Source organism: Urocampus carinirostris, chromosome 20 (assembly GCF_059441175.1).
Source record: "Urocampus carinirostris isolate Australia breed hairy pipefish chromosome 20, RoL_Ucar_1.0, whole genome shotgun sequence".
Classification (NCBI taxonomy): Eukaryota; Metazoa; Chordata; class Actinopteri; order Syngnathiformes; family Syngnathidae; genus Urocampus; species Urocampus carinirostris.
In genome coordinates this window covers 28,147,054-28,283,645 of record NC_142368.1, presented here as the reverse complement: position 1 = coordinate 28,283,645, position 136,592 = coordinate 28,147,054, and the positions used below count along the sequence as shown (strand labels likewise).

Below are 136,592 nucleotides of genomic sequence, written 5' to 3'. Positions count from 1 at the left end.
ACTCAAATCTATAGATGCACGACATGGTGGCTGTCCAGGGATTTTGTCCCGTTTTAGTGAACTGTCACTCGATAATCTTAAACAGATGGTGAATACGGCCAAACCGACGACTTGCCAGTTCGACCCGCTTCCAGGTTCACTTATTAAAGGTCTCTTTGACGTTCTTGCACCCTCAGTTCTGATCTGCTGCATTTTTTTTATATAGCGCTTTTCAAGTCAATGACTTCTCAAAGCGCTTTACAATGTGCTCCACATTTCCCAATAGCGGCCTTGCAGCCATGTAAGGCGCTAACCTGCTTATTGGGGGTATTAGGGGTTCAGTGTCTTACCCAAGGACACTCCGACATGTAACACGGACGAGCCGGGATTCGAACTGGGATCCCTTGATCCCAAGACGAGCGCTCTACCTCCTGAGCTACTGCCGCCCCAGTTCTAAATATTTTAAACATATCACTCTCCTCAGGTGTAATTCCAGCTGCTTTTAAGTCCGCCGTCATTAAACCCACACTGAAACGACCCAACCTTGATCCAGAAAACTTATGTAATTATAGACCTGTTTCAAACCTACCGTTTCTTTCTAAAATACTTGAAAAAGTAGTGGCACAGCAGCTGAATGATTTCATGTCCGAGAACAATCTCTTTGAATCAATGCAATCAGGATTCAGGGCTACCTACTCTACTGAGACAGCTCTGATTAAGGTAACCAATGATCTCCTACGGGCAATAGACTTGGGCGCATCATCACTTTTGCTGCTGCTGGACCTTAGTGCTGCATTTGACACAGTGGACCATAATAACTTGCTAGAACGGTTGGAAAAATGGATTGGTCTCTCAGGAAACGTCCTATTATGGTTCAGATCCTACCTCTCAGATAGGACACACTGCGTTAAATATGGCGTATTGACATCTGAGCCATCTAGTGTTACCTGTGGTGTTCCGCAGGGTTCAGTGCTTGGCCCCCTTCTCTTCAGCATTTATATGCTTCCACTAGGTGATATTATTCGCAAGTATAATATCAGTTTCCATTGCTACGCAGATGACACTCAACTCTATCTCCCAATGGAGGAATCTGCCACACTAAACTGTGGAACTTTGGAGGCCTGCCTCACTGAGATAAAAGAGTGGATGTCACTCAATTTCCTGCGTCTCAACTCTGAAAAGACTGAAATGTTAGTTATTGGTCCTTTTAAGTCCCGTGACTTGTTCTCTAAAACCGCTGTGAACATAGACAATTGCCACATCACACAGAGCGACTCACTTAAAAATTTAGGTGTCATTTTCGACCCCGATCTGTCCTTTCAAACACATGTGAAGAAAATTACTAGAACCGCTTTCTTCCATCTCCGTAACATTGCTAAAATTCGTCCTATACTTTCTCAGTCGGATGCGGAAATCATAATTCACGCGTTTGTTACCTCCTGTCTCGACTACTGTAATGCACTACTTTCCGGTCTTCCGATGACCAGACTCAAGAGTCTTCAGCTGGTACAAAATGCTGCAGCGAGGCTTTTAACAAGGACAAGAAAGTACGATCACATCACCCCAATTTTGGCTAACCTGCATTGGCTCCCTGTTAGCCTAAGATGCGATTTTAAGGTTCTCCTATTACTATACAAAATCATACATGGACTTTCCCCCTCGTATATTTCAGATCTGATCTCCCCCACCCGGCCCGAAGCCTTCGTTCCGACAGCGCCGGTCTCCTGGTGATCCCAAGAGCCAAGAAGTGTTCCGCTGGTTCGAGAGCGTTCTCCATCCGGGCACCGGTGTTGTGGAATGCTCTTCCCCCTGAGATCCGATCTGCAACCTCGGTGGAAATGTTTAAATCTAGGCTTAAAACTCACTTCTACTCTATAGCATACGAATAACCTAAACTTCTTATATGTAATACCTTGTGAAGCCCTTAGAGACTAATTGTGATTAAGGGCTATACAAATAAAAATGTCTTGACTTGACTTGACTTGTGTTCAACCAGATTTTACATAAAGCAAGAGAGAGGTATTTTTCAGAAATTATTGCAAAGTGCAGTCACAACTCTCGTGTCCTCTTTGCGACAGTTAACAGGTTAACAAACCCTCTTGTTCCATTACCATCAGAACTAGTTTCCACATCTAAGTGCGATGAGTTTGCAACATTCTTAAATGACAAGATTCAGGGCATTAAAGATTCAATAAATCCCACAACGCAGTTACACTGCAGCCCTCCAAACACCCAGTGCTGACACAATTCACACCTGTCACTGAAAAAACAGTTTAAGAGACTGTTTACAGTCTGAGTTCAGCCACATGTTGCCTTAATGAGTTGCCCCCTAAATTTCTAAAATCTGTGCTCAGCAGTTTGTTACCACAACTCACTCATTTAGTGAACATTTCACTCCGGTCTGGAACATTTCCAAGGGCCTTGAAAACTGCTGTCATTAGGCCTGTCCTAAAAAAAGAGTAGTCTGGATGCCACATTACTGAATAACTATCGGCCCATATCAAACCTGCCGTTTTTAGGGAAAGTCCTTGAGAAAGTTGTTTACCAACAGCTAAGTAATTTTCTTATAATAAGCAACTGCTTTGATTATTTCGAAGCAGGCTTCAGGCCCCATCACAGCACTGAGACCGCTCTGATCAAGGTGACAAACGACATCCGTCTGAACACTGATGCAGGTAAAGTCTCAGTCTTAGTCCTGCTGGATCTGAGTGCTGCATTTGACAGTATTAATACAACACATACTAAAGGGCTGAAATCTATAGATGCACGACATGGTGGCTGTCCAGGGAATTTGTCCCGTTTTAGTGAACTGTCACTCGATAATCTTAAACAGGTGGTGAATACGGCCAAACCGACGACTTGCCTGTTCGACCCGCTTCCGGGTTCATTTATTAAAGGTCTTTTTGGGGTCCTTGGACCTTCAGTTCTAAATATTATAAACATATCACTCTCCTCAGGTGTAGTTGCAGCGGCTTTTAAGTCGGCTGTTATTAAACCTACACTGAAACGACCCAACCTTGATCCAGAAAGCTTATGTAATTATAGACCTGTGTCAAACCTACCGTTTCTTTCTAAAGTACTTGAAAAAGTAGTGGCACAGCAGCTGAATAATTTCATATCCGTGAACAATCTTTTTGAATCAATGCAATCAGGATTCAGGGCTAACCACTCTACTGAGGCAGCTCTGATTAAGGTAACCAATGATCTCCTACTGGCAATGGACTCTAGCGCTTCATCACTTTTGCTGCTGCTGGACCTTCGTGCTGCTTTTGACACAGTGGACCATAAAATCCTACTAGAACGGCTGGAAAAATGGATTGGTCTCTCAGGAACCGTCCTCTCATGGTTTAGATCCTACCTCTCAGATAGGACGCACTGCGTTAAATATGGCGAAATGACATCTAAGCGTGTTAGTGTTACCTGTGGTGTTCCGCAGGGTTCAGTGCTTGGCCCCCTTCTTTTCAGCTTCTACATGCTTCCATTAGGTGATATCATTCACAAGTATAATATCAATTTCCACTGCTACACGGATGACACTCAACTTTATCTTCCGTTGGAGGAATCTGCCACACTAATTTGTGGAAATTTAGAAGGCCTCCTCACTGAGATAAAAGAGTGGATGTCGCTCAATTTTTTGCGTCTTAACTCTGAAAAGACCGAAATGTTAGTTATTGGTCCGTCTAAATGCCGTGACTTACTCTCAAAAACTGCTGTGAACATTGACAAATGTCACATCACACAGAGGGACTCAGTTAAAAATTTAGGTGTCATATTTGACCACGATCTGTCCTTTCAAACACATGTGAAGAGAATTAGTAGAACCGCTTTCTTCCATCTTCGCAAAATTGCTAAAATTCGTCCTATACTGTCTCAGTCGGATGTGGAGATTATAATTCACGCGTTTGTTACCTCCCGTCTCGATTATTGTAATGCACTACTCTCCGGTCTCCCGAAGTCCAGAATCAAGAGCCTTCAGCTGGTACAAAATGCTGCAGTGAGGCTTTTAACTAGGACAAAAAAGTCCGATCACATCACGCCAATTTTGGCTAACCTGCATTGGCTCCCTGTTACCCTAAGATGTGATTTCAAGGTTGTCTTAGTATTATACAAAATCATACATGGACTTGCTCCCTCATATCTTTCAGATCTGATTTCCCCCTATGTTCCGGTCTGAAGCCTTCGTTCTGAGAGCGCCGGTCTTCTGGTGATCCCAAGAGCCAAGAAGTGTTCTGCTGGTTCGAGAGCGTTCTCCATCCGGGCACCGGTGCTGTGGAATGCTCTTCCCCCTGAGATCCGTTCTGCAACCTCAGTGGAAATGTTTAAATCTAAGCTTAAAACACACTTCTACTCTATGGCATATGAATAACTTAAACTTTTCTTGGACAATATCTGTATTATTTGTGATTGCAACATCCTTTACTGTCTGGTAATCCTGAAAGGGGGATGCCACATGTGCGGCCCCTTCTCAAGGTTTCTTCATTTTCCTCATGTTGAGGTTTTTGAGTTTTTCCTTGCCCTCATGTTGGTTCCAGATCAGGGGATGGTGTAATAATAGTCTGAAAAAATAGTCTGTGTAATAACCTGTGAAGCCCTTTGAGACTCTTTGTGATTAAGGTCTATACAAATAAAAATGACTTGACACAGTTGATCATGTGATCTTGTTGCAGAGGTAAGAGGACTGGGTAGGCATCTCTGGTCCTGCCCTGAAATAGTTCCAGTCTTACCTCGAGGACAGGAAGTATTTTGTTCAGATGGAAGACTATGTGTCAGATTAATTGAAAGTGACCTGTGGGGTCCCCCAGGGGTCCATTCTGGGACCCCTCTTGTTCAATTTTTACATGCTGCCCCTGGGCCAGTTAATATGCAGTAATAACGTGTCCTACCATAACTATGCAGATGACACTCAGATTTACATCTCGCTGACAGCAGGAGAACATGGGCCCGTGATCTCACTCTGTCGCTGCCTCCAACATATCACTGTGTGGATGCAAAATAACTCTCTCCAACTAAACTTATTTTTTTATTACAGTAGTATTTCCGGTTCGGGGTTATCGAGTGGTGGGAATTTTGTGTTGCTCACGTCGTCGCGTCTATGAGATTGTTTCAGATTCCTACTATAGCAGAATTCTGGATTGAGACTTTTTATCTTGAACAGTTGAAAAGTTTCGGGTAAGTATCTGGGATGATTGGCGCAAGGTAAGTTGTGGTGTCGTGTAATACACTCCCCTTCCTGCGGTGTCGCTGTATACTAATGTGCAGCCTTGTACTTGTGCTTGAGAACTACCGAAGAAGAAGTTAAGTAAACACTCTATGAATGTACCGTCCGTGCCTGTCTCTGAATCCTACTACAACCCTACTACATACACAACATATTGGCGACGAGGATGACTTGGATCGGAATCTCACAACCCCTTGCTTTGCTTGAAACCCCGGGTGAGCCTACGATGTTGTACATCACGTGGATTCAGATGTTCGAAAATTACCTGCTAGCATTGACTGCTAACGAAATGCCAGACAAACAAAAACGCGAACTACTGCTGCACTGTTTAGGCACAGAAGGGCAGAGAATTTTTCTTTCCCTTCCCGACACTGGCACTTCTTACAAATCCGCCTGTGATGCGCTAGAAACTTTCTTTGTACCAAAGATTAATGTCGTTGCTCAGCGTACCAAGTTCCGTCGGCGTGCTCAGAGACCGGGCGAGACCACTGCTTAGTTCATTGCCGCATTGAGGGAATTAATTGCTAACTGTGACTTTGGCACGTTTGCTGATGATATGATTAGGGATCAATTCATTGAGAAGATGTCCTCTTCGAGAATCAGAGAACGCTTGCTGTTGGAAACGGACTTAAAACGTGACAAAGCGATCGCTATTGCTACACAAATCGAATCCGCTATGTCAGAAGCTAATGCTATTGCTCCTGTGCACGTGACGTTCCTGTGAATCTTGTGCAACAAAGAGATAAAAGGAATCAGAGCAGTGCGCATACACAGCGCTCGAGAGATGAAAGGAATCAACACAAAACCTGTTACCGTTGTGGCTCCAACTCTCATCTAGCAAATGACCCCAAATGCCCTGCTAAAAATGCAAAATGCAACCAATGTGAAAAAATTGGACATTTTAGTAAAGTGTGCCGCAGCTCAATTCCTACTCGATCACTAAGATAAGTTACTGTCCCAGAACTTACTGTGTGTCATGTAGCCCCTACAGCTGCAGTCCCAAAGCGCCTTACGTGTACAGTTGCTCTCCATGCGAATGATGAACAGTCTATTACTACTGACCTGCTTGTGGACACTGGTTCAGCAGTCTCAATTCTGCCAGAGAGAAGTTACAGACAATCATTCATGCACTTGCCTCTCTCAAAGCCTACTGTACATCTTGTGACCTACATGAAGAAGCCAATTCCAGTGTTGGGCTGTCTTCAACTTACTGCTACATACTGCAACCAGAGTGGACATACTGACTTCTACATAGTTCCTGACGGTACTCCACTACTGGGAATGGACCTGTTCACTGCACTTCGCCTCCACATACAAGATGGGCAGATTACAACACCTGCTGCATCGGAGATGAGTCACTCTGTCAACACTACAAATGCTTTAGGCGTTGCTACAGGTTTTATACACAAAGTTAAAGTGCGTGCAGACGTCCCTCCAGTCCAGCAAAAGTTACACAGACTTCAATATGCCGTGCGTGACAAGGTGTCGGAGGAGCTGACGAAACTGGAAAATGATGGCATCATGGAGATGGTGGCTGCTGTGTCTCCTGATTTTGCTGCAGTCACTGCTGATGAGCTCTCCAGTGCATGTGAGGAATGTCCAGTGCTACAGAAGGTGCGACACTACATGCAGAAGGGATGGCCTCGTACTGCAAAAGGCCTTGACCCCCTCATCGTGCCATACTTCCGTGTGCAAAATTAGCTTGCCTTGCAGAACAGTGTCATTGTGCGTGGCACTCATCGTGTTGTGATACCACAACAGCTACAGGAAAAAATGATCCAACTTGCTCATGCTACACACCAAGGGATCGTTCGCACAAAACAAAGACAGAGACTTGTACTGGTGGCCTGGAATGGATTCTCACGTTCAGCTCGCCATCAAATCATGCACCACCTGCTTGCAGCATGACAAAACCGCAACCACACGTACTGCACCGTTACAGCCTGTGCCTACCCCAACTTCTGCCTGGGAAAAGGTTGCTGTGGACATTGTTGGTCCTAATCTGCGCCTGCTGATTGCCGCTTCGCCATCACCCTCATTGACTATTACAGCCGATGGCCTGAGATTGCCTTCTGCTTAAATGTTACTTCTGCCTCTGTTATGACTTTTCTTTCCATTGTGTTTAGCAGAGAAGGTAATCCACAGGAAATTGTTACTGACAATGGCCCTCAGTTCGTGTCGACCGAGTTTGAAGCATTCCTTAGTGACAGGAACATCACACACCGTCGCAGCTCTGCGTACTACCCAGAGGCCAACGGTGAAATTGAGTGTTTTAACAGAGTCTTCAAGGACTGTCTACAAACAGCCAACATCGAAGATAAACCACTGAAAACCTTCTTCACTGAGTTTTTACAGACTTACAGAGCTACACCACATGCCGTGACTTCAGTATCCCCCGCTGAACTGTTGCATGGTAGACCACTGAATACAAAGCTTCACATCACAGGTCTTCACTCCATGCGTCCCACAGCTGACAAAGGCAACATGCTACAAAACATACAAAACAAACAATGGAAGTCCAAACGATACACCGACAAACATCGCGGTGCAAAATCACCCAGCTTCCAGATTGGCTCTGCGGTTCGCATCCGCAAACCTGGAATCATTGCCAAAGGACACTCAAAGTTCATCAAGCCACTGACAGTGGTAGCCCAAAAGGGTCCGGCCACTTATCTGCTGTCTGATGGAAAGGTGTGGAATGCTTTCCACCTTGCCCATTCTTCCAGCGCCACAGCCTGCTGATGCTGATGCTTGCCTCCTGCCAAGCAACCAAGGTGCTGAGCCACCTGAACCTGAAACTGTGCCCTCACCACATCCCTCTCCGAGTGCACCGAGAATACGACATGCTCCTGCATGGCTTCAAGATTACGTGACTTAAAAAAAAAAAAAAAGATACAGAAAGATGTGGTGATGTTTAAAAAAAAAAGACATGATGAATGTTCATTGTTTAAAAAATTGTCATGTTTGTTTATGATGTGATCTTCATACAGTCTGCTTAAGTTTACAAGGTTTACACACTTTTGCTTACCGATATTGACAGTATAGTTCCTTACAATATTGCTTACCTTTGATAAATATTTACCTCTAATCTGGTAATGAATATTGAAATGTTTGTTTTCTATAAGCTCATACTTACCGAAGAGTTATTGCGTATTTTAGATTAATGCTACTGTTTGTGTCCTATTCTAACAAAAAAGGGAATATGTGGTGTCGTGTAATACACTCCCCTTCCTGCGGTGTCGCTGTATACTAATGTGCAGCCTTGTACTTGTGCTTGAGAACTACCGAAGAAGAAGTTAAGTAAACACTCTATGAATGTACCGTCCGTGCCTGTCTCTGAATCCTACTACAACCCTACTACATACACAACATATATGCCGCGCACAATTGTTTAACAGTCGGAAGCTGCTGCCGATCGTTGTTGAAGGGCATCCCCTCCCACGGCTGCTAAGACGCTCTTTGGCATCCGACGCTTACAAGTGAGTATGGGTTGCTGTAAAGGTTGCTCCCTTGTCCGTAGGCAAGTAGCCCTTCTAAAGGGACGTGTCCGTGAGCTAGAGCAGTTTAAACGGAAAATGTTAGGTGCCTCGGACACCACTGCTAGCGTGGGTTGTAGCGAACCTGCTAGTCCGGTTAGCACTAGCCCTAAACGGCATGCTAATCGCGGTGAGCCATTTCAGACGCATAACAAGTTCAGCCCCCTAGCTAGTCCCACTCCACCCCGGTCTACTGGCTCCCGCACCCTAGTTATAGGTGACTCCATCACCCGTAACATAAAGCTTAGCACCCCAGCCACGGTTATGTGTATTTCTGGGGCCAGAGCACCCGACATTGAGGCTAATTTGAGGGAGCTGACGAGCAAACCTAGACACCAGGACAGGGCTAGCCACACCGATATAGTCATTCAGGTTGGCTCTAATGATACCAGAATGAGACAATCTGAGATTACAAAGAAAAATATTGCTAGGACCTGTAATCTCGCCAGAAAGATGAGTCGGCATTGAGTAATTGTCTCTGGCCCCTTGCCTGCGAGAGGCAATGATGAGAGGTTTAGCAGACTAGTCTTGCTAAACCGGTGGCTGGCAAGTTTTTGCAATCAGAAGGGATTTAGGTTTGTGGAACTGTTAACAGACTTAGTAACTTATGCGGACAATGTTGTAATTATTGGTGATTTTAATGTTCACATAAACTCCCCATCAAATTCACTTGCAATTGCATTTAAGTCACTGATTGATACATTTGGTTTCAATCAAATAGTCGATGTGCCCACTCATAAAGATGGGAACACTCTAGATCTCGTCCTGACCCGTGGCGTAGTAGCCTCAAATGTTACAGTGTTACCGTATCCTAATGCCATCTCTGATCACTATCTTGTTAAATGTGAGGTGCTGTTTAATGTTTACTGTGATAAGGAAAATTTAAGCTTTAGCAGTCGCAATATCCGCCCTAAAACGGTGTTAGCCTTAAAAGAATTATTACCTACGGTAACTGCAGCCTTCCCTTCGTACACTGGGTCTGTTGACTCACTTACAAACAACTTCAATACTGCTTTGGTTAATGTTCTTGATTCTGTGGCGCCCCTAAAGTATAAATTCTGACCCAAGAAGAATACACCTTGGTTTACTGAAGAAACTAGGTTACTCAAACAAAGATGCAGAAAAATTGAGCGAAAATGGCGCACTACTAAGCTGGAGGTTTTTCGACTGGCCTGGTGTGACAGTTTGCTGAAATATAAAGTAGCTCTTGCCTCAGCTAAAGCTTCGTTTTTCTCTAAGATTATTGTTAAACATAAGAATAATCTGAAATTTTTGTTTGACACAGTGGCGAAACTTACCAGACAACAACTTAACCCAAATGGTTGCACTTATTCTGCTAACACATTATGGAATTTTTTAATAAAAAGATTCAACTAATCAGGAATGAAATTTTAAAAGAACGCTCTGTTTCCTCCTCCAAAATCAAAGATGTGGAGGTGTTAGGTATGGACTGTGTCGGCGGTTGTTCAGAAACATTCTCCAGTTTCAATGATTTGTCCCTTGATAATTTAACACAGATGGTCAGTAGGGCCAAACAAACTACGTGCCTGCTTGATCCGTGTCCAGCTTCACTGGTGAAGGATCTGTTTGGGATCTTAGGACCATCAGTTTTAAATATTATCAATATATCGCTATCCTCGGGTATTGTTCCTGTAGCCTTCAAGTCTGCCGTCATTAAACCCACGCTTAAGCGACCTAACCTTGACCCAGAAAGCCTAGGTAATTGTAGGCCAGTGTCAAATCTGCCATTTTTTGCAAAATTACTTGAAAAGGTCGTTGCACAGCAGCTAAATGACTTCATGTCCGAAAATAACCTTTTTGAAACTGTCCAGTCAGCATTTAGGGCAAATCACTCTACTGAGACAGCCCTGGCTAAAGTAACCAATGATCTCCTTTTAACAATAGATTCCGGTGCCTCATCAATGTTACTGCTGCTGGATCTGAGCGCTGCTTTTGATACGGTCGACCACAACATATTATTGGTTCGTCGAGAACGGATTGGTATCTCAGGAACTGTACTCTCGTGGTTTAGGTCCTACCTGTCAGACAGGATGCAATGTGTTAACTATGGCAATCTGACCTCTAAACAATCTAATGTCCCTTGTGGTGTTCTTCAAGGCTCTGTACTTGGCCACCTTCTTTTTAGTATTTATATGATCCCGCTTGGTGACATTATCCGCAAGTATAATATTAGTTTCCATTGTTATGCAGATGACACTCAACTGTATGTGCCACTGGAAAAAACTGGACATTTAAGTTGTAGAAATCTGGAGGCTTGCCTTACTGAGATTCAAAGATGGATGTCAAATAATTTTTTACGCATTAACCCAGAAAAAACTGAAATGTTGATTATTGGTCCAGCTCACTGTCGTCAGTTGTTTTCAAACACTACCCTGAACCTAGACAAATGTAATATCACCCATAGTGACTCGGTCAAAAATCTAGGTGTTATATTTGATCCTAATCTGTCGTTTCAGTTACACGTGAAAAATATTACTACAATAGCTTTCTACCACCTCCGTAATATTGCGAAGATTCGTTCGATGCTGTCCCAATCAGATGCAGAGATTTTAATTCATGCGTTTATTACTTCTCGGCTTGATTACTGTAATGTATTGCTTTCTGGTCTCCCGATGTCTAGCATTAAAAGTTTGCAGCTGGTTCAGAATGCGGCAGCTAGACTTTTTACTAAGACCAAAAAGTTTGAGCATATTACTCCTGTATTGGCCAACTTGCACTGGCTCCCAGTCCACTTAAGATGTGACTTTAAGGTTCTCTTATTAACATATAAATGTTTGCATGGGCTTGCACCCTCTTATCTCTCCGATTTGATTTCCCCCTATGTTCCTGCACGGAGTCTGCGCTCGGAAAATGCCGGTCTACTTGTGACTCTGAGAGCCAGGAAGTCTGCAGGCTCGAGAGCGTTCTCCATCCGGGCGCCGGTGTTATGGAATGCCCTGCCTCTGGAGATAAGATCTGCAACCTCAACGGAAGTTTTTAAATCGAGGCTTAAGACACACTTCTATTCCAAAGCATATGATTGATGCCCACCTCATATTCTGTTTTGTCCTGTCTTTTTCCGACGCCTGCCTGGCTGATACGAAGGAGAAGGATGATTTGGGATGGGTCAGCGGACCAGCGTCTGACCTGCAGCATGTCAACCCCTGCATTTACCAGCTGGCAGAGACGGGAGGCAGCGTCGTGGCCGTCATAGACTTTCTGGACTGGTTTGCAGGCTGGGGGTGTCGTTGATGTCATGCACTTTCCGGACATTTTCAACATCTTACCTAATGTTTACTATTATGTGTACAGTAATGCTAATTGTAATTCACCCTGGTCAATCCTGGAAGGGGGATTTCCACATGTGAGGTCCTTTCTCAAGGTTTCTCTTTTCTCCTCACACTGAGGTTTTTGAGTTGTTCCTTGCCCGCATGCTGGTTTAAGATCAGGTAATTGTGTAATTTTGTAATTGTAATCCTGTGCAGTCCTTTGAGACATTTTTGTGATTAAGGGCTATATAAATAAATGTGACTTGACTTGACTTGACTAAACCCAGACAAGACTGAAGTCATTGTCTTTGGCCCACAAAAACACAGAGAAAGTGTCATCAGTCATCTGGAATCACTTAGTTTAAAAGCTAAAAATCAGGTTAGAAATCTCGGGGTAATAATGGACTCAGACCTAAACTTTAACAGCCACATTAAATCCATAACATCATCAGCCTTTTACCATCTCAAAAACATTGCCAGAATCAAAGGTTTACTGTCAAAACCAGACTAAGAGAAACTTATCCATGCATTTATCTCTAGCAGGTCAGACTACTGTAGTCAAGTCAAGTCATTTTTATTTGTATAGCCCTTAATCACAAATAGTCTCAAAGGGCTTCACAAGTTATTACATATAAGAAGTTTAGGTTATTCATATGCTATAGAGTAGAAGTGAGTTTTAAGCTTAGACTTAAACATGTCCACTGAGGCAGCAGATCGGATCTCAGGGGGAAGAGCATTCCACAACACCGGTGCCCGGATAGAGAACGCCCTCGAACCAGCGGAACACTTCTTGGCTCTTGGGATCACCAGGAGACCGGCGCTCTCAGAACTAAGGCTTCGGGCCGGAACATAGAGGGAGATCAGATCTGAAAGATATGAGGGGGAAAGTCCATGTATGATTTTGTATAGTAATAGGAGAACCTTAAAATCGCATCTTAGGCTAACAGGGAGCCAATGCAGGTTAGCCAAAATTGGGGTGATGTGATCGTACTTTTTTGTCCTAGTTAAAAGCCTCGCTGCAGCATTTTGTACCAGCTGAAGACTCTTGAGTCTGGTCATCGGAAGACCGGAAAGTAGTGCATTACAGTTATTGAGACGGGAGGTAACAAACGCGTGAATTATGATTTCCGCATCCGACTGAGAAAGTATAGGACGAATTTTAGCAATATTACGAAGATGGAAGAAAGCAGTTCTAGTAATTTTCTTCACATGTGTTTGAAAGGACAGATCGGGGTCAAATATGACACCTAAATTTTTAAGTGAGTCGCTCTGTGTGATGTGGCAATTGTCGATGTTCACAGCAGTTTTAGAGAATAAGTCACAGGACTTAGATGGACCAATAACTAACATTTCAGTCTTTTCAGAGTTAAGACGCAGGAAATTGAGTGACATCCACTCTTTTATCTCGGTGAGGCAGGCCTCCAAATTTCCACAGTTTAGTGTGGCAGATTCCTCCATCGGGAGATAGAGTTGAGTGTCATCTGCGTAGCAATGGAAACTGATATAATACTTGCGAATAATATCACCTAGTGGAAGCATATAAATGCTGAAGAGAAGGGGGGCAAGCACTGAACCCTGTGGAACACCAGAGGTAACACTAAAGGGCTCAGATGTCAATTCGCCATATTTAACGCAGTGTGTCCTATCTGAGAGGTAGGATCTGAACCATAAGAGGACGTTTTCTGAGAGACCAATCCATTTTTCCAACCATTCTAGCAAGATATTATGTTCCAGTGTGTCAAATGCAGCACTAAGGTGATGATGCGCCAGAGTCCATTGCCCGTAGGAGATCATTGGTTACCTTAATCAGAGCTGTCTCAGTAGAGTGGGTAGCCCTGAATCCTGATTGCATTGATTTAAAGAGATTGTTCTTGGACATGAAATCATTCAGCTGCTGTGCCACTACTTTTTCAAGTATTTTAGAAAGAAACGGTAGGTTTGACACAGGTGTGTGAATGCCAGGTGCCATGTTTGGAGGAAACCAGGCACCGCTCATCACCAGGCCAATACCATCCCTACAGTGAAGCATGGTGGTGGCAGCATCATGCTGTGGGGATGGGCGTGGTTACACGTGGGTAGGACGCGAAATTTCAGCGGGTAATCGTGGCTGGAGCACGGTCATAGCATGTTATGCGCCTGTATCGCGATGTTATTACGTGAAATTAGCGTGTGTAACGCGTGTGACGGTCAAACGCCTTTCTCCGCGTATATACAGCGCGATTTGCCGAGCACACGTCAGTTGTGCTCGAGACGTCAAGGGATGAACATGGATCCCCGTCACCGTAGTGACCTCGTCTTAATCCATTTTTATTTCTTGACATTTCTTTTCATTTCATAACAAGATAATAAAATAAAAATGAAAAACTATTACAATAATAACATATTGGCTTCTTCAGTGCCATAGCTTGAAATCTTGATCTTCACGGGACTGTGTCTTGAGCGGTTATGATTTCTACAGCCTGGTGTTATGCAGAGATTTGCATCCCCTCGCTACTACAACCACTTTTACCTCGTTTTATCTCACTTTTAGGGAATGTAATGGCGAACATATAACCAAATCCACTTCGTCTTGCATTTGTTGGGAATGTAATACAACTTAAACCATTCCGTCTTTGTTTTTGTTGTGAACGTAATCGAACGGTAATGCACACCGTATATAAATTACTTTTGAGAACTGTTATGCACTCTACCGTAGAGCTTATTATGCAGAAATAAGCTTTTTGGTAGAGTGCATAACAGTTTAAATACTAGCGATTTGAGTCGAAAAAGGCAAAATAAACACGTCACCTGCTCAAAAGTGATTTGTATACGGCGTGCATTACCGTTCGATTACATTCACAACAAATACAAAGACGGAATGGTTTAAGTTGTATTACATTCCCAACAAATGCAAGACAAAGTGGTTTTGGTTATATGTTCGCCATTAAATTCCCTAAAAGTGATATAAAAGTGACATAAAACGATGTAAAAGTGGTTGTAGTAGCGAGGGGATGCAAATCTCGGCAAGGATGCATTTCTCTGCATAACACCGGCTCGGCAGCTTTTATACCCGTGGTCCACACGCGGAAATGACGCGGAAATGATGCGATGAGGAAGCGGAACAGTCGCCGGCGTCTGTTTTGCGGGCATACCACCGATGAACAGCAGGTTGGCCAATTTTGCGCATTTTCCATCGCGGGAAATCTCGGGCAAAAAAAAAAATCGCAAAATTTTACCCGCGATACAGACTCAAACGGCTGTGTGATCGGGCCCTAAAACAACTCTGCTGGTGTCTAAGTCTCTTCATGGTCTAGCACCAAAGTACATCTGTGACATGTTGGTCCCATATCAACCATCTCGGACCCTGAGAACCTCAGGGACAGGCCTTCTGCTGGTGCTCAGAGCCAAGACTAAACAGGGTGAAGCTGCGTTTCAGTTCCATGCAGCTAAACTCTGGAATAGTCTTCCAGATGACAGGCGTCTACTCTGACAATGTTTAAGTCCAGGCTGAAAACAGCTCTGTTCAACTGCGCATACAACTGGGTTCTATCTGCACTCTTCACTTTTACCTTATTTTAATTCATTGATTTTATTATGTTTTATCTGTGGTTTTAATGCATTTTAAAAAACTCATTTTAAATTTTCAATGTCTTTTATTGTGTGTTTTTAACCTGTCTGCCATTACTGTAAAGCCTTGTGTATGAATTGTGCTATACAAATAAACTTGCCTTGCCTACTTTTAAACGATATTTCAAGAGTTAATCATTAACTTCTGATTTAAAGATCTAATTTACACAGCCCTACATATATACATATACACATATGTGGTTTCTAAATAGAATATAACTGGACTTGGGAGAATAATCACCTAGCAATGCACAACCATTTCTCGAGCAGCATTTACCCCCAGTCTGGACAAAAAAAAAATCATTTTGAAGGACCCAAGCCCCAAAACACTATTCATTTTGTCATGTCAGTGTTACGTAACCCTACCAAATAACTGGACTGTGGAGGAGCAATCAGGGCACAATGTCCTACTCAGATGCACTTATCAAGAAATGATCAATTCCTAGCAATTCATAGAATCAACTGAGTTAAAAGTGGTCCAGAAGTTACGAATTCACCCCCAGGAGGAAGAAAAAGTATGTTCAGCTGTTTGATTGGTTGTTCAAACATGGGACTCTTTAGCAAACAGAAACTCTTCATGTATTGATTGACTGCACCTCGGAGACATCGACTCAGACGTGGCCCTCTGGCGGAAGGTTGGCCTTGGACTGTCCAAGTAGGAGTAAAACCCGGAAGCGGGGCAAGATTTTCTCTCGAGGGCTATGGCGTCATAAACCGTCATAGATCCGTACTGCGGGGGAAGAAGCACCCTTTGCAGTGCTTGTTCGTACGAAGGCGGACTGCAAAGCAACCTGCTGTCCACGTGTCTGAAGACCTCTGCGGACAACACAGGCCGTGGCTTTGAATGACAGTTCTCTTGGAGCAATCCCAAAGGGATGGGGTCTTCGTTCCGGTGCTCCTTCTTTTGGCTATTCCTGCTGAATTGACCTAAGCTCCTGGGCCGCATCAAGACCTCACAGGCGGCTCTCAATGAGCTCGAACATCCGGTCTCATCTGAGTTCAACATGGTGATGTTCTGAAATCTTCGAGGTGTCACGGTGTTCTGGATGGTCTTCCTTGAGCATGGCGGAGAGCCTGCAGGGGAGCCTGTGAACACGGAAACCTCGGATCGGTTGAAGGTGGCACTTTCGAGAGAGGAGCTAGAACAGTCCATGAATTGAATCGGGTTTGGAAAGGACAAACCAGGAGGCTGCCAAAAGAAGCCCTCAGAGATATGTTTTTTCAAAGACTGCCCGGCAAGGTTCTGAGAAGAGCAGTTGTCGTGGCTCTTGGAGTAGCCACAGATGGCCATGGCGTCCACTGAGGCCAGAATGATGGGCTCAGAGCGGCGACGGTCCAAGGCGGGCTTGGAGTCAGATAACCCGTCAGATGAGCAGGTGGAAACGGTCACGCTCGGGCTGAGGGAAGGGGATGATCCCGTCCCGCTGACAACACCGTCCCCGGAGAGTCGTGCATGCTCGGAGGACACGGAGTCTGCAAAAAATAGTGTGGAGTAGGGGTGTCAAACTAATTTTAGCTCAGAGGCCACATGGTAGATAAAACATTCAGAGGGGACAGACTAGTAAATGGATGGCATAAGAAGTGTGCCTTAGCTGGAGGGGTGGGGTTCTTTTGGGAGGCTCACAATTGAATTATGATTCAAGGACGTACGATTTCAAGATAAAACTTTTATGGAGTTTGACACATGTAGTGTAGGGACTCTAAATATTTTTCTGCTTTGCTTATGTTCATTGTGCATTTTGTTCTACATGCTGACCGGCTAAACAATTGCCCCACCCCTTTATTTCTGTGACTGCTTGCGTGTCAATAATGTTGCAGGCTAACAAAAACAGACCAACCTACAATATGTATGCGGATATCAATGATTGATTTTGAGTCTCTCTAAAAGCTATCATGTAAACATAACGCTGTGGACCGACTTTAGCACCAAATGAAGCAAGAAAATGCTGTATATCGCCTACAAAATTGGATTTCTCGACATGCTAAAGTAGGGGTCTCCAACGTGGACCCCACGGGCACCAGAGTGCCCCTAATGAAAGTTGAGGTTCCGAAATTTATCTATTCATCCTTTTATTTTATTTTTTTTAATAGAAAATACATCAAACTAAATTCCAATTTATGGGTTCTATCAAGCGAATGATCAAAAAGTTGCTATTTTTTTAGCTAGCTGTCTGGCTATCTTTTTAACATTGTAGCTAGCTAACTTCCTACCTTTTTACGCTATCTAGCTAGCTTTTTAAATTGTTTGCATATTACCTATCAAACATTTGAACTTTTTTGCTGGTTATCAAGCTGTATTTTGGCTTTGTATTTAGCTAGTTAGGTTAGTTAGCTAGCTTTTTGTTCTTTAGCTTACTACCTGGCTATTTATAGTACATTTTTAGTACTTTAATTGCTATCTAGCTCCCTGTTAGTCTTGTTCCTGTTTACTTTTATACCTAACTATGAAGCAACCTATTTAGCTACATACCAAGCCCTATATCTAAGTTGCTATTTTAGAAATCCATATCAAAGTGGGAGCCCCTTGCACTAATTATTAACAAAAAGTAGCTCGACACTTAAAAAGGTTAGAGACCCCTGTGCTAAAGAAAGGTAAAAGTATTTCACCCCACAGTTTCGCTCTCCCATAACCTCCACATGATTGTGACAAAATCTAATATGAAGTAAGGATAATTCCTGAAATCAGTGCAATACAGTATAACAGCAAGATTATTTTTAAAACTATAATTTGACAGAACAAAGTGTAATAGATTGATGAATGAATAAATTAATCAATCAATAAATAAATATATGTCACTACTAAGCAGATTTTTTACTATTACGAGCCACACATCCGCGAAAAACAAGAGATTCCAGAGACAACTCTCTACTTCGGAAAGCACTGGTTCACTGCTTTGTGGATTTTGAACTAAGTTGAATTGTCTTTATTGTCATTAATATCAACGTATCGTGCATTGTATTCTTCAGCAAATAGCGCAGAGCATATGCTATCACAGGGCAGATTGGGGGATTGAGGACTGTGTGTGATGTGTGGGCATGATTGTCTGTGTACGCGACTGTGGTAGGCTGGTTGATGCTGTCACAAATTAATGTGTCTACCCAAAACAAACTGTAAAGCAGTTACAGCTAGTATTTCAGCATCTCGTTATATTGAGAAGAAATTAATCAATTAAATCGGACTAAAGTAGTAGTAAAGTCAGAAAAGCGCAAGAAAAAAGGTGAACACCAGCGGGTGCTCTGTGGATTAGGCTACGTAATAACTTTCACAAGCTACCACTGCCTAGCCTGAAGCTCATAAACTACGGATGCATTGCCCATGAAACGGATGACCAGGACCGAGAACGTACGGGACGGTTGCATTTTAACCACCGCAGAAACCTGGCTCAGTCTGAGGGTATACCATGCTAGCATGCAGCTAGTCAGCCATGCTCCAAATCAATTTTTTTAAACTGAACCGAGAAACTGTCCAGGTTCGTTGTACTTTTATATAATGACAATAAAGCCCATTTAACCTCAGTTCTGTGTTCTGTGCTTTTATTTGTTGATCACTAGTTGTTATTTTGTTACAGCTGTATACTTTCAGTCGGTGAAGACATATTCTTGAGTTGGGTTTTACCCTTGTGTGCTTTGCTGACGGCATGCGCTACTTCGCGGATTTTGTATTTTTACGGGGGGTTCTGCCCTCTATTAACCGCGATAACCGAGGTAATACTGTACTGTATTTAATCTGGTTGGATGTCACGGGTCCTTATTCGGTTACTACTTAATCTAACATCAAACTGAGCTTGCTCGCATCTTCCACCTGACCTTTGACTTATTTTTATTACAAGGAGTTTGTACCTGCATCAGTATCAAGGAGGTGAGGGATAGTCTCTCCAAGGATCTCACAATGTTGGATCAGAAATTGAGTGAGCTCTGTAATCTGTGGCAATACAAATAAATATATGAATGACACTTCCCAGCCTCCCTATTAAGGTCTATTTGAAGTACTGGAAAGGACGGAGGAATACTATGTCAGGAATGTCAGGAAGTCAAAAACTGAAGTCAACTCTCGGACTCAGTAGGAACAGTGGACCAGCTCTACCACCCTCTATACAGAGTCCTCGAGGGTGGATGGGAATTTGTTCATCTGGTCTACATGTTTTTAGTGGCCTTAGAGAGGGCATTTGACTTTGTTTCTCGGGGAGGCCGGTGGGGGGTACTTCGGTAGTATGGGGTAGCGGACAGTCAATTCTGGGCTGCACGGTCCCTGTTTAACCAGTGCCTGAGTTTGCTCCGCGTCATCGGCGGTAAGTCAAATTTGTTTCTAATGGAAGTAGGAATCCGCTAAGGCTGCCGCTTGGTGTTGAAGGGGTCTGGTTTGTAGGCCTTAGCACTGCATCTCTACTTTTTGCAGATAATGTTGTGCTGTTGGCTTCCTCAAGCAGTGATTTTCTGCTCTCACTTGAGCGGAATGTAGCCGAATTTGAAGCAGCCAGGATAAAAATCTGAGACAACGGTTCTCAGCCGAAAATGGTGGTATGCTCTCTGAGGGTTAGGAACGAGATCCTGCCCCAAGTGGAGGAGTTCAGGTATCTCGGGGTCTTGTTCATGGTTAGAGGACAGGATGGACCAGGTGATCGAAAGACATATTAGTGCAGCGTCTGCCGTCATGCAGACCCTGTACCGGTCTGTCGTGGTGAAGGAGATGAGCCGAAATGCAAGGCTCTCGATTTACTAGTCGATTTAAACTCCTACCCTTCCCTATGGTCGCGAACTGTTGGTCGTGACCAAAAGAATGAGCTCCTGGATACAGGCGGCTGAAATGAGTTTCCTACACAGGGTGGCTGGACTCTATCTTAGAGATAGGGTGAGAAGCTCGGTCATCTAGGAAGGGACTCAGTCTTGAGCCACTTCTCCATATAGAGAGGAGCCAACTGAAGTGGATCGGGCATCTGATGAAGATAGCTCCTGGACTGTTCTGGGCACGTCCCAGCGGCAGAAACGCCCGGGGACAACTCAGGATTCTCTAGAGAGACAATGTCTCTTGGCTGGCCTAGGATCGCCTTGGGATCCTTTCGGATGAGCTGGATGAAGTGGCAAGAATAGGGAGATCTGGAATTCTCAACCGAGGCTGCTGCCTCCCACAAAGCAACTCTGAGCAGGGGGAATATAATGGATGGATAGATGGCAAATAAATTAAGGTTTTTCCGTACAAGGTACATTCCTCTACCTTTTTCATCGTGTCTTTCTGGTCGTCAATTGGCGTGACCTCCGTCTGCAGCAAGGTGGGCGCGATGCACACGGCCAGGTTATATGCGTCCATTTTGTTGCGGCCGGCATTTTCAAGGATGTGATGAAGGACACAGATGAGATGTTGGAGGAGGAGTTGGTTGGGCCTGGGGAGCTTGTCAACCACACTAGGGGGGTGGACAGGAAAATCTATGGTATAAATACGCCCCGTGCACTAGAGGTAAGATCTTGGGCACGGTTCCAAAGCTGACTTAAAATGTCAATCATTAAGTCAGGCCGGGCTGGGCTTCTCTCTCGCGTATATATTTTTTCCTTTTGTGAAGCATGCACTTACTTTCATTTACATGACTTTTTTTAACTTCCACTTGAGTAATATTTTTCTGAAAAGTGAAAGTACTTTTACTTGAGTAACAGTTGAGCGCCGAAGTGCGCATTTCGGCGCTGAAATAATATTATTCAGATAACTCTTTCATAGAGAACATGCTAACCAAACTATTAGTTTAATTCCAAATCACCAAATCGAAAGAAATTAGATGCGCTGGTTCCTTTTCCCGCCCGACGTCAGACGTAATTTCCGCTTCTCGCCAATAGCTTACAAGCTTTAGAAGCTTTCTCTATGTTTTTTGGCCAAATATTTCACTATTGGCATCATGTAATCTGCAGGATATTATTTCCTTTTTGGTGCCACTTCGTAATTTTACAGCACTTCGCTGAAATGCGTACTTTGGCACAAAACAAATCATTTTGGCGCTGCACTTCGAAGTGCACAATTGATTTTAGGGGCTCGGCCACAAGTAAACCCTAAGCTGCATACCCAAGCCAAAACCCACACTTTGGCGCTGAAATACGCACGGCCGAAGTAAAGCTTCGGGTGACTTGGGCTCGTCTTAGTAAAGCTTCGGGCTTGGTTTATCAAATCAAGTTTATCCATCGGGGTTGGGCAGGTTTGGGTTTATATACCCGTGACTTGGGCCGGGTCGGGCTGGATTTTTTTTAGACCTCTACTGTGCAGTTATACCAAGAAATTTCTCATTTTTAAGAACACAATAACTTTGATAAAGATGTGAAAGTGTGAAACGAGGCATCATAGTTTACCGTTTGAGTGCTTGTATTCGCTGATTGCTCTCTTCTGGCTCCAGAGCACTTGTCCATTCATTATGAAGGTTACACACTAGCAAGCTTCCAGGCAGTTCTTTTAGAAAGCTCTAAAAAAAAAAAGGGAAAATTTAACCTAATGGTAACTTCACGCTTTAATTATGACGATTAAAGCCCTTTGTGTAAGGAAAAATATATATTTGAAACACAGAAGGCAGGAAGTTTACCTTTTTTTAATTTCTCCACGTATACACTCTTCTTATCTTTTATCCAAGTGTTTTCAGATTCAGATTCAGATTCAGATTCAGATCTACTTTATTTGCCTTCATTTTCCAGTATAAAGTGGGTTGGTTATACTCAAATGCATAGGCGTAACCAGCCCGTTTTTGGGAGTGCTCTGGCACCCAGAAATTCAACCCAGGCACCCCAAAAATGATAGCATTTAAAAAAAAACTCTTTCCCTTATTAAAGGACAGCATAGGCTTGAGGGTTGGCTGCATAATTTGAGGTCAGCTTTTATCTCACATTTATCCTTGGTGTTCTGGCCACAGAGCCCATTACGCTAGTGGAAAGGAGCATGGGAGGGAGGAGACTGATTTCCCACACATGCTGGCGGTTTTTATTCTATTCTATGATGTGAATGGTGAAAGTAAGATGAGGACTGTATAAAATACAGTCCATATGCCAACCCAGACTTCAAAAAGATGAAAAAGAAGTTTATTTGAGCTTGCAACAAAAGGAGATCCGATGATCCAATTCTGTCAGAAGATGGCATCAGCCAGTAAAATATTTTGAAGTTTCGGACACTGCCTTTAAGGATGATGAAAATTACTAATAAGGGAAAAACTCTTAACACAAGAAGACCCAGGAATTTCTGTACCCTCATGGATGGCCAGAGAGGGATCAAATGATCCCCTTGTCCAAATTCTAGGCTCAGATGGCCCTAATTAGTATTATTTTAATTTGCAAACGGGGCCATTACCTGAGGACTCAGCGAAAGAGTGGGGCAATGGGTGGGTGTCTGTAGACAAAGGAATCAAGACCGAATATTTATTTGCAATATATCACACGAATAAATTGTTAAAAAAAATCATTCATTATGATATCTGGATTTTCTCTTTCACAGTGGACATGCACCTTATATATATATATATATATATATATATATATATATATATATATATATATATCATTAGCCGTACCGCTTATCCTCATTAGGGTCGCGGGGGGGCCAGGAGCCCATCCCAGCCATCTCCGGGCAGTGGTCACGGGACACCCTGAACTGGTTGCCAGCAAATCGCAGGGCACACAGGGACAGACAACTCATTCGCTCATTCACACCTAGGGACAATTTGGACCGGCCAATTCACCTGAAATGTATGTTTTTGGAAGGTGGGAGGAAACCGGAGTGCCCGGAGGAAACCCACGCAAGCACGGGGAAAACATACAAATTCCGCACAGGAAGTCTGGAGCTGGATTTGAACCCACGACAGGTTCCCATGACTTGAACTGTGCCGCACAAGCGCTAACCATATATATATATATATATATATATATATATATATATATATATATATATATATATATATATATATACATACAGTCAAGAAATTAAGTATTTGAACACCCCGCTATTCCTCCCACTTAGAAATCATGGAGGGGTTTGACATTTTCATTGTAGGCGCACTGTGAGAGGGATAAACTAAAAAGAAAAATCCATAAATCACAATGCATGATTTTTTTTAACGATTTATTTGAATGATATAGCTGCAAATAAGTATTTGAACACCTGAGAAAATGACTGTTAATATTTGGTACAGTAGCCTTGGTTTGCTATGACACAGGTCAAACATTTCCTGAAGTTTTTCACCAGGTTTGCACACACTGCAGGGGGTATCTTGGCCCACTCCTCTAGATACTATGCAACTACATATGATGCAAAAAATGTGTACTTTTTTCCCTCACATTTTGAGTGCTTTAGAATTTGGGTATCCCTTTAAAAACATCTTAAGCGACGCACCCCACCTTTAATGTAGTGGAACGGAGAGGAACATACTTTTAGCAGGCCGACCAGCAGTGCGACAGGCTGCGCCTTCATGTCCACCTCCAAGCCATTATTGAGCCGGTCCCTGATGTCACGCATGTTCTTGTTGTTGCATGGTTTCCGGAAAACGCCCTCCGTGGACGGGCCCCTTTTCTTTAGCAACACCAGAATCTCCTGGGAAGGGGGATTGAAATTGGGATTGAAATGTCGACATTATTGCGTGACCAGGAATGATCGTGAATTAATTGTGATCGGATGCTGAAGAAGCAACATGAACTCTGATTCATTTGAAAAAGACAGATTTTTTTTCCATTTTGTCTTGTTCAATAAAAAGGAAAGAATTGTTTGTGTGTGAATGAAGTACTCTTAACAGGGTTTGTCCGGGTTTTGAAATCCTTATAAATGCTTGCATTTTAATTTTGTGTTTGCAACGTTTGAAAAGTGATTAAATTTTGGTTGAAGTGCTCATAAATTTATGAAATTGTTGCCATGTTTCTCAACAAGTCTGCTTAGAAATGATGCAGACACTGTAATGTTGGTGGTTTCGCTTTGCCATTGCATTTCTTCCTACCAAATGGTTAACTGCACTGGCATTAGTTTGTACTGTATTGTGAATGTGAAGCGTCATATTTATTAGGAAAACCGCCATTGTCCCCTAAGGGCCGCGTCCAAGAGGACAGCTGGATACTAAATCTATAAGGCACTATGAAATTCTGATATGTGTATTATTTCAAGGATTACATATCAATTATGGACATTTATTACGGCCCATGCAAGACATTAAGGTAGAGTTTCTTAGTGGTAAATTGTAAAGGGAAGAACTTACTGCATGTGAAAATGTAAGCTACACATATCTGTAATTTTACCCAACACCTATGTGGGGAGTAATTTGTCTCAAAAATATTTACACACGTATTGTTCAGAGCTAGGGCAGCGCGGCGGCGCGTTGGTTAGCGTGTGTGCGGCACAGCTACCAACCTTCCTGTGCGGAGTTTACATGTTCTCCCAGTGCTTGCATGGGTTTCCTCCGGGCACTCCGGTTTCCTCCCACATTCAAAAACATGCATGTCAGATTAATTGGCCGGTCCAAATTGTCCCTAGGTGTGAATGAGCGAGCGAATTGTCTGTCCCTGTGTGCCCTGCGACTGGCTGGCAACCAGATCAGGGTGGCCCCTGCCGACTGCCCGAAGATGGCTGGGATGGGCTCCAGCACCCCCGCGACCCTACTGAGGATAAGTGGTGCAGATAATGGATGGATGGATGGATGTTCAGAGCTACAAATATATTAAATAAAAATCACAGCTCTATTTGTAGCTCTGCAAAAAACATGATTAACACAAGATTTTTTTTCTTTTAATGGTACAGGAGAAATTGGAATATTGGCCTTGAAAACTGCTTAAATTTGGCCATGAAAAGGTGTATGAACCCTGTCTCATGCTAATATACAAAATACTAACATCAGGTCTAACCTGCCTCATTGCAAAAAATGTCATGTGGCATCAGATAATTAGTTTTTCCTTTACATTTTTAGTCAATATGATGAAATATGCATTCTTATACAGTCATACCGCTTTTGGGAACGGATCAATTCGTTTTTAATTATTTCATATTGGAAAAATGTGTTTAATACACGAGCAGTTGAAGCTACATCCATGATAGTGGAACAAATTAAGCTTGTATAAACAGCTACCACAATATTCATTTCTAGCGCCGAAATCATGTTTGCACAATGATGATTAACGATGACATGAATTTTATCTCAATAGGACTTAGAAAAAACTTTACTTCTTGAACTGAAATATGATTCTTTGACAAAACTATTTTTCTCTAATTTACTATAATGGGCCATTAGAAATTATGACGATTAAGATAAACGTCGGTTTTAACCTTTATAAAATTTGACAGCCAATTAAAAATATTGTAAAAAATTTGGTACATCCGTGTATTTTTGATTTTTAGAATTTAATTTAGTCAATAGTTAATGCTGAGAATGCAGGTATTTGAGCCCGAACCAGCCAAGCCCGACCAATTAATTTGATGTGAAGGACTGAGCCCGAAGCAAACCTGAATTTTGATATTTTATTTGTCAGGATTCTGGAGAAGGTGCGGTGTTTTTGGCCAGGGCTCAGAGACAAAATGTTACCTCTAATTTGAAGCAAAAACTACAACAAAACACTCTAGGGAAGTTGAAAAATCACAGAACGCCAGCCTGATAAAATAAAATTATTGACCTCCAGAGCCGTCATTGGCAGTGAGTGTGTTAAACAAGTGTGGATCCCAAAAGATGAAGGTCAAGCGAAGGACTTACAGTGATGGGTTTTGGGAGGGTGTCATCAGGGCACAATTTGCTGAGGGGCCTCCCGAAAAGCTGAGTCTTGGCCTCTGATTGAGAGGCCTTGCTGATGAAACTAGAACCTTTCCTCAGTTTCTTTACCAAGTTCCACTTTGTTACTGCTGGGAACAACGTCATGTTAATTTGCCATTTTTCCAGACTATAAGATACACATAAAAACCCCAAATATGCCCGAAACTCGAAGGTGCGTCTGTTTCATATAAACCAAATTGTTAATTGTGTTGCCCTATTGGGCAACTGTTTTTCTTTAACAAACAAGTTAGTGTATTTAAAATGTAATACATTGCTAAAGACTGATTTACGTTCATTATAAAGTGGTCTACATTATTTTTTATTTTGAGCATTAAGTTGAAAAGTGAAGTAAAAAAAAAAATTGTAATTCTGGGTTTCTCGTGTCATGGAGGCTCAGACAATGGCTGACAGGACTGTTGCCTGTCCAATTCATACTCATCCATGTTGAAGGATTAATAAGGCAATGCTGTAAGTTTGTTAAAAGTGTTTATAAACAACTGTATCTTGTAATAGTTCAGAAAGATATAAAGTTAATGCAGTTTATTTCCATGAACTTATTGGCAAATGGCCTCAATGCATTGTATTGTACTTCTGCAGTTTCAACAGCCATATAAGGGAATTAAAGCTTCAATAACACGTCCCCTTTGCTAACGGTCCTTCTTCGGTGGTTTAGCTCGGTGTCGTATCAAGGACAGTACAATAACAACGTAGTGAACATTGTTTACAACAAAATTGGATGTAGCACTCCTAGATAAACATGTATTAGAAAGGCATAATTACAATGGAATGCTTCTACATACAGTAAACATTTATGAATGAATGAAACTAATTTAGATGTGGAACTAGATTTCCGATTACCGTAAATTCCGGACTATAGAGCGCACCTGGTTATAAGCCGCACCCATCGCATTTTAAGGGGAAAGCTGATTTAGTCCATACACAAGCCACACCTGTATATAAGCCGCATGCACCCACATCAAAGAAATATGATATTAATCCAAGCCTAACTCCAAGTCCCGCGATTGAAACTAAATGTCCTTCATTGTAGCACACCGCCCAAAAATCCCAGCTGCCTAAATGAACGTAAAATGATATAGGTACTTAAAATTTGTTGCAGAACTGCAGATTCTGGGTGCCCGTTTATAGTAATCCAAGGAAAAAAAGTGTATATTTCCAAAGGTAAGGGTGGGAAAAATATATATCCATTATTGTCCGCCGTGTCCACAAAAACTCACCTTTACTGGTCCCCACTTTCCCATCAGCCCGCGTTCGCTCTGCCCCTCTTTTTTAATTTGCTTGTGCAGAATAAGTGTCTCAAATAAATACAAATAAATACATTACAAAAATATACAGTTGCAAATACATATTACACATATTTACAAAGAAAGACGGTACATCGTGAGAGTTTTCAAAGCTTTAATAACAATAATATAACTTTCATCCTAAACCGTGTCTTTGGGAGGTAGCCTCACGCTACTAAAAACACGCTCGCACATCTGCATATAAGTCAGTTAAGGAAATAAATGATGTGTTCGTCAGAATCACGGCAGACCATCCGCTTCTTCCTCCTTGATAATGACATCTAAGTTGCCTTTCTCAATGTCGGAAAGAAACCTTATTATGATAATGTCGCCCCACGCTCCCTTACTTCAATACACCCCAGCAATATGCCCGTTTGCATTTGACCTAGAAGCTGCGTCATGAGCCTAATTTTGTGCAATTTGCACGGTGAGGGTATGTTTACGCTCAGAAGTTGTGATCTTCCTCGGCGCATATATTCCACCGGTCTAAATCTTACCTTACATACTCGAGCGCCGCTGGCGGCCGTTAAAAAAATTACATAAATTGGCCGCATCTCTGAATAAGTCGCAGGGTTGAAAATTTGGGAAAAAAGTAGTGGCTTAAAGTCCGGAATTTACGATACTGTTACTCACTGTATTGCGGTTTACTTTTCCCATTTTCAATACTTTGTGGATTTTCAGTGGGCATTGTATTCTGCATTCTGATTGGCTGGACAGTCGTCCCGTCATTTTTCTGTCCGTGTCTGTCTGTGCATCAAATATTTTGCGGTCTAAGTTGCACATGCACGTAAAACAGTTTGAAGAAAGTCCAAAACGAATGTGCTAGTCTTTGTCAAGTTTGAGTTTCTCTAAAGGCCACCATGTCAATAAAACACTCCGGACCCACAAAAACATGAAAAGCATTTGAAGATGCTTTCAGTCGCCAACGAAGTTGGTCTACTCGACATGCTAAAGCTGTGCTTCTCAATTATTTTCTAATTATGTGGCCCACCCCACTATTTGAGAAGAACTGTGCTAAAGAAGTTCAGCCGATTTCAAGCTGGTAATATTTTCAGTTTTGCCTTTCTTCAAAATACAATTAAGACAAACTTCTCCAAGACGTTCCAACGTATATTTATTTCATCTTACTTTGTTTCTAATGTGCTCAAAGTCACCGTTAACTGCGGTCGACGTTAGCGCATAAATGCTACTGTTTTGCATAGAATGCTAACACGGCTGCTATGCAACTTTCAAAGGCTTCCAGATAAATGAACTGAAACATTTTAACTTTTTGTGTGTGTAACGTTTATAGATATGGAAGTGAAACACACACTGTTCAGTCGTTGGTGCTTAAAATGAAATGGTCTGGTGTAAATCTTGCTTTTAATGCAAAATATATCCATCCATCCATTATCTGCACCGCTTATCCTCAGTAGGGTCGCGGAGGTGCTGGAGCCCATCACAGCCATCTTTGGGCAGGGGACATCCTGAACTAATTCTCATATATATATATTTATATATATATATATATATATACACATAAGATTATTTTTGAAGAAAGTTGTAACGTGAATTGTTCTGTGTTACTTTGTGCATATTAACTTGAGAAGGGACTGCACAATACACAAAGAGGTAAGTATTAGTTTCAGGAGCGAGCAGCAGCAAGTCAACTGCAGGAGAGAGAGTGGGAAAGGTGAGAGGAGAGAGAGTGGGAAAGGTGAGATGGCACAACATTCATTTGGACAGGTAACTTAAAATTAGTTTTACCTGGTTATATCAGTATCAGAAATTATTTTTCCCCCATTTTATTAACACTCCACTTATTGAAACATGAATATTTTGTTTGTTTGTTTGTTTGTACATGATTCAATTGTTTGTTTGTTTGTACATGATTCAAATTGAATCTTTTCTTCCGGCGCCGTCACGAATGGCAGCCACTCCAGCAGCTCCCGTGTTATTTTCGATTGTTCTCGATTGTTCTCAGCTCAGGGATGCTGCTGGAAATGTGAATTTCCCTTCGGGGATGAACAAAGTATCTATCTATCTATCTATCTATCTATCTATCTATCTATCTATCTAAAGGAAGGTAAGTTTTTTTACACCACATTTTTTTTCCAATAGCATCCACATGATGGCGACAAAATATAATCCGAATTTAAGTGCACTAAAGTATTGGTATGATAGTTCATGTATTTTTTTCGACTCAATGTTTTTACTGAAAATTTTTGTATCACCAAGAGGCACTTAATATTACACACTATCCCTTTAATCTTTCATTATTTTTTCATAAGTCCTGCCCCAAAAAAAAATCAAAAGAGAAGAATATATTAATAATATATCGTCACACAGCTAGGTTAAATGCAAAACTAACTTTTTAGGGCCAAGCAGCACAAGGGAGGGAAGAAACCAGTCATACAGGGGAGTATTTAAAACTAGGACAAAGAGAAGGAAAGGATATAAAAATGATTTAAAGGAGAAAACTTATATATTGGACTTATGTTAAGTAAAATAATGGCTGCAAAGCAGAAAGCATTGTCTATCCTGAAAAGAATCTGTAACAGTCCTTTAAAGCTTGGGCATTTTGTGTTCCGCAATGCCAATGTTTAGTAGAGACTAATGGTATTTTACCTTTTGTTTTACACATTTTAATTTATATTTTTAGAGGTTCTGTGTTATTTCAGTCTACATTGGTTAGCAGTTGAATTGTAAATTTTTAAAAGTTATTTTATTTATTAGTTTATTTATAGCACTGAAGGGTAAATATTTGTCACTTTTATTATGTTAAAAAAATTTCAAGGGATTCTGTGTTGCTTGACTTTAAAGTTGGTTAGCATGTTACAAGTTCACTGTAGAGTCAAAAAGTAAAGGTAATATATTGGTTAACAAAATCTGAAGGGCTCTATGTAGTGAGCCAAGCTAAAAGACGGTTCTCTAAAAAGAAAATTCCTATCACCAATAAGGTGCACGAAAAAATTCAATACCTGTCAACTTTTATGTTTCCCCATATTTTTTTTTTTATCATACAAAAATGTTTATACGGGGGGTGGGAGTCTTATTTCTTTGTTAAACCGAACTAGTCTTGTCCATTTCTGCTCTAATTCAAATTGTCTACTTATTTCACACATTTCTATGGGAAATACTGGCACAATGTAATAGCAAGATTTTTTTGAAAATGCTAATTTTACAATGGAGAAATCAATTGTAAAAAAAAAATCTCTTTAAAGTACAGTATTTTAATTTGTAAAACAAATGCTTGAGCCTGTAAATTGAGTCTGATCTTTGGTTTCAATGTGTATTAGAGTATTTGAGGTGCTGTCCAGAATTTGAAAATCTTCTGACTTAAATCATCATTACAGCATCTGTTGAGCTGCTTGTTTTGCTCTCTTTTTTGGAATTTGGGTTGGCGTTCGGACTGTATTTGAAACAGTCCTTTACTTACTTTCACCATTTTCATGCTACACAAACAAAAAAACGTGAGCACAAGCATGAAATGACTCTCCACGTGCCCTCCCACCTTTCCTGCTTTTTACTGTGTTGCAAGTGCCTAACAGCCAGCGTTGGGCAAGTTACTTCAAAAAAGTAATTAGTTTGTAGTTGTTCACTATTTCTTCCAAAAAGTAACTGAGTTAGTAATGGAATTATTCTACGGTTAAAGTAACTGGTTATCAGGGAAAGTAACTATTTCTGTTACTTTAAAAATAAGTTGAGCATTGTTAGCACAAACTTAACAGAGAAAATATTATATTTTCAACATTTGGGACACCTCAAACATCGCACCCAACCTTCGATAAATAAATAAACATTTCTACTTGTAGGGATGTGACTGTTGCAGCACCTTTTTTGAACGCAAGACCCAAAAATTAGGGATTACCGCATTTATGTTCAATAAAATATGAATTTTCATTTTTTTAAGACTTATTTATTGCAATCGTTGCTCTTCCAGTAGTTTTCATTACATGCGCCTTATAGTGCGATGCAGAATATTTTGACGGTGCGACACATAGCTCATTAAATATGGTATTTTGGGGGGGGTTTAGACTCTCTAAACCACAGGTGTCAAATATGCAGCCAGAGGGCCAGAGCCGGCCCACCAAGGATTTTAATGTGGCCCACGAGAAGGCCCAATCCCATTCCTCTCACTTGGCCCTGAGAACCCTCCAGTGAGGTCCCTCGATAGAGGAGTGCCCTCCGTGAGTGGAGTGCAAAGTGGAGATTGTCCCCTAGGAAATTGGACGACACTTGCAAGATTCCACCCCAGTCCAGTAGATGGCCGTAATACGAATTGGCTGTAGACCTCAGTGACGTATTGGTCTACGTCACATGTAAACAACTCGAGTCTCAACCTGTGGTGTGTCAGTTGGAGAGTTCGTGCAACGTTAAAAATTCCCGCTACAGCTGTGAAAGCTCATCACCTTTTCCGTGTCTCCAATCAACGGAGGAGAAATGTGCTATACTGAAGACAGCTTCGGCGCTATGTAGTGCTGATTCATCTTTAAAAAAATGACCCGTTCGGTCAAATACAGTAAGGGTTAACATACAACACACGTTCACATAATACCCTATGTTTGTGTAGACTCCGCTTTCAAAAAGTCAAGGAGTGCATCGTGCTTCATTTTTTTTCTGGGTGATTTGGGGTTTGGCGCCGGATTAGAAGATGCCAACGACGTGCCCGGTGGTGTGGATGGTGTGGTAGCTGTGATGGTGACCAGCTCTTCCACGGGACGTTCTACAGTGGCCTTTAGGTTGGATGGAAAAAACAAGAATTACTTAATGCTGGTGTATTGTACAAAAACATTTGTGTATAGGATGCTCAACAAGTTGATGTGAGACAGGAAATTATAGGATGTGTTCTGGATAATTATTTGATAGTGAATAGATACACAAAATTGACATGTTATTTTTATGGCTGTAAGAGCCTTCTATTGGCCAGCATCACATAGGCTTTAGAATTGTCTCCACATTTGAACAACATTTTGAGAAGGTAATTAGTTTACTTAATATGTGTTTACAGAGAAGGCAGTGGACTATGTGATAGTAACTTGTTTCAACTGTATTTCCACGTAAAATTCGGAGACATTACTCGTGATGCATGATGAAAACTAATGCATTCTGATCTCACATGAAAGAATCATATTGTAAATAAAACACGACACCCGAAATTGTGTAGAGTAAACAAGCGCATATATCCAGAACGTTATTCTGACTATGCTCCTTTAGCGACTGGGCATGAAGATGTAAAAGCACGACTCGTTTAAGATACAAACAGGGATGGGCTGAACCGTGGTTTTCTGCACAGTTATCCTACTTTACAGTTTGTAGCGTGAAGATTTTTTTTTTGGCAGCTCCCTCGGTAGACTTGTGCACTTCGTAAAGTAGCGATTTTGCAATGTTCATGTTTTAACGCGAAAATACGATTTTCTATTGCATTTATGTCTAACTAAGATATCTCAATACATTTCGTTGCAAATAGATGCGTGGTTGTGGAAAACTACTTACATTTGTGCGGTTCCTTTCCAGGCATGTTTGTTGATATTGGGAATTCGCAAAGCCTTCTGGGTAGTCACTTCGCCGCCAAGTGAGGTAGAGAGCTCCCTAGGTCTGAAGTGGTTATGACATGGTTTGAGGGCACTTCTCCCTCGGTCTTGAGAGTATCGGGACACACCCCATTTTCACGTGAACGCGCAAAACCGAGTGACTAGGGCACATAGCGAGTGAAAGTGCGAAGAATGGGACTTTCTTTCTTTATCTATTTTTCTTCTCTTTTTGTCTCTTTCTCTCTCCCTCTCTTTTCCCCTTTCTTATTCTCTCTTTCTCGCTCTCTTTCTTTCTCTCTTATTCTCTTGTTCTCCCTCTTCTCTTTTCTCTCTTGCATTCTTTAGTTTTCTCTCCCTTCCTCTCTCTCTTTCTTTCACTCTGTCCTTCATCCTCCCTCCGTTCTTTTTCTTTCTCTCTTCCTCCATCCCTCTCTTTTTCCCTCGCTTTTCCACTTTCTCCCTCTTTCTTTCTCCATATCTTTGTTTTTAGGCTCTTTCTTTCTCCCCATCTCAGTCTATCTAAGTCTTGCTTTCCCTCCCTCACTATTTTTCTCTCTCTTTCACAGCCTCTCTTCTTATTTTCTTTCTCCTTCTTTCTCTCTATCTCTATCTTTATTCCTCCCTCTATCTCTCTATCTCTTTCTTTATATCTCTCTATATTTCTGTTTCTTGGTCTTTCTATATTTGTCTATTTCTCTGTGTCTTTCTTTTTCTCGTCATATCTTTTTTTCTCTGTTTGTGTGTCTCTTTATTTCTTTGTTTCTTTGTTTCTTTCTTTCTTTCTTCTTTCTTTTTTCTCTGTTCTTTCTGTTCTTCCTTCCTTTCTATCTTTCCTTTTATCTTCCTTCTGTTCTTCCTTTTTTTCTATCTTCCTTTCTATCTTTCTTACTTTATTTTTTTCTTATTTCTTTTTATTCTACTGATTTCTTTTTGAACTGGTGGCCCGTGAGCTGTATTGAGTTTGACAACCCTGCTTTAAACTGCAAGGTTGTCTACCTTTTCCCTCCTATACAGGCAGGTTTTTTTCTTTTGTGAGCAATTAGGAATGTTCGCAAAGAGGAAGTTGATCTACACTCACCAAACGTCTGTGCAAGCTTGTCCTCTTGGTTAATTAACACAGCTGGAGAATTCCCATCACCCTGGCAACAGAATAAATCCCTTTTTGACTGTGAAATGGGAACAAAAATGCTTGCTTTGTTGTTAAGGTTACAGTTGTATGAAAATGCACGAAATATTGAATGTGACGGTTCATTTCCTTATTCCTTCCCCTTCTCTCATTGTCTGCATGCTATCCTCATTAAAATACAGAAACTTCAATGACCATAATATCTTACTAGAACAGTTGGAAAAATGGATTGGTCTCTCAGGAACCGTCCTCTTATGGTTCAGATCTTACCTCACAGATAGGACGCACTGTGTTAAATATGGTGAAATGACATCTGAGCCCTTTAGTGTTACCTGTGGTGTTCCACAGGGTTTAGTACTTGGCCCCCTTCTTTTCAGCATTTACATGCTTCCATTGGGTGATATTATTCGCAAGTATAATATCAGTTTCCATTGCTATGCAGATGACACTCAACTATATCTTCCGATGGGGGAATCTGCCACACTAAACTGTTTTTGGAGGCCTGCCTCACTGAGAAAAATGAATGGATGTCACTCAACTTCTTGCGCCTTAACTCTGAAAAGACCGAAATGCTAGTTATTGGTCCATCTAAATGCCGTGACTTGTTCTCAAAAATGTCTCAAAACAATGACAAATGATCTGACCTTTCAAACACAGGTTAAGAATATTACTAGAGCAGCTTTTTTCCATCTTCGCAATATTGCTAAAATTCGCCCTATGCTGTCCCAGTTCGGTGCGGGTTTTATAATTCATGCGTTTGTTACCTCCCGTCTCGATCAATGTAATGTACTTCTCTCCGTCCTCCTGAAGTCCAAAATCAAGAGCCTTCAGCTAGTAAAAAATGCTGCAGCGAGGCTTTTAACTAAGACAAGAAAGTTTGATCACATTACCCTGATTTTAGCTAACCTGCATTGGCTCCCTGTTAGCTTAAGATGTGATTTTAAGGTTCTGTTGGCAGTATACAAAATCATGCATGGACTTGCTCCCTCATGTCTTTCAGATATAATTTCCCCCTATGTTCTGGTCCGGAGCCTTTACTCTGAAAATGCTGGTCTACTAGTGATTCCAAGAGCCAAGAAGAGATCCGCAGGTTTGAGAGCGTTTTCCATTCGGGCCCCTGTGCAGTGGAATGCTCCTCCCCCTGAGATTCGATCTGCAACCTCAGTGGAAATGTTTAAATCTAAGCTTAAAACACACTTCTATTCTATTGCATATGAATAACCTATATTTTATGTTGACAATATCTTTGTATGATTTGCCCTCATGTAGGTTTTAGATCAGATGATGGTGTCATAATAGTCTTTGGTTTGCAATAATCTGTGGTCTGTGCATCCCTTCTAGACTCCTTGTGATTAAGGGCTATACAAATAAACATGACTTGACTTGAAACATTTTGATTAGTGAGAAAATCAGCAATGTGGGGCATGTTACTTTAAAAAATAGTTATAGTTACTCACTATTTCAAAAGTAACTAGGTAGGTAACTGTATCACTCTATAGTAAAAGTAACTAGATACCAAGAAAAGAAACTCTTCTCTATTATTTAACTTTATAAATAAAGGGTCTATGAATTGTGTTTTTTGTTTTGAACATAATAATTATAAATTCGTTCGAATATTTTCTTTTTATCGACTAAACAAGGGAGTAACAACGTTATGCTCACGGGCACCAGGTAGCCCCCTAAAAACTCCTGAGTAGGCCGAGGACAGGTTCTAAAAATAGTTCACCAGTGATGGGTCATTGTAATTTTAGAGGACAATTGATACCTGGCATATTGTTTTAGTGGGTGTCTGGGCCTATTTCACTTTGTATAATTACAACCTGGTTATAACATAAATTGTTATTTTACGAATACTTATTAATCTGGTAGTCCTTCAAGCTAATCAGTAACAAAAAGTCCCTCTCAGATTTTAAAAGGTTGCTCTAAATCAGGGTTCTTCAACCTTTTTCAAGTGTCGAGCTACTTTTTGCTACTTATTAATGCAAAGGGCAACCAGTTTCATATCGATTTCTAAAGTAATAAATAATAACTGTGCCGTGCGTCTGGTTTGCAACCAGTTCAGGATGTCCCCTGCCCACTGCCCGAGGATGGCTGGAAAGGGCTCCAGCACCTCCGCGACCCTACTAAGGATAAGCGGTGCAGACAATGGATGGATGGATGGATGGATAAATAATACTTACTAGGTGGTTACTATGTTATTATTACCAGGTTAACTATTGGAAGTAAAAAAAGAAAGAGCAAAAAAGACAGAAAGACAGGAAGAGAGAGAAATACACTGAGAAAGAAAGAAAGAAATGTCACAGACCAGAACGGACACAGGACTCAATTGCATGCGTTTCTTAGATTTTATTGAAAGAGAGTGAGATTTTAGGCTTGCTTGATTGCTTGATCCGAGGACTGGCGGAGAGCGGAATCGAGCAAGGCGGGGATGGCACTTCCGTGTCGGAAGAAGGCAGAAGAAGGCACGTCGTTTGACCAGGGCTGGAGATCACAGGCGATGTCGAGTTCGTAATAGTGGTCGTAGGCAGGCGTCAGGCAGAACAGGCGTAGTCAGGTTCAGAAATGGGTCGAAAACGGGGATCAGGCAGAAAACAGGTTTAACAGGGATGGAGTCGGACGAAAACGCTCACTGAGTGAAAACACAACAGCTCGCAAACGATCTGACAAAGTTTGAACAGAGGACAGGGGCTTAAGAAGGGTGTGGCCACCATTAGCTTGTCCAGGCTGTTGGCGTCAAACAAGCTGCCACAGGGGTTCCAAATAGGGCAATCATGACAAGAAAGAAAGAAATAAAGAAATAAAGAAGGAAGGAAGGAAAGAAAGAAAGAAACACCGGAGACCGCTTTTTTAAAATTATCTAAAAATTATGTTAAAAATCATACTCACATCATAGTTGACACACAGCTCCATGCCGTCTTCATTTAGAGTCTTTGTCTAAATGATAAATGATATTTAAAAAAAGATAAGTTTGAGTTTTTTAAACATGTTTGATTTGAGGAGAAAAAGTGAAACCTACTGAAGCGCCGACGTCTAAAATCTTCATGAGGATGTCAGGAACAGAAGGAGCACCAGCAGCCTTCACTCTTGCCTCTTGGATTTTACTGCCCACAAAAAAAAAAGACTTTCAACCAGGGATCTCATACTAAATTGACTTGGTGGCCACCATAGCTAACGTTTGGCTGAGGTTGGGCCCAATTGGCTTTTCAAACAGAAACGCTCTGAGGCTCTGATTAAAACATTCCACTGTTCTCTAACATCTTTTTTTTTTAAATATTGCTTTACAAAATAAGATTTAAAAATATGTATATATAATTCTAGAATTGATACGAAAATAAATTAAACAAAACGTAATAAATTCCTCCGTAACTTGCGTGGGCTGCACAGAACATTTAAGCGCATGTGTCAAACCTGCAGCCCGCGGGCCAGAACAGGCACAAGAAAAAAGGGGTTGCAGTTTGAAATATGTCCACGTTTTTCTCTATTATTCTCTTTTTTATAAATCTATGTCTCTCTATATCTCTGTCCTTCAATCTTATTCTCTCTCTTCTTCTTTCTTTTTTCTTGCTTTTTCTCTCTCTCTCTTTTTCTCCATCTCTCATTCTCACCTTTACTTATTTTTCTTTTTGTCTTATTATCTCTCTCTTTCTCTCCCTCTATCTTTTTATCTCTCTGTCTGGTGGCGGGTGTATGTTGGGGTCTGGCATACCTCTCCCACCAGAGGGGCCCAACCTGCGTTTTGAACCGGGCACAGGTGTGTCCATTTATCACACCTGTGCCCAATCATTCTGAACCCTTTAACAGGACATTATTTCAGCAAAACTTTGTCAGGTCATCTTGTCATTTTATTCTACCACAACCATACCAGGTTTGTTACTTAGCCCATTGCAGTTTGTAGTTTAAACTTTGTCAAGTTTGTTTTTTGTTTCAATTTCTTTTTGTTTGGACAATTTGTTAGTTTAGTACCCATTTGATAGGTACATTGGTTCTGATTTTGTTTGTAAAAATCCTCCTCCTTTTGAGAACCACTGCCTCCCCCACATGGGTTCATCATCACTACCAAAACATAACATTCTCATTCTTATTTCTCTCTCTCTCTCTCTCTCTCTCTCTCTCTCTCTCTCTCTCTCTCTCTCTCTCTCTCTCTCTCTCTCTCTCTCTCTCTCTCTCTCTCTCTCTCTCTCTCTCTCTCTCTCTCTCTCTCTTCCCCCCCAAGCTAAAATTAGTTTGACACATTTGCATTAGAGGGACAATTATTTATATATAAAGAAGATGTTGTGCGGATAAATGAGTGCTAGAATGCACAAGGAAGAAGAAAAAATTGTATAGTGACCAAACTACACCATTTTTATATTTGTCCTGCCTTTTGTTAGTTTTTACTTTAAGGTACTTGTAGAAGCAAGCTTGACATTCAGCTTATGTTTTGTGAAACAAATGCACATTTTCTTGACATACGATTATTTTAAAATTGCATGTTAATATAATAGTTTGTCATGTTTCGCTTATTTTTTAAATCAATATTGTTTCTATAACAAACTGATGGATAGAGATAAAGGATCGAAAGACAAACAAATGGAAAAAAGAGAGAGGATGAGAGAGAAATAAAGATGGTAAGATTTAGAGAAAGAGAGAGAAAAAGGAAAAAGAGAGAAAGAAATAGAGAAAATACACAGCTCTAGTTTCTTTGCGTGTGGCACCCGGGTCCCTCTACATCAAGTGGACATATTTCAAACTCCAGCTCATTTTTTTCTTGCGCTTTTATCGCCGTTTTCCCTTGGGGGGGCTGATCTGGCTAGCGGCCTGCATGTTTAACACTAGTGTCTATGGGAATATCTAACCTTCACGATGATAGAATAAAAGAAGGCTTGGTACCTGCTGAGTGTCTGGAACCAACGAGCTTTCACAACAGGGTTGCTGCAAAGAGAAAAATGGCATTGATCGCCACTTTCTAAATAAAGGAGGAAGGAAACCACGTGGCCTGTCACGGGGTGTAAAATGGAACTGGGGGCAGGAAGACAACGTCATATAATGTACGTTCCCCCATCACGAAAGCCCCTTGGTCTTTCATATCTATTTGTGGAAAAAGGGATTTTTTTTTAATTTAATTTTTCACATTTCTTGAATCTTGACATAGTGGAACTGTGATTTAGTTATGTAATCAAATTGGTCAGATTTTGTTAGCCTCTCTGGTATGCAGCAAATGCTTAACACGGTTAGCATCAGTTTGAATTGGCATAAACCCAAATTATTCCCACTGTAAGTCAAGTCATGTTTATTTGTGACGCCCTTAATCACAAGAAGTCTCAAAGGGCTGCACAGACCACAATAATACCATCCCCTAATCTGACACCGACATGAAAGCAAGAAAAAACTCGAAGCCTCAGCATGTGGAAAATGAAGAAACCTTGAGAAGAGGGGCCATGAGGTAATCCCCATTCCAGGATGACCAGGCTGTAATGGTTATTGCAATACACAGACATCGTCAGCATAATCCTTCCTTTTGTCATGGTTTTGATGCCTGCAGTCCCTCTTTTCCCCAAAAGATGGCAGCTTTACCCTATTTTCCAATGCTTCATTTTTCCTCTCCCCAGATGTTTCTAAATTGACAATCAGCCACCTCTGCTATAAATACCTCAGGCTCAAACCTCACTTTGCCCAAACATTTTGATTCCTGAGGACTCTCTATCACCAAAACAACAAGCGTCTTCTCACACAATCTCCTCCTTCAATTACCTCCAAGTTCCAGTTCTTCCACTCCAGGACCTGCCACTCCAACCCTCTTCTTAAAGGTATTCCCAAGTCTCCTTTGAAGATTCTCTCCACCCCAAAATCCCCCACTCAAGTCTCCCTCTCAAGTTTTCCCTCCTCATCCCAAGACCTGCCACTCCAACCGTCTTCTTAAAGGTATCCCTAAGTCTCCTTTTTAGATTCTCGCCACCCCAAGATCCCCTCTCGAAATCTCTTCAGCAATACTGGACCCACACCCCCTTCACACTTCACACCGCGCTGAGCCACCTGGACCACCGGGGGAGCTACGTCAGAATGCTCTTTCTGGACTTCAGCTTAGCCTTCAATACCATTATCCCGGAGATCCTGGTGGAAGAACTCTCTCACCTAGGACTCTCTTCCTCCATCTGCCACTGGATAATGTACTTCCTCTCGAACCGCCCACAGTCCGTGAAACTCTGCAACCACGTCTCTCCCACCCTAACACTGAGCACTAGCTCCCCCCAAGGATGTGTACTAAGCACCCTGCTTTTCACCCTCTACACCTCCAACTGCTCACTGACCCACCTCACAAACACAATTGTTAAGTACATCGACGATCCCAAAACTGTATGTAAAAAAACCAATGTAAATATTTTCGGCCTCTTCATGCCAACACTTTCTTGTGTAAATATTGTGTAAATTATCTTTTATCTTTTTTTTTCCTCAGTTAAGTGTGAAACTGGAGTGCCACGTCCAATTTCGTTGTCACAATATGTTCAACCCATTTTGTAACAATGATAATCAAGGTATATTCTATTCTATTCTCGTCGGTAAAGTATTTGTTCCTGTTTAAATAAATGTCCCCCTAGTGTCCTGCGTTATAACTAGTGTGTATATATTATTATTATTATTATTATCATTATTGTCTTGGAATAATTATTTTCAAAACATTTTTGCTTGTGTAAGTTTTCTCACTTGACATTTTTTTTAATTTTTATCTCATAAATTAAGAAATATAATCTAAAGAAACATTGTAAAATTTAACTGAATACTACAAATAACTGATGAAAAAATAACATCATTAATAACACCCATTTGACTTCCGGTTCCGGTTTCCAACATGGCGGCGCGTGTTTACGTTGCGGCTGATTGTTATCCGGCTATCCTACTATTTACCACTGTCCTCCTGCTTTCCTTTTTGGATACATGCGTGGCCAATAAGACCTACAGTCGGGAAGAGCTCATCCGACTAGGTGGGTGTCTAAATTTCGACTTTTCGGGCACTTTCTATACCACCCACGACATCCCAAATGAGCTCCAAAGGGACTCGGGTTCGCCCTGCTTTCCCGCTCCACCGAAGAAAAAGAAGAAAAATCGGAGACGAAGACGGCGAAAAGATAGAAAACAGAAGCGAGGATGTCGTGCAGGGAAGCGTGTGAAGTTGATGGAGCAACGACATGAAGATCTGTCTAATCCAACCATCATTTCTTCGTCGATTCTGCGAGTCAACCGACACCCGAAGCCCATCGCACACAACCGGCATCTCGTGACGATCTCTACAAAGGCTACAGCTAAGTCAAATGATTCAAAGCTAAAATTTGGTCTTTTGAATGTTAGATCGCTCGCTCCTAAAGCTTTACTTGTAGATAATATTATTCGCGATTATAAACTTAACTGTATTGGTCTCTGTGAAACGTGGTTACGCCCGGATGAGTATTTAGCTCTAAATTATGCTTCTCCCCCAGATTACGAGAGCAGCCATATAGCACGCACGTTGAAAAAGGGTGGCGGTGTCGCGCTCATTTCTGAAAAAACGCTCAAATTTACTCCTCGTACCTCTAATAATCACAAGTCGTTCGAGGCTCTTGTTATGAGGTCCTCTCCATTGTCAATCTATGTGATAACTATCGCACACCAGGACCATACACAACTTTCTTAGACGAATTTGCTGAACTTTTGTCTGAACTAGTAACCTATGCAGACAAAATTATAATCATGGGGGACTTTAACATTCATATGAACTCCCCACTCAGTTCACTCACTGTTGCGTTTCAGTCTATAATTGATGCTTTTGGTTTTAATCAACTGGTTGATTTGCCAACCCATAAAGATGGAAACACGCTCGACTTGGTTCTGACTCGAGGAGTTTCAACCTCAAACATGGCGGTGCTATCGTGTACTACAGTTATCTCGGATCATTATTTAGTTACATTTGAGGTGCTAGCTAAATGTAGAACCAAAAAAACTGAAGGATTCACCGGACGCAATATAAGCACGGGCACAGTTTCTGAGCTCTCCGATATTCTTCCAGGAGCAGTTGCGTCCTTTCCTTCCTACATAGGCTCTATCGAATCACTCATAAATGAATTCAATGCTACCCTGGCTAGTGCCCTGGATTCAGTAGAATATAGAATAGAATAGAATATACCTTTATTGTCATTGTTACAAAATGGGTTAACATATTGTGACAACGAAATTGGGCATGACACTCCAGTTTTACACATTCACAGTGAGGTATGAGCCAAGAAGATAAAGGAACAGAGAAGATAAGGTTATAAAACAAGGGGGATAAGGCTATAGTTATCATTGACATGGTATTTACACAAGAAATGTCGGCATGTGGGATGTTACATACAGTGTTGTCGTGATACCGTTGGTATCGTAAGGGTTGTGCAATATTGCATTTGGTGCAAAGTCATCATAGTGCAAAAAATAGTCAGCATATGCATTGGTGCAAACATAGACAACCTAGTGCAGAAAAAAGGAAATGGTCAGACATTGTGCAAGGTGAGCAGTAAACGTAGTGCAGTCGACATGTGCAAGAACATAGACATTAGTACCATTATATTCGTATGAGGTAGTGTTGGCACAAGTTTTCAGGTTTTTTGTGCTGTGTCTGTTTTGAGCAGTGAACAAACATAGTGCAGACAGCATGTACGTGAGTACCATTTTACATTCGTGTGAGGTAGTTTTTTGCAACAGTTTTCAGTTTTTTTGTGCGGTGTCTGTTTAGGGTGGTAATGGCTGTGGGGAAGAAGCTGTCTCTGAGTCTGTTTGTTTTTGCTTTGTGTGACCTGTAGCGCTTGCCGGAAGGCAGCAGGTCGAAGAGGTGGTGGCCGGGGTGAGAAAAGTCCATGATGATGTTTTCTGCTCTGCTGAGGTAGCGAGAGCAGGCAATGTCCTCCAGACTGGGCAGAGAGCAGCCGACGATTCTCTGGGCTGTTTTGATGATCCTCTGGAGCTTTTTCCTGTCTGCTGCTGTGCACCCAGCATACCACACCGTGATGCAGTATGTTAGGATGCTCTCCACTGTGGCTTTGTAGAAGGACACCTGCAGCTGCTGTTTTAGGTTATTTTTCCTGAGCAATCTCAGGAAGTGCAGTCGCTGCTGGGCCTTCCCTACCACCGCTCTGGTGTTTGCAGACCAGGAGAGGTCGTCGGATATGTGCACACCCAGAAATTTGAAAGAGTGGACTCTCTCTACACAGTCTCCTTTTATGGTGAGTGGTGCTGGATTCCTGCCATTCCTTCTGAAATCCAGAATCAGTTCTTTTGTTTTTGTGGTGTTCAATATGAGGTGGTTTTCCGAACACCACGTTGAAAGTGACTCCACCTCATCCCTGTATGCCGCCTCGTCCCCTTCAGAGATGAGGCCGATCAAGGTGGTATCGTCAGCGAACTTAATTATAGTATTTGTGGGGTGGGTCGGTGAGCAGATCAGTAGCGCCCATCCAGCTTAAATCACGACCTAAAAGACGCACGCCTTGGTTTAATGATGAAACTAAATCCCTTAAACGAGAATGCAGGAAATCTGAAAGAAAATGGCGCGCTACCAAGCTTGAGGTTTTCCATCAAATCTGGTGTGATAGTTTGTTGAAGTATAAAGCGGCCCTGGCCTCTGCAAAATCAGCCTACCTTTCGAAGGTGATTGCGTCACAAAAGAACAATCCCAAGGTCCTTTTCGACACTGTAGCATCGCTTACAAGGCAACAGACTATCCCAGATAGCTCCACTCATTCTGCCCACAACATAATGGTCTTCTTTACTAAGAAGATCCAAAGCATACAGGAAGAAATCGCTAAAGACAGTATTAATTCAACACATACTAAAGCACTCAAACCTATAGATGCACGACATGGTGGCTGTCCAGGGATTTTGTCCCGTTTTAGTGAACTGTCACTCGATAATCTTAAACAGATGGTGAATACGGCCAAACCGACGACTTGCCAGTTCGACCCGCTTCCAGGTTCACTTATTAAAGGTCTCTTTGGCGTTCTTGCACCTTCAGTTCTAAATATTTTAAACATATCACTCTCCTCAGGTGTAGTTCCAGCGGCTTTTAAGTCCGCCGTCATTAAACCCACACTGAAACGACCCAACCTTGATCCAGAAAACTTATGTAATTATAGACCTGTGTCAAACCTACCGTTTCTTTCTAAAATACTTGAAAAAGTAGTGGCACAGCATTTCTTGTCCGAGAACAATCTCTTTGAATCAATGCAATCAGGATTCAGGGCTAACCACTCTACTGAGACAGCTCTGATTAAGGTAACCAATGATCCACTACGGGCAATGGACTCTGGCGCATCATCACTTTTGCTGCTGCTGGACCTTAGTGCTGCATTTGACACAGTGGACCATAATATCTTGCTAGAACGGTTGGAAAAATGGATTGGTCTCTCAGGAAACGTCCTCTTATGGTTCAGATCCTTCCTCTCAGATAGGACACACTGCGTTGAATATGGCGAATTGACATCTGAGCCATTTAGTGTTACCTGTGGTGTTCCGCAGAGTTCAGTGCTTGGCCCCCTTCTCTTCAGCATTTATATGCTTCCACTAGGTGATATTATTCGCAAGTATAATATCAGTTTCCATTGCTACGCAGATGACACTCAACTCTATCTCCCGATGGAGGAATCTGCCACACTAAACTGTGGAAATTTGGAGGCCTGCCTCACTGAGATAAAAGAGTGGATGTCACTCAATTTCCTGCGTCTTAACTCTGAAAAGACTGAAATGTTAGTTATTGGTCCATCTAAGTCCCGTGACTTATTCTCTAAAACCGCTGTGAACATTGACAATTGCCACATCACACAGAGCGACTCACTTAAAAATTTAGGTGTCATTTTCGACCCCGATCTGTCCTTTCAAACACATGTGAAGAAAATTACTAGAACCGCTTTTTTCCATCTCCGTAACATTGCTAAAATTCGTCCTATACTTTCTCAGTCGGATGCGGAAATCATAATTCACGCGTTTGTTACCTCCCATCTCGATAACTGTAATGCACTACTTTCCCGTCTTCCGATGACCAGACTCAAGAGTCTTCAGCTGGTACAAAATGCTGCAGCGAGGCTTTTAACTAGGACAAAAAAGTACGATCACATCACCCCAATTTTGGCTAACCTGCATTGGCTCCCTGTTAGCCTAAGATGCGATTTTAAGGTTATCCTATTACTATACAAAATCATACATGGACTCTCCCCCTCATATCTTTCGGATCTGATTTCCCCCTATGTCCCGGCCCGAAGCCTTCGTTCCGAGAGCGCCGGTCTCCTGGTGATCCCAAGAGCCAAGAAGTGTTCCGCTGGTTCGAGAGCATTCTCCATCCGGGCACCGGTGTTGTGAAATGCTCTTCCCCCTGAGATCCGATCTGCAACCTCAGTGGAAATGTTTGAATCTAAACTTAAAACTCACTTCTACTCTATAGCATACGAATAACCTAAACTTCTTATATGTAATAACTTGTGAAGTCCTTTGAGACTATTTGTGATTAAGGGCTATACAAATAAAAATGACTTGACTTGAATCCACTGTCCATTGTCACTGATTATAAGGATGAGCTTTATCCCTGATCATTATGTTTATGTTCATGTTTGCGCTGTTACCTCTAATCTGTTCCAAGTCCACCCTCGTTTATTTTGAATTGATGATGATGATGATGATGATTCCAACTTATCCAGTTTCTCTATGCTCTCATCATAATTACCTTGGCCTTTTTGGGTGTTCCATTGAGCTTGATGAATAGCTTGCAGTTTCTCGTCCATGTACTCTGTATTTTTTTCGTCCTCCGCAGATATCGTGCTTTCCTTGCGGCGTCTGAGTTGGCCTTTGTGATATGTTCATTTATGTTAACAACTGTGCCTTTGAGCAGCCTGCCCTGTTTAAGGAGTACAACCTTGTGTTTCGTGTTCACAAATCTTAGAATGACTTCTGTCATGTCAGTGCTGTTTCTTTTGGGTAGTGGGTGACAATCCTCGACTTGTTGGGGTCTGTAGCAATCCCTTTGGACTGCAGAAATGCAGTCACCTGTTGCTCAGTTAACATTACATCCAACACGGAGCCCGGTTCCCCCTCGCTGCCTGCCGTCGTTGTATTTTGAAAGTAGATTTTTTGTTGTTTATCCGTATATATTTTCATAGTATTTTTGTATTATTACAGTAGTTTTATGATTATAGTATTACAGTAGTATTGTTTTTTTTTATATATTTTTGTACTATTTTTGTTGCATTTCGTAGTATTCCCATATAAGAATGTATTTTGTATAGGTGTAGTATTTCTGTGGTATTTTTGTAGTACAGTGTTACTGTACTTTTTTTTTGTAGAATTTTTGTGATATTTCCGTAGGATATTTTTTTAGAATCGCTATAGGTGTAATTTGCAGTATTTCTGTTGTAAACCTCTTGTAGTAGTAGTTTTGTAGTAATATTTCTTTAGTGTTTTTTTTTTATATATAATAGTATTGTATATTTACATTTTTTTAGGATTGCAGTAGAAGAATTAGTGAAAGCAAAGCAGTATTTTAGTAGTATTTTTGTAGATTTTTTTGAAGTATTTCCATAGTATTATTTTTGTAATATTACTGCAGTTGTCTTTTTGTATTATTTTCAAAGTAAATCATTCTGTAGGATTATTTTGTATTATAGTATTACTATAGTAATGCTATACTATTTTTTTGTGTTCATAATGAAAGCAAAATAATATATGAGGTCCCTCTTTTTAAGCACCATATTTTATATTTAGTGTTTTAGTTAATGCGTAATATTTTTGTTGTATTTCTATAAAAGTATTTTTGAGTGGACACACAAAGTAACAATGGGGACAGAAATGTCTATCACTCTTGGGGGGGGGGGGGGGGGGGGGGGGGGGGGGGGGGGCCTAGTGGTTGCGAGGCCCTAGGCAGCCGCACCAGCTGAAGCAGATCGCCTAATTTGCGCGTCTGCTACTTAAGGGTGGGTTTTGGGTTTTGCGGGTGCTGGCTCATTGCATTTTCTGTCTGCATTTTCCGTTCTGTTTTGCTCTGTCCTGTTTTGTTTGAGTCGGAAGAAACCTGTGTTTGCACGTTTTGAGTTAAAACCTGTTTTGTGAGTATCCCCTGGTCTTAGTTCCTGTTTGTCTGTAAGCCTTGTTTCGTTTTGTCCCATGAGTGTTGGACGACTTTTATTTTGCTAAATAAAAGTGCGGATCGTTAACGCAGATGAGTTCTCCCTTCCTGCCTCCGTTGTGGTCCGGTCTCCGCGTGACACTCAGGTAATATTACACACATACTACAGATATACTACAAAGATTATACTCTGGAAACAATACAAAAATACAACTGCAGTAATAGTACAAAAATAAAACTACAGAAGTAGTACAAAAATACAACTACAATAATACTACAGATATATCACAAAAATTCTACGATAGAAATACTACTAATATTGTACTATGGAAATAATACAAGAATATAACTGCAGCAATACGATAAAAGTACAAAAAAAAATACTACAAAATATGACTACAGTAACACTAAGGCTATATTGCAAACATTCTACAATAGAAGTACTACATAAATAATATAGGAGAAACACTATGATGTTGTGATAGGAATGAAATGGACTGAACCATTTCAAGGCAGTGGAATATTGCATTGTTCACATTTTAATTTTGTTTTACTTTTTGGGGGGCGTTTTTCATCATATTTAAGCCTATCCATTATCTGATATTGGTCAAATCATAATACACTACAAAGCCAAGAGGCTGAGTCAAGGTCCTAGCCACAAGGCTAAGCAGTGATCAGTACGAATGCACCGTTCCCGGAGTTACTACAATACCGGGCCGATGCGTGGAGTGGACAGAGCGAGCTCTTATTCCATCTCCTAAATGCAAAATTCAATGTCCTTCATTGAAGCACACAGTCCGGCCAATGAGTCTACAATTGTAACTTCAGACATAGTACACAAATCCAGAACCACAGGAAAGGGAGTCTTTAAGATGCTCTAATTTGGCGTGGTGCTCGGTTTGAAAAGGGTATTGCTTGAACACCCCCTTAAAAACGGGCTGTTTACGACCATGCTACACGTGTATATGACGTTTTATTTCCGTGTTTTTTCTCACTTGAGTTTAGCGAAGACGATGACGTGGCTGAAGAGAAAGAGGTGGCGCTCTCGCCTTTTGCTGCTCACTCCAGCACACTCTTCCAGCAGGAGGTGGCCATTCTCACCGGCGAGGCCGTGAGCAAACGGACGGTGCTCCACCGATACCCGTCAAGAGGAGCTTTTCTCCCTGAACAAGACACAAAAACGACACGGGTGTCAAACTTGAGGGCAACGTGGTGAAAATAACTCTCACGGGGGCTAGACTAGCAGAATTATTGGTAAAAAAAAATTAGAGAATGAAAGAGAAAGACAAAGAGTGGGAACAAAAGAAAGACAGAGAAAGCCAAAGGGAGGGACAGAGAGAAAGAAAGTAATGAATCAAGAAAGCAAGAAATAAAGACAGAGAGAAAGAAAGGAGAAAGAGAGAGAGGGAAAGAGAAAGAAGACAGACAAAAAAGGATAAAGATAAAAAGAAAAAGAAAAAAGGAGAAAGAGATAGCTGGATAAAAGAGTAAAAAGCCATCCAAATATTTGGATTTAAAAAACAACTAAATAGCTAGCTAGAAAGGAGGCCAAAATTTGGCATGATATATGCATGATATATACGATATGATGTAAGCTAGGTAACATACAAAAATAAATGTAAAAAGCTAGCTAAAAAGGTAGCCAGATAGCTTTTTTCCAGTTCACTTTATAAAACCCATAACTTTATAAATACTGTACATGAATAATGTTGCATTTCTTTCTCTTAATTAATTGCTTCAAAAAAGTATCGATACTTGAATACATTTTTGGGGCCATGAAGCCCATCAACTGGAATGTATGAATCAGAATTTTTAAAATAACAACTTATCATGTTGTTGCTATGTTACTACGAGGTTAATTATTAAAAAGTGGGTTTGAATAGCCTCAGTCAATCAATAAAAAACATTTAACTAGAAAATCATGATGACCCAGCACTGATGAGCTATTTTCAGAAAAGGTATGTGTCCATCTCAGCTGTTCTCAGGGGGTCACCCTGGTGCCCACGTGGCATCACATTGGCGACCCCTGCGCTATAATGTCCTTAATTCTTCCTTGTTTTTGAGTGACAGAATAGAAATGAAAAATGCCTTACGGACAATGAAAGGTACGATCAACAAAAGCTGGCCTTTATTTTTAATATAAGAGTGCCCAGCTCGCTCCCGTCAGCTTTTATGCACATTGTTTATGGATTTCATTCTAAGCTAGAATTCAATACCAAGGGGTTTTTATTAAAAATCAGTATTGCAGCTTTATCCTTCAATGAAGAAGACGTTATTTTCCACCCCACAAAAAAAAATTGAAAACCATGGTGGATTAACTTTTTATGTTTTTTTTTGCGCTTGCTATTTGAAATGTGCAAAATAACAATTTTTTTCTCCACCTCTTGTATTTTTGTATATCCTCGTTTATTTTCTCTTTTCAGTTATGTTGCAACAAGCATTGCATCACAGAATTAACAAATCACATGAAAATAAAAAAAGGATGACAGGTTGAAGCCGTTTAGAGACCTGTCCCCCCCAAAATTTTGGACGCTTCTTCAATCAATCACAGTCATTTGTTTATCCATTCAATCACCTTTTGAATCACGATATATACAGTGTTTTACAGTTTTGAGAAATGTTTCCTTTCGTTTCCTTCTCCTCACTCTCTAACAACAATAAAGTGTGTAAAACCTGAGACAACAAGGTATTTTCTCGTGAAAAATTTAAAGTAGGATTAGACGTGAACCATGAGGGAGCCTCAAGAGCCTGACCAGACCAGGTAAGAGCCTTTTCCTAGCTTTTTTGCTGCTCAGATAAGGTCAGCCTGATCAAGGTTGTTCTCCAGTGTCATCTGTTTGGTGATGACCAATATGTCATCACAGCGTTACTCACACCAACCAATGCCATATGGGCGTTGATCACACCAATGTTGCTCCAATGAGCCTACCATATTCACAGGTCAAAGACAAGTTGGACATGGGTATTATGTGTCTTCTTGGGAGGCCATTTCGCGCTCAGCACAAAGCCTGCCAGACAACCTGAGCCCAAACCCGGTGTCACATTCCATTCCGACCCTTTAAACAACCACCTTTTTTAACCTTGTTGCTCAAGAGGTAGAGCTCTCATCTTGGGACCGAGAGGTCGCATGTTTGATTCCCGGCTCCTCCGAGATAATTGTAAAATGGTCCTTGGTCAAGACACTAAACCTCTTATGTCCCCAATGAGCAGGTAGGCGCCTTGCATGGCTGTTGCTGCCATCTGTGTGTGAGTGTGTGAATGGATAAGTGTGAAGCACAATGTAAAGCGCTTTGGGAGGTCTTCAGTGACTTGAAAAGCGCTGTATAAATGTAGACCATTTATTATTTTACCATTTACATCCTTATTCAAGGCTTTTGTTTGTGTTATAAAAAAGCTATCTTGTTATCGTCGTTGTAACAAAAAGTTAGTCGGAATTCAGGTTGATTAAAACTTGTATATTAAACGTTAAGAGTATTCCTTTCACTTATTTGATTATATATTTACATTTTCATCATCACACTTTGTTGATTACACATTTACATGAGTTCGATTTCATCATCACAAAATCACATAAAAAAGTCTTACACTATAAATTTTATATATATTTTTGTCTTTCTCTCTCTCTTGTTTAATAATTTCTGAAGAAAGGGAAATATTTCAAAAGTCTGTCTTAGAACTTCGGACAATTAATATGATAAGTCACAGCTGGGAAAAAAACATAACAAGTAAGTGAAAAAAGTAATAATAAAGTAAGATGATAAATACAAGTAAAAAAGAATTTTGTAACGTTGGCGTGTGTTCAGTTGATAACAAATGTGTCCAGGTCTTCAATCCTCTTAATCAGCCGTGTTTAAGGTTAATTTAATCTGGGAGACTTCCTTTTGTTTGAACAAATACAACTATAATTTGCCATGCAGGTCTATCAGTCCGATTTTTTTTCTTTTGACATGGCTTCCAGGTAATTTCGGCGTTCATTTTGTGAGATTTTTGTTAATGTTGACTTTTTTGTCCTTTAATTTAGGACCTAGCTTAAAAATGGCATGCTCCTCCAATTGGTTGGAAATCCGTAGCAAAACAGATTATTGTATTTTCCCTCCCAATGGAGGATGTAGCGAATATGGGTGGTAATAAAAATTTTCTTACAACTTATTGACCAATTGAATCAAAGTGCCGTGTTTATTCTTTTCAAATTTGTCTCACCTTTATGGAGCACCACATACGTTTTTAGATCATAATGTCAAGAAAACGGATGAAAAACCTTTTTTAGTTATTCTGAAGGGTGGCTTCACACACTTCTCATCTCATCTCATTAGCCGTACCGCTTATCCTCATTAGGGTCGCGGGGGGGCTGGAGCCCATCCCAGCCATCTTCGGGCAGTGGGCAGGGGACACCCTGAACTGGTTGCCAGCCAATCGCAGGGCACACAGGGACAGACAACTCATTCGCTCATTCACACCTAGGGACAATTTGGACCGGCCAATTCACCTGAAATGCATGTTTTTGGAATGTGGGAGGAAACCGGAGTGCCCGGAGGAAACCCACGCAAGCACGGGGAGAACATACAAACTCCGCACAGAAAGTCTGGAGCTGGATTTGAACCCACGACAGGTTCCCATGACATGAACTGTGCCGCACAAGCGCTAACCACTGCGCCGCCGTGCTGCCCCGCTTCACACACTTGAGGTGAATTATTTTTACCGTTTTGATGGTTCAATATACTTTAATCAAGACACACACACTCTTGGTTTTTTGGACTTTTCTTTTACTTATCATCTACTGAAGAAGTTTGAATAGAATACAAAACAATCATAAGAAATTAAAACAAAAGCAAAACTAAAAGTTGAGAACTTAAACTGGCATCATTTGGATAGACAACAACATTGGCTTGATTATTACGTTATTGTATTTTGCTAGAAATTCCCCTTTTACGTCACACTAATACCAATACCCAGCAACAACGAGATGTTCTGCAAAGTTCTGCGTTGATGAAGATGACGGTCCAGTCTTTATGTCCTCGGCTGTCGAGCAATGAGAAATCCCGGTAGGCTGGAGACCCATTTGGGAAAAGGAACACAGGATGCAGGGTTTTTATGAAATGAAATGAAATGAAATGAAATGATCTGCATTTATATAGCGCTTTTCAAGTCAATGACTTCCCAAAGCGCTTTACATTGTGCTTCACATTTTCCAATAGCGGCCGAACCAGAGGTTGACTGCTGGTGGCTTGTGGCTTCTCTGAGGTCGCTGGCTCTGTCCCACCGGTTTGGCTGCTAGCTTGATCAAGCTTGGCTGCTGACTTGGCAAGGTTCTCTGGCTGCTTGTTGAGCTGAGACTTGGCCAGGATTTTGGTCCAGTTCTTCTTGGAAAATGTCTTGTTGCGAGGTGAGATGTGTACCAGCTCTTGGTTCCGGTCTTCTGGTAGGGGCGGACCTCCTGTGGTGGAGTTGTCACTGCAACCTTTGATGAGCAAATACAGGCTAACACCCCCCCAACCTAAAATTCCATCAGTATCAGTCAAATAAAATATCTATGTGATTGACTTCAAACACAGTATTCACATTGTTTGATCATATTCTGACATCACAAATTGAGATTCTGACCAAACGTTAAATATTCTACAAGGAATTTAATAGCAGAGATCAACAAAGGCCTCATTTATGGTTATTGTTATTTCTTTTATCTATAGAACAAGAGAGATGTCTTTTTTTAAACTCTAATTTGGAACTTTAATGTTGCTCTTCAATTGACTCATCAAGGTGAAGTAGCTTTAATGGTTTAATTCCAAGTTTAATCTTTCTCAAAAGAGCTTAACAAAACCTTAAGTCAATGTTGAAGCTTTACCTCAAAATTTTAAATAAATTAAAGTAACTTCAATTCTTAGTTGAAATGTAATGTTGCCCCTGAGTTTACTCATCAAGTTAGAGTAGCTTTAACACTTTATCGAGTTAAAGATTTCAAACAAGATTTAAATTCCCATTTATTCTAAGTCAAAGCTTTAATGTTGCTCATCTAGTTAGGGTAGCTTTAACCCTTTAACTTTGAGTTAAAGCTTTTAAGAGTTAAAACAGTATCATCAAATATAATACTTTCACTCAAGAGTATAAGAACTTTTAAGTCTAATTTACATATCTACTTCAAAAGTTAAATTAACTTTAAGTCAGAGTTAAAGCTTTAGTCTTGATATTGATTTTTTTTCATCGAGAGGCGGCAATCATGTGTTGCTCACGTTGTCGCGACTACGAGATCGATTCAGATCGATTCTGCTATATCAGAATTCTCCACTGAGATTTTTCATTTTGAACGGTTGGAAAGTTTCAGGTAAGTATCTCGGACAATTGGCGTAAGGTATGTGCCGCGCGCAATTGTTTATCGTCGCGCTGTTGCCGATCACCGGTGAAGGAGCAACCCCTCCCCCAGCTGCTAAGACGCTGCTCGGCTTCCAACTGCTCACAAGTAAGTATGGGTTGTTGTAAAGGTTGCTCCCGCATCCGTAGGCAGGTAGCCCTTTTAGAGGGACGTGTCCGTGAGCTAGAGCAGTTTAAAAGGAAAATGTTAGGTGCCGCGGACACCACTGCTAGCGTGAGTTGTAGTGAACCTGCTTGTCTGGTTAGCATTAGCCCTAAGCGGCATGCTAATCGCGGTGAGCCAATCCCGACACATAAATTCAGCCCCCTAGCTAGTCCCACTCCACCCCGGTCTATTGGCTCCCGCACCCTAGTGATAGGTGACTCCATCACCCGTGACATAAAGCTTAGCACCCCAGCCACGGTTATGTGTATTTCTGGGGCCAGAGCACCCGACATTGAGGCTAATTTGAGGGAGCTGACATGCAAATCTAGACACCAAGACAGGATTAGCTACACCGATATAGTCATTCACGTCGGCTCTAATGATACTAAAATGAGGCAATCTGAGATTACAAAGAAAAATATTGCAAGGACCTGGAATCTCGCCAGAAAGATGAGTCGACATCGAGTAATTGTCTCTGGCCCCTTGCCTGCGAGAGGCAATGATGAGAGGTTTAGCAGACTAGTCTTGCTAAATTGGTGGCTGGCAAGTTTCTGGACTCAGCAGGGATTTAGGTATGTACATAACTGGCCTGCTTTCTGGGGCCGACCTGACCTGCTGAGGAGAGACGGCCTTCACCCTAACTGGGAAGGTGCTGTCACTCTTTCTAAGTCTTCCATGACAGTGTACACTAGTGTAGGCCAGGTCACAGATAATTAGTGAACCTGTAACCACGGGTGTGGAGTCTGAATTGCTAGAGCTAACTAGCGCTATGGTAGATTCATGCAATCCACGTAGTTTTCGTAGTTTAGAGCGTTCCATTGCCTGCACCACACACCCTGATTTGTACTCTTCTATAGCATCTTCTTTCGTGCTTCTTACCTCTGATTCTCCCTTGTTAGGTGAGGAGGGAGAAGAAATAACATTATTTTCTACCACTAGTCATCCTGCTACTACACTTGTCAACAATATTCCTGTGGTATGGAATTTGGGCCGCAACTGCCGTCATGCAAGGCACAAGAACCGGGACTCGCAGTATAATCTTGTGGAGGTTACCACTAAGGTTACCACGAAGGCGCAAAACTCTGGAAAGGATTCAGCTCGGTCCACAGTGCTGAAGCTTGGCCTTTTCAATATTAGATCACTAGCTTCCAAAGCTTTACTTGTCAATGACCTTATTAATGATCACAATCTTAACCTTATTGGCCTTTGTGAGGCCTGAGTTTGCAGTACTTAATGAGGCTTCTCCCCTTAACTTTGTGAGTTCGCACTTGGCAGGACCATGCAAAAAAAAGGGGCGTGTTGCTCTTATATCGGTAAAGTAAGTTGAAATTTACTCCTGGTACCCCTACTGTTTTTAAAACGTTTGAATCACTTGTTTTGAGGTCCTTAACGTCAACACCAATTTATGTAGTTGTTGTGTATCGCCCACCAAACTTTTTGGATGATTTTTCGGAACTGCAAACAGACTTAATAACTTATGAGGACAATGTCGTAATTATTGGTGACTTTAATGTTCACATAAACTCCCCATCAAATTCACTTGCAATTGCTTTTAAGTCACTGATTGATACATTTGGTTTTAATCAAATAGTTGATGTGCCCAATCATAAAGATGGGAACACTCTAGATCTTATTCTGACCTGGTGTAGTAGACTCAAATGTTACAGTATTACCATATCCTAATGCCATCTCTGATCACTATCTTGTTAAGTGTGAGGTGCCGTTTAATATTTACTGTGATAAGGAAAATTTAGGCTTTAGTAGTCGCAATATCCGCCCTGCAACGGTATTAGCTTTAAAATAACTATTACCTACGGTAACTGCGGCCTTCCCTTCGTACACTGGGTCTGTTGACTCACTTACAAACAATTTTAATACTGCTTTGGTTAATGTTCTTGATTATATGGCACCCCTACGGCATAAATTTCAACCTAAGAAGCATACACCTTGGTTTACTGAAGAAACCAGGTCACTCAAACAAGGTTGAAGGAAACTTAAACGAAAATGACGCACTACAAAGATGGAGGTTTTCTGATTTGCCTGGTGTGACAGCTTGCTGAAACATAAAGTAGTTCTTGCCTCAGCTAAAGCATCATTTTTCTCTAAGATTATTGTTATACATAGAAATAATCCGAAATTTTAGTTCGACACAATAGCGAAACTTACCAGACAGCAACTTAACCCAAATAGTTCTACTTATTCTGTTAATGACTTTAGGGTATTTTTGGATAAAAAGATTCAAGTCATCCGGAATGAAATCTTAAATGAACGCTCTGCAACCCCGTCCTACCTCAAAGATGCAGAGGTGTTAGGTAAGGACCATGTCGGTGACTGTTCAGAAACTTTGTCCAGTTTCAAGTTTGTCCCTTGATAGTCTTACACGGAGGGTCAGTAGGGCCAAACAAACTACTTGCCTGCTTTATCCGTTTCCAGCTTTACTGCTGAAAAGTCTGTTTGGGATCTTAGGACCTTCACTTTTAAATATTATTAATATATCGCTATCCTCGGGTATTGTTCCGGTTGCCTTCAAGTCTGCCATCATTAAACTCACGCTTAAACAACCTAACCTTGACCCGGAAAGCCTACGTAAGTATAGGCCAGTGTCAAATCTGTCATTTTTTGCAAAATTACTTGAAAAGTTCGTTGCACAGCAGCTAAATGTATGCTATATGTCGGAGAATAACCTCTTTGAAACTGTCCAGTCAGCATTTAGGACAAATCACTCTACTGAGACAGCCCTGGCTAAAGTAACCAATGATCTCCTCTTAGCAAAAGATTCCGGTGCCTTGTGATGTTACTGCAGCTGGATCTGAGTTCTGCTTTTGATACAGTTGACCACAACATATTACTTGTTCGTCTGGAACGGATCGGTATCTCAGGAACTGTACTCTCGTGGTTTAGGTCCTACCTGTCAGACAGGATGCAATGTGTTAATTACGGCAATCGGACCTCTAAAAACTCTGATGTCCCGTGTGGTTTCCCACAGGGCTCTGTACTTGGCCCCATTCTTTTTAGTATTTATATGCTTCCGCTTGATGACATTATCCGCAAGTATAATATTAGTTTCCATTGCTATACAGATGACACTCAACTGTATCTGCCACTGGAGACAACTGGACCGTTAAGTTGTAGAAATCTGGAGGCTTGCCTTACTGAGATTCAAAGATAGATGTCACTTCATTTTTTGTGCCTTAACCCAGAAAAAACTAAAATGTTGATTATTGGTACAGCTCATTGTCGTGAGTTGTTTTCACACACTGACTTGAACCGAGACAAATGTAATATCACCCATAGTGACTCGGTCAAAAATCTCGGTGTTATATTTGATCCTAATCTGTCGTTTCAGTTACACGTGAAAAATATTACCAGAATAGCTTTCTTCCACCTCTGTAAAATTGCGAAGATTCGTTAAATGCTGTCCCAATCAGATGCAGAGGTTCTAATTCATACGTTTCTTACTTCTCGGCTTGATAACTGTAATGTATTGCTTTCTGGTCTCCCGATGTCTAGCATCAAAAATTTGCAGCTGGTTCAGAATGCAGCAGCTAGACTCTTGACCGAGACAAAAAGGTTTGAGCATATTACTCCTGTATTGGCCAACCTGGACTGGCTCCCAGTCCACTTAAGATGTGACTTTAAGGTTCTCTTACTAACATACATGTTTGCATGGACTTGCGACCTCTTATCTCTCAGATTTGATTTCCCCCTATGCTCCAGCACAGAGCCTCCGCTCTGAAAATGCCGGTATACTTGTGACTCCTGTTTAGTGTAGCACTCCCATATTTCTCCATCCGGGCCCCGGTGCTGTGCAAGGCTCGGCCTCCGGAGATAAGATCTGCAACATCAGTGGAAGTTTTAAAATCTAGACTTAAGACACACTTCTATTCAAAAGCAATTCAGAATGGCGGCGCCCCTGTTCGGCTGCGGCTACATCGGCTCGCTACAGTTTTTTACACTTCGGTCATAACACCCAGTCTTCGACTCAGTTTTTGACAAAGTCAACTCGAACCGCAGATTAATATACGATCGCAATTATTTTGCTGGATATGCGATCATCCAGAAATCAAGCGCTCGGTGCTACGACCACTCGGGAGTGTTTACTTAGCCTCGGACTGCAACGTCAACAAGACCCAGCGGCCTACAAAGCAGCGAAGCAGAGTGGCAAGAGAGCGGTGTGACCGGAGGAGGAAGCGAGGTTGTCGGGCCGGGCTAACCGCTAGGCTAAAGGCTAAACCCTTCAAACGCCTCTCCCATTCATTTTCCTCTCCAACGTTCGCTCTCTGGACAATAAACTGGACCATTTACAACTGGAACTAACATCGAACCGCGAGATGACGAACTGCTGCGCTATAATTCTGACGAAGACATGGTTAAACTTATTTATCCCGGCTGACGCTCAAGGAAACTGTGTGGGTCAGATGTATCAACATTTCGTTCTGTATACACGTGTACACGGATGACAATAAAGTAAATGTGAATCTGAATCTGAATGATTAATGCCCATCTCATATTTTTTATTGTCCTGTCTTTTTCCCACTGGCTGGCTGGTGGTGAAATGAAGGAGAAGGACTATTTGGGATGATTTGAGATGAGTCAGCGGACCTGCGTCTGGACCTGAAGCACGTCAACGCCTGAATCGACCAGCAGGCAGAGATGGGAAGCTACGTTGATGCTGTTATGGACTTTTTGTACTAGTTTACAGTCTTGAAGCGTTGTTGCTGTCATGCACTTTCCAGACAAATTTCAACATGTTACTTAGTGTTTTCTTTTATTGATGTTTACTATGTTTGTGTACTGTGACTCAATGCTAAATCTATTCCACCCTAGTCATCCTGGAACGGGGATTACCACTTGTGAGGCCTCTCCTCAAGGTTTCTTTTTTCCTCACGCTGAAGTTTTGAGTTTTTCCTTGCCCGCATGTTGGTTTAAGATCAGGTGATGCTGTAATTGTAATGCTGTGCAGTCCTTTGAGACATTTTTGTGATCAAGGGCTATACGAATGAATGTGACCTGACTTGACTTGACTTTTATCATCAAGTTGAAGTAGTTTTATTGCTTTAACTCTGAGTTAAAGCTTTCAGTCATGTGTAAAAGTACCTTTAGGTCAGAGGTGACACCTTATCTCAAGAGTTAAAGTAACTTAACACTGAGTTGAAGCTTTATCTCTTGCTCTTGACTTTACTCAAGTTAAAGTAGATTTAACGCTTTAACGCAGAGTTAAAGCTTTAAATTTGTCACTTTGGATACCGGCATCAAAAATAAGTGTTGCAGGTCACGGTAAGAAATTGTCGTGGCCAATGTAAAGTAGGCTACTTTTAGTTGTGTATTTCTCAGACTCTATGCTATGAAATTAACTTGTTTAACCCTTTTTTCTATTATCTATATTTTCGATATATAAGTAATCATTACGCACACATAGTCACGTTTCAAAGATCAGTCTATTTCCATTGTAATACGTTTTCAGTCTAATTTCCGTTGTAATGTGAAGTAGCACTCATGTGCGACTCCATTTACTGCGCATGTGCGACCTTTCAATAAACCATGCCTACTGACCCGGATGTTGTCAGTTCGGCCTGGGCGGCCAAGCAAGATGGCGGCCGGGCCTGGCTCAATACATTTGCGCAGTAGTTTTAAACTTTCTAAATGTCTCGACCTGAATATTTTTGCCAGCAATAAGTTTTATATTAATATGTAACCCCGACATCTTGGTGCCTAAACCCGGGATGGTATTTTTTTTACCCGATTGTCGTGGATTGCATACTAACGCATGGCATGCTTAGAGCAAAAACAAAATGGCGACAATAGCAACATCAGGGTAACAACGAAAGATTTTGTTGAAATCGGCTCAGACAACCTCCATTTGAACCAAGCTGGCATACGTATTCAGGTAAATGCATTTATTAATATAAAATTAGGATAATATTAATAATATTAAGAAAAGCCATTTAAAATTAAACAACGTTAACGATAGGGGTGCTATAAGCGAGACCTGCGTGCCAGGAGGCAATCAGCCTCACATAAACCTTAGCTAAGTACGAATAAAGAAGAAAGTCCGCTTACTAGCCCAAGAATACACATTTCCGAAACGGTCCGCAAAAGGTGGCGTTTTTTGTCGAAATAGTGTAAGTCTGACACAGTTTAGATACGCAAACGGTGAATCTTCCGTTGAAGACAGTTAAAACGCCACAAACGGTGGCGTTTTAAAGTTTAAATCTCTGCAAACGGTGGAGTCCCCTATTTGAAATTGTGTACAAATAAATCGATCAAAATAAAACGCGTGGCTTCAGTAAAAGGAATATGTCCACGTTTTAAATTAAACAATTTTAATTTGAAATCCGTTTGTCTGGGCCCTGTGTGTCTTAATTGTTGTCTTGTGAAGTGTTTTGTCATCGTTCCTATAAACCTTTTACTTATATTGTCTGATTGTTTAAATGTCATTTGTGTTTAGAAAAACGATCTAAAAGTACTCTTAAAGTGATACAGAATACCTTTAAAAATAGCGGAGATTGTCCAAAAAGTAATGCGTTAAGAGGGATTGATAGGACATATTGTATGGAGTCGAAAAAATTAACTTGTTGAGAAATTGGTGTTCAACGCGGACGTACACAACATAGGGAGCGCGGGCCACAGACGGCCCTAAAGATTTTTTTCCCGGGTCCAAAGTTTTTTTGTTTTTTTAAATGAAAATCGATAAATTAAGGAGTGAGAATTTAGGAAAAATATGAGTGAGTGATTTTAGATGCGTTAAATCAAGATAATAAGAATAATACCGAAAAAGATAAAATAATACCGAAAAAGATAAAATATTCCTGGTTTCAGTTCAAAATTGGAAGATTAAGGACTGGAAAGACGAGGAAGAATCTAATTGAGTGAATTGGAATAGATTAATTTGAGATAAAGGCATTTTTATACAAAAATATTGAAAAATCATTAATAAATACTTTCTTCTAAAAAATTATGGAATGAAAATGTATCGAATGGAATACAAAAAAGTAAGATAACTTGTTGCAGATCAAGATACGTCATTTTCACATTTAATAGATAGAGCTAAAATAGTAGATTTAAATGTTTTAAAGGAAAAATTATAATTTAGTGAGATGATTATACATCATTTTCGCATTATACTGGTGAGCTAAAGAGCCAGTGTGAGAGGGCGCGTAAGGAAAGGAAAGAAAAAAAATAAGGAAAAGAGAGACAAAGAGCATACAAGAAAGAAAGAAAAATGTATAGGGGAAAGCTAATTAATTTAAAAAGAATAATAATATTTTTTTGAAAATTGGGTAAGACACTGAACCCCTAATACTCCCAATAAGCAGGTTAGCGCCTTACATGGCTGCACGGCTGCTTTTGGGAAATGTGAAGCACACGATAAAGTGCTTTGGGGAAGTCTTGACTTGAAAAGCTATATAAATGCAGATCATTTCATTTTAAATCTAGCTGATTTAAAATGAATGGGTAGGTATGAAAACACAACACAACACATTATATAGTGCTTTTGGAGGTCTTCATTGACTTGAAAAGCACTGTATAAATACAGACCATTTTACCATTTATAACAGTACTTTTATAGAAAAGCTAGAAAAATAAAAGTAAATTATTACAAGGATGAATATCTAATTGAATGTAAATAAACATGGACACAACATATTGTTTTGCTTTAGAATAAGAAGAAAGACATACCACAGAATACATACACAAATGATATTATAGAAAGAGGATGCTGAGCACAGAGGTAAGCAAAATAATCGAATAAGTTGTTCCACACTTGGGTTTGAGTTAAACCTCTCGGGTTTAATTTCTCTTAATCCAGCCATTCATTTGCAGTTAACCACAAAGGAAGAAGTAATGCAATGGCAAAGTATTATAATAAAAGTTCTACTACAAAAATACTATATAATTACTATACAAACACTACACTATTTCATTGTTACAATAAGAAAATATTAGATATACTACAGAAATATTACTATGGAACTACTATGAAAATACTACCATGGGAATACTTCAGAATTAAGTCTGCAGTAACACCACTTCACTAACGCTACCTTATAAGTCATAGAGATGGTGATAACAATGAGATGTGGCTCTTGTCTCATTTGGACTCTCCATGGCAGCCCCCATGGCCAGACCAAGGAGGTACAGAAAACAAGATTTAGAGGTCGATATCAATTTTGAAGATAATCAAGTTATTAACAGCATCACAGAAAATAGAAGAACCAGGAAATGGAACGAAGAGGAAGGTATTAAATGAGTTATTAAGGTGAGTAAAATAACAAAAGAGTATCACTAAAGTGTTAATAGGTGAAAAACAAGAAAATGTTTTATGTGTTTGTATTCGGCCGGTATGAACCATAAACATGTTATATATATATATATATATATATATATATATATATATATATATATATATATATATATATATATATATATATATATATATATATATATGAAATCGTTTGACATCCGAACATTCAATAATGATAATAGATGATGATAGATGTAAAAAATTGGAGTACTAGAGATATTGTAGTGTACAGTGTTCATTTTGCCCTTGAGGGGACTCACATGCTCGGGGATCTGTGAGTCCTGGCAGAGATCTATGGGCCCCCAAGATTTAGTGTTATCGAGGTTGAGGTTGTAAATCGGTGACAAATATATACAGTAGGACCTCGCTACTTCGGGGTTCGACGTTCCCGGCTTCAGAGCTTCGCGGTCTGTAACGGCTATAGTAATTTTTTTTATTTTTTTGGAAGGGGCGTCGCTACTTTGCAGATTTTCACTTCATGCGGGAATCCCCCTCGGCCAACGACCCTAGCGTGGCGCGCCGTTCTCGATTCCCGGCGCACGGTTTTGGTGCGGCTTCCGCTTCACTGCCCCCCCTAACCCCACAGGTCCCCCCTTTCCCCCGCGGCCGACCGTCCGTCGGCCGGAGCCATCGAGGGCCGTGTAGCGCCATGTAGAGCCATCGCAGCCCGGGCGGGAGACGCCGGGCGCCGACCTCCGCGCCGAGCGCCCGACCCGCTCGGCTGGTCGCGGTGTCGTGCGTATCGCGCCTGAAAGTACCCGCGCCGCGGGTTAGGGGCTCGCTCGCGGATGCGACCGAACGGCACCCGCGGAGCGGCGCAAGTATAAACCCTGTCGTGAATTTGTCTCCGATCGTCCCGGGCGGACGTAAAATCGCCCAGCTGTACGACTCTTAGCGGTGGATCACTCGGCTCATGTGTTGATGAAGAACGCAGCTAGCTGCGAGAACTAATGTGATTTGCAGCTGCGATTGGCTGGCAACCAGTTCAGGGTGTCCCCTGCCCACTGCCTGGAGATGGCTGGGATGGGCTCCAGCCCCCCAGCGACCCTAATAAGGATAAGCGGTGCAGATAATGAGATGAGATGAGATTTTTTTTTTTTTTTTTTTTTTTTTGAAGGGGCGCCGCTACTTCGCAGATTTTCACTTTTTGCGCGTGGTTTGCTCCACATTAACCGGGTCTAAAAAATAATAATTAAAAAAACCAAAAACAAAAACATTTTTTTTTGTTTTTTTGGAAGGTGCGCCGCTACTTCGCGGACTTTCACTTATCGCGGGTGGTTTTGGTCCCCATTAAGCGCGATAACCGAGGTCTCACTGTAGTAGAAATCTATATATTCATTTAGTTTGAATCATCAAATTATTAATTCATTTTCTGCATCAAATTGTTGTTGGTAATGTACCGATCAGGGAGATGGCCACAGGCCTGTCTTTTTTCATTTTCTCCTTTTATACTTCCTTCTTTCCTTAACTTTTTTATACAACATAATTCGTAATATCAATCATCAAAGTAAGTGAGCCGTTTGAGAGCTCCCTTTAATGAGTTGAGCCAAAAAAGCTGGTTCTCTAAAAAAAGATGGACTTAACCTTCGCTCGACGATAAATACCACAACAATGATGGAATCTCGAAGCGACGAGATCTCGTTAGCTAAGATCGGCCTGCAGAAAAATAAAAACTTGAACCGCGAGACCAAAACGTTATTTGTTATTTGTTGTGATGGGGAACACAGTTGGAAAAATTAACAAAGACATCCATTCATCCATTGTCTGCGCCACTTATCAACAGCGAGGTCACGAGGGTGATGGAGCACACCCCAGCTGCTTTTTGGACAGCTAACAGGAGATACCTGAACTGATTGTCAGTGGAACTGACAAAAGACAATAAAGTAATTTCATTTCGTTTTTGAGATGGACACATTTTGAAAAAGTACTTTTGATGGGCAAAGAGCAACATTCAAATGGTGAATGTACTGTGGAATACGCAAATCAAGGCCTGGAACACAAGAACATTCAAGAATACGTCTGCTTGAAGTTACATAGAGTCTTGTTAATAGAAAGTGTATATGTACATGAGGAAAATTGATAAATTTATCCTGCAAAATTATATACGCTGTTTTATTTCACTTGTATTCATAAAAGTTGAACTGAGTTTTGAACTCAGTTGGGGGTAAGTTTTAAAGAAGCTGGTAAATTCTAACTTCAGAACGAGACATGTGAAATGTTTTTGGTCAGATTTCAGTATAATAAGGGTTAAAATCTTACACTAGTTTTGTCTGCAATTGATGAAAAATTGTCTACTGAATAAGCTCTCCATATGATTGTTTTTTGAAATTCAAATTATGTTTTAAGTTTTGGACGGATAGAAAAATATTACACAAAAAGAATATGCTATAATATAACACAATAAAACAATCCAAATGTTTGTCAAATAGCTTAACAATAATCAATTAGAATGACCATACACCGTTAGAGTATTGCCCACATTGAAAATATTTTTGGATGGCATTTTTCCTTTTGGCTGAGTTATTCACCTTGAGTGTGAATTACCTGCCTTCTTTGTAAAATATTGTTATCTTAAACAAATTTACTCACTGAGAAGATAAAGCATCGGTTATTATTTTTACAAAAAGCTAAACAAAGAATGAATCATAACAGTAAAAGCGTTTTATTTGGCTAAGTTGATGATTTAATGATCTACCCTGGTCATATGCCTCGAGAGGGATGGCCAACAGCAAGATAACACATATAAAAATCAAAAAAGTAAAATAAGAAGGGAAAATGAAAAAGTACACACCGAATTTTTGGACAATGACCAATCCACAAAAAAGAAAAGACAATGTCACTCAAATCAGGGTGAGTGATTTTGATGATGATAATAGTTAAACAAATTCACTGACTGAAATTAATAAAAAGCCAAACTTTAGAGCTAAAAATTTTGAAAAATAAATTGTTTATTTTTGATTTGGAGTCTTGGGATAAAGTGCTCAGAATGGATACGTCAACTTATAGCGGGGATTTTGTCTTCACTTACAATAAATATAAAGATAATTTAAGAAAATATACGAATCTATTTAAATAAATGAATGAGTGGTTTTTCAGGTTAAATTGAGCCATAAGGAAATGTCTCAACAGGGGGGGATAAACATCTAATTAGGATAACCTAATTAAAAAAAAAAATTTAGGTCCCTCTACCTCTCTCTATCTTCCTATCTCTCTATCTCTATTTTTCTCTATCTCTATTTATCTCTATTTATCTCTGTTTCTCTCATCCACACAGGAGACAGTGACCCGTGGTGATCTGATGCTGGTGGAGCGAGGGGCCTGGTCCATTCCACGCTGGAACGGCCCTTACATGGTTCTGCTCATCGCCCCCACGGCTGTTGGAGTGCCTGGATTCACCAGGGCCACTGCAGGGGGATGAAAATGAGACAATCATCGATCCCCTAGCCACTATAAAGATCCGAGCGGGTAAGGCCAGTCGGGCCCCTGCTTACATCGACGCCAACGAAACAACGTCAAAAACTCCGGACTGTGGTCGTAAAAGCACCGTGAAAGAAATGTCCGCCAAAACTCTTCTAGGCAATGGCAGGAACGAGATTCTAGTTTTTTATTTTTACTCTTCGTTAACAAACAAACTCATCCGTTTTAGTATCTTGTCATTATAGAGTTGTTAAGAGATCACGGAAGTTGGTGTGGTAAAGGTGGCGTGTGAGAATGTTTATTGCCCATATGTAACATTACAAACTAATACACTACCTACAAGACTCCACACGGCCATCGATAGATTTCAACCTTTTAATATGTGATGAATTAACAATGTCTTTAGAAATTTCTTCCCGTACGCGTTGAATCTTCTTATTTAAGAAGGCTATAAAGTCATGGGCTGAATGGGTAGAACTATCTGGAATAATATGTTGCCTAGTTAGCGATGCTACAGTTTCGAAAAGGATTTTGGGGTTTCTTTTTATTTTTGTTTATTTTAATTCTCGCGGTCTCCATCAATGACCTTTATAGTTAACGATTGCTTAACTAGAGATTTGTTTTCATTTTTGAGAAGAATGAACTAAACTGAAAAATAAGCGTTTTTTGTTGTTGTTTGTTTTAGGTGTCCAATTTTTTTTTTTTTTTTTTTGTTTGTCTGTTTTTTATCCTCTGTTTTTCCAGAAAGAGACATTCCTGGGAGGAGAGAAATTTTTTTTTCCTTTTTGAAGGTTTTTGCCTCTCCATGAGATTACCAATCTGATGTTTTCTTTTATAATGTTTGAATTTGAAACCACTGGTATTGTTTTTATTGATGTTCTTTGAAATTCACAACAGGGGGGAAATGTAAAGTAGGCTACTTTTAGTTGTGTATTTCTCAGACTCTATGCTATGAAATTAACTTGTTTACCCTGTTTTTCTATTTTTAATTATACAAGTTATCATCACACACACACATAGTCACGTTAAAGAGATCAGTCTATTTCCATTGTAATACGTTTTCAGTCTAATTTCCGTTGTAATGTAGCACTCATGTGCGACTCCATTTACTGCGCATGTGCGACCTTTCAATAAACCACGCCTACTGACCCAGATGTTGTCAGTTCGGCCTGGGCGGCCAAGCAAGATGGCGGCCGGGCCTGGCTCACTACATTTGCGCAGTAGCTTTAAACTTTATAAATGTCTCGACCTGAATATTTTTGCCAGCAATGAGTTTTATATTAATATACAACTCCGACACCATGCGTTTTCTTCTACATCTGCTGTCAATCTTTGTCTCCTTACTAAAATGCTGCTTATATATAGATATGACTACACTTCGTAAAGTAAAGCAAATGGATGTCTCGAAGATTATCAGCTATTCAAAAATTACATGTTTCCAATGGGGTGTATATATATATATATAGCACTTAGCTTGAGTGATGTGCATCATTCCCACTCAAGAAAATTGCCCCCTTTCCTGAAAATTTTCAGCTGTTGTTCGCTTTTTTCAATTTTCGGTCGTCTTCAATTTGATAGAAAAAAACAAGGAAGTAAGGCATAGGAAAAATGCGCACACAGGGGAGAAAAAATTTTGCAATAGGTGCGAAAGTGTTGACCGCCCCCAAAGAATCTTTCTTTGTCATATTGTCGCACTTTAGGCTTCTAGCTTAGGCTAAAAAACTGAAAATATGTTCTAAGAATAAACAACACGTGAGACACAATCATGAAGTCTGAACAATTTTTTCAACATTTTACATCATATTTATATTGAAAATTTTGATAGGTTTTCCAAAATATTTTCCCTCTCTCAGCTGAGCAAAAGGACTCCAGAAGTTCCCTGATGACTTTGTAATGATCACTGTCGACTTAAATGACTAAAAATGTCAACACAACATTTGTACATCACCCAGAGCATTGTACGAGTAATAATATGAAAATGGAGAAAGCATAAAAGCACTGCAAATTACTGCAGACCTGGCTGTCCATTTAAACTTTTTTGTTTTGCAGGCTGGACCCAAACACAGGACACATAAGCAAAGTTTTAACAGTTTATTGGGGCAAAAGGGATGATCCAAAAGGAATATTTTTTCAAGGCACTATAACAGGTCCTATTGGAATCCTATTACTTTGAAAAAAGTGAAAATCACACTTTTATTGGATTTTACCACAGAGACGGACAAAATGATGGGTTTAAAGTCGTCTCATGATTTTTCATCTGTTTAAGAAATTACTGTATGTATTATTTATACATTGAATTGGTGAAATTAATTCAACAATGGTGGAATCTTGATAATGTTTTATTCCAACTCATTAACCTAACATTCTATGAAGACATTTTCTTTTTTGGTCCGAAGGTTGAGAATTGCTCCCACAATAACTTTTTGGCATATTAGCATATTTCAGTCTTCAAACCTCTAGATTTAAAAAGAAAACATAACATATTTGCTAAGAATAGACAACATGTGAGATCAGATTGTGAAAAGAAACGAAATGTATTCAGCATTTTATATATTGCGAGCAAATAAAAAATTGAAAAGTAGGTGTTGCAAAAATATTGCCCCCCTTTGATTTAATACTTGGCACAACCTTAATTTTTTTCTGCGATTATAGCCACAAATCTTTGGGAGGTTTTGCAATCTTAAAAGAAAATATTTTCCCATCCTTTCTCACCAAACAGCTCAAGTTACGTAAGGTTTGATGGTGATCAACTGGCACAGCATTTTTCAGATCTGTTCACAAATGCTCTGTAGGAGGGTTGTCAAACTCATTTCAGCTCAGGGGCCACATAGTAGAAAAAAAACTCTCTGGACTAGTAGATTAAAGAAAAAGGAGCAGATTTATGCAGAGTACGTTGTCAAATGCACAGATTTTCCCTCTCCAGCTTTCACTAGCTTTAATTTCGTCCTACTAACCTGATTGCAGGCCAAGGCAAGTCCAAAGCTTTTCCCAAAATCAATGATGGGGCGGATCGGCGTCGCTGAGCTAAATTTCGGAGGTTCTGGAAAATAAAGGAACGGGGGGGGCTGGTCCGCCACTGCCAACTCACTTCCTTACGTAACTAGATTATTATTGTTTTGGGTGCATCGATTAAACAGAAAAAAAACATCCATTTCAAGTACTTTTTGTTCAGGGGCCGCTTAACCGTCGAAAAGGTACCACGTACTCTGGTGTATAGAGGGCTCCGCGCTTTGTGCTAAAAATAGTAACTCGGCTTCGTGCCGCCATCTTGGAAGTCTGTCGATTACAAGCGGTGATAGCGAGAGGAGCAAATATTTACTCAGTTTGTCTATTTATTTACTCAACTAGCTTCGTTTGTGTACGGATTTTGTCCATCAACACTATGGAAAACTACGTGGAGAGTTTAGACAAGCAAGCACGCGAGCGGTACGCTGCGAAGTTGCATTTTATTGGAAAATTGGATCCCTACAAAATTAAAAACAAGGACTGGAAGTCTGATCCCGATTTGTTGCCTTGTGTGACTTACATCAAACTTGTTAACTATCTCATTTTCCACCCAAGTCCCTTTTGTGAACTGAAGGATTTTCAAAATTACAAAAGTATGGAAGCCTACGACAGATTTGTGTCTGGTTGGGTTCGGGATGTGTCTGTGCACACAAGCGAAGGTGATGAAAACAAGATTGTGAAAGGGAAAGTTCTACATTCTCAGAGTTTGTCTCAGCCAAGTTTACAACCATGGATCATTGTTGACAAGTCATCATCGATTCTGTGTGCCCATTGCAACTGTGTTGCAGGTTTAGGGGAATGTTGTTCTCATGTTGCTTCCTTTTTGTTCTATGTTGAACAACCCGGGAAAGGCAACGCTTCTCCGAACGACGCACCGGTGGCTAAGTTAGCTTAGCTTTCGGGGGCTTTAAATCCTCTATTGACGCGAGTTGACTGAGGAAAGGAGACTCTCTTTCCCTGAAACCGCGTTGAATTTCTCCACCAAAATAGTGTAGGAATGAGAAACGGAGTTTTGTTCGGTTTTTAAATGTCGTTTTCGGCGAAATACCTCACATATATGTTATAAAAGTAGTTTGGGGTCGTCGAGCTGTTGTCATGAAGTACACATGTCCCATAACCTTTTAAAAAATTATTTCTACATCATAAATAATTCAATTTACCTGTCAGAAAGTGGTCAGAACAAACACGAACACAGTCAAGCTTTGGCAAATTCGACCGGTTGATAGCTGCCAGCCACATTCGTCTTCGCTGTTCACTTTTCTCCTGAGCTTCAATCCCCTGATCGTAAACACACTTCGGAAGTCTAAAGAAGCCCTTCCCACCCTTTTCCCCTCGGCTACAACAGCCAACAATAACGCACGTATTCGGCATTACAATGTAGAATCTAACTGGTTCGCTTAACAATAACAATAAGGTGAAAAGCTTTGTGGACTTCCAAAATGGGCGCCAGCAATGCATTGTGGGTAATCTTAGGACCTCGAAGCACTCTATTATGGGCAAGTACAGCCTGAATGTGCCCATTCCTCTCCATGCCTTTTAAAAAAAAATTTGGTAGGGGTTTGCTCCCCCTCTTGAAATGTAATGTAGTACTGTTTTTTGTGGTTACCAGTAGCAGAAGTCTCCTGATCTGACTTAGATACAGCACTTACATAATCTGTTCATTTTTCGGTGTAGTATTCACATTTTGAACCTACGTGATCCAATCACGTGACGACCACATGACAGACGGTAGTAAACCGCAGTAAACAGTATACAACAACAACTGAAAAAAGCTGTACTATTCTCCACTATTGGCAATGACAACTTAAATTAATGTTGTGCAGCTGTTAGATGAGGTAGCTCACCTTGTCAAAAAAAAACAAAAAGGGAGCTATTTAGAGAAACAGAGGATAGCATTAGCAGGACTAGCTATCAACCAATACAGTTTTCCTCCTGATATATTTACAGATCTAACCGAATCCTCCAGGATTCCTAACTTCAGTCCACAGCATCTGTACCACTATATTGTAAATGGAGTATCCCCATACAATTGCTTCCGTCCCGAGCCACATGGAAGATGAAATGTTTTGCGCACATAGCAACCAATACTGAATTACCGTATTTTCACGCCTATAGGGCGCACCATGTGAAAGGGCGCAGTCTCTGTAGCTGGTTCTATTTAGTATTTAACACATACACAAGGCACACCCCACGATAGGGTGTGGGAGCCCTCTGCTTACAGCCACGTTACAACAACACAGACAAGTATAAGTGTGTGTATTTAAAAATGCAATGAGTTTTTTCTTTAAAAAGGGCTGGTGCAAAACAGTTTGGCATTACCTTGCCGAGATGTCCTTCCAATGCCTAGTGCGAATGCGCACAAGACTGATTGTGACTTCCTACAGAGAGTACCTACAATTTTTGTTTTATTTTCGTCTTATTTGACTCATTCATTGCTTTAAAATCATACCTGTCAACCTGTATGTTTTTGCCGTACAAAGTACGTTTATTATGCATTTTAAGACGTGTACGACGTACAAGAAAATCCGTGCGGAAAAACGCAAATTTGTCAATTATGGGTACCATCCGGTATACACCGACTATCACAAAACGGCAAATCCATCAAGTCAAAGGAGTTCGCCGCGGTAGCCTCTATCTCGTTATCGTTTTTTTTCGTTGCAAACGAAGCAAGCGGTTTGATGCTATTGTGCGCATGCGTCTGCTGCATGGGGATTTCCCATCATGCATCATCCAACATCGGATTTCATGCGGTACTTGTGTAGTGAAACAAAGTCCGTCTCTTTTTGGAGAACCGGCTTTTTCGGCTCAACTCAAACGGCTCACTTGCTTTGATGCATTATATTACGAAATGCGGTCGCGCCCAAGCGTCGACAATCTATTATTGTCATTATAATTTGCTGTACATTTCTGCGCCACCACAGTCCTGGTCTGGGTAGAAAAATGGCAGTTTCATGAAACGAAAGGACCAAGACGATAACAACGATTTGCAAATTAGTAGATGCTAATAGTTCCATAGTAGTATTTCTTTAGTGTTTCTCTCGCAGTTTTTTAGTATTTCCATAGAAGTATTTTTGTTGTATTACTCGTTGTATTTTTGCAGTATTTCGCAGTCGAATGTTTGTGGAAATTCCGCAGTATAGATGCAGTATTACTTTTGTTTTGTTTTTATAGTATTTCTATTACAGTATTTCTATAATATAATTATTGTAGTATATGTATACTGTTACTGTAGTTGTATTTTTGCGGTAATATTTCTTTAGTATTTCCATAGTAGTATTTTTGTAATGTTTTTTGTTATTTGGTAATATACATGTAGTGTCTTTGTAGTATTACTGTAGTTGTACTTTAGAATTATTTTCGCTGTAATATTTTTGGAGTTGGATGTTTGTAGTACTCCCTGTCATAACATTTCTGTAGTAGTATTTTTATAATAGCTCTATTACCGTGGTATTTTTTTTTGTAGTATTAATGTAGAAGTCTCATCTCATCTCATTAGCTACACCACTCTTCCTCAGTAGGGTCGCAAGGGTGCTGGAGCCCATCCCAGCAATCATCGGGCAGGGGACACCCTGAACTGGTTGCCAGCCAATCAGAATGTAATGTAGAAGTATTTCTAAAGTAGTGTTTTGGTAGTATTTTATAGTACTTCCATAGTAGTATTTTTAGTAGTAGTTTTTGTAATATTACTGTCGTTTTACCTCTTTACTAGTGTAATATTTCTGTAGTATTTTTTTTTAATTATATTATTACTGTAATAGCATTTTTATAATATTGTTCCTTTTCATAACGAAAGGTAATTAATCTATTATCTTTTAAGCGCTAATTTTGATGTCTAGTTCTGTAATATTTTGTAGTATTTTTGCCGTAGACACACAAACGGACAATGAGGAAAAAGTTGACACCCAAAAACATTTTTTGTAGTAGTACTTTATTTACCATCATATACTGCATATATTATTATATTTCGACCATTTTTATTCGACGGGTCACATGTGACCTGTAGGCCGTATTTTTCCCGCACTTTACTTACACTCATGTAATAACATAGCATAGTAACGACATAATAATAACATGAGAATTTTTTAAAATACATATTAGTAACAAAAAAGTAGCTCTCAGCAGTATACATCATATGTAACAGTAGCACTCCTGAGCAAAACATAAGTGCAAAAGTGTGTGTTTTCAACAGAATTAAAACAAACACTTGTCACAGTACAAAAATAGCAACAGTACCTATTTGAACACACATACATGAGGTTTGATGTTGAACAACTTTAACGCTAGCAGCAGAGTAACTATATATTATTCTATATTCAGCTTTCACCGTAAATATAGTTTCATAAGCAAAACCTTAACATTCACAAACTCCCATCACATTCAAGCCACATTTTTTTCCAAAAAGGGTTAGGGGTTAGGGTTAACCTCGCGAAAGGCCAGGCAAAATGTTCAGTAACAATTCATTATTCTTTACTCAGCTTTCAATGTATTTTTGATGAAGGTTTCATAAGGCAAAAGCTTAACATTCACAAACTACCATCACAATAAAGCCACATTTTAATAAAGGTTAGGATTTAGCGTAAGCCTCATGAAAGGCATTCACAAACTCCCAACAATTTAAAGCCACACTTTTATAGGGTCAGGGGTTGGGGTTAACCCCAACCTTGCGAAAGGCTGGGCAAAATGTTTAGTAACTATATTCATCCATTATCTGCGCTGGAGCCCATCCCAGCTATCTTTGGGCTGTGGGCAGGGGACACCCTGAACTGTTATCCAGTCAGTCGCAGGACAGTCTACTCACTCGCTCATTCACACGTAGGGACAATTTGGACCGGGAAATCACCTAAAATGCCTGTTTTGGAATGTGGGAGGAAAACCGTAGTGCCCGGAAGAAACCCACGCAAGCACGGTGAGAACATGCTAACTCCGCACAGGTATGTTGAATTTTGTCTTTAAATACAATGTGTCACAAAAGTCAGTACACCCCTCACATTTCTGCAGATTTCATCATGTATAATTCAACAACACTGAAGAAACATGGCTTTGACACAATAAAAAGTGGTCTGTGTAAAGCATATATAGCAGTGTAAATGTATTTTCCCCCTCGAAAAACTCAAAATATAGCCATTAGTAGCTAAACCCCTGGTAACAAAAGTACATACACCCTTGAGTAAAAGTTCCTGAAGTTCAATATTTTGTATGGCCACCATGGCCATGGATTTCCCCAGAGCCTCACAAATTGCCACTGGAATGCTCTTCCACTCCTCCATGACAACATGACTGAGCTGAAGGATATTCAAGATCTTGTGCTTCTCCACCTTCCGCTTAAGGATGCCCCAAAGATATTCTATTGGATTTAGATCTGGAGACATGCTTGGCCAGTCCATACTTTTACACTTGCCCTTTCAGAAAAGCCTTCGTCATCTTAGAATTATTTGGAGTCCTTGTTGGGCTGGAACAGTGCCCTGCGACCCAGTTTCTGGAGGAAGATTATTCTCTATTTTTTTTTTCACAATACATCCTAGACTTTGTGTTTCCCTTAATGAAGTGCAACTCCCCAATTCCAGTTGCACTCATGCAGCCACCAACCAGAACATTCCCAACACTATGCTTGACTTTAAGCACCACACAAACATGTTTGTACTCCTCACCTGCTTGCTGGCACAAATGCTTCACACCATCTGAGACAAATAAATTAATCTTTTTCTCATCAGAACAAAATATATTTTTACAGTAAGCCATTGACTTTGTTGACCTACAAAGCAAAAACAAACAGACTCAGAGACAGTTTCTTCCCCACAGCCATTACCACCCTAAACAGACACCGCACAAAAAACTGAAAACTCTTGCAAAAAACTACCTCACACGAATGTAAAATGGTACTCACGTACATGCTGACTGCACTATGTTTGTTCACTGCTCAAAACAGACACCGCACAAAAAAACTGAAAACTCTTGCCAACACTACCTCATACGAATATAATGGTACTCATGTTCTTGCATATGTCGACTGCACTACGTTTACTGCTCATCTTGCACAATGTCTGACCATTTCTTTTTTCTGCACTATGATGTCTATGTTTGCACCAATGCATATGCTGACTATTTTTTTGCACAATGATGACTGCACCAAATGCAATATTGCAGAACCCTTACGATACCAACGGTATCACGATAACACTGTATGTAACACCCCACATGCCGACATTTTTTTGTGTAAATACCATGTAAATTATAACTATAGCCTTATCCCCCTTGTTTTATAACCTTATCTTCTCTGTTCCTTTATCTTCTTGGCTGCTGGACTTCCTCTGTGACAGACCCCAATCAGTGCGGATAGGTCAGAACAGTTCAGATGTCATCTACCTCAGCACGGGTTCCCCCCAAGGCTGCGTCCTAAGCCCCTTGCTGTTCACCTTGATGACACACGACTGCGTCCCTAGGTCCGCCACAAACCACATCGTGAAGTATGCTGACGACACAACAGTGGTGGGCCTCATCAGGGATGACAACGACCTGGCCTACAGAGAGGAGGTGGAGCAGTTGGTGGGCTGGTGCAGGGACAACAGCCTGGTCCTGAATGTTGACAAAACTAAAGAGATCATTGTCGACTTTAGGAAAAACCAGCCCAACCATGCCCCACTTTGCATCAACAACAAGGCTGTGGAGGTTGTCAGCAGTATCAAGTTCCTAGGGGTGCACATTACAAACAAACTCACCTGGTCCGTGAACACTGCATCACTGGTTAAGAGGGCACAGCAGCGCCTGTACTTCCTGCGGAGGATGAGGAGAGCCCACCTGCCCCCACCCTCCCTCATCACATTCTACAGGGGCACCATAGAGAGTATCCTGACCAGCTGTATCTCTGTGTGGTGTGGAGGCTGCAGCGCTACCGACTGGGGTAGTGTGAGGAGGGTAACGAGGACAGCAGAGAAAATAATCGGGACTACACTTCCCTCCATTCAGGACATTGGCCAGAAGCGCTGCCTATCCCATGCTAAGAACATTACCGGGGACCCCTCTCACCCCCATCATGGACTGTTCACTCTGCTAGCCTCTGGGAAGAGGTACTGCAGTGTGCGGTGCAGGACCACCAGGCTCCGCAATAGTCTAGTCCCCCTGGCCATTAGACTGTTAAATGGTCAATCTAACATATAGTTAACTTAAATCTAAACGGCTGCTAATCTGACTTTTTGCACTACTGGCAGTTTTTTATAGCTTGCCACTCCTTGCACATTGCTCTCTGCACTAATGTAAACACAGCGTTATTGTTACAGTGTTAATGTTACTGTGTACCTGACTTGTTAACCTGACTGCCATTTTGCACATCTGGTTAGCTACTCTTCTTGCACTATCGGCACTATGGTAAAATACTATACGTAGCCATAATACAATACAACTTTTACTTATATCTGTACATTCGAGGAAACTGTGGGGGTCAGATGCATCGACATTTCGTTCTGTATACACGTGTACTAGAATGACAATAAAGTAGATCTGAATCTGAATCATACCTCACTGTGAATGTGTAAAACTGGAGTGTCATGCCCAATTTCCCAATTTCGTTGTCACAATATGTTAACCCGTTTTGTAACAATGACAATAAAGGTATATTATATTCTATTTTATTCTATTCTATGTATTTTTGTCAAAGCGATTTTTCTTTAGTGATGTGATCTCTGCAGAAATGTGAGGGCTATACTCACTTTTGTGACATACTGTATATGGTGTGACTCTCAAAAATAAACATCAAAATACTTTTCTTGTATGGTTCTTTGGGTCGAAAGGGTTCTAGACATCTGTTCATAATTATTGAGTTATCATCTGACATAATGTGTTTGCATTTTCTCAGACCCCCTATATTTAATGACACACACTCAGAGCTTTTAAACAGAACTTATGGAGGCAGGCAAAGAACGGTTGCCGATTCTGTTTTTGAAGATGGCTCCTTTGATTGGCGTTGATCCCCAGCATGTTTTCACCAGTGTAGCTTGTATCTGATTAGCGCTGTTACTCTTGATCCCTTTTGGCGCTAGCTTGCTTTGCCCCAGTTCACTCGATAAAGCTAACACTGGCCGCTTGAATTTTCTCTCTCGGAGCTGAATAAAGATGGGGTCAGGGGCCGGGTGGCATTGAGCCGCATGGGCCCCCACCCGATTGGGTCGCCGATAGACGGAGAGCAGCAGGGATCGCAGCTCCTTCTGGAAAGTTTTGTTGAAGTAGAAATAAATGAAAGGGTTGTAAATGTGAGAGCTTTTGGCGAAGAGGGCGGGGAAAACGAAGCCCTCGGGAGCCATGTACTGCTTCTCTTTGTGGAATATGAAGAGGAAAGAGACTATGGCGTAAGGCGCCCAGGCAGTGATGAAGCCCAAACTGATGCAGAAAAACATCTGAAAAGAACAAAACAGTCATTTTTAGTAAAATAAATGAATCCCTGTAATCCAAGAGAAAACAGGATAAAAGGAGAGAGAGAGAGCAAAGAAGAGAGAAAGAAGAGAGAGATAACAAAATAAGGGGAGATTGAGATAACTACAGAAAAATAAAGAGAGAATGGGAGAGGGTGTTTGATCAAGGGATAAAAAAAGAGATGAAGAGAGAGAACAAGAGATAAAAAAGAGAAATGAAACAAGGTGGAGAGAGAACAAGAGAGATGAAGAATTAAGAGAGAGATTGAGAAAGAGAAATAAGAGTTGTTAATCCTCTGTTGACTATTATAATACTGTATACAGACACGCATCTACTTACGACCATTCGACTTATGAAAACAGTGGATACATTAATTTTTTTTCGGCATGTCGAAAAATATCCAGACAATGCTGTAAGTTAGAATTTGCATTGTGTGCACCTTTTTAGGAGTACAGGACAGTACAGTAGTGCTTCTTCCCACCGCTACCGGCGTGTGGCGCTGTGTGAGGTCACCCAGCATCCACCCGGAAGGAAAAAAAATCCCTTCCTCTTCCTTCGTGTGTAAACATTTGATACTGTATGTCCAGGACTTTGACATTTTTATTGTTTAATATCTCGTGCATCCATTCAGTATGGTTGGTGTAAAGTGTCAAGGAGAGGCGAGACGTTTCTTTTGAAATGAAGGTGGAATAAGAAAGCTTAATGCGGTTGAGAAAATGGTTGGATTGCTTTTTTTCAGCCACTTTCTACCACGGAGGAGGAAGTCAACTAACCCCTAAAGCTCATCTTTAAAAAGTAAGTTAAACTTAACTTTATTTATCTTTATAGAGCATGTTATTTTATGAAATGTTTATTTTTTAGTACCAAACAATACAGGTTACAAGGCTTAAACATACTACATACAGAAACCTTAAACATACATTCCATACAAAATATAGCACTGAAGCAGAAGCAACTTACAAATTCAACTTATGAAGGATCGTCGCAAGTAGGGGTGAGTCTGTACTAAAATATTACTCACTTTCTTAAAGATCTATAATCATTTATTTTTGGTCACATCATTTTAATCAAATTTTTTTAAAGGAACATAAAGAAATAAGTTGCATTAAATTGATTTTTAAAAATTGCTATTATTTTTATTGGTTCGTAATTAAACTTTTCCATCTGATTTTCTGAGATTTTTTTCTCAATGTAAAATAGAACTTTCTCATGGCTTGGTCCCTGGTCCCACACCTCTTTCTTGCCTGTAAAGTATTTTGCTGTCACTCTTTAAATAAACGTCCCCCGTAGTGGGGTTAAACCACATCCCTTGTGTCCCACATTTGGTCTGTCCGATACCTTGTGAAAAACCTTGACTATAATTATAATTAACAGGAAACAATGCTTAAACAACCACAATGCAGCAGCAACACAAATAGGCTATATTATTAACATTTTACTCCTTATCCTCTGTAAACAACAATTAACAGATTCTATTTGCAGGGTTCATACACATTTTTCATGGCCAAATTCAAGCACTTTACACGCCCTTTTCTAGGCCAATTTTTCCAGCACCTACAAAAGGAAGATATCCAGCTCTGACCAGAAGTGAATGAGCGTGTTGAGTTTAAATAGGAGGGAAACCAATCAGGAAACGAGCAGCAGCTCAAGCCAAACGAGCGGGCACAGGTGAGGGCAATGGGCAAATCATGAAATCCATGTGGTTAAGGGTAACCCTAACCCAAGATCAAATCAAGTTACATTTTGCTGGCTTTCCAGCAACACTAGATAGTTTTTCAAATTTTAATGATTTAACTAATGTAATATTGGAAAGGTTTCACGGCCCAAACGCGTTTTTTTGTTATTGCAAAAACTTTCACATGAACAGTCCATTTTTATAAAGTATCTTTTGTTCCATAATCCTATCATTTTGTGGGTTTGTTTAGTTGGTTACAAAATCAGAATTTTATTTAATCACACATTTTAGTGGAAGTACAATATTGGCAAAAAGATTGACTTGATATATTTGCAAATTATTTGAATGCAACACAAGAGCGATCAAAGAGACCACTAAAATCATTTTTTTTTCTGGACTTTTACTTCATTTTTTTCCCAACTTTTTATCTACTTCTTAAAAACACTTTTCCCCTTTTTCTTTAATTTTCTTCTCATGCTGTTTTTTTTAGGTCTTTTTTCTTGCCTTTTTTCCTTTGTTCTCCATTTTCCCTTTTTTCTTTTTATTTTTTTTCTTCCTTTATTCTGCTATACGAACTTTTGATATATTTTTTCACACTTTTTTCCTCTTCTCTTTTTTGCTTAATTTTGGTCTTCTTTTCCTCCTTTATTGCTTTATTTCCCGCTTCCTAAGTCATTTTGTGCATAATTTAACATGATTATTTTTAATATATGGGTTAAGGAAACAAAGACAACCTTTGTTATTTTTTTTATTGAGCCGAGCCGAAAGAGCCATTTCTCAAAAATAGATGGAAACCATTGCAGCAACCTTGACGTAGTCACGATGGTAAATTAAGTTATGTAAAATAACTGTACAAGCAAGAAAGTAAACCACACTTTTCTATACTTTAATGTCTTAGTGATAAAGAGTAATGCACCTTACCACCTATCAAGTCAACCCCCCGGCATAATAACTCGAGCTCAAATTAAAGGATTTTATACATTTGACTATAAAGGATTTTATACGATTGACTCACAATGCAATGAAGATTTTCACTGAGTGGGCTTTAGTTCAATGTACAAGGTCAGGGCAGGCTGTTCGAAATGCATAATATTTTGTCTAGGGAATTTTGAAAACAAGAACTCGTGGATTTTCTGACGCAGGACGGCAGGCGGTATTGTTTTGGGAAGCCAGACATCAAGGCACTCGTGTATAAGATTGTGAAGCCCGGGGGGCATCCTTGGCACGCCCATGGGAGGAGCCGGCACACCATTATGCGGGGAAAGAGATGGCCAATAAGAGAAAGCTAAAGGACTTCAGAAAAAGTCTCACACAAACTACAACGTCACTACTTCAGCAGTCTCCTGTTTTACACTTAGTTCTGATGTTGTGAATAAATCCGCCCCCGTGTAAAATGTCGGCTTTCCTGATCATTTTTCTCTCAAGAAACAAGCGCGCATAAAATGTTGGGTGAATATAAGTTGTGTTTGTCGGATAACTAATTCGAACAATTAGGTAAACGGTACATTTTGATAATTAATTCCCAACAACATGGACGCTAATTTTTCTTTTCTCGATATTGTGCTGATATTGACTTCAAAATACTGCATTTAGAATACACCGCCAAGTAAACCCGCGTTGTCTTTACCTTTATGCACTGTAATTTGGGCCGAAATTGATACTGAATTTGCAATTTCGAGCCCTGATTTTTATGCACTGGACAGTTTTTTTTCTTGGAAGGTCTGGCCAGTCTGCAAATGCACACCAGCACATCTTAGAGGGAAGATTGCGGCCAGCTCCCTTTTCGAATGTTTTTTTTTCTGCTTGTTATTGGTCAATAAGTACAGTATTTTTGCCATGGATTGTGTGTTGCTATCTTTTAATTGGTGGAGTATATAAATATTTGAAATTGTTGTTTTTGTTTTGATTTGTAAATATTTTCATTTACACAACTCAAACTGGCTAGCCTGGGCTCCTGGGTGGCCTGCTTGGGCCTGTGGGGGGCCAAGGTGGGATCGAACCATATGATACAGAGGGGGTAAATGAGTGTATGCTGTTGGGCCTCTCTGCTGATCAAGGTTGGCATGGCATTGAAACTTACCCCTTGTTGTGTCAGGGGCTTTATGTTCGGCATCATGTTGGGAAGAGCAAAGCGGAATGAATGTTAGGTGAAGGTGAGTGTGTTCTTCGCTCTAGCCACCTCCCGTTAGGAGAATATGGCTTTGGTATATAGATAGATAGATAAAAAAATAATAAGAATTTGTGTTTTCAGTGATTTTCAGGGACGTGTTTTAAGATAAGCCTTTTTTGAAAATAAAAATGTTTAGTTTATTCTTATATTTCGTAGTTTATTTGTTGTTGTAATGAAAAGTCGATAGTTGAAATTGACATTTTGTTGTTATACGCAGAGCAATTGCTTGACTTTTGAAGTCGCTCAGTATGAAAAAGTTTGAAGTTTAAATGCTTTATTGCTTTTATAAATTAGTGGAAAGATAGATTAAAATAAAATATGAATTCACTTTGTGCATTGTATTAGTTTATCGTTGGTGATTAAAGGGACCCTCCAAAACACGTATTTTTCTTCTTTATTTCTTGCTTTTTCTCTTATTTTTATTTTTCCTTCTTTTTATTTCTTTTGTCATTTTTCTTTGTTTTCCCCCTAGCTATATACTTCTTTTGCTACATTTTCGTTCTTTTGTTCATTTCACACTTTCTTTTTCTTCATTTAACTTTTTTTTTTTTTTTGCTTTTAACTTATTCATTTTTCCCTTTTTTTCTTATTTTCCCTACTCTTTTATTTACTCTATTTCTTTTTTTTAATTTTTTCCTGGATTTTTTACCTATTTTTCTTGATGTTTTTTTTTTTATTCCTTCCTCAATTTTTACCTCTTTTTATTGCTGTTTTTTCTTTTTCTCTTTTCCTGTCCGGGAACATGGGCGTAAAGATGTAGGTACTGAGCTGACAGTGTATGCTGTAGGCCGCAAGAGAGTCCACGCTAGGGTCCGCAAAAATGCACAAGATTATATAAATGGGATTATGCCATTGTTATAGCATATGCGCTGCAGCGATTGCCCTCATTACTATATCCAGTTTTTTTTGGGTGGGCAAAGCAGGTCCGTGGGAGGCCACTGTCGTGAAACCGGAAACGTCCCTGGTTTAAGGTGCATTACTCTTTATCACTAAGATATTAAAATATAGAAAAGTGTGGTTTACTTTTTGCTTGTACAGTTATTTTACATAACTTAATTTACCATCGTGACTACGTCAATGTTGCTGCAATAGTTTCCATCTATTTTTGAGAAGTGGCTCTTTCGGCTCGGCTCAGTAATTTTGGAAATCCTACAAGAAGGACTACAACTCACCATAGAGAGGCGTCTTTCAGCGCGTCGCAGGTTAATGTGGATACCCCTGGCCGACAGGGAATAGGAAAAACGAGACACTTTGTAGAGGATCTGGCAATGGGAAATCACGATGACCAAGACAGGAAGCAGCACGAAGCAGGCAAAGGAGCAGATGACATAGAAAGCGTCCTTGGCCGAGGTGTGGTAGCCCCGCCAGGCAATGGTGCAGGAAAGGCCGTAGGGTTCGGGGACGTACTCGCCCCAGCCAAAGAGAGGGAAACTGGACCACACGGTGGCCACCAGCCAGATTACAAAGCACAACAGCCTGATGTTGCCGCTCTCTAGCCACGAGGCTGCTCGGGAAAAAAAACATAATAAAAACCATCCATCCATCCATTATCTGTACCGCTTATCCTCAGTAGAGTCGCGGGGGTGCTGGAGACCACCCCAGCCATCTCCGGGCAGTGGGCAGGGACACCCTGAACTGGTTGCCAGCCAGTCGCAGGGCACACAGGAACAGACAATTCGCGCGCTCATTCATACCTAGGGACAATTTAGGTGGTCAATTAACCTGACATGCATGTTTTTGGAATGTGGGAGGAAATCGAGCTAGAATAAATGCGCCAGTTAATAGCTGTATGATTATTTTCATTTGTCTTTTCTTTTATTCTTCTTTTTGTCAATTTTTTCTTTTCTTTTTCATTTTTTCTCTTTTATTTTTTGTCTTATTCCTTTTTTATTTTTCACCTTTCTTTTTGTCCTTTTTTCTTCTCTTTTTATTTATTTTTCCTTATATGTTTATTGTCTTATTTCTCTTTTTTTTTTTCAAAAGTAATAAGCGTTTTGGTCACTGAGTCACCATTATTTTGTCTTCTTCTGCTGTGCTTTTAGCACATGTTTTCTGTGGCACATCTAGTGGGCAAATAATGTATACTGTCCCTTCAACTTTCACGTTAAGTCGAGGGCCTCAAATTATCATCGTTGAGGTTCAGAACTGGCCCACTGACCTCAAGTTTGAGACTCATGACTTATGGCATATAATATGCAACGAAGTATCACTGATTAAAATCGCAGAACATTGTTTGCAAGTGGAATCAAACCCATTCTACCTCAAAACCACCAAAGGTACAGCAGTCACTGATTTGCTTAGTGCATTCTGTGTTTGTATTTATCGTTCATTTTTTCTTTTCAGTCATGTTGCAACAAACATTGCAAAATTAACAAATCACCTGAAAAGAAAAAAAGAGATGACAGGTTGATGGCTTTATAAGAGACCCATCCCCGAAATAACTTTAGACGCAAATTGGTGCGATGCAGAGTAGCTTTTTTTTTCTCCATTCTGTCTGCCTAAAATTGACAGCAGCTGCAATCACTTATCCCCATTCGACGATTGTTGCAAGCGGGGGCCGGCAGAACACACTATTGCTGGGCCTAGCTTCTTTTTTACGCCATTATACTCACCGTAATAGAGGTTGTAGCATGTTTTAAGATATCGGATGACGCTAATGGCGGCGATAGTGAACATGCCGCACAATCCAAAGATGTAGCAGCCCAAACCGTAGTAGATGCACGTGACATATTTGCCCAACCAAGCGTGGCGAAAGGATGACATGATGGAGAGCGGGTAGAAGCAGACGCAACACAAAAAGTCTACAACGGCCAGGTTGACGCACAACAGCTCCGAGCCCACCATCTTCTTGCGCCGCCGGTAGCAGATCACCAGTATTGTGCCATTACCTACAACTGAAAGCAAAACTGGAAACAACCAATGATAATCATTCTTTGGAAATCCTTCGTTTATACAGTATTGTACACAATATTTTTTTGTCATATTGCCACATTTCAGACTGTAAACTTAAAGCTAAATAAACGGAAAATTACTTTCTAAGAATGAAGAACGTGTGAGACGCAATCGTGAAGTGGAACCAAATTAATTCAACATTTTATATTACATTTACAATGAAGGAACTGAAAACCGTTCTCTCACTTGCCCAACTGACTCCAGAAGTTCTCCCTGATGACTGAATGCTCCGATGTAGACTTGAATGACTAACAATAACAAACAGAGTGCACTTGTGTGTCATTTATAAGTCTCAGTTTGAATGCACCTGCTCTCTGATGGGCTCCGAGGTCTGTGAAAGGAGACCAACAGCATTATAGAAGAACACACCAGGCACATTCGGGATAAATTGCTTAAATTCCAAAGCAGGAATCGTATACATGAAGATTTCAAAACATTTATGCATCTCTTGAGGCACTGCAATAATATCAAATTGGAGAAAACATAAAACCACTGGAAAACTCTTTCTTTTCCTACTCATCTCATCTCATCTCATCAGCCGTACCGCTTATCCTCATTAGGGTCGCGGGGGGGCTGGAGCCCATCCCAGCCATCTCCGGGCAGTGGGCAGGGGACACCCTGAACTGGTTGCCAGCCAATCGCAGGGCACACAGGGACAGACAACTCATTCGCTCATTCACACCTAGGGACAATTTGGACCGGCCAATTCACCTGAAATGCATGTTTTTGGAATGTGGGAGGAAACCGGAGTGCCCGGAGGAAACCCACGCAAGCACGGGGAGCACGTACAAACTCCGCACAGGAAGTCTGGAGCTGGATTTGAACCCACGACAGGTTCCCATGACATGAACTGTGCCGCACAAGCGCTAACCACTGCGCCGCCGTGCTGCCCTCTTTTCCTACTGTTATTATTTATTAATATATTTCATTTTTCATACTTTTGTTAATACTTTTTCTTTCTTTTTTTTCTTGTATCTTTTGTCATGTCTTTGGGTTGGTGCTGTTCCAAGACCATATATGTATGGGCATATATATCTCTATATATTGGGGGGGGGGGGGGGTTATTTCCCAGGACATGTACTGATGATAGTATTGGTTTTGGGGCAGTGCTACTTTGGATGTTTATGATGTGCAGTTGCATGTCATGATTTGCAAATTGCCCTCAACCGCGCTCCCTCGTTCAGCCACAGCTGCCACTCATTCCCTAATTAGTCCTTCTCCTATTTAAGCACGTCATTCTCGTTTACTCCTTGTCAGTCCGTCAGCAAACCTCCGCACATTGCAAGGCAAGCATTTTTTACCCTGGCTCCCGTTCTGTTCCCAACCTGTCCCTGTATCCTGCTCGATTTCGTCCCCATTTCCTGTATCGATACCCTGGCCCTGGCTTCCGAATCGTCTTAGTTTACCTGACTTGTTCCACGCTGCGTCTCCTGTCCTGGCTGCCCGACTTGTTCTAATCTCCGACCACGCTCCATCTCCCGCCGGGCTGCCTGACTTGTTCCATTCTCTGACCACGCTTCGGTCGCGAGGGCTTCCCGCTCCTCCTGCCCAGCGAGCACTGGATCGCTGTTTTTTTCCTCTCGCCCTGACTTCCCCGATCCCTCAATAAAGCATTGTGTTAAACGTTACACATTTGGGTCCCCTGCTTGTACCGGTTGTGACATTGCACACTTGTTGTGTCTGTTTTGAATAGTATTTAAAATGAATAAAAATATTTGAATATAAAACTACTGCAAACCATCTTGGCCTTCCCTCTAAATTTTCGGCCCAAACAAGGAGAAAACTAATCAGGGATGCAATCAATAGGCCCATGATCACTTTGGATGACCTACAAGCATACACAGCTGAGGTGGGACAATCTGTGCATAAGACTACTACCAGTTGTACTCATAAATCTGCCCTTTATGAAAGATTGGAAAGAACAATACTATATGAAGGCCCGTTTGAGGTTTCCAAGCCAGATGGGAGACAGAATAATTTGTGAAACAAGGTGCTCTAGTCAGTACAGACCAAAATTTAACTTATTGGGCTGAATGCAAAGCGTTATGTTTGGCGTGGGCGTAACACTGCACATCAAAAGTTGTTGACATTGTCCAGACCTTAAACTTTTAGAGCATTTGTAGAAAGATCTGAAAAATGCTGTGCAATCACCATCGGCACTTGAGCTGTTTAGTCAGAAAGAATGGGCACATATTTGTGTTTCAAGATGTACAAATCTTCTAGAGACATATCCAAAAAGGCTTGTGGCTGTGATCGCCCCAGAAGGACATTGTACAAAGTACTAACTTAAAAGGAGCCAAAGTTTTTGCATCACTTACGGTATTCAAAAGTGTTTTATTTGTTAGCACAATATAAATTGTTGAATAAATCGGGATTCTTTTCACAAATGTATCTCACATGTTATTTACTCTTAGGAATGAATAACTCAAGATATTTTCTAAGTTTGAAGCCTAAATATGTCAATATGTAAAAATAATTATTAGGGTTGGGGTGTGGGGGTTTTGTCATTTTTGCAAGGCACTGTACTTGTTAATGTCTGCATGTTTGTTTGTTCATAAATCCATATTATCGCTGCTACTCTAAAGACTCATCTCCATTATTTTTTTTGCCTGAATGGAATGAACAAGATGGCAGACAATCATGTCGCTTCCCTATAAATAGGCCCAAAAGTATCAAGCATGTGCCCCACGAGCCAGATCAGGCCCGCAAGAATTTCAATCTAGCCTGCGAGACAACGCTGAGAGACCCAAAGAGAAAAAGTGCTCCAGGTTCAATTATGTTCACTTGATGTCGCCAAAGCCAGGCACCACTCAATATACAACTGGAACTGTAATTTTTTGTTTTATCGCTAATTTTTCTCTTTTTCTCTCTCTTTTTATTTTTTGGGGTCTTTCGTCTTTTTTCTCTTTCTTTTTTTTCTTTCCTTTTTCATCTCTATCTCTCTTTCCTTTTTCATTGATTTCTTTCTTTCTTTTCCTTTTTTTTTTCTTTCTCGCTTTCCCTTTTTATCTCTTTCTTTCGATTCCCCCTCTCTCTCTTTCTCTCTCTTCTCTTTCACCTTTCTTTTTCTTTTCACTCTTATTTTGTATCATTCGTTCTCTTTCATATTTTCTCTCTCTTTTTTCCTTTACTCACTTTATTCTCTTTCTCTTTAATCTACTAATGTGGTCCCCGTGTGAGTGTTTTTTCAAGCATGTGGGCCCCAAGCTCAAATGAGTTAGACACCACTGTATAAGCCTCGTGTTATGTAAAATAAATTCAAATCTCATCGTATGAGTATTTTAAAAATTCATGTTTACATAAAAGTTCTAGTATTTTTCCCTCTTTATTCAAATCCATATTATTTATTTACCCCTAGAGGATACTAGATATTATACAATGTTCCTTTATCACAGGGGAGTAAAACTAATTTGAGCTGGGTCGCGACAAGGTGGTCAAAAGACAGTGGCTAGAATAGTAGATTAAAGAGAAAAAAGGAGAGAGAGAGAGAGAGAGAGAGAGAGAGAGAGAGAGAGAGAGAGAGAGAGAGAGAGAGAGAGAGAGAGAGAGAGAGAGGGAGTGAGAGAGCGAGAGAAAGAGAGAGAGGAACAAAAACAAAAAGAGAACATTTCAGAAAGTAAGACAGACATAGAATTGAAAAAGACAGAGAGAAAACGAATGAAAAGAGAGAAGAAATAGAAAGACGTAGAGGTAGAGAGAGAACTAGAGAAGCAATACAGTGACGGATTGAAGAAGAAAAAAAGCACGAGAAAGAAGACCTAGAGAGACTGAGAGGGAGAGAAACAAAGAAACATCCAAAAATACCTAAAATACCTAAAAGAGAAACAGCCCAATACAGCTGACGTTAAGTTGTAACAAATCAGTACTTACCCACTGAGAGTATAGCAAATCCCACACAAATGTCCGCAGTGGCACTCAACTTGGAAGAAAACAAGGTTTCAGTTCGATTATCCAAAGTGTAGTTCAACGACATGTGCTCCAACATCTCCTGTCGCTGCTTCGACTTAAGAAATAGAAAAATCGCACAAGACTTTTCTGGGAGCACACACATTTTATTCAAGACTTCTTAACGGTTGAACAAATGGCAACCATAGTTGTAGGTAATACGTGTGCAGTGGGAGGAACCTGCTAAGTTAATTGGCAAGTGGGGATTGCAGGGGTTTTACCAGGGGAGGGGAGCGGAGGGCAGTGTCCGATGTTGTGCCCAAATCCGACTCCTCTGCAGATTCCTCCCCCCCTCGCGGGAACGCGCATCCTGCTATTCTGCTGCGCTTCCAACAAAAGCGATCATATTCTATATAAAACGCTTATTAAAACAATAAAGCGAGCTAATTATAACAATTGGGAGATCCTAGTCTATATAACACGTTTATTTAAACAATAAAGCGCGATATAACGCGTTTATTTAAACAATAAAGCGCGAAGCGCGATCGTATTCTATAAATTGCGTTTGTTAACGCGGATGCAAAAGTCACCAATGTCAATGTACGCTATGATTTCCGCGATCACAACTAATTGTACACAAATAATATTTATTTGATTTACTATAATATCCGTATGTAATGTCTTTTTTATTGTGAATGAAACCCTGGTTGCATTGGATCCCGCGGTGTAAACAAATAGTTTTTTTTTCCATTTAAAATCGGACTTCCCTGCCTATACTGTTTGCAAAATAAGACACGCTTTAAACCTTATTATGCTCTTTGGTTTTGGGATCCAACTACAGAGGAATACCTCCACTATGCGATGTGTTACTGAATAGGTGTTCGACCAATCTAGTTCGTTTTTATTACTACAATTAATAATAATAATAGTAGTATTATGAAAAACGTCTGAAAGTTTTCAAATTCACTGTGCTGACATATTGATGCCACAGAAGGTTACTCTACAAGTTACAAGTCTGTATCTCCAACAGAGTCTGTTTTAGCAGGGGGGGGGGGGGGATTTGGGCAGGCAAAATCCCCCCCCCCCGGGCTCCTTTTTATGCCCTCTTAGACATACCACTATATTTTCATCCCCCCCCCCCCCCCCCCCCCCCTGCTAACTCCTGAATAAAAACTCCAAACGATCCCAAATTCACTGTGCTGACTTATTAATGCCACAGAAGGTTACTCTACAAGTTACAAGTCTGTATCTCCAACTGAGTCTGTTTTAGCAGGGGGGGAGGATTTGGGCAGGCAAAATCCCCCCCCCCCCCCCCCCTGCTAACTCCTGAATAAAAACTCCAAGTGACCCCAAATTCACTGTGCTGACTTATTAATGCCACTTCTAGAGTAACCTTCTGTGACTTCTAGAGTAACCTTCTGTGACATTAATAAGTCAGCACAGTGAATTTGGGGTCAATTGGAGTTTTTATTCAGGAGTTAGCAGGGGGGGGGAGGATTTTGCCTGCCCAAATCCTCCCTCCCCTGCTAAAACAGACTCTGTTGGAGATACAGACTTGTAACTTCTAGAGTAACCTTCTGTGACATTAATAAGTCAGCACAGTGAATTTGGGGTCATTTGGAGTTTTTATTCAGGAGTTAGAAGGGGGGGGGCAATTTTGCCTTCCCAAATCCCCCCCCCCCTGCTAAAACAGACTCTGTTGGATGGAGATACAGACTTGTAACTTCTAGAGTAACCTTCTGTGGCATTAATAAGTCAGCACAGTGAATTTGGGGTCGTTTGGAGTTTTTATTCAGGAGTTAGCAGGGGGTGGGGGGGTGGGGGGGGTGGATTTTGCCTGCCCAAATCCTCCCCCCCCTGCTAAAACAGACTCTGTTGGAGATACAGACTTGTAACTTGTAGAGTAACTTTATGTGGCATCAATATGTCAGCACAGTGAATTTGAAAACTTTCAGACGTTTTTCATAATACCACTATTATTATTATTAATAGTAGTAATAAAAACGAACTAGATTGGTCGAACACCTATTCAGTAACACATCGCATAGTGGAGGTATTCCTCTGTAGTTGGATCCCAAAACCAAAGAGCATAATAAGGTTTAAAGCGTGTCTTATTTTGCAAACAGTATAGGCAAGGAAGTCCGATTTTAAATGGAAAAAAAAAACTATTTGTTTACACCGCGGGATCCAATGCAACCAGGGTTTCATTCACAATAAAAAAGACATTACATACGGATATTATAGTAAATCAAATAAATATTATTTGTGTACAATTAGTTGTGATCGCGGAAATCATAGCGTACATTGACATTGGTGACTTTTGCATCCGCGTTAACAAACGCAATTTGTAGAATACGATCGCGCTTTATTGTTTAAATAAACGCGTTATATCGCGCTTTATTGTTTAAATAAACGCGTTATATAGACTAGGATCTCCCAATTGTTATAATTAGCTCGCTTTATTGTTTTAATAAGCGTTTTATATAGAATATGATCGCTTTTGTTGGAAGCGCAGCAGAATAGCAGAATGCGCGTTCACGCGAGGGGGGGAGGAATCTGCAGAGGAGTCGGATTTGGGCACAACTCCGACCCCCTCCCCCCAGGGACACGCTCTGCCCGCCCTAAGAAAAACGGATGTAGTAGACTAGCGTGGATTCTTCTGCCTCCCAGAGCAGTGTGTGCGCCTCAGTCCCCATGTAGCAAGCAGCCCCTTTCGGCAGGGAGTTGTTAAACCTTGGTGTCCAGGCTGCAAATGATTCAAACATGTGTCAAAACACTATTGTACTGTATTTTCAGGACCATAAGGCGATCCTTGTTAAAAGTCGCAGTCTCTGTAGCTGGTTCTAGTTTTTCACCTCTTGGGTGGACTCAAGTCTCGTCGGCTTTAAAAGGAAGATGAACCCACCCCTCAATCTCGTTATTTCCTGCCGGACCAGGAACGAGCATGGGCTCCCAGTCATGGGCAACTGTTAGGCCGAGAAATGCATCCCTGCCGAGAATTGCATTATCTTGCTTTTACATCACTTTTCGGGTATGTAAGGGCAAACATGTATCCAAGACCACTTCGTCTTGCATTTGTCGGGAATGTAATACAACTTAAACCATTCCGTCTTGTATTTGTTGTGAACGTAATCGAACGGTAATGCACACCGTATCGAATTCTTCTCATCGTCAAACGAAGACGTAACACGTCGATGATTGTATTTTGTATTTGACTTGAATAAACAGATCATTGTGTGCCTAATATTGTCACAGCAACGGTGTCATTTTTTTTCCAGTACAACTGATCCAACGTCAACCTAACAAATGTAAACAATGCTGGTGGGAGGGACCAGCCTGGCTGCCGAGAAATGCACCCCCCCATCTATCTTTGGCTATGAAGGTCACAGGTCCATGAAATTTACCCTGGTTACTAGTGGTGGGCCCATATCCTCACAGTGAAAAGCACATCTTGCTGGATGCAACTGAACCTGTTTTAAGAGGGGGTGCATTTTTGCCTGCCGAGAAATGCACCCCCATCTATCTTTGGCTATGAAGGTTGCAGGTCCATGAAATTTACCCTGGTTACTAGTGGTGGGCCCATATCCTCACAGTGAAAAGCACACCTTGCTGGATGCAAATTAACCTGTTTTAAGAGGGGGTGCACTTTTGGTCACATAAAACCCCTAAAGCAAGAATTATAATGTTGATTAATCAGAGAGGAATCATGTATATCTTTAAATGGTCCAATCATTTTTACTTAAATTATTTTATGAAATTAAAAGGGACATTTTATACGAGAAAAAAACATCTGATCGTCTTCGTTAAAAGACCGCAAATAGGTAAAGAAGAAATAAGCAGTGTGAGAATAGTAATGTTTATTTGAAGGAATAAACTATGTAAACACTTTTCTGAAGGAACCAAAACACAAACTTGAACATGAGAAAAAAAAAGCATCAGATATGTCGCTTTAAGGTAAATATCCAAAGACATTAATGGAATAGACGTTGGGAAACATGGTATGCAACAAGATTGGACATGGCACTCCAGGGTAAAACATGTAATAATGACCTCAAAGAGAAAAAAAAGACGAAAGACTATCGGGATAAATAGGCACCAAAAAAAAAATCAACATCAAATAAGAAGGCTTAAGAACAATTCAAAAATATCTACAATATAAAATACAAAATTTGTACATGTAATGTAATAAGTGCAAAACTATTTTAACCCTGAGGTTGCAGATCTTATATCCAGAGAAAAACAAATGTCACTGTCTACAAAACATCAACACTTGAAATGTCCGGTGAACATGCAGGGCATAGGTATCTTTCTTTCACTGGAGGTTTTTGGACACACTCGTGGTGAAACCATCGATCGCAAATGTCACAGCAAATCTTTGAAAAAAAATAGGTTTACTTGTTACCATGTATAGGCAAGTCCTTTTTTTTAACCCCGTGTCATGTTTGACCTTGTTTGTTGGGTTGATTGATTGATTTAATGACCACATAGACATGCTGTTATAATTTGACATCATTTGTCATTCCTACAACTCATCTATTCAATTTCCAAATTCATGTTATCGGTGTCCTGCTATTAATTCACATGACTGTATTTAGTGATGTTGACATATTTACCCATTGTAGGTCAGCAGACCTCTCAGACCCACAGCTGTGACACATGTTGCTGAGATCATCTGTAAAGACAAAGAGTAAAGATCCACACAGAGTTGAACTTTTCCACAAAAAACATACATTTTTATATTGTCGAGTGTCGTGTAGGAACTTTTCAGCTGCCTGTAGTGTAATATAAACTACAGTAACAAATGTTAACCCTTTTATTAATTGATTAGGGAGACATGTATATATACATATGTAACCGCGGTGTACTTGTCCCACCAAAGATCCACATTCATGCTGGACTGGATGATGAGGTTTTTATTACAGTTACTGCAAATGAATGAGTCACAACAATAGCTTTTCTGCTGGCTTTCATCTCTGATCTCAGTAGCAGCTCTCTCTGGAAACTCCCCAACAAAGCATATCAAAGAGCTTTCTTTTCAATTTAAATAAAATACATTTTAGAATATCACAATACATTTTTACATCCATTTCAAGAAGATACTTTTAACAAGAGATTGTATAGTGGATTTTTAACGTTTACAATGAATTCAACAAATTTTTCTTTAGTCTGAATTTTAACCAACATCATCCTTTTTAATATATGAGAAAATAGAAATAAGAACAATAATGAGTATAAAAACGGGTACAATTTACCTGCAAATGAATGAGTCACAACATTAGCTTTTCTGCTGGCTTTGATCTCTTTGATCCTTGTAGAGAATTAACATTTTAGTAAAACAGAAACAAAACGAAAATAAATCTAAACAGCTTGACAATATCAATCACATTACTGTGCATGTTGACAGATTTGTCAGCTGGGGTTATAATGTTTAAAATTAACTTCTTTTGAGGAGCACCAAAAGATGTGTCTTACCAGTAGCAGCTCTCTCTGGAAACTGCCAAAAAAACCCGCCTCCCGGTCACATGTCAGAAGCCAAAACCAAACCCCACCCCATACCAGCAGGTGGCACTGTTGGACTCATCATTGCAGGACTCTTACCAAAAACTATACACATATTTCAGCAGGAATTTCAATAAAACAAAAGTTATTATTACACCCGTTACACATATATATATTATTAAAGCTATGTCATTAAATACAGTTACCCATAATACAATCAGCCTATCCTCTGATATACTTTATCGAGCTTGTCTTGGATGACCTAGAATGTAAATGACAGTTTCCAGGTACATTTCGGGAAGTTCAGTTATATATGTGCAACAAGGCATTTTTCATGTAAGACTGTAGAGCTGTATGCTAAAGTTTTGCCTTTTGGAATATAAAATGACGACTGACATATACTGTACAGGAAGTAGTCAACAAAACACTCCAAAGGAGGGTCAAGAATGACTACAAAATAATGAAATGTCCACACCCTGGTCCAATCCTTTGCTGACACATAACACAACAAGTAACATTCAAGTCAAATTTATTTATGACGCCCTTAATCACAAAAAAAATGTCTCAAAGGACTGCACAGGATTACAATGACACAATACCTGATCTCAAACCAACATGCGGGCAAGGAACAACTCAAAACCTCAGCGTGAGGAAAAAGAGAAACCTTGAGAAGGGGCCTCATAAGTAGTCATCCCCCTTCCAGGATGACCAGGGTGAATTACAATTAGCATTACAGTACACAAACATACTAAACACTAGGTAACATGTTGAAAATGTGTCCGAAAAATGACAGCAGAGAGAAAATACATAGCATTGGAGAAAATACCAAGGCTATGGGTTGTGGGTCAAGAGTAAGAAAGCTAGCACACTGATTTAAACCATTCAGCATACACAGTGACCTGGAATAATAGCTACAGAGTTTCATTTTGGGATATTGTAAAAAAGCCACTCACCAGATTCTTGAAGTAGATAAGTCGCTATATCGAGTCTCAACTTGTTGACTTCATTTTTGTTGGTTTTGATGGGGATATCTTCTTTTTTTAATACCTTCTCTGCAAACTAAAGAGTTTGATTAGTATTTTAGGAATTAAAAGTAAATACACAACCCATGAAGAAAGCAAGATGCATGTTATTACATAACAAATTCAATATGACATTTTTTTTTCAGGAGCATCTTGATGGTCAGAGGGCATCCTTATAAAATCCTTATTTAGGTACATGAACATCCGAAATCTCATCACAACAGGCCAACATTTAATTTAAATACTGTTCATGACTTTGAAGTTGTCCTCATTGTGTATGTCATTATTTTAATTTTGAGATTCAAAATGTTGTTATAAAAACTCAGACAGCCTTTCATTTTTCATAAATGTATCACTAATCACTGTACATTGAATGCAGTATCAAAACATAGCCTACATTATTTGTTAATTTGTAATACACTAATGGCTTAAATTCCTCCTCTTTCTTTTTTGTCAGACAAAGTACTTATGTTTTGGTTCCTTCAGAAAAGTGTTTACATAGTTTATTCCTTCAAATAAACATTACTATTCTCACACTGCTTATTTCTTCTTTACCTATTTGCGGTCTTTTAACGAAGACGATCAGATGTTTTTTTCTCGAATAAAATGTCTCTTTTAATTTCATAAAATAATTTAAGTAATAATGATTGGACCATTTAAAGATATACATGATTCCTCCCTGATTAATCAACATAATTCTTGCTTTAGGGGTTTTATGTGACCAAAAATGCACCCCCTCTTAAAACAGGTTCAGTTGCATCCAGCAAGGTGTGCTTTTCACTGTGAGGATATGGGCCCACCACTAGTAACCAGGGTAAATTTCATGGACCTGTGAGCTTCATAGCCAAAGATAGATGGAGGGTGCATTTCTCGGCAGGCAAAAATGCACCCCCTTTTAAAACAGGTTCAGTTGCATCCAGCAAGGTGTGCTTTTCACTGTGAGGATATGGACCCACCAATATTAACCAGGGTAAATTTCATGGACCTGCGACCTTCATAGCCAGAGATAGATGGGGGTGCATTTCTCGGCAGCCAGGCTGTTGCAGCCAGGCTGGTCCCTCCTACCAGCATTGTTTACATTTGTTAGGTTGACGTTGGATCATTTGTACTAGAAAAAAAAATGACACCGTTGCTGTGACAATATTAGGCACACGATAATCTGTTTATTCAAGTTAAATACAAAATACAATTATCAACGTGTTACGTCTTCGTTCGACGATGAGAAGAAATCAAACACGTTCGTCTCCTGTTTATCTGTTGATGATTTGACAGTTCGTTTCAGCATAATAAGCTTTATGGTAGAGTCTACAACAGTTTAAATACAAGCAATTTGAGTCGAAAAAGGCAAAATAAACACGTTACCTGCTCAAAAGTGGTTTATATACGGTGTGCATTACCGTTCGATTACGTTCACGACAAATACAAGACGGAATGGTTTAAGTTGTATTACATTCCCGACAAATGCAAGACGAAGTGGTCTTGGATATATGTTCGCCCTTACATACCCGAAAAGTGATGTAAAAGCAAGATAAAACGAGGTAAAAGTGGTTGTAGTAGCAGGAGTGACGTGTGCGCGCTCCCGCGACAGGGGATGCAATTCTCGGCATAACACCACCCCCCTCGGGGTGCGAGGCCCACGGGGCGAGTTCTTTAGACCACCTATGGGCCCCTAAATGCTTCTTGCAGCTCGCCAATTCTTCCGATTCAGGAGTCTAGCATTGACTGAGTTAAATATCTTGAAGACATATTTTGTTTGAGCTTAAAAATAGAGTGCACAATAAAATCGAACGCTTTTTAATTTCAAAAGGTCGGCATGGATTCCTGAGCAGTTAGGTGAAGCCGATTGAATAAATATGGAATTAAGTTGAAAAGGTCAATAATTAAAATGGATGCAAATGCTGAATGAAGTCACGATAAAGTGCGCTGCATTCAGAAAAGTCGGATTTCTCTACTTTGTAATGTGTCTATCCTGATTGAGTTCACGCAGCCAATGTAGACAAATGTCTAATACTCATACAATTAATGTTATAACCTTAAAATAAGATATATTCATTGAAATAACTTCAAATTGAATGAGAAAATATATTTTGTTACAGTTTAAATATAAAAAAAACCATTCAAGGTTAAGGGGGTTCTCCCCAGTTAAGTTTGACTTTGTTTCCTGGAAGAAAATTAAGAACACCAAAAAAAAAAAGAAAAGGAAAATAAAACAATGAAACACTCAAACCGGTGTTGGAATTATATACATATATTTATCCTACAGTTGACATTAATATGTTATAAGTGTTCTCAGCCCTTTTGAAGAGTTTTCAGCCAGTAAGCTGTTCTTCAAGGCCATGAGTTGTTTTTTGTACTGTCTGTCCCTTTATCTCACATACCAATGAGTGCAAATTGCCCTGGAATAATCTGTGTAATAATTTTCCTTTTATGCATGCAATAACTCAAGTTGTTTTTTCACCGAAAGCCTTGAAAGAAGAAAGGAGGCGTCCAAACAGAAACCACGAACGAAGAATAGTGCATTGTAACAATAGTGCAATGAAAATAAATGCAATAATATTTAGCAACATCCATTAATATATATATTATATATATATATCCATCCATCATCTGCACCGCTTATCCGAAGTAGGGTCGCGGGGGTGCTGGAGCCCATCCCAGCTATCCTCGGGCAGTGGGCAAGGTACACCCTGAACTGGTTGCCAGCCAGTCGCGGGGCACACAGAGACAACTTCTTTTCTCATTCATACCGAGGGGCAATTCAGACCAGCAAACTTCACACAGGAAGGTTCGATCTCATGACCTCAGAACTGTGCTGCAAACACAGTAACCACTGCGCTGCCGTGATGCCATATATATATATATATATATATATATATATTATATAAATATTATATAATTACGTTTTCACTCTCCAGTGGACTTTTGACTCAAGCAACTTTAAAGTCAAGCAACTGGAATCCCTGTGTGAAAAGACAAGATGTTAATTAATTATTTATCTGTAATGACGTTTCAGTGCAGCAATGACTAAACTACAAACTAAACATTTTTTTAAAGCTAATGGTAAAACACATCCCTGAACATAAAATAAAATATTTACAAATCTAAAAAAAAAATAAGCCACAAAATACAAAATGATTTTAACCTTTCAAATACTCAACAAATTCAGTCAACAACACTGAATCCATGGAAAAAAAATTATATTGACCAAGTACAACTGATATGTTCTCTGTTCCATTTTATACTTTTTTCTTATTGTTCAAGTTTCCACAGTAGATTGTTAGTAAAAACATTTCCATAAATCTAAAAAAATGGTGATAAAAATAAAATACAATTGCTCAGTAGCCAATCCTTTAGAATGAGATAATGCGACTGAAAAGGTTTTTCATTTTGTTTCCTTGATATAATTATCTAAAATAACAAATATGGTGCTCCTATCAAGACGAGACAAGTATAAAAGGATAAATTTGCCTTTCAGGTTAATTGATCACTTTTTCCAAATAATTTATTAACCACCCAAATAATGCTACAACTGTAATGCCTCATAATAACACCACACCTTTCTTTAAGTGTAGGGTTTCTTTTTTCCACATGTTCGAATGCCTGTCGGTCTTTGGGTTTGTTTAGGGTGAGATTTCCATTTGATTTTTTTATGGAAAACTGTCAAAACTCAAAAAAGTGCATACATTATTTACATGCTCATTATATATATATATATATATATATATATATAAACTTCTAACATTTTACAGGAACATAGTTTATTTTTTATTTCACATTTTTAAGGTAGGATGTTTCAATGGCTGAAAATCCTCAAGCAATCTACTGCCATCCTATCACTGTGGAAAAGCCTTGCTCAGGACCCTTTCCTCACATTGTTGGTCTGTGCGTTGCCATAATCACATTTTTTTTCTATTACCATTTCGTTTATTTTTATTGCGTAGTTGATAACATAAGGACAACTGAGAGTGCAAGACTCAAAAACTTTTTTGTGTGCATAACAGTTCATATTTCCAGTTCATATTTTCTTACAATGTGTTCATGTTCAGTTGTAATCCTTACTTTATTATAATCTTGATAAATCTAAGTCCATTTTGTTCTGTTTTTTACTTTTACTTTAAATTGTTATTACATTGTCTTAACACATACTTATGGTAGATATTGCCATATATTGAAAGTTTGGGTTCTCAAAACAAAAAGGGCCAAAATTAATCAATGATGACATGATTACTTGATTCTTTCATGGCCAATAAACAACAACACAATTCCAAACAGCCTGTATGATCAATAAAGGTTAAGGACAGGATAGGCTTAAAAATGATGAAACATGCGGTATATGCTTTTTAAGTAAAACAGAACAAAATGTGAACCTCTCCTACTTCAGAAATACTCCAAGAAAAAAAAATGGGGGTGATGGTGGGGGTACTTCCCTGCCTTGAAATGGTTCTGTCCATTTGATTTCTGCAAACAGTGGCTGAAGTTAAAACCATCCCATCCAGGGTAAAATCTAAAATGTATTCCGATAATTATGTATTTTCTCCTCATCAATTGACTAAATCATCATCAAAGTTTGAAGGATTATCTATAACACATTTACTATTCTTTTAAGTTATGTATTAATACCGATTTTTTATGATACTGAATTTTTATCTTCTTGATAATAAAACAGGTAGATTTGTTTGTATGTGGTTGTTGGTGGATAGGGAGAGATAAGACACTCTGGTTGTTTAGCACCCCCAAATCTCTGATCCTGGAAGTGAAGCATAAAGACACAATTGGGACCAAATTGCCATCTTGTGTCCAATATGGTGCAGTACAACCAAGAAATAAAGCGTGGAATGTACATGGAGTATAAAGATAAAGTGAATTTATTTAATGACGTGCCTCGGAAAATTTCCGAAATCATAGAACAGGTTCCATCCATTCCCACCTCAAAAGAGGTCATCATAACAACAAAGACGCTGGAATGCTGCATACTAACAAAAAGAAAGGCATCAAAGAAACCGGAAAAAAAAATGGAAGAAAGCACAACCCATTCGAAATGCATTCTAATGCGTTTTCTACCATCTAGATGTAAGTATCAAGAGAAAGAGAGATGATTTCGCTACAACAGGGGTCGGGAACCTTTTCGACCCAAAGAGACATAAAAAACAAACAAACAAAAAAAATACTAAATAAAGTTTGCATTTAAGAGCCACACCATATATTTTAAACAAAACTGCCAAACCCGCTCTCCAGACAAAAGCTAATACTTCAGAACATTTTATTTCACTGTGTGACATTTGATGATTCAATCAAATTGATGAAATAAGAATAATGCCAGAGCCTGTGTCCTATATGATTATAAATATACCACTTAAAATTAGTCTCCCGCCCTCAGTTAAAAGAGAGATTGAGGCTCATTTGTCAGACATTTTTGTCTTAAATGGTTTCAAAACAAGGTTGTAAAAATGTCCCAAAATAATGCAAACAAGGATACCAATAATTTTACCGTCAGTGCAGATGGCGCTGGGCGAGGAGTGCGTGCGCCCTGTGTGTAACTCCGCCCATTTCTACCGCTCACCTAATCAAGTTGTTCTAAATGCTTTGCTAGAGCTTTTAGGTTTTTGAATAATGTTGTGTGGCTATTCATTTAAAATGCCCTAACAATGAACAAGGATTTTATAATGAGCCTCCATACAAAGGATTATTTGACGATTTACAGCCATAACAGGGTAGTTTGGGGTGACCACTTTACTGTAAACTGTTGTTAAAATTGTGTCCTATACAAACTGCGACAATTGCCTCCACAAAGGATTACATCTTATATATTTGCACAAGTTGTTTCTTCAAGCCATATATATGTACACATGGAAATGGTTCGCGAGACATTTGTTCCCGACCCCTGCCCTACAACAGAAAAATCATACTTGAGGAGATCAAACCAAGAGGAAGGACAGGTAGTAAAGTTGAATTCTGAAAACAATAAATAAACTTATAATACACTTTAAGGAGAGAAAAAAAGGTGAAGTTTGGACAATTCCAGCACTGCGATTCAATTGAATCTTAAATCTTAATATAGAAAACACTGCATGCTGTCAAAAATTAAAGCTTTAACTCGGGGTTAAAACTTAAAATGTTTAAACGCTTGAGTTAGTGTTTTGTACTGCTTTAATGCTTAAGTTCAGGGTATTAATTGCTCAACTCAGTTTAAAAGTCACTTTACATGAGTTAATCCCTTTTAACTTTAAAGCTATTATAAGTGGTTTCATTTGTCCTTTTAACACTTGAGTTAGTGTTTCGGGCTAATTTAATGCTCAAGATGAAGGTATAAACCACTTAACTTAGTATTAAAATTGTTAACTCATGAGTTAATTCCTTTCAACTCTAAATACAGTGGGACCTCGCTACTTCGCGGTTCCACGTTCGAAGGGTTCAGAGCTTCGCAGGTCTAATAAAAATTATAAAAAAAATAAAAAAAATAAAATAAATTTAAAGCATTTTTGAAGGGGCTTCGCTACTTCGCGGATTTTCACTTTCCGCGGGTGGTTTTGGTCCCCATTAACCGCGATAACCGAGGGATTACTGTATGCGTTAACACTTGATTTACAAGTTTTTGAACTATTTAATCTTTTTGTTGAAGGTACTTACCGCTTAACTCCGTTTTAAAGTTGCTTTAACTGAAGTTTATCTCCTACTTACTGTTTTGAGCTTTTTAAATGGTAGAGTTGAACGTATAAACTACTTAACTTAGTTTTGAATTTGCTTTTACTCATCAATGAATCTCCATTCACTCTAAGGATGCATTTACACTTGAATCAAAACGATTTAATCCTTATTTGAAGGTACTTACAGCTTCACTCAGTTTTAAAATTGCTTTAACTCTTGAGTTAATCCCCCCATATACTGTTTCAAGATGGTTTATTCCTGGACGCTGGCTATTTCAGCTGAAAATGAAAATCTCCATTCTGATCTCTGAATATATAAAATTTTGGGTTTGCTTTGGGCTCGGTCCCTCAAATCAAGTTATCGGTCTGGATTGGGAGAGGCTTTTATTCCCGCAAGCCGGGTCGGGTAGGATTTTTTGGGGCCAGATCTTACATCTACTCAGAATTAATTAATGTCTTATCCCGGAGGTCGACTGTTGGGCTACCTTAGTTAAAATAGGAACTATGACGTAAACAACCCTCACTGGGATGAATTAGGTTAGGTTAGGTTCTAGTACTTGGACTCGAAAAGAGATTGGTATCGGTGCATCCCCAACACGCATAACAGACACTAGACAAATCCACTGTACAATCAAGCCTGCCTGGCATCCCAGCTTTGTCCATTTGCAGAAACAAACTGCCCCCCAAAAAAATAGACTTTCGAAAAATATAGTCCTGTCTTATTTTCACTTCTATTATTTTTTACAGAAATAACGCAAGGTAAATAAAATACTTTTGCTTCTCTGCCATGACGGAAATACATCCTTACGCTGAACCGTCTTTCCATAAAAACTGGCAACTTTTTGTTTCGCTTTCCAGTCTTCACGCTAAGCTAAAAGCTAGCGAAAGACTCAATAGCAGCATCCCAAAATCTCCCGGTCCGAATACTTCCCGGTTCCAATTAACGCTAACCCTATCTAAAAAGTGTACAATGAAAGCCCTGTGTCAAAACTCCAGTGTAAGTACTCGGAATAAAAGCTCCCGCAGTGCCCACTTGCTGCGCCTGAATACGTTTTTTCTTTTAACCTGAAAAGTCCCAAAAAACTGAAGATTATCGAACTCATAACGCCCCTGCAAGACCGATTCATTAGACATATTTCATTGGTGTATCATGATCCCTCCCACTTTTGTCTCAGTGGGCGTGGTCCTGACTTCCCCTGCCACATACACCCCGCCCCCACGTTCAGCAAGTGAATTATGGCAGCGACAACAGTACAAAATAGACATCTTTGTGAAGCGGAAACAATCGCAATTGTTTGATTCCAGTCACTTTTCACCACCCTGACGACAAGACGCGAATACATGAGAGTGGACGAATCAACAATATACCGTCGGTAACATCAAATCTTATGAAAAAATGATGAAGTTTCCTATTTTTGTTTGTTTTTTTTCCCTCCCAACCCACACCCCCTGCTATGTTCCTGACAGTCCGGAGACACGGCCAGTGTTGTTGATGAGGTTTGCTCTCACTGGCTGTTGGTATTGCTATTCTTGTTGTTGTTCTGGACACTTAGGAGCTTGTGGCTGTTATTCTGTTCGAGTGAGCTGTTGCTGAGCCAGAGCTCGTCCAGCTTCCTCCACAGCTCGTCGCGCTCCTGCTCCTTCTTCTTCTCCCTGAAAATGGACAAAAATAAAGTATTACTTTCTTTCTTTTATCCAGTCCAGTTCACTTAATGTTCTACAGTGAAAAAAATAAGTATTTGAAGACACTGCTATTTTGCGATTTCTCCGATCAGAAATCACTGAGGGGTCTGAAATTTTCATCGGAGGTGCATGTCCACTGTAAGAGAGATAAACTAAAAAGAAAAATCCAGAAATCACAATACATGATTATTTAAAGATTTATCTGCGTGATATAGATGCAAATAAGTATTTGAACACCTGAGAAAATGAATGTTAATATTTGGTTCAGTAGACTTTGTTTCCTATTACAGACCAACGTTTCCTGTAGTTTTTCAACAGGTTTGAACACTCTGCAGGAGGAATCTTGGCCCACTCCTCCACACAGATCTTCTTTAGATCATTCAGGTTTCTGTGCTGTTGCTGAGAAACACGGCGTTTGAGCCCCCTCCAAATATTTTAGATTGGCTTTAGGTCTGGAGACTGGCTGGGCCATGCTAGAACCTTGATATGCTTCATCTGGAGACACTCCTTGGATTTCCTGGCTGTGTGCTTAGGGTTGTTGTCATGTTGAAAGACCATGCCATGACCCATCTCAATGCTCTGACTAAGGGAAGGAGGTTGTTCCGCACAATCTCACAATACATGGCCTCAGTCATCCTCCCTTTAATGCAGTGCACTCGTCCTGTCCCATGTGCAGAAAAAACACCCCCAAAGCATGATGCTAACACCCCCATGCTTCACAGTATGGCATTTTTCACACTCTTCATTCTTCTTCCTCCAAACACGCTTAGCAGGGTGTTAAAATACTTATTTTCGTCACTAATATATATATATATATATATATATATATATATATTTATTCATTTTTTTGCCCTAGACCGTCCACCCACTGGGGTCTCAAAAAATTATACGGGAAACACTGATAATAATTGACATCTTAGGCCCAAGCAGGGTTGGAATTTGGGTTGTGTTCGGACTCGGGCTTAAGATCTTTATTCTTATGCAGTGTCTAATCCAGCATTTCAGAATCACCCTGCACAAGTTTTGCCTGCCCTGGAGCAAATGAGGATTTGGCCTTTGACCCGCCCAATTAAGCCCTGGTCACCCCGGTTAGACTAATTTGGCAACCTGGAGAACTAGGGCCTAACGGTGCATGATACAAGATGCTCTACAAAAGACAAGGCCAAATTCCCCGATGTTTTTCCTAGCCCTGATAAAACAAGTTTTGTGGTCTGATTACACAGTAATGTCATCCCCCCTGCCAACAACTAATTAGCGCATTTTTATTTAGCTACATAAAACAAGTGACTGCAGGAACACCAGCTATCGGACTATTTTCATTAGTAGATCATGAAGTACAGTTTGCTTAAATATCAATCATTATGTGCCTCACCAAAAACATTTAATTATAAACAGGAACAAAAAGTGTATTCAGCAGCGTTTTTGGACACAATCACGATCAAATTTCGATAAAATGATGACGTAGATGTGCACAAAAATGCTATATGTGAAATGAATCAGGAAAGTTCATTATGCTGTTTTTTCTCCAAATGCAGTTTATCAAATTCACTTAAATTACACGCTTAAGACAGTTATTGCAACCATTCTCATAATTAGTATAGTATTTCCCATACCACATAAAAACACGTTAATATAGTAAAACCTTGTGTAAACCCAAACTTTGAGCTATTTAATACACAAATAAATACAGTACGTTAAGAACTATCCATTATTTTCCCTTTCCTTTATGTGTAGTTGTATGCTCATTCTCAGTAGAATTAGTTTGATATTTGTTTTTAATTTGATTTTAATTGTCATTAACTCTTGCAAAAAAAAAAAAAAAAAAGAATCTCACTCTGGTTTTTCAAAATAATTGTAAACAGAAAATAAGCTGACACAAACACATGCAATTATAGAAACTACAAGTACCCCAAATTTCAACTCCAAAAAATTCAATAAAATACAAATGCAGTATGTTTCCTTAAGATTGTATCAAAATGATGACAATTGCTTATTCTTTACATATATTGTTTCTAATGGTAAAAATAAAAACGAAACACTATTGAAACTTCATACACAGAAAACAGTGGCACTAATATTTGTTAGTTTGACCTCACCTTTGGCGATCTGATTTATAGGACGAGGTCAACTCGTCAAAGAGTGTACAATTCATCTCCATCAGTGTCTTCAGCACATTGTAAACCAGAGCTACAATAGTCCTGGAATGTAAGATTAGGAGTCTGTCATTAACGTGCAAAATCATATATATGTATTTTAGGACAAAATTCAGCAAAGTTAACATTTATGAAATAATAATAATGTCAAGACCCGTTTCCCATGTCAAAAAATATACCACTTTAAAATTGTATCCCTACCACAGTTACTTAAGATTGTTGACGCTCCTTTTTACCTTCATTTTTTTGTGGGCGGGGTGGGTCCTGGGGTATCGGGGATAATGGTTTCAAAACAAAGTGCAAACAGAGTTCTTTAGTAAAACAATCACAAAACACTGCAAACTTAAAAATTATGGATGTGTTTAACTTCAGCGGAGTGTGCGCATGTGAGAGTAACTGTGCTACAAGTGCAGAAATCCGGCCACCACTCCTGCTCACCCATTCAAATCTGCCCACTCCTAACCCCTAACCAATCAAATTGCTCTGTGTGCTTGGCCAGTGTTTGTGGGTAATTACAGTATCTTTGTGTGGGTTTTCATCATAAAGCGTCTCAACAGTGAACAAACATTTTTAATAAGCTTCCATACAAAGAATTTCTAAACAACATATAGCCAAAACGAGTTTTATTGGCGTGAACTCCGACTCTAAACTGTAGTTAAGACTGTGCCCTTTGTATACGGGACCAAACATTTTCAGATATTGGTGTGGTTTTGGCTATGCACAAACCAAACTTGACCTAAATATTAAAAGACTAGCAACCCTATGGAGAAAATTTTCATTAGTAGCCTTTTATCTCAGAGCCATAGGTCCCAAACCCTAGTGTAAATATTTGAGCAAACTGACAACACAGAAAATAAGACAATAGACTTCTTTTACCATTTTAACATCGACATTAAAAATACATACGGATTCCAGTGCTCTTTGGAGATTCTATACAGGCTACTAAACATGATGGGGAGGACTTTATCGATGTTTTCCTCAATGAGGCTGAGAATGTACTCATTATTCCAGAAGTACAGCGCTCGCTCTGCTACCTGTAGGGTCAAACAAGAAAAAAACTAAAATTCAAGTTACTGTTCCCATTCAACACAACAATTGTGGAGGTTAAAATGCTGCAGACAGCGGAATTAGTTTCATAAAAACCTACTTGGAAGTGGGGATTGGCCACACATTTGGAGATCTGCTTGAACAACGGCTCCTGGATTTTCTTGAACTGTGTAGGCTCTATGACATCCAAAATCTCCTCGATTTCACCCAGGAACATTACCTGTTTTCACAACAAAACATTACTATGTGATCAGGGAAATCAGACTTATGTACTGCCATAGGTAAGCTTGTGTTTTTAAAGTTGTACCTCTTTCTGGCTGCACGTCTTGGGCCAGAACTTCAGCAGGCCCCGGATCACCTAAACATAAAATACGGCAACTGATTCAAGAATCCTATACTCCGAATAATGTATTGTTATCTAGGTAGAGTGGGGGGTTCGCGGCACCCACAATAGGTTTCTCTGCAGCTGGACTGAATTGAGCACCCCTGGATAAGGTTTGCCATGGGAGGATTTTTTAAATGTATTTACCGGTTCAGTTAGCGTTGGATCTTTTTCCAGGAACTGGACCACACAGTAGGCCAACTGAAAGAAAGAAAATACGTGGCTTTAGTGATACAGAATCAAAGCACAATCAATACGTTTCAGCCATTGTATAGGTTAAAATTCTAATAGACTATTTCTGGCTATTAAAAACCTGTATTCCTTGTGTTTCATAGTTATTAATAAAATAAGATTTTTTAAATGTTTTAAATCAACACCAGTAGGAGCTAAATCAATTTATTAAATGTGATATCAATCAATTTCATATTACTTGTAGAGTATTTGTTTTAGAATAGATTTTTAAATTCAGAATTCAATTTGGTGGTTACAGATTCGGCCACCAGGTAGTGCTAACGGTTTCCCACCCAAATTAATTTGACATAACTTCACACAGACGATGCCCTACGTCAAACAAGGTTCCGGACGATCGTTTGTAAGCTAAATTTGTTCGCAAGTTGCTCCAGTGCTACATTTTGTATGGGATGTATGTGTAAGGTTTATAAAAGTATGTTTAAGGCGTGTATAAGTAACCTCTACTGAAAAATAAACGTTTAATAAAATAATATGCTCTAGAATCTAGATCGTTACAAAGCAGGTTAAATGATAAAGCATAGTACTAAATAACAAAGCTACACATTAGGCGTTGACATTCTGTGGTCTGTGAAGTCCTCTGAGACTCTTTGTGATTAAGGGCCATACAAAAAAACATGACTTGACTTGACTATAAAAAAAAGTTCAATTTAACTTACTTTTGAGTTAGGCAACTTCCTCCTCCGTGGTAAAAAGTGGACGAAAAACAAGCGATCGAAAAAATTCTCAACAGCATCAAGCTTTCTTATTCCACTTTCATTTCAAAAGAAACGGCTCGCCTCTTCACACCAACCATATTGAATGGATGCATGAGATATTTGAAAATAGAAACGTCAAAGTTCTTGGCGCGCTAGAGATACAGTGCAGTGTGTACTGTATACACACGAACTAGGAAGTAGAAGCCGGATTTCTTCTTTGGGGTGGATGCTGGGTGATCTTTCACAGCGCCACGAGGCAGAAAAAAGCACTACAGCACTGTCCTCTACTCGGAAAAAGGTGCACACAAAACAAAATCTAACATACAGCAATGTCCGGATATTTTTCTACATCCCCCAAAAAAATGTTAAAATCTACCATTTTGCGTAAATCGAATGTTTGTAAGTAGGGGAGCGTCTGTATTGTATCTAGCGTTTATTATGAAGAAAGCAATACTCTTAACCACAAGATGGCGTTGCAGAAAGTTTCTTACCTGAGCATGAAAGAGGGCAAGTCCCTTTGCTGTGTGTAACGGGAGGAGCACCTTCATCAGGAACTGTTTGTGTTCTGCTTTTAAAGGCAGTGCAAACCCATTGATGATACTGTAGACAACAAAGACAATTGGTATCATACAAATGCAAATATTCCAACTGTAGTAGCAAGGGCATGACCACAAGTCAAGGTATAATCAAAATGTCACCTTCCGAGAATTTCCAGAAGCTCGGCCACCCCGTTGAAATGATCAGTCTCATAAATGAACCTGCAAGTGGAACAAGCACTTTGTTATGAAGAGCAAATTGTAATGTTTGAAACCAGTAAATAGTGAAACAAATAGCTACTCTGCGGACAAACAAACGATTGACAAACAAGTGATTCATGTGTTCACTAAGCCGTGCAGTATGTACATAAAGCACCTGACAACCACAAAACTATTTTTATCCAGTGTGGCAGATGGTCAAAGTGGGTGCATCCATTTTGCCCCCCCTAACCTTTTGGAAACAACATTAAGACCCCCAACCCCCAGCTGAGTCATGAGAAAAATCCCATTGTCAGGCAGCAACTGGAGGTGTAAGAAATCAACTCCATATCAGGAATGTCTGACATCTCCATCTACAGTTTGCACTTCTCCGTGTAATGATTTATGGTACTATAATGTAAAGGCATTGTGCTAGAGTAGTTTGTTTACTGCCTTTCATGTACATTTCCATTACATGGTGGAGTTAGGTTCCTATTAAATGTTCCCAATAGGTCCTCCAAAAACAACAAAACTTTTCTAACTCACCGCAAGAAGATGTTGTTAATCTGCTTCCTGATGAAAGCTCGTAATCCAAGGAACTTTCCATAAATCCGATGAAGGATAGTCTTCAGAAAGTCCCTCTCCCTTGGATCCTCGCTGTCAAACAGCTCTAAAAGCTAAAACAATAGAAGAAAGTTTAACCTAATAAAATTTGGATTTATTGTGCCGTCCCCTCCTTTTTTTTTTACATATTTACTGCTACTTTTTGAAGGAGTTGTTTTCTGAAACAAGGGTTGATATGAGATTCAATACTACAAACCTACTGTTTTTTTCTAGGTACAGACGCTGCCCTACTTACAAACTAACGAGTTACGGACGATCGTTCGTAAGTTTGAATTTGTTCGTAAGTTGCTTCAGTGCTACATTTTTTATTTTTTTTTAATGGAATGACTCTTTAAGGTTTATTCAAGTATGTTTAAGGTTTAAAAAAGTATGTTTAAGGTTTATACAAGTATGTTTAAGGCTTCCATAAGTAACCTGTATTGTTTTGTACTGAAAATAAACATTTAATAAAATATTATGCTCTATAAAGATAAATAAAGTTACGTTTAACTTACTCCTGGAAGATGAGCTTCAGGAGTTAGGCGACTTCCTCCTCCGAAAAAAAGCAATCCAACCATTTACTCAACCGCATCAAGCTTTCTTATTCAACTTTCATTTCAAATGAAACGGCTCGCCTCTTCTTCACGCTTTACACCAACCAAATTAAATGGATGCACAAGATATTAAACAATAAAAATGTCAAAATACGCGCTCGAGATACAGTATAGTATGTTTACACACCAACTAGGAAGAGGAAGCCAGATTTCTTCGGGGTGGATGCTGGGTGAGCTCTCACAGCGCCACACGCCGGTAGCGGTGGGAAGAAGCACTACAGTACTGTCCTGTACTCAGAAAAGGTGCACAATACAAAATCTAACTTACAGCAATGTCCAGATATTTTTCGTAACTCGAGTGTTCCTACGTAGGGGAGCGTCTGTATAAGTACTGCCCTTTTATGACTTATTTTGTAGCAAATAGATACTAATTCAAGAATAAAAAATCTCTTTATTAGAACGTATATGTTTCTTTTAAATTATAGGTTATTGTTTGTTTTTTGGGGGAGTAAATAATGCATCAAGTACTTTAGTATAAGTAGTTAAGTAAAGTTGAGTACTTGAGTTAAGGCTGGCCAACACATTTAAATAATTGGATTACTTCACACTTTAAAAAATAAATCATTTAAAAAAATGCTAGTTTGTGAAATAGAGGCAAGGAAAGTAAGGGGCTTGCGTTGATTCCCTAAAAGTTGGTGGTGAAAATTGAAAGCATCAACACATTCGTCAAAAAGCTTAATGGAGAAAGATTTACAAAAACTTTAAAATCGTTAAGAAATGTTTATCATTTGGCACAAGCTAAAAATAACTATATATTGTGCAAAATCTATGAAAACATTAGTTTTTACAATAACGAAACAAAGACATTGTTTTCTGAACTTTTTGCACAGAATTATTTTCTAAATCGATCTTGTGTGAAATAAATATTTGTTGGGAAGTGTGTGCTTTGTTTCAAATAAAATTTTGGCGGCATCAAAAATCCATAATAACAACAGTTAAAATAAAAAAAACTCACTCTGATCCAAACAGTTACAGGGCTTCATACATTCGATGTCTTTTGGTTAACACACACATTGCAGTCGTTTGTGTAATGCTAGTATAGGCATCACCTACTTTCCTATTATAAAACAGGACGCGTGTGCCGAACAAATGCATTGACTTCACCTGCTGTCACATGTATTTGCGGCATTTCATGTGATGAGTCAGCATTATGAGTCATAGAATTCAAAAGTAAATTTGGAGGCTCGGTATCCATCTTCTAGTGCAATTGTCAAAAGTACTTCAAGTCCAATACAGGAAAAAGTATCGTTTAGCTATGAATCGGACAGCGCATTTAGAAAAATACACAATCCCTGGACCTAAATCTAGTATCTTCCCAGCAGAGGCAGCCAACTTTTACATTTTCATACACACAAACTGCTGGACTAGTGTATTTTCCCCAAGTCACACTTGCCGCCCAAACCTCCATCCATCCAGCCTGTCAATTTGCTCCCTACTGCAGTTCTCTCATCTCGTCCAAAAGCGCAAAACAACAGGGGGCTATTTAAAGCTCCCCACGACACGCTTACATCATGGAAAATCAGTCCCGGCACCTCTGATGCAGCCAAGTCAACATTCCAGGTCCTTTGGATCCTCTGGCGCAGTGAAGTGACGGATTCCCGTTTACTCGCCACATTTAAGATAAGAAACTACTTTCCATTAGGTCTGGGCGATAAAACGATAACAATAATTATCATGATATAGTTGTGCCACGATAAATAATAAAAAACGTTCCATAAAAGTTAATATATTTGAACTGTAATTAGACCACCCGAACACCGGAGAAATGGGGGTGATAATGCAATGGAACGCAAGCTGCACTCCAACATTCAGGACACAAAAAAGGTGATCGGGACCAGCCATTCATTTTGCAGGAATGGCCATGGCGCGCCTCGCACAGAATGAAAGGTAAATAACAACAACACGGTCAAACACAAGAGCAAAAAAGACACAAGGGATAACTTCTCATTAAATTGACACTTTCCAATTGTCCAAAGTAAATGTCTCTGTCCGAAGTTGCTATGAGTGTAGCAGGTAAACCCAAAACATGAGTCTTATCAGAAAGGTCTGACTAAAACCACATTACCATTTTGATAATTTCATTGATGTGGTCACGCCGTGTTGCCGCAAAAGTAAATTTGTGGGTTACTAAAAAAGACAATGGATAAATGTTACTAAATCTTTTTAATTTTAATCTTAATAATTTGTTCACATTTTTAAGACTTATGAAAATTTGACTTCAAACGTTTAAATGCCAATTAGGGCCTTATCTTTACAATAATTAATTCAATGCCTTTTAAGACTAAGTATCCGCGGGAACCCTGTTCTAATTAGAGCTTACCTGCAGTACGAACTTCTGATCAATGTAGCGCTTCGCAATGCTGGGCTGGAAATCCGGATTCTCCAGAAAACGAAGGAGAAACTCGTAGACAAGCTGAAAGAAATCATTAAAAAAACACACTGTTAAATAGTGTACTTTCTTGTTGTAAGTTGTCCAGAGATGAAGAACACACGGTTTGCATCAAAATTTATTTTGGGGAATTCCAACACATGACAGGAGCCCCTCCTGCTGAGATTCAGCTTTATAGAGGAATAGAGATGAGACAAAATCCTATCCTTACTTGGATATGCGGCCATGAAGCTTCTAGTGTGGGTTCGTCCTCCTCTGGGTCAAAGTCAGGGTTGTCGCTGGGAGCAAGTGTGCGGAATATGTTTGTACTGATCTGTGGGAATAAGGGTAGTAAATATATATAAGTATATATTCATAAGTAACTAGATTGACAAGACAAGAAATTCAGAAATGTTTAAGCTTTATTCATTCATTAATGATTTTCAGATATTTTAAAACAATAAACCCATTTGATCCACATTTACTTCACGGCTCTTAGAGCTTAAGTAGTGTTAAATTCAAGACTTTTAAATGAATTTTGAAATATATTTTAAAATCAAGTCGGCAGAATATCATAACACAATTGAAACAAACGAATCAAAAACAATAGTTTAAAAGGTTGTTTACAGTACTTCATGGATTCTCAGTCAAAACTGGCAATGTACTGGTTAAAAAAAATACTTTCTGTAAAAAATGTTCAGATAATAATTGATTTTGAATCAACTTTAGAGACAGCGTAAGGGTACTTTCGACATCCTCATAACCCATCCTGTGTAAGACGGGGCCAGATTGCAACACAGATGTGAAAAATAGTCTTTTTCTGTTGTAATCCGTGGTGGTTGCCACGGTATTGGACCAAATTACATTCACTTGTAATCGTTCCTAGAGGATTAAAGGGAACTCCAATGACTGGACAATGACTCAGATAATAGCGAAAAGGAACAGTAAGGGGTAACTTTTCCTGCTGTTCAAATTAGTTGTATAAATTGTAGACTTTGCTTGATTTGTGGGTGAAAAAGTAGAAAATATTGACAAAAAATTGGAAATATTGTACGATTTGTCAAATCTTTTATGAAGTTATCAATTATATGAATAATGCTGGCGAAAAAAAAAAGTTATTAATCCACCCAGATGAGCATCTAAAATTGTTTCAGACTTCAACAGGGTATTTTGTATTTAGAGTGCAGGGTTGTGGAATGAGCTGCACGCAGTTTTCTCTGGTGCCCTGCACAAGTGAGGAATTTGGTGTTGAGCTGTTTTCCGTCAAAAACTGTCTGCCGCACACCTGACGCCAAAAGCAAAACGCAGATCGCTAGTGGCAATGCATGCAGTTGGCGCAAAGTGTGCACAAGTCTAACCCCTTAACTAAAGTTTGTTTCAAACTAAAAAAAAATCACTGAAAGTGCTACTAACATTGAGTAATCCAAGTTAAAGCACACAGAAATAAAAAGGTTGTTATTCTGTCATTTTTTATTTTTGCAATTAAAAGCCTGCAGATGAATGTAACATGGGCATTTTAGCTGGAAAACAGGTGGGACAATAGCTAGAAGCCTTACCTTGTCAAATTTGCTCACGATCTAAAAAAACTAAACATTGTATTTTATACATTTTTCCGAGGTGAGGTTTAGAGGTTTCCAAAAGTGGCTATTTGGAGATGACCACTTTACAACACTAAAGGTTTTGCAAGTTTGTATTTTACTTTACGTTGTGAATGTTTGACTTCTCTTTCCAGAAGTCAAATTAATGATTGTGCACACTTGAGCGTAATAATGGTGTGTAAAAATGAATCACAAATTGCATGTTTAATTTCGGCTCTGATTTGAATACACATAGAAAATTTTAATACATTTATGTTGGAAATTGTTACGGCTTACCAATTTCTCAATCAATATTTGTTTAATTGCCCGGCCTTTTGAGTGGGGTAGGCTGCCTGTCTGATAGAAACACGGACAGAAACTCTGCAATGAAATGTATGTAAAAACCGGTTTGAAAAAACCCGAGCCCCCAAAAATTACCATGATTTTGAAAGAATAATATGGCCGCAAAGATTTTCTTTTCAACAGCTATGGTAAATCTCATATATTGCCGACATTCCAGACCATTCGAATTTTAGCCTCCATTTTGTAATGCCTTTGAGTGCACCAAGTGGTATCTGCTGGTTTTCTAATACATATAAACCTCAAATTCTAGAGTGGACGATACAAATTAATAATACCAAGTTTTTTATGTTTTTTTCCCCCTTTGGGACATCTTATTGTTGACAGTGTTCATTTTACCTCTGAAAAGTGATGGGTCCCGTGGATTCGCATGCTCAAAAATCTATGGGTCCCAACAGAGATCCATGGGTCCCCAAAATTTAGTGTCATCGAGGTTGAAATTGTAAATCAGCGACAAATATATATTCATTCAGTTTTAATCATCACAGTTTATTGGTAATACAAATCAGTTATCATTTCAAGATTTTTCACTTCACAACAATATTGTACATTATACAAAATAATATTGCTGAAATAATTGTATTAATCTATATTTTCATTCAGTTTCAACTAGTGATTTTCTTACAAGTTATTTTCTTTCGTCTAATCGTTCGCTTTGACACACGTGTTTTGCTAGCCTCCGCGATCTTCCGAAGACTTTTTCCGCCGTTTTTTCGTGCCGGAATTATTGCTGTTGTTATCACTTTCTGCATTATGTTTCGACTTATTACTGACATAGAAGAAATTACCAATTTTGCGTTGATTTTCAACTAATACCAATTGTTTTTCCGGAGGCATACTTAACCTTCACTCGACGACAAGCACCACAACAATGACGTCATCTCGAAGCAACAAGATCTCGTTTGCCGAGATCGGCGTGCTGATGAAAACTCGAAACGCGAGACCAAAACAACAATGGCGGATCTGCCTGACGAAAAGTTTGGAGTGCGGTAAATCTTTGTTAAAAAAAAGTAATCGGGTAATAAAGACAATTTTGTGTCAAAAATGTTGCGTCCCGGGGACGCACGTTGATTTGAGACTATGCGTCCCCAGCAAAAATTATGCGTCTAGGACGCAGGGACGCGGGCAAACGAGAACACTGATTGTTGATTGCTTTTTTTCAACACCATGTAGTGCCAGTAACAATGGAGGCTACCATCCGATAAAACTACAGAGCCGTACCTTTGGTTTTGAATTTTTACACACATCTTTCCCGATAGAACGAGCTCCATGCAGCCCAGTACACTGACCATGGTGGTGATTTCGGGGTACGCAGATTCAACAAGTACTCCTCTGTTGGTGGACAAATAGTCCACCAGCTCATTCAAAGTGGCCCGCTTAATCTCCTTGCTCTTCAGGTCCGTCACAGAGTCCAGGAAGTCAAAGAGCATGCAGCATTGTTGCAGTTTCTGGGTAAAAAGTTCCAGTTGATCATTGGTGGGAGCGTCTGAAATAATACAAAGGGGAAAAGGTTCAAATTGAGTATACTGTAGCCACACAGTCATCCAATTTACTAAATATAAACCCATTTTCCCGTTTCTTTTTATTCCTTGTTAGTCTTTACAAATTTAAATATCATTAATAAAACATATGGCATATAAAAAAACATATGTTATTCCTTTTCTGATGTTTTGAGCCAGAAAAGACAGACTGATGATTCAAAGCTTTGACTATAAAGCCTTTTATGGATTAGACTGAGTAGGTCCATGGTTATTAAAGCTGTCCAACCCAGCCAAGCTAATAACAGCATTTGGAAGCCACCCACACGGGCACACTGATGTTATGTTTGGGCACAGCGGAGGTAATCACTATGGCCACAGGATAGCATCCCGCTGAGAGTAGTGTCGCTCGGGATTCGGTCACTTTGTGCAAGGTCGAACACTTCAAAGACAAATGGAACGGGCTCATACGTAGATCCTTAGGTCACCTTTTTTCAACCCCTTTTCAACCAAGGTACACTTATTTATAAAAAAAAGTTCCGAGGCACACCGTCCATCGAAAATGATGTCAAATATTTCACTGTACCACCTCATGAGCAGATAATTAGTATATAAATGAAGAAAAAAATACTTAAAAACATAAGTAAAGCATATCATTCTTTTTTTTAAATTTTATACTGTGTAATCTTAAACGGCTTCGTTAAACAAATTAAATTTTTAAATGTAGTGTGCTACCTCATGAGCAGATAATTAGTATATAAAAAATATATACAATCTACTACCACCTACTGATATGGATGACTATTACAGTTCCTCGTCTGAAGAAAGCAAAAATACTGAATAATGGCCTTATTTTGGGGGGAAAAATAAAATTGGGCAAATTCCAGCAGCACAGTAGACGAGGTCTCATGGCACACTAGTGTGCCCCGGCACACTGGTTGAAAAACACTGCCTTAGGTAACCACTCCACAGATGACAAAGACAATTGAAATCTGCCTGTTAGTATTTTTGTCTTTTCTTGTGTTTCAGTAACAAGAAAAGGTTATATGACAATGAGTAAAGCACTGGGCAGCACGGCGGCGGAGTGGTTAGCGGGTGTGCGGCACCGTTCTGAGGTCATGAGAACGAACCTCCTGTGTGGAGTTTGCATGTTCTCCCCGTGCTTGCATGGGTTTCCTCCCACATTCCAAAAACATGCATGTCAGGTGAATTGGCCGGTCCAAATTGTCCCTAGTTGTGAATGAGCGAATGAGTTGTCCGTCTCTGTGTGCGCTGTGACTGGCTGGAAACCAGTTCAGGGTGTCCCCTGCCCACTGCCCGAAGATAGCTGGGATGGGCTCCAGCACCCCCCTGACCCTACTGAGGATAAGTGGTGCAGATAATGGATGGATAGCTGGAGTAAAGCACTAAACACTGCGTGAAGCTGCAGCCTTTGCACAATTACAAAGTGATGCAACAAAAAAGATGATTGTGTTTGAAGCCCTACTTGAAGGGAGGTAAACCGCGGCTAGTTTTGACACGCAACACAGCACTTATGTAAATTATATGGGTCACAGTGCTTCTGTACTTGCATTAGAAAAGACGGGATGCTCAAAATGTGCCTTTGGGACAAAACATAACTAATCAGCAACAACACATATTAGCAGAAATAAATTTGAGTGGAAAGACCTTTTTATACAGAAATTATCAATTTGAATTTGAACCTGGATATTTCTAGATGTAAATATTTTATTTTAAAAGATGGTGTCCAAACTGCATGTATGGCACATGCACCTACGTGTCGCTCTTAGACGCGCTCAAAAAAACTATTCCTTTTGCATATTTTTGGGGGTTTGTTTGGCATTCGGACTGTGTTCTTACTTTCACCATTTTCATCCTAAAAGAAACAAAAACCATGAGCACGCGTGTGAAATCAATCTCCTCACCCCCATTCCCCATGCTTCCTTTTGCCGGCTTTAAGTGGTCCATGGCTGGAACACCAATGATAAAAGCAAGATAAAAGCAGATAGGTGCGGTGAAAAAAAACAAGGGCTCTTTAAACTCAGTTGGGCATTGTTAACGCATTTTTTATGGAGAAAATATTTAGTTTTAATTTTTTTAAGGACACCTCAAACCACACCTTTAAACATTAGGTCAAAGTCAAGACTTTTCATTCGGGATTTCAAATTATCAACATTATGTTATCGTGTGTGAATAGTCATTCAGTATGATTTAATAGTATGATTATTAATGAGATGAATGATTTAGCCTGCTATTTTTCTGCAAAACTATTATCATTGGCACCAGTCAAACTTGGATGAGACATACTCTACACTCGTGATTAAAAAGTCATGCGTGTTTGAAGTTTAATCCCCACCATTGTCTTGTCTCCAGACGTCTTTAGAGACTTCCCCCCCCCCCCTTTAACAATGTAATGCTATTTTTTGCCTTTTACATACTGATGCATTAGTGCACCAACTCTTCAGGGTGCTTCAGAAAGAAAACATGCATTCCATTACAGATCTGTCTCTCTGCATGTGTAAAAAAGTATGGTCATAGTTGCCACGAGTGACAAATGTCAATTATAAGGTTGAAAGAAGTCTGGATTGCTTTTTTTGGTTCTGTGAAGCACAATAACCTGCACATGACATTGAGATTCCCAGAATATTTGGTCGCAGATTTCCAAAATCCTCAATTAAGTCCTCTTTAAAACAGAGACAGAAATATCAACAAGACAAGGTATAAGCTTATCTGCTGATGGAATGGAATACTGAACAACTGAAATCCTCCTTGTGTTTTCATGAAGCAGCATGCTTCTGTACGCAAGTCAGAACGTGTGAGGCAAAAGACTGAAAAATTCATCAGGAAGCAACACTGGTCACACACTAATATAAGCAAGATAAAGTGGTTAGCTCTTTTTACATTGCTTTGATTTTTAAAAGTCACTGCAATACATTTAACAGACATTACAGTTTCTTATTATTTGGTTCTACAGATCCCGGCATTAAAGGGAAAAGATGAAATACAAATAAATAATCAAGTCACTGTCATTAAAAAAGGACCCAATATTAACAAAAAATAGCAATGTAATATGTTGCATGCTAGCAGAAGCATCACATGAGAGAACATGGCTAAGTTATGTAACATTTTTTCCATTTTAGCATCCTGTATTTCTGTAACCAATGCCAGCAGGGGTCAACCTTCATGGGAAACAGATATTCAATATGCCAATAGTGTATGTGTAGCACGGTGGCGGCCTATTGTTACAACACAAATACTACAAAAGCAATTTACATTATAAACACATGTAGAAATGTTTGTATTTAACCTCTGTAAATCATCTTCAAAGTTTGAATTTTTTTTATTTCATTTTGCAAAATTTGTTACAATCAATGCTCGACTGTCCTTAGTAGTGTTTCACACATGAATTAGTGGTATAATTTTAGAACAAATATACATTATTTACCAGTAAATAGTAGTTAAGGAAACTCATATCCACTGTGAAGAAACTCCTAGACATCAATACCCGCTTTGTTATTATTATACATCAACATTTCAGAGAACCAACCTAGCGGTGTGTAACCAAAACAAAGTATGCTGGTCTCGTGACCTCTGGACACAAAGAAACTAAATACATTTTCTTATTTTGTTTTTGTTCTTGAAAACAATCGTGGGTCATTTTCTTTTCACTGTTTGAGCAGAAAAATTGGAAACGTATTGTCCACTAGGACTGCAACTAACGATTATTTTATTAATTGATGAATTAGTCAATTATTTACTTTGATTAATCGATTAATCAGATTTTGAAAAAACACATTTTTAATTTCCTCCTATATCAAAATATTGAAGTTTTGGACAGATCAAAAAGTAGTGCCCAAACAACAAAATATTCTTTATTATTAAACAATAAAAAAATCCAATTCAAATTACTTAACAAGAAACAAAAAATACATACAAATGTAGGCAATACACCTGCAAATATGTAATATGCTCTTTTCCAAAGATCACATTACATTTGTATTTATCATACAAAACAAAAATTAAGAGCAATAAATTTGATTGTATGCAGTGTTCTCTCTGAGCTGCGTGCATGCGCAATTGCGCACTGCTCGCACATTCTCAGCGCACAAGAAAATCTAGCCAGCGCACAAAAATGAGGGCTCAAAATTACTAATTAAGAAGCGACTCAAGTCAAAGTTACAGTGCATGAAGGTAAAAATACACGGGTTGCCTTGACGTTGTGTCCTAAATGCGGTTAAATGTTTTGAAGTTGAGTCGAAGTAAAACGAAGTTGAGTAAAGTTAGTAGAGTTTGTCGGGGAACCGGCTTCTTCGGCTCGGCTCACTAAAAGCAACCGGCTCTTTCGGGTCCTAAACGGCTCTGCGGGTTGTTTTTGCTTCTTTAATCCCAACATGACCAAATATATTTTCGGCCAAATATTTCATTATTTGCAGCCTGTAATCTGCAGAATATAATTTTTTGCGCCATTTTGTCCAATTTCATTTCGCTGAAGTGTTCATTTTAGCGCTGCACTTCGAAGTGCACACTTGTTTTGAGGGTCTCAGCCCGAAGTGAACCTGAAGCCAAAATACACACTTGGGTGCCGAAGTAAAGCTTCGGGTTATTTTGGTACAGTTTGAGTGTACTGTTTACATGTAAGATTTTTGTATGGCAATGTATATATGTTTGTTAAATAAAGTATTAAAAAACAAAAAAAACCTTCGGGTTTTCTTTGGGTTCGTTCCCTCAAATCTAAGTTAATCTGTCAGGTTCACCTGGGATCAGGCTTATAAACCTGCTGGCCGGATCGGGTTGGGCTGTTATTTTTAGGCTCGATCTTACCTCGACAACAAATCGATGAGGAAATAAGTTGGCAGCACTTTTATATAATTGATTTTATGGATTTGTTGTTGCAGCCCTATTTCCAAAAGCCACAATTAGTCAAATTCATACTATTGTACAGTCTTGAATTACTAATTAAAGTACTGAAAACATTATAAGAGAATCTCAGCTGTATTGAAAACTAAAACCCTGAGGTGTATAATGTACATTTAACTCGGAAACCGAAGAAAAACCAACCAACCAAGCGATCTTGATTGGCTTCATAGAAAACACTTCGAATTCTAAACTTTTTTATAGATTGACAGTTTATACCATTTGCTAGATAATACACACAATACTATCAAACCAGAGCAAATGCCAATCATCCATATAAGGTCATACAATGACAGTACTTAGTATTACAGAGAAGCGACTTCCCTCACATTACCTGCAGCTATGTCAAAAAATCCGTAATGTCAATCTGTAATCAGTTTCCACACATAAACATTGATTCATAAAAGTACACTGGCAGTATTAAAAAAAGAAAAGTGATACCACAAATGGACGGCAAACAGTTGCTGTACCTGTTAGATGGGATGTTTGTTGTAGTGGCTTGGTGAAATATGTGCACATACTGGTACAGTCAGCGTTTAAAACGAGTTGAAGGGTCAGACACACAACAAGCAAATAAGTCTGAGTATAATACAGTGGGACCTCGCTACTTCGCGGTTCGACGTTCGCGGCTTCAGAGCTTCGCGGTCTGTAATGGTTAAAAAAAAAAAAAATCTTCGCAGATTTTCACTTTTTGTGGGTTTTTTCGGCGACGGAGCGAGTTCGGCGGACGCAGCGTCACCCTAATAAGGATAAGCTGTGCAGATAATGAGATGAGATTTCCCCATTAACCAGGTCTAAAAAAATAATAATTTAAAAAAAAAATAAAAAGTTGAGAGAATAGCAGAGACTGACAAACTGTGAATTTCCCTGCGGGGATGAATAAAGTATCTATCTATCTACTTGACTTTAGGCAAACATACGCAGAACATAATAATTTGTGTGCCCTTTTTGGACATTTACCCTTTACATCTCTGTATTGTTAGCTTGTAATCTCCTCCTCTACAAAACAAATTATATATTGCTTGAATAAAAAACCTGGAATAATGCATCTCCAGTATTATTTTAACAGTCAGATTGAGTTTAACACAAGTTGATATGTCTTGACATAATCCTAACCATCTCATGCAGGCAAGTTGACACAGCTACTTTTAAGAACTTATTCCTGTTTCTGAGGACATTGGGGTCATCAATAAGATAAAAATGTATGTTTTATGCAGCCGGGAAAAGCTGCTTGCCTCATATTTGATATTTGAGAAATGCAGTTTAATTGGATTAAAGGAAAAAAGGCCGGGTGAACACTAAATCTTTACCTGGGCTTTCATCATAATATCCATTACTATACACGAGCAGTGTTCTCGTTTGCCCGCGTCCCTGCGTCCTAGACGCATCCTTTTTGCTGGGGACGCGTAGTGTCAAATCAACGTGCATCCCCGGGACGCAACTTTGACACAAAATTGTCATTATTGTCCAATTACTTTTTTTTTAACAAGGATTTACCGCACTCCAAACTTTTGGTCAGGCATTGTTGTTTTGGTCTCGCGGTTCAAGTTTTTGTCTGCACGCCGATCTCGGCAAATGAGATCTTGTTGCTTCGAGGTTACGTCATTGTTGTGGTGCTTGTCGTCGAGGGAAGGTGAAGGCTAAGTAAAATCAACACAAAATTGGTAATTTCTTCAGTGTCAGTAATAGGTTTAAACATAATGCAGAAAGTAATAACAACGCCAATAATTCCGGCACAAAAAAAAAAAACGGCGGAGAAATTCTTCGGAAGATCGCGGAGGCAGGAAAACATGTGTGTTTAAGCGAACGATTTGACGAAAGAAAATAAACAAAAGAATACTCCGAGCAAGAAAAGGACTTTTCTGCCAAAATGGACTAAATGATATTCCTGGTTACGCTATGAGGAGGATGATAATGGATTGGACCTTTAGAAGGCATTACAACTGTGGCGGGACAGCAAACCACGAAGAATATATGAACTGAAAAATCTGAAGTGATAACTGCTTTGACATATATATCTATCTATCTATCTATTTTGTATAATGTACAATATTGTTGTGAACTGAAAAATCTTGAAGCGATAACCGATTTGTATTACCAATAGACCTTGATGATTAAAACTGAATGAATATATAGATTGATATTATATATTTGTCACGGATTTACAATTTCAACCCCGATAACACTAAATTTTGGGGACCCATAGATCTCTGTTGGGACCCACAGATTATTGAGCATGTGAGTCCCCGGGACCCATCACTTTTCAGAGGTAAAATGAACACTGCATGAGTATGCAAAGCATCCAGAATTTCTTTGTAGTGAAAATAAACTATATTGTCAACAGTTTTAACCTACCTTACTTTTTGAAGGTGTACACCAGGCTTATTAAAATAATTGTTGTCATTGATTTTTGCATTCAACCGATGCAACTTAGCAGTCAGTTATGGTAGTCCTGATAAACCTGTGTCACTTTCTGGCATCTATTTTTGTCTTTGAGGTCGTAAATACACAGAACACAGACAAACCGCACAAAATACTGAGACCAATCGAATCCTTTCTTTTAGAGCAGCTGTCCCAGTGGGAGTGTGAGAAGCAAACAAGCTACACAAATGCACCCATTTACATCTTCCCACATCCTAAATTCCACCAACACTGATAAAGAAGCATTTATATTAAAAAAGAAGCATTTGGCCTGCTAAAATAAATCTTTATCACTTTCAATAAAGTATATTACTACTATTGGTGAGCGTTACAGTCACCTTACTTTGACTTATAAACTGGAAATCAGAATGTTTTTTTTTTTTTTTTTTTTAAATGGTATTTGGTTACTCACTTGCCAAAAAGAAGACAACCAAGAAATGTATGATTAGTAGCAAAACTAGATTTATTTCTGAGAGACTGCTCCAGTGCCTTCATTTGGGGTATAAAGAAATCAACTTTGAACTGATTAAAATTGATCAACAAGAAAAAAAAATATATATACAGTATACTACTTTCGGGGATCTGCTATGAGCTTGTAGTTGCCACGGCAACCATGATAGGTCTTGGAAGGACTCATCTTTCTGGTCTATCGCAGGCCAAGTGCATACAGAGCTTCATCTTCTGTCATTACAACCCCAAACTTGCCGTCCAACGACATGTCCTTGTTACTGCAAGGTTAAAATGCTATATATAGTATAGTTATAGGCAGTATAGTTTTCGATGTGTATTCAAATCAGAGCCAAAATTTAACATGCGCAAAGCAATTTGTGATTCATTTTTATGCACCATTATTACGTGCAAGTGTGAACAATCATCGATTTGACTTATGGAAAGAGGAGTCAAACATTCACTACTCTTTCACGATGTCTAAAAAATTGGCCAAAGTAAAATACAAATTTGCAAATCTTTTAGTGTAGTAAAATGGTCGTCTCCAAATGGCCACTTAAGGAAAAGCTTAAACCTACCCTTAGTAAAAATGTATGAAATACAATGTCTAGTTTTTTTAGATTGTGATCAAATTTGACAAGGAACAAAGTAGGGCTTCAAGCTATTGTCGCACCGGTGTTCCAGCCAAGATGCCCATGTGACACTCATCTGCAGGCATTTAATTGCAAAAAGAAATCAGGCGAGAATAAAAACCTTTTATTTATGTGTGTTTAAACTCAGATTACTCAATGTTGGCAGCACTAGCAGGGATTATTTTAGTATGGGACAAAACAGCAGTGTTTTGCCTTTCAAAAGAGACTAAAACCGCCCATAAAATCTTGATGGTTCAACAACAGCATTCAATTTACTTTGGGTACGTCTGGGATAGGGATTTTAGGAGAATTGTACAGGAACATTAATAAATTAAGTCCACATTTCATTGTTATCTTGGAAAAAAGATTGATTCCTGTGAAACAGGTAGCAAAATTTGCAAACTGAATCACTAACATTTGCGCGGAGGGTATTTTATAGCTTTATGGTCAAACCACTAGAATACTGTGACAATCATCCTAATTATCACACAATTACGGAACCTCTTGATTCTAATAACCCGGAAACATACCTGCGCTACTTTCAAACTATTGTTCAAATGTGAGTCATCCATTATTGTTGCAAGACTTAAGCATAGGATCTGAAACTTCAAACGCATTTAAAACATAGGTCACACATCTTCTGGAAACTGAGATGTACGTCTCGGGTACTCGATGCTACCAAATGTATACTATATATGAAATGACACACTTCATGAAAGCACCTCTCTGAGAGGTATGAAAAACATAACAAATATCAAGTTCAGTGACTCCATAAAAAAAAGATAACATGAACAGTTTAATGTGTTTACACTTTTAGTTTTTCTGTAAACACATTTTTCTCAAGGTGTGGAATGAGGGTGTAGACAGCAGAATTTACAGTTAGTTTGACTACACAAGACTGCCAGTACGAGTTAAGTGTGTAATTACAACTCTGGATCATTACAGCACATGCGCTTAAAAGTCACACACATTTCAAAATAATAGGAGCAAAAGTAATTGCTTCAACCGTCAATCAGCATCATCATTTTTCATGTGTACAGATGAACTAAAAGGTTTATGACAATTTGCCATGAAACTATAAAAATCGCCATTATATCATGAAAACCCAGTGTTGTGTTTATTGGCAAATAAAATAACTCACTGAATTGATATGGCATATATTGTGCTTAAAATAATGTGAGGTATTACAGAGATCCCTCTTTTTTGCTGTCAATGGAAACCAGATCCACCCGCGAGAAAAGAAAACCCGTGAAGTAGCATCGCACCTTCATAAAAGCCCCCAAAGGATTAAAACTTACCTTAAGATAACGCCATTACCAACTTAAGAGTATATCACTGTCACAAAATCTACAAATAATACCAAACAACACATAATTGCGGTGTAATGAACGGTTTTATTTTTGTTATACAAAAGTAAAACCGAATTAGGATTGATTGTCCTTTCAGTGTATAAAGCAATCGAGAGAGCAGCTGGCAACAATCCATATAGCACCAGCTGGCATTTCTTTGCGCTCTTCTGACCTTATTCAGAATCCAGTTTAGGTGATGCGGCTAAAACCAGCGGTCCTATACTTTTCAGTTCTTGTTAGGAGGCAGAGCACGACCAGCCTATCACAGACGTGCACACAGACAGTCACACCAGCCTATTATAGGCAGGCCCACACACAGTCACACCCACCCAGACAGTGCGCCCTCCCTAATCAGTCCCTGTTGTCTGCAGAACACATTGCACTTTACGTTTATATCAATGGCAATAAAGAGAAAATAAATTACATTCAAAATCTACGGAGGAGTGAACCAGCGTTTACTAAGGCGCAAAGTAGTGAGGGGTTTCTGTATTCATTTAAAATATGTTTTTTATATAAATGGCTCACATAAAAAAATGTCAAGAGTATTTGGATACAATGTATTTAATGTGCTCATACTTAAAATCAATTTGTATATAAGAACCACCAACGTTAAACTCTACTTCTGCTTCCAAAGAAGCCCCAACATTATCTTCATTTGCCGTGCCATCTGCTCACTCAAAGATGGTACTGATGAACAACTCATAGGTCATCAATTTTTGGTACACTTTCCCCCCTGCCACCATAAGAACAGGAATGAATATAACTGAATGAAAAAATATTTTGTCAACAAACATTTTTCACCGGACAAAATTGACCATCTCATCTCATAAATAATTACAATGACTAATATCCGTGTGCATTTCCTCAACTAAAAGACAAGATGAAGGTGTAGTCCACAAAAAAAAAGACACGACCAAAATATATAAAGTTGAGTTTACAAACACAAACAAGGAGGAAAAAAAAAAAAAAAAAAAAAAAAAAAAAAAGACGATTTCAAACCCTGTTTTTTCCCATCATTTGAATCCGCGTCAAAGGTAAACGTGCATTTCTCCTACCGTTTTTCCTTTCTTTGAATCTGCCCAAAGACAAAATGGACATTTCTGGATATAAATATTCATAACAACTGTTTTTACGTAAATCTTATGATTTACAATACAATTCATGACATATTTGTAGCGGCGTAACACCGTAGCCTTTTGAAATAGGTACTCAAACACATTTCTGGTCGAAATCTCTCAAGACTTTTTTTAGGTTTAAGCTTTATGTGCCCTGCTTGTAGATGTAACATCAATTTTTCAGTGTGCACACTCAGAGGTGAGATTGATGTTGTAGTAACATGGTATTTCAAATCAGGGATCACCATGTAGCCTCTTTAAAACACCAGGGCTGCCTGAAGACTGGTCATAAAAATTGCTCACCAGAGATGAGTCATTGAGAGTTTCTGAGAAATCAGTGGCGGCAGTAGCTCAGGAGGTAGAGCGCTCGTCTTGGAATCAAGGGATCCCAGTTCGAATCCCGGCTCGTCCGTGTTACATGTCGAAGTGTCCTTGGGTAAGACACTGAACCCCTAATACCCCCAATAAGCAGGTTGGCGCCTTACATGGCTGCATGGCCGCTATTGGGAAATGTGGAGCACATTGTAAAGCGCTTTGGGGAGTCATTGACTTGAAAAGCGCTATATAAATGCAGATCATTTCATTTCAATACATGATCAATTCTTCAAAAAAATATTTTCAAAATGAGTACATAAGTTATCTATGTAAATCACCCAGTGTCCTTACACAAGAGGTTGGCTGAGCTCTTTTTTTTACCCTCACAGTTCATGGATTCCTTGACCACCAAGGTCGTTGGGGTTCCACTTCCCATGGTATGTCTTGGCAAGTACAGCCTGGCGGGGCCCATCCCCTCTCCAGGCGTTTTTTTTAGTGTAGGAATTTGCTCCACCACATGATAAAGAACTGGTTTCCATGCATACAAGCAGCAAGAAAATCTTCCTGATATGACTCAGATACAGCATCTTCATAAACTGGTATCTGTCGTTTTTAACCCTACAATGATTAATTATAACCTGGCTATAACATGGTAAGTTGGTGTTTTAGATATGCATATCAAACTAGTATCCCTCTGCAACGTAATAGTAGCTCTCAGCTTTAAAAAGGTTGGTGACCCCTGTTTGGAATTTAATTTTTCACTTAGAGCAGCTTTAAAAAGAACATCGCACTCTAGTTTGATTACTGCATTTTCACAACAATAAGGTGCACAAAAAAGCTATGATTTTCTTCAAATTGTGCGGCAACACTATTGTGCAGTCCACCCTGTGTGTGATGTAAAGCTGCGGACTTAGACGAGGACACCATGAGGCTGCTGTTACACTACAGCGCTTATTGCTCAATTTCAATTTATGGGTGAAATCCGATGTTTTCGTGAGATTGTTCACATTTCTAACTAAATGCGACTTCTCTACATCTCCTGTGTAAAATCCACGATGTCTCGCTTGCGCAGAAGAGGACATGTGACGTCATACGCAATGCATTGTTTGCGAAAGTACTCATGGATATTAATGCCGTAGCGTATCTAGCAGTTTGAAAGTTACTGTGCTACCAGAAGATGGACAGAGTTGTCCCAAACAATTATCGATTAAATTCAAAACCTCACTTTCCCTACATTCAATGCTTTCCGTTTTTTCGTCTGCCCTGGTGTGTTGATTTCTATGCTTCGCTAAAGGAAACAGTAAAGAAGCAGCCGCAAGAGAATTGAACAGATGATTCACAACAAGGAGGAAGCTGAAACAACTCGGATAAGTTTTTATCCGTGCGTTTTACTTGGTAATCAATACTTAAACCACAACCAAACACAGTTCTGTTCTCGCTGCTTTTACGTATTTCTGAATTTATTATACGCACACTTGTATGCTTGGCAGTGTTGTTGAAAGGCGGTCGCAGCAGAGGGCACCCACGCCCTTTCATGCGTGGACAACGCTGTGTATGTGTTAAATACAGAAATAGAACTAGCTAAAGAGACTGCGCCTTTTGACACCGTGCACGATATGGTCGTGAAATTACTGTATGTCAATGAAATGGCGACTAGCACTAAAATCCAATGGCTTTCCACTTCATGACATCAAGTACCATATATTATTGGCATTTAGTTGTAATGTGTTCATTGAAGGAACACGACATACCTCATGCGTAGCACTTTTCGAAGGCTTGACAAGCATGCTCGCAATCTCACAAAAGTTGTTCAGTCTCAAACGCTTTGTGGGCGATCAAGGAGCGATTCTGAGATATGTGTATAACCTGTTTACAGTGGTAGCTCTATGAATACCTCATAAGACCTCATCATCTTACCTTTGAGTTGTGGCAGGTTCAAAAGCTCTACAGGAGCGATCTGAGTCCTGTACTGAGAAGAGCTGGGGGACTTTCTCTGTTTCTGGGCCTTCCTCACAGACTTTCTCGTGAATCCGTCCACTTTTTCGGCTGCAGAGATGGCCGACATTTTGACGCTGGAGCCCGAGGGCGATCCGCCGTGAAGCTCTTCTTCAGATAAAACAAAATCTTCGATGTGTGTTCACTCCCCCTTTGAGAGCAAAATATGCGGAGAAACCTTTGAGACTTGACACCTGCCTCCTTGTCGGAAATCTGCGAGGTTACTCAGCGTGTTACACTAGTTTGAGGACGTCGCATCGTATGGACGGCTGTGCAGTTTGATGAGAATTGCAAAGCAGCCCAGGTCGACATAGCCTCTTGTTGCGACCAACAAGTCAAAGAATAAATAAAAGACTGCAGGGTGTCTATATTTATAAAATAATCACCTGTTCACCACAAAGCCAGTTGCGTTCAAGTTGTCAAGAGGGGTGAACGTTCGCTGCTAACTACTGTATTTATTGTGCGTTGCTAGCTAACATGCACCTAGCATGAGTAGCTTGTTAGCATGTTAGCAATTCCAACGAATTCCAAAGCGAAAAAAGTAGCAGCAACATGAAAATCCATGTGTCTCTTCGTATAAAAAAAATAACAAAAAACGTGTTCACGACTCGCCTTTCCTTTGTTTTTACAGCCACCGAGTACTTTCACTCGCAGTCGATTAAATTGAAATTCCCTGTCTTACTTAAGTTAACCGCGTGCCAAATCCTGTCTAGCAGTCTTCGTTACGTCCCTCGACGAAACAATGCATGTTATTTTTAAAGAATTATTGCAAATATTTTCTCCAATGTGTCAATAGTTTCAGACGCCATAAAGCATCAACAGCCCCGATGTGTCGTCGTGTTTCGACTCACGGTTCAGTCTTGTAGACTGCCTTGCCTGATGGACCGGCTCAGCAACGAATCACAGAAGAGATTGCACAAATCAGGAAACTTTTTAACCAATAGAGTAAGGATACCGAGCTGACATTTAACATGTGACACATAAAAACAAATAGAGACCGGACTGCAAGCGTTCAGATTTTAAATAAACAAAATAACTTTGATGTAAAAATTTCAAATTATCAAGTAAATTAAAAAATGTTTTCATTTAAAGCTATATTCTAGAAAACCTAAATCCAAGAACACATTGTACGGTTAAAAAAAGATGTTCACTTTAATACAAAATCTTTGCGTATAATTGCATCACAAACAATTCAAAACCACTTGCTATTTTGAACATATCAACAACCAGAGCAACAAAGAGCGAAAAAAATAAACGCACACAAAATCTGAACGACAGCTGATGTGCTTTAAAGTTCAATTTAACTCTTATACCTATTGTTTATTTTCAAATTCACAGAAGCCCCCCAAAATTGTACAAAGACCCAGATAAAATTGAACAAGTTATATCAAATGCAGAACATAAATATTTCATCATGGGGTAAAATTACAAAGAAAAAAAAAATCCACAACAAACTTATGTTAACTGTACGGCATCACAAAGGAAGAGACACTAGAACAACCTTTGCGCAAATGAATTTGGAAAGGTCGAAGATAAAAACGGGGATTAATGGTGCATTAGATGACCTTCTGTTACAACAACTAATAAGAGTATTAGAAGGAATACAAAGAAAGTCCAGGGATCTTCACAGGTCACTTGGTGGTTCTCATGAAATAGGACGATATTTTTTTCACGTTTGGTGGTGAGCTCAAAGTCTGAAAAACAGTACATTGGAGAAATGGTTGGTAATATGCACGTTTTCTTTTTCCCCAAAAGTGACTGTCGAAAAAGCTGCAAAGAGCTCAGCATGATTTTCTTGACTGGCAACATTTTCAAAATGCCTGAATTGAGATGGCCAGTGTTAACAGCAGGAAACGATCAAAATAAATTGTTCTTGTTTTTATCTTTTGAAGTTCAACTACTTTGTGAAAAACTCAAAACTAAACCAACTTAGTCACCGCCTGTGCTGTAATTAACTTTGGTTGACCGAGTCACGAGGAGTATGTTGAAATGAACACGATTGGTCTGTATTTACTGTTCTATCCCTGGATACTTATTACCATAGAAAATCTGTCCAAAATTGTATTTGTCTTACTTATTTAATCTAAAAATGTACAGAAAAAAACAGAATTAATCACAGACAAGAGAAATTGCTGAAAAGGTGAACGTGCTTCACAGTTCTGAGGTTCAGGTTACAAATTCTCCTCTACATTTTAAAACTATGCTTATTGACAGTAAATACATTCAGGAGAGGAATGCATGGATGCTAAACATTAATCAGGGCCTGACATCAATTCAGTCTAGAACACAAAGTTCAAATTTAATGTGGCGAGAAACACATTTTCTCACAAATCTAATAGTAAATGTTTAATTTTATCCACTTAAAATTGAGTTTGTTCTGTTCTTTTAATAACCCTCAAGAATTGTGGAAACCCAGTCTAAACTTCATTATTTATTCTATAGATAAGACTATAAAATATGTATATTTTGGATCGTAACAAAATTGATATTTTTCAAGTGGCTGCCTTCACAGATACTTGGCCACATTTTGGCCACTGAGAATAAACTATTAAGCTACCCAATGCACTGGAAGTCAACTAAAGGTTTTCAACAATAATAGGTTGTATGTGTTGGGCACATTACTTTAAAAAAGTAATTATTTATAGTTCGACCTTACATCTCCCAAAAAAGTAACTGCGTTAGTTACTGAATTACTCTAGAGTAAAAGTAACTAATTACCAGTTTCGTTAAAAATGAGTTGTCAAAGAATTTGAAATTTTCCGAGCAGTATCTGAGTCAGTTTAATAGAGAACAACAGACAGGTAGTAATGGACCTTGTATGTATTATATGTATTATTTAACTCTCACAACCTGAGACAACTGATCAAGTAGACATAGCCAAGTATACTTCAAGTATTTTGTTCACAACAAAATTCAATTGTAAAACAAAAAGTGATTTTCATTCTATAGAATAAATTAATATAAATAAAATATTTTACACCAAAAAAAGTAACCAGTTAAACAGTGCGGTTGACACTGCGGTGTAAAATAAATAAATTAGATTCCTACAACCTGAGACAACAGGTCAAGTAGAAAAAGGCAACTGGACTTCAACTTTTTAGTTCACAACAAAATTCAACAGTAAAACAATATAGAGTGACTATCCAATCCCTTTTCAATGGCACTCTCTCACTCAGTCACTATTCTAGTCCTCCCCCTCTTTATCTATGACAGCTAAAAAATATTCTCTCAGTTAGGAGGGAGCAGCAGTTTTGGAAAAATTGGTGTTTAAAGACGCAGGAACCACAGAGTAAAAATCCTACACTGGTTTCCCCAAATGAGGCGTTAAGATTTGTCAATTTAATCGAGAAGTATGAAGTTCTACATTGTGTGATGTCATCACAAACGCACCACATTGTTTTAAGTTAATGTAGATTGCTGCCATGTTAACTTGAATGAGAGCCGTGTTCTCGTTCACATGTTATTGGTGAATAGATATGTTAAAAGGCTGACCGAAGATGTCCTACTTATCTTCCTTAAGCACAAGGGGCAAAGTAATGCACTGCTTTTGATCGTCAGTAACGATAACATCGTTGTAATGGTGGGAAAAATAATGAGTTAGATTACCCCATTATGGCTCTGGGCCTGGATCCAGACATTCAGTTCTCAGGCGGCCAGATTAGTAAAACAATGTGAACTTAATTTTTTTTAGCTCGCTATAGTTTTTAAGAATTTTGTTTTATCATTCAGCCTACCTTAGATTTATTATTATGTTTGGGATTGAATGTGTGAACCAATATATTTAATCAGTCTAAGGAATGCAGTTTTACACCTAAACCAACTTACTACGCCATACAAACTCAAGTGGTAGCTATGAAAAAATATATAAATTTTTTCCACGTAAATTATCATACTGGTTCGTTACAAATAAAAAAGGAATACAAAATTAGTCTGGGCAATAACAGACTACATCAGATAAAACTACTCGGCTGGGCCTTCTAAAGCTGAGAGTATATATTTTACTGCGCTCTAGCAACAAAAGGAAACATTTGGTTCGCATTTATTAAAAAAATAAATCACAACTTTTAATAGAAATGACATATAGCAGGATTCAGGTGACGCTTCATATGACAATACCATTATGACAAGCCATCAGAGGAGGTGTGTCATAGTTATGACACAATTAAAAAATATATATATTTAATTTTGTTGTTTACAGAAGCAGACTGCCAAAAAATGTGGCAATGGCAACAGTTTCAAGCATTTTCAAGACCTTCACTCAAAACTCAAGCAGTTTCCTGACCTTGAAAACAAAACATTAAATTTCAAGCATTTTTTTAAGGATTTCAAGCACACGTACTAACCCTGCTTACCTGAGAAGAAGGCATATTGCTTGCTTGTTTTTTCGCAGCATTGGGGCTTCGAGGTCTACTCTGGCTTTTTCTTATCTCTCGACTCATCGCCATCAGCCAGTTCGTCACACCAGGGGGGCAGTTCTCCTTGCCGGTAGGTCTCAATGAGAGTCGGACTTCCTTAGCTGAGGGGACGTCCAACTCCGCTTTGCTCTTTGTGGTGACGGGGGAGAGTTCTGAGATGCATTCACAATCCATCGCGCCCTCGTACTCATCAGACAAGCCATTTGCAGTTTCCAGCCTGCGCTTGACTCGTGGCGGAGGAGAAAGACAGTCTGCCGGGCTCAGAGGACACGGACTCGGGACTTTACAAAGCTGAGGGCTTTTCTGGCTTGCTAAGCCTCGTCTTGGAGATAGCCAGGATTCGATGGAGTGTGGTGTTCCCTGGCGAGCAACGCTCTTGGATTGCTGGGCATGGAGAGGCGACGTGGTGCTGGACGATAGAGGCAAAGTGGCCCCACTCGGAGCACAGGAGGCTAAACGTGGGGACGCCAGATCGCTAATGCTTTCGACCCTCTGGTGCTTAGCAGGGGTTGCCACTGCAGGACTTGATATTTCTAAATACACAAAATCAGTGGGAGATTTGGCATCAACATCAGGATGTGTTTTAATAAATTAAAAAAAAGGAAAATAAATCATTACAGGCAAAACTATGAGTGCAAAATGAGGAAATGCAATGACATTTAGGCATGTTTCTATTCTTGTTCTAAAAGCTTTTATTTTTGCTCATTTTAAGTATTTATTTTTAGCAAAATTGATAGTTATACCACAATTTTCTGCCCAACTACTTGTTTTATTATGCTGTACTTTTCTTTTTTTTCTTAATATTTCAATAAGTGTAGTCAAGTCAAGTCATTTTTATTTGTATAGCCCTAAATCACGAAGTGTAATAATTTAAAAAAAATAAAAATAGCAAGTGGTTAGTTTTCTCATTTGAAATATTCATTTCTTATTCATCTATATTTTAAATATGGTATTTTTTTCTATTACAAGGAGAAAAATAATATTTCTAACAATATATAAATAACTACAATATTGCAACGGGATTTTTTTTACCCACTTTTAGTAATTAGTTTTTCATTTTACTGTATTTAAACATTGTTTTTAGGTAAAATGGTAAATGGTCTGCATTTATATAGCGCTTTTCAAGTCAATTAAGACCTCCCAAAGTGCTTTACAATGTGCTTCACACTTACCCATTCACACACACAAACCAATAGCGGACATGAAGCCATGCAAGGCGCCTTATTGGGGGCATTAGGGATTCAGTGTCTTGCCCAAGGACACTTCGACATATAACACGGAGGAGCCGGGAATCGAATCTGCTAAAACGATAAAAATTATCACTTGGATTTTTGTGCTCATTTATTTTGAATATGTTTTCCCGGTAAAACAAAAAAAATAATACTGGGCGAGAAAAATAATTCAATTTTTTTTAATTATAAAAACTGAGGACATTGGTTCTAGAACAAAATGAAAAACCCAGACAAATGGCCAATGTGAAAGCTTCAAAATATATTGAAGCGAATGTTTTAGAATACATTATTTTCTGGTAAAATAGGGAAAAAAACACTAATATGGAGCAGTTAGTGAATAACTGCTCGTTTTACAAAATAGTATTATAACAAAAGTTTTTGTTAAAACATTATTTTTATATTATACTAAATATGTCATACATACATTTAAAATAAGAAAACTAACTTGAAAAAAATTGTATATCTTTCAGTGGAACAAGAACATGTTACTAGGGAAGAGTATTAAAGTATTTCACATATTGTACTACATATCCTAGCTGGATTATTTTGCATTTTGAAGTCAAGCAACTTCTTGCAAAGATTTTCCTTACTATGTGGACCTCTTCGACATGCCCAGCCAACTACATTGGTCTCCCCCATTGATGACTGTGCGTCGTCCATTTCACGATGAAGGCGCCAAATGCGAATAGTGTGGTCATCTGAGCAGGAGGCGATCTGCGGAAAGACACTTTTTAAAATTAATCTAATGTACAATAGTTTTAGTTGGCTAGATTACCTTAGTGAAGTCTGTCGGGCACCAGGCAACACATGTCACTTCCTGACTGTGGCCTTGGAGTGTCATGGGAGGATATGTTGGATCCGAAATCTGGAATAGAAAAATATGTATGGTTCTTAACATTTAAATTACCGTATTTTCCGCACTATAAGGCGCACCTAAAAGCCTTTATTTTTTTCAAAAGCTGACCATGCGCCTTATAATACAGTGCGCCTTATTTATGGATCAATATTAAGTCGCAAAGTCTTGCAACTAACTTGCAGCCGCCGACTAGATTTTCCCCCGAACGCCAAGTAGTGCGCGGTGTATGCTGGGATTTATTTACCGGCGTTTCATTGGCTAACCAATGTGTCAATCATCATTTGAATCGATCACTATTGGCTAAAGTTATTCGGAGGTAAAGGGGCGGATCCTCTTTATCATTTACAGGCTGGCATAGGCTTAAGCGGCAAAACAAAGCCTGCAATTGGCCGAAAAAGATGAATGTAAATAGCACGTGGGGTTGACGGCATAGAGAAAGCATTTTTTACTATTCTGTATTTGTAAATATTTTATTCTCCTGGATTTAATACACTCACGGATATAGAATAGAATAAAATAGAATATGCCTTTATTGTCATTGTTACAACATGGGACATGCTGTGACAACGAAATTGGACGACTCCAGTCCCACATTTACAGTGAGGATAAGGAAACAAAGAAACAAAGGAACAAAGTACTAACTGACTTTGTTGTGAGGGTCAAACAGAGTTCCCGAATGTTTGATCTTACATTACACAGTCCAGCGTTTTTCCGAATTGCTCAGTTAGTAGATTTGGGAGTCCACAGTTGAAAGGATTTGGGAGTACAGTCAATAAACATGCCCGATTAAAGTCGCCGTCGACGATAAAGCTCCGTTGGGGTAGTGCAAGCTGATGTTTAGCAGCGGGCAGGAGATATAGTGCTATGCTAACGTTAGCATCTGGTGAAACTGTTAGCGGTGGAAATGAATCAGGAATGTATGACTTAAATAAAAATATAGATTACAGAAAATAAATAACTATCAAAATACTGTAATCCTTTGTATATCGGACAAAAACGATTTTTGAGCGTACGTTTGAAAATTACAAAAAAATTAATCAAAACAAGAAATGCCAGGGTCAGAGAAAAGTGAAGTACACTTGTGCGGCTCCAATCCATACCATATTGCTGCAAGGGATGGCCGGCAGTGCTCACTTTTCTCTGACCCTGGCATTTCTTGTTTTGATTAATTTTTTTGTAATTTTCAAACGTACGCTCAAAAATCGTTCTTGTCCGATATACAAGGGATTACAGTATTTTGATAGCTGCACATTTTCCCTGTATCTTGTTTCAGACTAAACTCGATGTTTCTGTGATAAGCGGTGCAGATAATGGATGGAATGGAGTGTCTATTTTTAAATTAAACTCAATTCCAAGTGTTTATTGCCATATGCACAGTAAAGTTGTGAGCGAAAAAGAAAATAGAAACTAAGGAATGGTTGGCATTTCTTGAATCCCAAGACTTTAACCGTCCGAATGATATTTTGAACGATGCATTTGTGTGACATCGTACGGACACCGCATCCGCACGTGTTCTCGACACGTATTTGCTTCTTTGCAAGCTTTCGGAATGTTAAGAGGGTAATAAGTTTGATTGAACTATCTGACTGTTTTGTCGACGTTCCCATTGTTGCGCCTTATAATCCGGTGCGTCTCATGTATGTCAAATATAGGACCAAAAACTATTTTTTCGGGGTGCGCTTATAACCCAGTGCGCCTTATATTGCGGAAAATACGGTAACAGCAAATAAATGAGATTATTTTACATTTCTTGGTAAATATGTACCTTCCAGATGTATGTGTGGTTATCACTGGAACCACTGGCCAAGAACTGATCATCTGGACTAATTGTGGACTTTATGTAAAAAGAGGAGTTTTGATGCCCACTGAAAACTGCCTCTGTGGGACACAAAATGCTGGAATGTGAAAACAGAAACATGACTGTGGTTCAGAACTAGTTGAGAAATCTGCACTGAGCATTAAACAGGGATGTGATTGACGTGAGGAGAAAAAGTCTGAAACCTAGCCGGGGGTTTGGGGGCCACAGGCCCCCCGGGGTGTCCAGGACGGAGCCCGGTATGGGGGGCGCAGGGGGGGGGGCTCCTGGGTTTTA

General features: G+C 39.6%; 4 protein-coding genes and 1 non-coding gene across 6 annotated transcripts in view; all 5 read right to left on the bottom strand.

The window, feature by feature from the left end:
• Window positions 1-14,978: 14,978 nt before the first annotated feature.
• Window positions 14,979-69,344, bottom strand: tagapb (T cell activation RhoGTPase activating protein b). The gene is given in 15 exon segments (XM_088325665.1): window positions 14,979-17,081; window positions 19,449-19,530; window positions 20,821-21,007; window positions 21,936-22,045; window positions 23,992-24,153; window positions 26,288-26,430; window positions 26,483-26,522; window positions 32,281-32,360; window positions 34,237-34,297; window positions 37,171-37,218; window positions 37,301-37,385; window positions 39,154-39,282; window positions 48,370-48,537; window positions 68,562-68,647; window positions 69,309-69,344. Coding segments are annotated over 15 exon segments (2,349 nt in total). The 3' UTR covers window positions 14,979-16,149.
• On the bottom strand, window positions 48,053-48,238 carry LOC148346797 (U2 spliceosomal RNA). The gene has a single exon (XR_015848370.1). It is a non-coding gene; the product is annotated as a U2 spliceosomal RNA (small nuclear RNA).
• Window positions 69,345-72,555: 3,211 nt separating the features above from the next.
• On the bottom strand, window positions 72,556-87,973 carry opn8c (opsin 8, group member c). Of its 2 annotated transcripts, none has more exons than XM_088324765.1 (4): window positions 87,684-87,973; window positions 83,474-83,767; window positions 82,034-82,365; window positions 72,556-77,000 (listed from the first exon to the last, which is right to left on the bottom strand). In XM_088324765.1, exons 1-4 carry the CDS (start codon window positions 87,862-87,864, stop codon window positions 76,497-76,499), a joined length of 1,311 nt encoding a protein of 436 aa, XP_088180891.1. In that variant the 5' UTR covers window positions 87,865-87,973; the 3' UTR covers window positions 72,556-76,496. The 2 variants fall into 2 exon arrangements, with proteins under 2 accessions (XP_088180891.1, XP_088180892.1); XM_088324766.1 differs by having other exon boundaries at window positions 83,474-83,755.
• Window positions 87,974-99,061: 11,088 nt separating this feature from the next.
• On the bottom strand, window positions 99,062-128,839 carry ppp2r5a (protein phosphatase 2, regulatory subunit B', alpha isoform). The gene is made up of 13 exons (XM_088325631.1): window positions 127,920-128,839; window positions 114,621-114,817; window positions 111,627-111,728; window positions 111,347-111,439; window positions 108,356-108,486; window positions 107,774-107,833; window positions 107,567-107,675; window positions 106,276-106,329; window positions 106,054-106,104; window positions 105,847-105,966; window positions 105,606-105,733; window positions 104,643-104,744; window positions 99,062-102,516 (listed from the first exon to the last, which is right to left on the bottom strand). The coding sequence occupies exons 1-13, from the start codon at window positions 128,065-128,067 to the stop codon at window positions 102,369-102,371; spliced, it is 1,443 nt and encodes a 480-aa protein (XP_088181757.1). The 5' UTR covers window positions 128,068-128,839; the 3' UTR covers window positions 99,062-102,368.
• A 283-nt stretch (window positions 128,840-129,122) lies between these two features.
• The window catches only part of dtl (denticleless E3 ubiquitin protein ligase adapter), an 11,275-nt gene continuing 3,805 nt past the window's right edge, over window positions 129,123-136,592 (bottom strand). Inside the window, exons 11-15 of the mRNA XM_088324875.1 lie at window positions 136,266-136,378; window positions 134,420-134,509; window positions 134,235-134,358; window positions 132,350-132,945; window positions 129,123-129,691 (exon numbers count right to left, since the gene is read on the bottom strand). Coding sequence (XP_088181001.1) covers window positions 129,629-129,691; window positions 132,350-132,945; window positions 134,235-134,358; window positions 134,420-134,509; window positions 136,266-136,378 — 986 coding nt within the window. The 3' untranslated portion in view covers window positions 129,123-129,628. The remainder of the gene's footprint in view (window positions 129,692-132,349; window positions 132,946-134,234; window positions 134,359-134,419; window positions 134,510-136,265; window positions 136,379-136,592) is intronic.

Bases quoted from the DNA above. Each gene is read 5' to 3' on its own strand.
- opn8c (XM_088324765.1), bottom strand. From the start codon at position 87,864: ATGTGTGTGCTCCCAGAAAAGTCTTGTGCGATTTTTCTATTTCTTAAG. The intron at 83,768-87,683 runs GTAAGTACTGAT...GGTTGTTTCCAG, and splicing joins ATTTGCTATACTCTCAGTGG to TTTTGCTTTCAGTTGTAGGT. The intron at 82,366-83,473 runs GTGAGTATAATG...TTTCCCGAGCAG, and splicing joins ATGCTACAACCTCTATTACG to CCTCGTGGCTAGAGAGCGGC.
- ppp2r5a (XM_088325631.1), bottom strand. From the start codon at position 128,067: ATGTCGGCCATCTCTGCAGCCGAAAAAGTGGACGGATTCACGAGAAAG. The intron at 114,818-127,919 runs GTAAGATGATGA...GTATTATTTCAG, and splicing joins GAACCTGCCACAACTCAAAG to ACGCTCCCACCAATGATCAA. The intron at 107,834-108,355 runs GTGAGTTAGAAA...TTCCACTTGCAG, and splicing joins ATTAACAACATCTTCTTGCG to GTTCATTTATGAGACTGATC.